Here is a 143,687-nt window from a genome sequence, read left to right on the forward strand (position 1 = left end):
AATAAATTATTTGTGCTCTCAAAGTCATGGGTAGAGGAATGTGCATACTATGTACATACATATTTATGTATATTTGTTCATGCTTATGTACATATGTAAATACATAATTTTAAATTAAAAACTTTAGTGCATAGTGGTCTTTTTGGTTCAACTAACTTCCGTTTTAGGAACTTCCAAGTATTTCATGTACATATGTAAATATATGTATGTATGTATACTAATTCTATTTTAATTCGTCGAAGGTCCTAAAATAAATCATAAGCATTCCACTGTGCTCATTAAGGAAAAATTCTTTTCATATTTCACCTCCCATATTGTCTAGTGGTTAGGATACCCGGCTCTCACCCGGGAGGCCCGGGTTCAATTCCCGGTATGGGAAAACTGTTAAAAGTTAATTTTTTAATTTTTTTTTCTAAACATGGACCTAAAAATTACTGTTTCAGTATTTTCAAATAAAAGAATTATATATTTCTGAACAAAAACCCAGAAATATACCTATGTATTGTCTGTAGCTCTGTCGCTTTAATTACAAGTATTTGCTATACCCATGTAGTATTATGCATAACAAAGATACGCAAACGCAGCCCACTATCAGAGGGGGACCCCACTGTCAATCTCCAAATCACAGCAGGCACTCACACACAGCCTCATGCACGCACTCTCTTCAATTCCCTCTCTCTGTCTCTCTCTCTTCCACTCTGTACATCCCTACCGCAAAAGCTCTTTGACAACAGCACCAACAGCAACAACTAATTAAGTTCATTGCTTCTATTTGCGTATTTTGCTGCCTTGCATCCATTATTATTGTTGCTGTTTTGCATATTTTTTGCAGCCGAAGCTCAACAACAAAAGGCGACCGAAAAGGAAAATAACTACAAGAAAGAAAGAATGGCCAGTCAAGATCGAAGCGTTTACTACCCTTGCTGATCGAATTTATTTTTAACTGCTAATTTGTGTAACACTTATGTAAATTGGACTTCAAAAATGCATCAAACCTGAATATTCATTGCCCATTCATTTGACATTATGCAATAAGTTTTATGCGATTGGAAATCCTCCTTCTCAGCATTGCAGAGAATGTGCTGGACCAAAAACATAATACCCTATGCAAAGAGTAGAGCAACAAAAACTCATCAGTCTCATCTTCATTAGCTTTGCTTTCCGTCTCTCTTTCGGTCTCTCTGCGTGTCGGTCCGCCCTTTCCCCGTTCATGTCTTGTCTTTTGCTGTCGCCCCATTCTACCATCAACCACCGTCCACCCCCTAACCGAGAATACACTTTCTTGCATTGTCTGTGCAAAAAAAATCAAAAACAAAAAAAAAAGAATAACTTTTGTTTACTCGCATTCCCTGCGTTGCCTTTGTTTTTGTTGCCGCCTGTCTTCTGCCGCTGTGCTGTTTACACAATTCCACTGCCGAAGTCCAACAAAATAAAAAGACGGACCAAAAAACAAGTCAAGGCATCTCCAGGCTGATCGACAAAAGAGATGCCCGGTAATCTTTTCACATTGACATTTCCAGCAGTCCATACTGAAGTTACAAATTTTGAAGGTATCATTTTTCGATTCCTACATATTTGTATATCCTATTATTAATATAACTGCAAACTGTATTAATCTCTCAATATACCCGTAATCGCTGAATATCAGAGAGTGGGGCCACCAGAAGAATCGAGACGTCGCCAACGCAAAATGCGAAATGTATAATGACCTTCAGTGGCGTTGGTCGGCGACGTCATTGACGCCAGCTGAAACAGTAATACTATCGCACTGTGGGGGCGGGGTTCTCTGCTTGGGTCAAGACTTGACACGTCTTAATTTCTACTCTCCATGGCCATCCACCATCCCCCACGCCACACACTTTCCCATCCTCATACTTTCCCCGACGAATCCCCAAGTCCACCCACGCAGAAACATTGTAAACAAGCGGCGACGTCGCTGCCACGACTTCAGTCACGACGCTTCCTAGTTGTAAATTTACTCACACCCACCCACACACTCATTCATACATATGTACATAAACTCTACATCAACAAAGCTGCCTTTTGCGCCTGCTCTCTCAATTCGTGCACTCTTCGGGTTTACTCTCTCTGTTGTCGTCATTCATTCGCTCCTGTGCAAACAAGTGTTTGTTTGCAGCGTCGCAGTCGGCAGAGTCAGTGGGCGGCAGGCAGAACGAAGCACAAAAACACCATCCTTCCCGTGCCTTACCAACAAGCACTTAGCCCACTGACCCCTTCCCACCCTTAGCACGAACCCCCACGAACCACTGTCGAACTTTCTTATTTGATTATTCGCAATAAGAATAAAACAGAAAGAAAGAGTCTCTCGAAAAGCTTCTGTCAAATTGTGACAAAACGAATTTGTACTAATTAGCATTTCTCATGTGGCCTTCACAGTGGGTCACATCGATTAAAATGTGCGCTGTGCGGCATGACTCTGCGGTTCTGTTTGGGACGGGAGTTAGGGTATAGATTAAATAATGGAATCCATTAAGCATTGATTGCCACTAATAAAATCAAGTCACTGTACACAAATATTTTCATATAATTGTAGGATAAAGTCCGAAAAATGCCTGGTCTGAATGATCCATTACTTTTTAAAGAGGCTTGTGGGCCAGTCAAATGACTATGTAAAGCTGATTAGATTGCTTGAAGCTGACCTTGCAAGGTTATGTTCGTCAATCTATTTAATAGTTAGATAAAAGAGCACAAACAAATATTTTCAGCCCTGCAACCAATTTTGGCAATCCACGATACGAATCCCATAGTGATCCAAATGCACGCCAAAGACTAACGAAATAAAATATAGTGGTGACTCGTAACCTAGCAAGAGCGACAAGGACAGGGCTAGAAGGAGGAAAGAGTGTGGAGGAGAACAAGCTGAAATAACTCTGCCGTGCCAGCATCGTGTTGTTGTTGCTGTTGTTCTACGTTGGCACGTGAGAGCTTGCGCACGAGAGCAGAGGCAAAAACAACAACAAACCCACCGCCCACGCAGTGACTGAAAACGCAGTGCACTATGACAGAAGCAAAGGTAGGTAGCGTTGTCCAAGGCAGCGACGGAGAGATGGCAACGACAAAAACAAAGCTCGAGCTCGAGCAGCAGAGAAACGCGAGGTAAATAGAAAAGTGAATAAGAAAGGAATTCGGCTACGGTGTCGAAGCTGAGAATACCCTTGCATATCATTAATTTCTAGGATTAATTAATATTTAAGGTGGTGATCAGATTTACAAAGACCAATTGCACAATTAGATCGACGTTGTTTAGTTCTGTTTAAGCTACTTAAATAGCTCTCGGTTCATAATATTTCTTCCTAAGTTTTGGCAAAACTCTGATTTAAATAATCGTACTCTCTCCCAGGAAGGGTATAATTAGAGGCATACAAATGCATTTAGTTTGCATAGCAGAAAACCAAACAACAGCACAACTGTAAAAGACGACGCTCAAGGCAAACTATTTAGCAGCAGCGAGAGAGCGGCAGAAGACGGAAATACCAAGCGAACGATGACGAACGTAAAAACTACGCACCAAGCAGCGGAGCAATGGTCGCGGGAAGGGCAGGGGCAGGGGCCAACAATAAAACACGGCACGAAAAACAAACAAACAAGCAGACCATGTTTTCGTGTGGAGAGGGAGAGGATTGGAAGGCCTACAGTGAAATGGTGTGTGTGAGAAAGAGAGAGAGAGAGACAGCGAGCAAAATGACAGCGAACGGAGCGGAGCGAGCACAGCACCTGCCCTTTGCAGTGGCCCCCTTGGACCGACTGCCTTGGCTAACGAGCAAACAAAACTAAACAAAAATAAATAGAAACCAAAACAGAAAGAAATAAAAACCAAAGAAAATAAGCAGAAATAGAAAAGCAGGAACTATTTTGTTCGCAATGGGAAGAAAAAACTTTGGAATTTAAATTGAATGCAATACTTACAGTGATAACTGTGTAGAAGGAACATTATAAAGTGCTTTCATCGCAGGCGAGACTTGAAAGTGAACCAAGTCTTAAACTTTCTCGTCAGTCTAATTTAAGAACGTTCTACACCCGCCATCACCTTTGAATCTGTCGTTCCAACAGAGCTCCCACTGTAAGACTTATGGATATAATTTATCACAAATATTTCACCTATTTCTTCCTACTTCCCCAAGATCATTCCGACCACCTTATCGAAAATAAAAATCCCCAAATGTCAATTGAGAGAACGTTTTTTTGTTGTAGGAATTTCACTACGGCGTAGTAGAAATGTTGATGTTTTTTTTTGGCGCGAAGCTGCCGCTGAGCTGATTTTTGTTTTTTTGTGTCTTGGTCGTCTTTCGGTTCGTTCAACTCGAGGTCTGCCGTCGACGTCCCCGCTGCCCGCGGTGAACCGCTCCTGTCTACTTGTTTGTTTAATTTTTTGCCATTTCTGCTTCACATTTTATTTGTTTGTTTGACTCGCTGCGCATGTAGTGGTGTGTGTGAGCTGGCAGCGGCGGCCCAAGAAGCAGGCGGTCTCCGTTACCTTCTCTTCGTCATCTCTCTCCAAAACTATTCTTCATCATCCTCATCAGCGTCATCATCGTAATAGCTCCTCCACCGCCCCTCTCCAGACGTAGTAGCTCTTCCACAACCCATCCTCTTTCCACTTCATACTTGTTGTTGCTGTTTCTTTCCACTTTATCAAAACAACTGCTTGTGCAAGGCATTTTGTAAAGAAGGTCAGTCAATTCAGTTGGAGCTCTTGGAAAGCAGCAGAAGATCAGGTGCTTGTGAGTAATCTACAATGTACATTTCATATATTTTTAATAGTAATTTATATTCTAATTGGGTGCCTCATACTCTATTAAATAGAGTATATTTATATAGAAGCCGAAGAAGTTTATTGAGATGTTTTAAACTTCCCCAAAATCTGTTCGTCTGCCAAAAGGAGGGAATTCCATACCTATTTTCATATACACTTGGCTTGGTTTTTTGGCGCGCACTCTCTCTAGTTCGCTCACACTCCTCGGTCTCGCTCTCTCTCTCTCTCTCTCTCTCCAGGTCTCTCTCTCGCGCGCGTTCGTTCGCTTTAAGCATGACAAACAAAGCACCGTAGAATTTCACAACAGGCGAAAAGAGAACTTCATTATGATGTTCGTTTTGTTTTTCCACGAAACAACTGTTTACTGAACGCTGCCGCTGCCGCCGCTGCTGCTGCTGCTGCTGTGTGCTCATTTCAATACATACGTCGAGTCGAGTCGCTGCGCTGCTGTCGGTGCGTTTACAAATCGATTTCAATAAGTTTGTCGGTGTTTGTCGGGAAAGCTCAGACGAGGAAACAGACGCTATCAGACGTTGCTCGCGAACGGTTGTAACGGTACCGTGAGAGCCGACACAAAACTTATCGTTTACATACGCGCGCGTAACTGTTTAGAACCATTTTTGCCCAAAGAAGCGCAACAGCGGCACGGCGTGTATATAACGGTAAATATCGGCGGGACAAGCAAGTGCGTATCCACGTATTTGTGAGGCTGTGCGTGTGTTTTTGGTTTGGCAAGTGAGATGGAAAAAGCCTATCTGCCTCCTGCTGTGCTGCTGCTGTTTGTGTGTTTGCTAAACAAATAACGGCAAAACAAATAAAAGACACAGTTAGAAAAGAACAAGGAAATGTTTTCGAAAAATATCACACTAAAGTAGTTCTTGAAGTTCAAAACGTATTTTTGAAATTAAAAATATAAAAAATTAATCTGAGAATTCCAAAATAAACATTTCCCTTGGTATTTATACAGAAATGTTTGTAAATTATGTGCCCATAAGTGCCTCTTAATCGTTGTCTAATTGAAAATAATTCATAAAGAGCTAAATAGAACAAGTTTTCAAAAACATTGTTTTCCACATGAAACCCCAGCCAAGTGCGTATCTGTTTGAAAATGTGTGTGTTTTCGATTGTAATTGGTTTTTTTGATTTCATGCCTTGAAATGTATTTTTAAGTTTTTTGTGCTCAATATTCGATGGTTTTTTATGTTGTTTACTTTTTTGCGTTGTTTCATTTGTTGTTTATGCCTCTTGGCGATTTTCTTCTTCGTCGCCTTTTACTTTGTCTCCCTCTACCTCTGAAATCTTAATTCGAAATGACAAATCAGCCAGAGAAACAAAAGGCGAAACGAAACAGAAACAAAAACTAAATTGTGGGCAACATGGATTTTATGCAAATGAACGGTTTGGCGATTCGGTTTTTTTGGAAACAGTATTAAACGAATTCAAAATGGTTGTTGGAAGTGTGTTGTGTGCTAAAAGAAATTTTTAAAATATACAAAGGGGAGGAGTGTACTAAAAATAAAGAATATAACAAATCGAATCATCAGAAAAATTTAAAAAACAATACGAAAAAGTCATATTTTCGACGGATGTTACCTGGAATTTAGTGAAAATGTGTGTCCAAAAAAACTATGCATAAATGTTTTTAAAGTTGTAAAACCCTTTGAGAACTCGTATATTATACAATTTAACTTGTGACAGTGGAACAGATCCGATTAAATAATGAAAAACCATTTAAAGAAATGTGTCAAAGGGAAGCACACAGAAAACCTCAAGCGAATGTGCTACAAGTGCAAATTCCACAGCTAAAATAAAGACCCCAATAAAACTGTAAATTAAAAACATAATAAAAAAATCAACTTCCTGTTAAAACCAATGGGATTTAAACAATTCTCCCATGATTCATATTACAAAAGTCGTCCAATAAAAAGTGTGACATTTTCGAATTCCTGCTAAAAAGCCCCCGCGGACGACGACTCGCCCGACACCTTTTGCCACAAACACATGCGCCGCCCGCTTTTCTTGGGAATTAAACAGCAACAAAACAGGCACAGACATGCAAATTAAACTTTTGGCGAAAAAAACCCAAAATCTATAAACGCAATCAGTAAACAACATTCGGAAAGAATACAAAAAAATTAGTACGAGTACATGGGAAAAAATATAACCAAAATTGACCGCAAAATTCCAAGTAAATCCCTCAAAACTGTGCTACTTAAAAATAAAACGAGGCCGTAGACGGCGTCCGAACAGAATGCAAAATGGGCAAAACAATATTATGGCAAAATATCTATAAAACAATGGAAAATTCAATTGAAAATACCAACAAAATCTATCAGAAACACAACAAAAGAGTGAGAGAGCGGAAAAAGTGCGTAAAAAAGGCAGCGTGGCGTAAAAAAACAAGTTCTAAAAATAGACCAAAATGTGTCGCGTCTAAAAATTGACGCAGAAGTGGCGCAAACAACCAAACCAAAGCAAAGCAAACAACTAAATAAAAAAAACACAAACAAAACAGAAAAACCATGCACGCAAGACATTCAAAAGGCAAACTGAACCTTAACTAAAAAAAACAAATTAAGGTTTTTTTTCCATAAGCTTCATGTGGCAGACATCTCTTTTGCACTCCCAGTGTCTCTGTGTGATGGTGTGTTTACCGTTATGATTCATCCAGCTGTTTGCGCAGCGTCGCAATCTGCGCACAAAGAAATATTGTACTTCTCGAACATTTTTGTCCGAGAGAGTACGAGAGGGGGGAGACAGAAACCAATTACAGAACAATTTATTAAATGAAAATTAGGTGTGCTAAATCATGTACTAAAACACAAAGAAAGGCACTTTCCTATTGGTATACGTTATACTATACGTTACGTCTATTGCGACAAGTGCTAATAACGTAAAGCAAATTGCGTTGAAACCTGCGAATACAACCAGGAAGCAAAAATTTACGTTCGACAAAGATTGATGTAAAAGCGAGATGCAGCATAGTATAATGCGCAATGTAATCGTGTGTGCGAGTGAAAGCGCACGTGTCCATGGTCTATAGTCTCTGTTTGTGTGTGTGTGCCAGTGTAGTGTGCGAATTACGCTTCCGTCTATTGTGAATGACGAGGCGCACACAGCGAGCACTGTTCGCCTTGCCATCTTTGTTGTTATCGTTTTGCCGTTGTATGTAGTTGTCATACCCATCGGTAATCGTACAGGAAGAGAGGGTATGTCCCACGCGAGGTTATAAATGTCCCAAAACAAAGAAAGAAACACTCCCGATCGATTGTTACAGAGGAACCGGCCAAATGATAGTTTGATCTTTGTAAAAGCTGAAAGAACTTTATTCGGCACGTAGAATGTACTCATATTGAATATTTTTACAGAGGGAGAAGTACAGTTACAGTCGTAACTACATCTGCAATATCGGGAAAGTTACAAGCTGGAAATTCCATGAAAACATCTATAATTCCCCCGGCTTTATTTACTATGTCTCCACAGAATTCAGAATTCACAATTAATATGTATTAATCATATTTAATATCTGTGTGTGTGTGTGTGTGTGTGTTTATTTAGATCACAAAATTGATTACTGCCAAGAGAAATTTTTTCTTTGTTGAATGTAGTTTTTCACACTTTCTTCTTGAAGTACAAGGTACAATTTTAGTCTTCACATTCTACTCGATCATTCTTACTTGCGTTTTGTTGTTGACTTGGTGACATTTACATACACACACGCGTTTTTCTTAACAGAAATGTCTTGGTCGCCAGGCATTTTGTACAAATTGCGACATTTTCCCTTTCCCCCTGGTATGTCAAAATGTTAATACCAAAATCTGTTTTCAGCAAAAACTGCTACATCATGCGCCGTGGACTTGGTTCCTATATAGAACAAAAACTAACCTAACGAATGTACTATAAATGATCTCTGGGCATACTATACTAAGTGCCACTGACCTAGGCAGGCAGCCAGGCACTGGCGTAGATGGGTGACGTGTTTTGTAAACTGATTAAAAAATTGCTTGCTGATTTTATACGGAATTTCTGAATGGGAAAGCATGTTTTGATTTTTGTTTGTGTTTTATTTTTGTGTACAAGTAGATTACAAATGTCGATCATCTAAAGTTCAGATTGGAGTTCATTAAGAATGCGAATTCGATTTGGTTTGAAACAACGCAATATCTGAGTAGGCATCGGATTTTCCATTTGGGATAAGAAGCCAGAAACAGGTTAATGGAAATTCCTAAGCCACGAGCATGGGGGAATATCATGGGTAAACATGGGGAATATCTCGGGTAAACATGGTTGATAAATCTAAATACATACATACGTCACATCTATTTCATCATCAGATGCAAGCGATGATATCTTGATTATCTTGTTTAAAGATGTTTCGGGATAAAGTTTATTTTATTCGAGTAATTTTTTGTTTGTCATTCGAATGAGGCAAAGAATCCGATTAGAATTGTCATTACATTATTATTAAATGTCATTTAAAAGCAGTCATCACGAAACAACCCTTAATATCGTTATGAGTTAATGTAATTGAAGTTGTGTCTATTTTATGGGATTCTATATCAAATAATTTTATATATTTACAAATAATAATAATGATAATCTATTGACTGCTGTTCTTTCTTTTTCTCTACAAAATGTTGTTTTCCCAGGAAACTGAATTCCATTAAATTTATTTGCGCTTTAAAATATTAACAATTATAATTACTACAACTGCTTTACAGCTTTAGCACTGCACTAAATGTCGTTAAAATATTTAGACTAGTTCCCCATTTCGTACTGGCATGGAAAAATGTCGGTTGACTTTTCGCAATGGACTTTCAATTTATCAATTATATGCCAAATCAAATAAAAATCCCCAGCAATTAACAAGTTTGCTACTGCCACCGCGAGCGGTATAGTAAGAGAGAGAGAGAGAGGCCCCTTTTTTAGTTGGCTAATAATGACGATGAGTGGCAGGGGCTTGCTTTATTTTTTCCATGCTTAGTTGTTGGCATGAACATTTCCTATTTCTGATTAACACCTCTCTACTCATACACAATGTTTGCCGGGTGGAGTGTGGGGGCTGGCACGAATAACAGAGTTAACAGCGGAGTAGGGTCCGAATGACCAGCCCCGATCGGTGGATTGCACACGTATTTGGCCGTAAACAGTTTCGATTGCCCAGTGGCGCTGTATGAGAGAGTGTGCGTGATTGGGTGAGTGATTGCATGCATGAGTCACGGTTATCATTTAAGCCAGGGACGGTTGTTGGGAAGCCAGGAATGTTGGGAACACGGTGAAAATAACCTGCGAATATAACAATAAAAAGGCTAAAAGTATGAAAATAGTTCAAGTAAATTGTAGTTAGAACTTTCTACCATAAATATACAAAAACTATTAATTTGTATCTCCTCTCTCTTTACAGTTTTTTACCCAAGCATAGGAAAATTGCCAAATGAAAGAGAATGAGACACAGTCGACAGACGCACAGAAGACGATGTTGATTGAGTGCATTTCGCGCGACATTCCCTGAGAGTAACGGCCACAAAGCAATTGAAAGAGAGAGAAAGAGATAGAGAGAGAGCGCGAGACAACTAGTGAGTGATAGTGGGCCAAGACAGAAAGCTGAGCGTTACAGCACCACAAGCACTACACACAGACACTGCAACCCCACCGAGTGAGCGAAACAGCAAATGAACTTCAATCCGGCCAGCGTTGTAGCCGCAGCAGCAGCAGCCGCCCACAATACGCACCACACCCACCCCCACCTACTGCATCAACACCACACGCACCCGCACCATAATCAGCATCAGCCCCACATAATCCCACTGCCCAGCTACAGCAGCCAGCCAGCGATAGTGGTGGGTGTGGGCAGCGGGACACCGGGACACGGAGGCAATACAGCTGGCAATATTTCTCCAAAAATCATGGAATGGACTAATGACGATGCCTTGGAGCTCATCGAACAGTATCGCTGTCACACAGAGCTCTGGAATCGGGCCGATCCCAAGTACAAGGACAAGTTGTGCCGGTTCCGAGCCTGGTCGGAGATTGCCGAACGCTTCGGTTGCAGCAAGGCCGAGGTGGAGCGCAAGATGAACGTATTGCTCACCCAGTACCGGCGCGAGAAGCATAAAATGTTTGTGAAAATCTACCAGGGCATCCAGCCCAATCCGTCCAAGTGGTATGCCTTCAAGCGGTTCGATTTCATGGAGGCCGGCGGTGGCAGCCTCAGTGGTGGGGTCGGCGGCGGCTCCGGTGGCGGTGTCCTGCCCAGTGCTGGCAGCAACATTGTGGCCAATCCTGTTGCCACCTCAGTGGCGGCAGTGGCTACTCACAATGGGCTCAATGGACTGGCAGCCGCCGCAGCGGCAGCTTACGAGAGCAGCACTATTGCGGCAGCGGGCAATGGTGGAGCACCTGGACTGGGAGGAGGAACAACACAGCCCGCCATGCAGCATAGACGCATCAAGACCAAAGAGCTGAAATATTTCGGAGCGGTGAGTAAGCGGGGCGGAAAATAACCCAAATGCGTACTCGCAAGCAAGCAAGTGTTGAGGGGGCTTAACCCCACTGTGGTCAATGTCATTGATTAGCGGGAATTGCCCCCGCGAAGAAATGTGTGTCTGTGTGTGATATTTTTTCAGTTGGCAACAAGTATTTGACAATCATAAAATATTTCTTTGATGGATTTTCTATAAGTTTGATTTTGTGACGAATTTAGCTTTTACCTCGTTTGGACCAAATTAAATAAGTTTTCTTGAGAATCATGAAATATACATAAATGTTTGGCGTGTTGATTTGCCTCCAAATCACGTGTGGGCGACTTATCAAGCGCTTAGCAATAGTCTCAATAATGTATTAAATTGAACGCCTATCAGGGGATATTTTTGTTGGCACACAAATGGGCAGCAAAACTTTTCTAGTGTTAATTTCAAATCAAAACAAGCGCCAAAAGCTACCAGAAAGAGAGCGTCACAACACGTCCAGTAGGAAAGAGAGTGAGAGAGAGAGCAAACCTGGAGAGAGAGCACGAACCAATCAAACATGTGCGCGAGTGACTTGCTGTTTTGGTACAGAGAGACTTTTGCTTTTCTGTGTGTGATTCGATTCTCTCTCTGACGCTCAGCACTGTCTTCTTGCCGTGTGTGTGTGTGCTTTTTTGTTGTTGACGATCAAAACAGAATTAAAATTTTACGCATAAATTTTTCTTAGAAATTTGCGCTGGTGTGTGTGCGTTCCTCGACCGCAGCCACACGAAATTGTTTCTCTCTCTGTCTCTGGATTGTATGCGCGTGTGTGTTGTCCGCTATGTGACTTGTCGCGCCAGGCAACCATCAGAGCAGGGGGTGTGGGGGGCCCTGACATTTCGTCGCCGTTCGCTCTCTTCTCCCAATCCCTCTCCTCTTCCCATCATTATTTTGTTTTTTTTGTATGATGAAATGTTTGTTTTGCACCGCGAAATGTTTTTCGAGAATGCGACTGCGACGCAGCACACTTGCGCGTTTTGCTTTTTTTTTTGCCCCATACGTTAGTACCCCTTGCAGACTGTATGATGTTTTTGTTAAGCCGTTTAGATGCATTAATGTTAAATGCAAGTTGGCTCTAGCATTTATATGAACAATCCATGAGTTGATTTTTACTTAAAATCTGATGAATATTCCTTATATTTTCAATATTTTGGATGACACCTACAATTATAATATTCCATTAGACTGCCAACGGAATAGGTATCCTTACATTCGACACCAAACGTTTGTTTCTGAACGTTTCTACCGCTGCTCCGATTTTGCTTCTTCTCCTATCTTTGATATGCTATCTCTGTCTGCCGTGATTCGTTGTGAGCTTTTGTTTTTACTTGGCTTGGCTCTCTCTCTCTCTCTGTCTCCCTTTAGTTTTTTCACTTGCTCTTCGTTACTGTTGTTTTGCTGTTGCTTTTGTTGTTGTCCTTCTTGCTGCTGCTGTTGTTTGTCAGACTTATCAAAACAAAATGCCAGTTGGGAAAGAGTGAAAGAGAGAGAGGGAGAAGTCGGTGCGTCAACGTTGTTGTTGCTGCTCTCTGTCTCCATCTCTTTGGTTGTTTTCATTCGCTTTTTGCTGTTGTTTCTAGAAAATAAATGAAATTTCTGTGAGCAAAATAATATGAAACTTGGCGCCTGGACTTTTGGAAGGCAGGCAGGGCGTGGGTTGATGCTAGGCTGGGGGGAGTTTTCGTGGTAAAATAAAGGACGCATAACGAATAGGTGTGGGAGAGTGACAAACTGGGTGAAAAGGTGGGAGGTGTGGTCGGGGGGTTTCTGTGGCATGCAACTTGTTTGTTTGTTCAAGTCATGTCACCTATTGTTTTCTGTGTTGTCCTGTAACGTATTTTGACATTTATGACTAGACAAATAGCTTTAGCACAACGGTGAATAGTGTGACCACAGGGATTGTTGCCAAGACAAAATATACAAATGAAACGGTAATTTAGAAAAAAATACAATCATATCTTTGTCAAGGGGTTAAAATATGCACATACATATGTGTATCGGTAACTGAACCCTTCATATTGGCTATTATGATAACATCATTATTAAAAAATAGATCTCAGCTTTGAAAGATTTCTTGTCGATAATTTTTGTTTCCCTTCTATCATATACCCGTAATAATTGAATCTGGTCATTCTGTTCATTGTCTATATCGGCCATAAATCAGTGCCCTGAATACACCAATTGTTACGCTCACTTTTGACATCGGTTCACATCCCATTTCCCGCCACCCAACACGACCCCTCTTATCGCCTTCCTCCTACCTCTAGTGCTATGCCGTCCAGGGTTTGCAGTTTTTGTTTTAATTGTAGCTGCTGTCATATTATCGTTGTTCTCTTTTTTGGTTTTTAGCCTCTGTCTCGTGTTTTTTCGCTGCTTTTGCGTCATTATTATTTGCGTGTGCAGGCATGACGCCCATGCCTCATGCCCACGCCCACTTACCGCCCACGAGCGGCCAATGCCACCCACAACAGCCCACTCCCGTTTTCACTCCACCACCCCGCCACCCACTCCACTCATTGTTATGTATTTTTGTTCATATTTTGCAATTGTTTTGCTCGGCTCTGCGGTATTTTCTTCAAGACAACAACAAACAAGAAGAAGAGCAGAGAAGGAAGGAGCTGAAAAGTACAACGCTGTTGATTTTATACCCTTTAACGGAGGGATATTTCGAGTTTGTACAAATGTTTGCAGATAGCCCTAAACAAATACACAACCAGTAGATATGGAATATAGTGGAATATACATATACGATAAAATGCACAATTTTGAAGCAAATTTAAGCTCTTACAAATAAAAAAAAAACTGTGGACTTCTTGGAAAAAAGCTTGAGATGACGGAATTCAGGCAGCTTTCCTCTTTTTTCATTAGCATAATAAGACTTGGATAGCTTTCCCGGATAGGATGCACATGCGGAACTTTAAAAACTAACTGCGCATCAGTTCGATTTTTATATGGCGAATTGTATGCGCGCGATTCTGATGTTTTTTCTCACGTTTTGCGACCGACATTTTGTGGCACCCAGTATACGGGAATACAAATTATTTTAATTGTATATTTGGTTACAAGAAAAATTTGTATTTACTTAGACTTTCTACACTTAAATTGTAAAAACTTTATATGATATAAAGTGCTGATAACATTATAATGGGAATGAAGGATCGATCGTTGTATACCTACACATACATACATATGTATGTAAAAGGGTATCAACATGATCGACGCTCGAAGAAAGTTTTCCTTTCTTGTTGCTGTTTTGAATCCGCTATGTTGTGGCTAGCCAGCAGGCAGCGCGACGACGCGCCTCACGCATTGCCTTGCACTCTACCGCCCCCACCCAGTGCTCACCCTCTTTGTTGTTTGTGCTTCCTATTGTTGTTGGAGTAGCAGCAGGAATATTATGCACTTGTTGTTGCAGTTGTAATTCGCGTTGTTTTGTTTTCTCTCTTACTCTGGCCTACAACACATCATAGCATACACCTCGCCTTTTTGCACAGCCCCCCTGTGGCGTTTGGTTGTGTGGTGGCGGAATGAAAAGTGCAAGGCAAATAAACAGCAACAACACCAGTAGTGGCAATTCCAGAAGAGAGAAGAAGTAAGCAGTAGTAGCTTCTGGAGAAGGAGGAGTGTGAATGGATTACTATTACAAGGTAAGGAAGTTTCAGAGAACCCTCCCTATGTTGTGCGGACAGAGCACACAGAACGCGTGAGAGATAGTGGCGAAAAATTAGGCTACTCGGTCTCGGTGAGCGAGAAATGCAATGAATTTTTGTTTACTCATTCATTCAGCAGAGGAGGAGCGTGGCTATGGAGGTTGTTTTGGTTTCACGTTGATGATGATTACGATGATGATGATTAGCAAGTGGAGTTTTTCGTTGTTGTTTTTGTTGCTTTTGTGGAAAGTTATGCAAGAATTTTGTTGTTTTCATATTTGTAAAGTTCAATCGGGTGAGAGAGGGATGGGCATATGGTTTATTCCGCCTTAAATGATTAGAAAGGGGAACCACCCTACCGTAATACAATGTAGGTGAAGACGTTTATGAGAGCAACTAAGTAAAGAAATTAGTTAAAATTTGAACAATACATATAACCGATAAATCTAACAATTGAATCTTTATCATATTAAACAGGCAGTTGCATGTAACTATCCTAGGTATATAAATTGAAATGGGATACCTTTGTAAAGTAAATCAAACAGCACAAAAACTGACTAAATTCAAGAAAAGCTTTCAGCGGGATTGAATCTCTAAGAGCAGTTGACAACCCTAAAATTGACAGGTGCGACAAAATGTATACACTCCACATGCAGTTTCGTTTTTGCTATTTGTTCCACTGTTAATTTTACGACACCCCTTCCCCGGTCAGCATGTAGAAGCCGTGAGGGATGGAGAGAGGGCGCTTGCGCTTGCGGTTTTCATGGCAGTTTTCATTAATGTTAGTGTAGCATTTACTGTTGTTGTTTTTGGTGTTGCTGTGTGTACGCTTTTGTGAAAATATCACCATCGTACTTCAAAAACATTTGCGTGAGCAAAAGCAGTATAGTTGGAGGGAGGGAGGTGTGACAGAGGGGGTACTATGGCGTTTTTTGTGACGAGGTATATTGATAAGAAGGTATGCCAGTTTGAGAGAGTGTTTTAGATTTATAGGATAATCTACACAAATATAGCGGAATACCTTGGTATCGAGAGCGGAACGGGACTCTGCCTAACTTTCGTATCACTTCGTATGCACTTTGTCTTGAGCCAAAAGGAGGTACAGTGACGACGATGACGATGGACGACGACGCGAGTTTGTGTAGTGTATTATTTATTCATTGGATTGGATGATAATCAGTTTGTTTACATTTTTCAGTTGCACACAAACACACACATAGACGGCAGGATAGAGCGAAAGAGGGAGAGAGGGAGTAATAGCAAGAGCGAGTGAGAGCGAGCTCATTCTCTTGTCTGTTTTTATTTTATTTGCCTTAACAAAATAATAATACAGACATGCAAACACGCACACAGACGCGAGTCGAGCACAGCTCTGCTCTGAATGCGTAAACAACAAAAGCAGCTGCAACAATAATAACTACAATTGTGTGAGGGAGGAGAGGTGAGAGATAGTGGTAGAGGAAGCGAGATGGACGATGGTTGATTGTAGGGGGAAGAGAAGAGTAGGTTTGGTTGGGGACCTAAAAACAGCAACGATGAGAAAAACAACACGAAAATGTTCAACTGTTATTTATGATGCCCTAACAAACAAAATTATGAATGAGTTTTGCTTTGCGTGTGTGTTAAAGAGGGAAATTACAATTAAACAAATTTCGAAATATTAAAAAAGTTTTGATAATAATTTTTGAGGGTAATAGCAGAATTTGGAGCGAACTTAATTTACCCATTTACACATTAAACATTGTTATTGGAGCTAATATTTCAATTAATTTTTTAAATTTTGATTTTGCATTATATTTAAGAACTCCATGTAAAAGAGCATTCACAATTCTCTTTAAGAGCTTTTGATCATGCCTTTCATGGAAAGTTCTAGGCGATGACAAATGAAAAAGGAGGTGGAGAAAAAGAAGGAGAACCACACCACAACAACAAACAGCAATGACAAAATCAAAGAAATCGCACGCAGCCAGACAGACAGAGACAGCGATAGTCGTAGGGTAAGAGAGAGAGAGAGAGAGAGAGAGAGAGCGAGCGCTGCGTGATGATCGTTGACCACATGAAATCTGTTTTTGTAGTTGTGATTCTCGGCGTTTTTGTTTTGTGCGGCGGTCCCAAACGTGGGGTAGGTTAATGCTAATGTCATTAATGAAAGCTCTTTCGATTCTGATACCCTACGCTCTCGGCATGGACGTTCGTTCTCCCAAGACCATCACGTGCTCTTGCAACTATTCACAACGCTCTTTGCGACCTGATATGTAATCTCTCTCTTTGGCTTTTTGCAAACTAATGATGATTTTCTCTTATGGTTTTTGCAAACTAATGATCCTTATGGTTTTTTTTTTTTAAAACTAATGATGATTAGCTCGAATGTTAATGCTGACATTAACGAATGCTTCTAAAAATTAAACGCTGACATTGGCAAAAGTCGCCCTCGCAAGAGAACAGCAACAACAATCTCTTATTTTATCAGATCAAAGAAACCGTTAAGTGTCTCTCCCTCTTGCCCACACTCAAGCACAGGCAAGTGTAGCAGAATTTGCCACTCTCTTAAGAGTTGAGTTGAACGCTCTTTAAATCGTAACTCTCTCTCTCTCTCGCGTGCTGTGCTTTTTGAAATTTTTACTACGCCGCTAGAATAATTTCGGACCAAAAAATATTACGAGTTCGAGTCGTGTTCTCGTTGCGGCGGCGACAGCAACAACCAAAAAATACAACACAATAAACAAGTGTAAACATTCAAAAACGTTCCATTTATTAAAAATCAGCAATCTCAGATAAAAGAAGATGCATTATCAGGGAAACAATACGAATATCAACAGTCTGTCCAGAATACCCATCGAAGGAGCATCAGCAAACGTAAGCGATTCAGGGAGGGGGTGAAGAGCTGTACAGTTCGGCTTGGAAGGTTCGTGCACTTTGGCACCTTGCGCTCTCTTTTGTCTCCTCGTTACACCCTCTTTTACCTCTCTGTGTGTGTGTGCGTGTGCGGCTGCGTGTGTCTGCTAATTTGTTTTGATCGCTTCGTGTGTTTGTCATTTTTACGCGACCAACAAAAACAACCCATCCAAAACACGATTCCAAATGTAGTCAAATTATTATTTATTTTCCATTATCATAACTTTTTATCATACTTTTGTTTGTGTGCATTTCTCTCTCGCATGCTCTGATTGTATACCCTTTTGCAGAAAGAAGAGAATTTATGATCACTTAAAAAAAGAGAATGACGCTTATATACGAGTGAAATTTCTGCAATTTCTTCAGTCTAAACTTTGAAATAGGAGGCTGTCGTAGAAAGTAGAGCCTACAACACAATCGATTCAGATTTTGCGTCTGTTATTTTTATGAGAAACCAACAATCTATTGAAAAGGGTATATAACTCTTCGATATCCATCATTTAATTTATGTTATGCATTCTTTGATCAGAGTACAAACACAGCAAGATTGAGAGAGGTTTTTGACACTCGAATGTTATTCCCAAAACCGAACACTTCCAAATAATTATAACTGATTCGGGTATAAACAATTCGCTGTTTTTGTTTTGTTTTTTGGGGTTTCCAACTTTAAAGATTATTATGCAAAAATTGAATTAAAATTATAATTCATGCGGGAATGTAATTAAATGAAGATTGTACATATTCATAGAACTAGGGATTTTTAAACTGAAAACAAAAAAATTATTCAAAAACTGCAATTCCTCAGTAAAATTCAGATTTTTTAATTTTAACTTTAAAGTCAATAGCCAATAGTGACTCAATAATTTCCCATTCACATGCCGTCATCGTTATAGTAGATTTGAGGATCTTGTGCTTCTTGCTATCTCAAGAATTTATTAGATTCAACCTTCGACACACTTTCGAGTGCAGGTACTTATCATCAACCTGGTTACCAGACTTCTCTTTGCGACGAAAGATAAACAATGAAGATAAAACATTAGTCATATATAATACTTAAAATAACGAGAGAGAAGATTCTTAATGGTGACTAGAACAAAGGATCCATCTAATAAAAAACACTTGATACCTCCACATTTGTCAAGCAAATATTGTAAAAGAGAAGAGAATTATTAGTACTTGTAATGCGGGGGATCGTTGGCACCGATGGGCGATTCCAATTCTATTCCTTTATTTCTTTCTTGTAATTCCTAAAACTGTGGCAGCTCCACTTTATATGGATGGATCTTTAGATTCTCTATAAAATTCTAGTCTTCGTTTTTTTTTTTTTTATAATTCAGGTTTGAACTCATTCTTATTGAGTAAATCTTTTTGATGGGGTCTTTGATTCTTAAGTAGGTCTCGGTCTAGGGCTCTTATCGCGTTTGGATAAACCTTTTTGGTCGGCGTCACGATGACGATGGCGGAGACGAACCTTTGGACACGCGATTGAAAAGCTCTTATCTGAATGTTTATATTTCTCTCTTGCAGATGGGCCTCAACATACCCATGCTGATAGCGAGCAGCCAGACGCTGGACAGCTGGAATACGGCGGGGCAGTACTCGCCCCCGATATCCGGGTCCGCAGGCAGCGATCGCGGTGGCAGTGCCGGAGGAGGAGTGGGATCGGTATCCCAGCAGCAGCAACAGCAACAGCAACTTCGAGTGCCCCTACCCATGGCGTACGGAAATGCAGGCACCCCCTATGCCGGCGGTGGGCCGGGTAGCAGCAGCAGCGAATTCCAGCCTAGTCCCCACAAAACCATGGACACCTCGGATAACGAGGACAACAACAATAAGGAGGATGCAGCAGCGGCGGCAGCACTGGGACAACTGGCAGCCAAAGTGGAACGACGCTCACCCCATTCCGCGACAAGTGGAGGACCAGGCGGTGGCCCCGGCGGAGGAGGAAGCAGCAGTCGTGATGCCAACGATCCTGGTAGCGATCCCGCAGAGCGAGGACCGTTGAGTGAAGCGGGATCGAGTCCCATTCCCAACACCAATATGCACGAGGCGCACAAGAATCATCTGCTATCCAGCCCGGCGGCGTTAAGAGCCTCCACGCCCCGCCAGGCACACGAGCAGCTCCTCCATCCGCACGTACATCCGCATCACCTGCAGCAGCAACAGCAACAACAGCAACAGCAACAGCAGCAGCAGCAGCAGGCGCCCCTGCAGTCCCATCCACACCATCCGCATCATGGCCAACATTCGGATGAGCTGGACATCAAGCAGGAGCTGGTGGACTACTTTCATGGCCCGCCCGTGGGTGGTGCCGTGACAGGAGCCGTCGCCCCACCAGCCCTCGAATCGCATCGTTCCTACAGTTCGGCGGGGGAGGAGAGCCGCCTGCCGCTGGACATGGCGCAGGATCTGCGAGTGGCGGCACAGGCCAAGGCCAACTTTGGATCATTTGTGCTGCCGCCACGCAGTGGCGCCACCACCTCCGCCACAGCCATGCCCCTGAATATGAGGAAGCTGACAGCTGCCTCCAGTGCCGCCGGCCATATGCTGATGAACTCCCTGCTCAGCTCAAGGGAGAGCATGTCCGACGGCGAGGAGGTGGACAATGATGAGGCCACCGAATCGGCCGCCAGTCCCGGCCGCGTGAAGAGCAGCGTTTCGGCCCAGGATGCCAGCTCAGCTGCTGCAGCAGCGGCGGCAGCCACCGCCTTCTATGCGGAAAGCCTGAGTCGCGACGACTGCGATTTTGTGGGCTCCAATGTGTCGATGAAGCTGCGGACAATGGATCGCACGCAGCGTATCATTGCCGAGAAGCTGATCAGCGAGGTTCTCTACTACGGACAGTTCAACGAGCTGGAGCGTACGGCACGCATCCTGCCCAAGTGACAGTGGCGCCTCAAGAAGTGGACGACTGGGACGACCAATACAACAACGACTGGGACGACGGGCGGGACACCTACAATGGGTCTGGGTCTGGGTCTTGGTCTGGGCCTGAGCTACGGCACAGTGGGGCGGGGACGTTTGCGCTCGGAGCATGGCAAATAAATGCAACGAAATTCCATTTATAAAGAAAATAGTCAAAGCGAAACCAACAAACAAAATACAACAAAAAAACAGTACAATTTATTTTTAGTTTTTTTTTGCCAGGGGTCACCACCACCACACACCACTTGTACAAAGCATTAAGATGGAGGAGCAGGGGCAGCGTTACTTAGGGGAAAGATATACATATAGAGAGGTTAGTGGCAAGGTACTTGTACTTAGGAGAGCTGAACCTTGGGCATCCATCCCCCGTTTAAAGAAGCGAAATAAAACAATAAGCAAATAAAACACAAACCAAAGTTACTTTCTATTCTGTTCTGTTTTTGGGGACCCCAAAAATTACACAAATAATATACATACATAGATCATATAATAGGGTTAGAGTGGGTCGGGGAAACGATAGGCGTGAGAACATACCTGAGACAGAATCTCAGTATTAAATATAAAATACAATTTTACATAGACCATAGACCATAGACCGCTGCAGCCGACGGATGGCGGTACAGATGATCCTGTAAAGCATTTTGCCATGTTTTTAGTTAGATATTTGGGTACGGCTTTCGTCCACTTCTAGGCGCCCAAAGCATATGTACACCTCGCTCTAAGAAATATAAATATAAAAGTCTATGCTAAAGACAAGGAAGGGAATTACTAACAAAAGAAAATAAACAATAAAACTAACTAATGTTCCGAAAGAGCTGATTGATGCAGAAAGGCACTTGTAAAACATAAACTATACACCATATATTTTCCATATATCTGTCTATGGATATATGTATATGTAAATGGAAAGTATATAATAATAATATATTATATATCATTGTACCTTATTTTGAAACAGAAATGTTTTGTTAGTCACATAAGTCTGGTCGTCGAGAACACAGCAATCCAAAACCCAATAACAACAAAAAACTGAAACCAACCAACAGAAAAAAGAAGTCATACAAAAAATTAATAATAATAATAAACACAAATGGAAACTAAAGTAAAATAGTTTTAATTGTTTGTCCGTTTTATTTTTCTGTTTATGTTTTATCTCCTTTTGTGTGCATAATTATGGTAAACTTTTTTGTGTAGCTCGTAATGATTTTTGCATAGTATTTAAGTATTTTATTTTATTTTTGTATGCAAAGCAAAGCGAGCAGAAAAAACAACAAGAGAGAAACGAAATATTGAATTAATTTATATAAAATATAGATATATAAATGTAAATCTAAAAAAAATAGGGGCAAATTAGTTAGTCACCTAAATGAGAGAAAGAGATGTGGACGATGATGATTATGATGAAATGCAGCTCCGGCTTTTGCTGTTGCTGCGTTTTTTTAGCCGTAGTTTTTACACTAGTCTAGTGAAAAAAATCAACAACAAAAAGTCCAAACCGTTAAACAAAAAGTCAAATGTAAAAAAAAAACCAATATATGGAAAATTATACAATATATAAATTAATTGTCTGTAAAATTAGCAAGAATTTGTTTGGCATCCATCGATGGGTGGTGCGTTGTGTGTGTTTCTGCGTGTGTGTGGAATGAGCATGGAAGGTAAACCAAAATAATGCGTTTTTTGTGAATGTATAAAAGAACAGCTAAAACGATTAAAAAAGAAAACCGTAAAATAAATGTGTGTACCTATTTGTCTGACAAGCATTGTAAAAGCGAAATGGTTTTGTTTCATTTGCTGGTTTTTTAAGGTAATTATTGGAATTAAAATTGATCAAATTCAAGTTTGTGTGGAATGAAAATCAGGCATTAGAATGGGAACGAACTAAATACGACACCTACATATGTAAATTTCATTCTTTGCCACAAACTACGGAGGAACAGAATTATCAACTGGACCGTCCTGTGCCGTAGTCGATTCGCTTCGCTCTTTTTCCTCTTCTATAAGTTTCATTTGAATATAAAAATAAAATTAGAACATCGATGGCAAAAAACCCATTTTGTCCGTGTTGTCCCATGCTGTTGCTATCCAATACTGTCATTCTGCCCTTTGTCGTAAATCGCTATTTTCATAGCTGAAATTTTCCTTTTTTTTGTCATTGCGCGCACTTCTCAGCTTTTAAATTCTCACCAGTGTGACCGCGGACTTATCGATACCGCATGACCCTCAAAAATATACCGAAATTTAGCTTCGCTTCTCAAATATACATTGATTTATTTCCGTATTACGTAGAATACGCAACTTGCTTCTTGTTGATGATTTGACTAAAAACCGCTTTACTCTAGGGTTGTCAATCGTCTAAGGCAAAAACGATGGTTGTAAAAGTGTCAGTTCGATAATAGAAATTTTTTACTACTTTGCAAGCCAAACAGTTAAGGTGGAAATGGTTTACTATCTCTCTATATTAGAATATTTGCTGTCTTACATACGTCGCTTCAAAATAATCGATGTACAATGTATGTGGTGACATATCGATAGTAACAGCAGACTAGGGCTGCAGCAGACTAGGCCTTTGACTAATGGCGCCACATTTAAAAAAAATTTAGTTTGAGAAGAGCGCCATTCTAATTACTCCCTGGAGTGAGTAAAAACAATACAAATACTGTAGGAACCCAGCTAATAAAATTCATGTAACCCTTACATATTTTTGAATATTTCCGAGACAAACACCCAATAACCCGAGCGACTGTAAATGTTCGGTTGATTACGATTTTTACTTAATTTTCTCAATTTGTAATTACATCAAAATAATTACTATAAACTCAAATCATTACAAAGTGTGCTTATTTGTGTTTTAACATTGTTTTGTTTTTGTAACTTAAAAATACAACTTAAGTGTCTGGCTTAAAGATTACAAAATAAAGATTGGTTACACGGTAGACCTACGCATTGTTTAACCATTAATTAATCAATCACACATGACTTGTTGGGCCGCAGGAAAAAGTTGTACGACTTTACTTAAATGACACACATTCATCGAGCAGCCTCTCATTTTGTTTTAAAATATTTTTACATATATTTGAAAATTTTGGACAACTGTTTGAATGCCGCCCCGGGTGGGTGGTAGGAGTAGGAGGAGATTAAAATTAACTTTTACAATGTGGTGGCAGGGGTAAGGAATATAACATTAGAAATTTGCCTTTCGCCGTTTTGCTATTCTGATTTCACATAAAAAATTCAATTCTTCAACATGCACAATATATTTTGTTGTATTCTCTATGGATGCGGCGGCCACAATGGATGCAAAAAAAATCAAAATTATGATTCCCATTTGTGCGTTGGCTGTGTGTGGATTAATCTGTTGTTGTTGTTGTTGTATGTCGCTGCGCTGGCCATCGTGGAGGCAGAATGTGAGTGGTCCTCGCTGTTCTCTTTTGATGTTCGTTTTAAAATTCAAAGGAGAAGGAGGCATTGGGTTCGTTTGGATATTGAAAGAACGTACGGAACATTTGATTCGGATCAAATTCGGCTGCAAGCGAAAAATAAAAATACATTAATTTATTTATGACCAAAATATGCCCAAAGATGTGAGACATACCTTGCTCTTGCTCCTCGATATCCTGTCCGCTGTCGTATCTCGCCTTCTTGCGCGGATCCGACAGTATGGCATAGGCCTCGCCTACCTCCTTGAACTTCAGCTCCTCCTCCTTGCGCTCCTCGGCACTGCTGTTGGCATGCCTGTCCGGATGGTGCACCAGAGCCTTCTTGCGGTACGCCTTCTTAATCTCATCTTTGGTTGGATTCCGCCCAATACCCAATATCTTATAGTAGTCCTTTCGCTTTGATTTCTTCAGGGCAAACTTGGCCTCGCGCAGCAAACGTTTAATCTCGGTGGTCTTCTCCAGGTTGAGGGCCGTCTCATAGTCGGCCACTGCCTCCTCGTACTTCTCCAGGTCATTGTGGCAGCGGGCACGAAGCAGCAAGGCCTTCAGATACTGCGAGTTCAGCTCGAGGACGCGACTGCAGTCGGTCACTGCTTCCCGGAGAGCACTAATGCGAGTGTTGACCAGTGCCCGATTGTAGAGCAGCTTCGAATTGATGTCCTTGTTGTGCTCATCGATCTTCAGAGCATCCGTGTAAATCACATGCGCCTCACGATACCGCCCCGACTTGAACAGCATGTTGCCGTTCTCCTTCATCTCCTTCAGCTGTTTGCACTTGCTGCGCATCTGCTTCGACTTGTAGTGGTCGGGATCGAGGGTCAGTGCGCGCTCAAAGTGCAGGATACCCTTATCGAGATTGTCCGTGTAGTAGAGGCACAGACCGCGCACATAAATGGCGTCCGCCGAGTTGCTGTCCAGCTTCATCACGCCCACGGCAATGTCCAAGGCCTCATCGCAGCGTCCCAGATAGGCCAGGCATTCGGCCTTCAGCAGACGATATCTGCAAGATAAAATGTTCAAAAATGAGTCTTCCACAAGGATCTCTGCGGCGTAACTCGAAATACTTTACCGAATGGAAGCGGGAGCCAGCTTCAGGGCACTGTCCAGGTAGTAGACCACATTGCGATATGCCTTTGAGTCGTAGTTGGTCTGTATGGTCGTCTCCAATTGGCGGAGCGTCTGTGCCGCCGCCTGTTCTCCACTGACAGCCGTACTCTGGGCATTCAGCTCCGCCACAGTCTTCACGGCCTGCTCCGTGCCAATGATGTCGCCCAGCGCCAGGCAGCACTTGGCCACACGTACGTACGCCTTCTCGAAGCTTGGATCGATGCGTATGGCGTTGCGGGCATCCGTGAGGGCGCTATTGTAGTTGAGGAGCATCATGTAGCAGGCAGCCCGGTTGCCGTAATATGCGGCCGAGTCGGGGCACAACGAGATGGCATCCGTGTAGAGTTTGAGCGCATTCTGATAATTTTGTGCCTTGTATTGATCGTTTCCCAGTTTCTTTTTCTCTTCGGCAATGCTGCAAGTAAATGGAAATTGGAAACAGTTTCAATCTATGGTCAATCCTTGAGGCTACGCACAGTAAAGGAATCATCAGTCTCAGCGGCTGAGTGTCTGCTTCCCTCTTGGGTCTATATGTAATTTGAATTTTTAATTTCATGTCGTCTAAATGCCGCGGGGTCTTTCTTTCTTTTCTTTTAAGAAAGAAATATACAAAATAGAAGGAAAATGGCACAGCGAAAAGCAACAGGAAGTAATCCGCTTGCAAGCGGGCGACGTCTTTTAGTAGGCACTGTGGCACTAGAGTGGTTTAAAGTTGTGAATTACTTTTGGAAAGCTTCCCTTTTGAGTTTTCTAGTTACTTTCGTTCCACTGTACCACTGTGCTGCTGGGGAAGTGCAACAACCTGAGCCCGGCACTCAAATGGGGCAAGAAATTATGGCATCACAATGGCCGCCAATAGGGCGACACTAATGCGGGCGCCAAAGAATACCAAAAGCCAAAGAAATACCCTGCCTGTCCCTCTCCCCGTCCCAACATATTTGGAGTTGTGCCAGAGCGAGAGTGTTTACTGTACTTTTTTCCCCATTGAATTGTCGCCGGGATTACACGGCATAAGTGCTTTACGTGCCCGTCGTTGCCTGCCTCTTGGCTCTTGCAGTGTTGTCGCCCCACCGCTGGTTATTTATTTGCTTTTGAGGTTTCTGTTTCCTTTGCTCGCTTTTTTTGTGTCCCATTAAAATGCATCGGGATATTATAAATATTCGTGGGGCTCTTCTCTTTTCCTTTTCCCTGTATTTTTTTTTAGCGGCTATTATGAATACGGCCTGCCCCAATAGACTTGAAATGGAGCAAAGGAATCAGTTCTAGTTTTACCTTTTGAGAATCAGGAATTGGAAAAATTCTTTGCAAATTTGCAGATTGACTGATTTTTTTGACTGAATATATAACCAATAATATTAACAAATAATATGAAGGTTAAATAATAGAGCTCCCATAAAAACGATCGATCTGTTGGGTTTTACTTTTGCTTTTACAATTTATCATTAATAAAGAAAATGCGACAATTGCGTGTGAATAGAGTACGGGAATAGAGTAGAGAGACCAGGCATATTTATGTAAACAAAAGATGGTTATTACCACAAAACATTTTTTATATATTTGCATTTTTTCTAAAGAACACGCCAGACAAAAGGTAATGTGTAGAAGAGAATATCGGGGTGGTATGGGCCATGCAAGCGTTATTTGGCATTTTTTCAAGTGTTCAGCACAAAAGTTTTAATTGCTGCCATAACTTGGCAAAGCGGTCGCGGCCTGAGCCGCAAAATTGGAGCATTGCGGTGATGATGGCAGCAGCAAAAAGAGAGGTAGAGGTTCAGCTTGCGAGTGAGTGAGCGAGGCGGCAACACTTCAAGTCAACAGCAGTTTGCATAACAATTAGAGAGAAAGAAAACCCATAAAAGTCCAAAATTTCTAGCGCTTGATTGGTCTGAATTTTAGAAAGCCATTTGTTAGGGCTCCCCTTCTTGCCACCCTCCTCTATCCTTTTCCAACAAACTAGCTGCAGCTTCAAAAAGTAGGCAACGCTGCGCTGGAATTTGCATTTAAACTTCAATAAAATAGAAGCGGAAAACTTGAACAGAAGAGACATACAGAAGAAACGCACCCACAAAGTAAATGGAAATATTCGTACTACAGTTGTACATTACGCAGAGGGAGATACCCGCTAATCAGTTTTCTCTGTGGTAGAAAATTTGTATTTTTTTTAGAGGGAGAGTTTTTTTTTCGTCAAATATAATTTCCCTATCGCTAACATTTCAATTGGTAAACAATATTTAAATGTATTATTAAAATACTTTCAGAAGATGCTTCCCCTAAATTATTCTCGATTAGCGTAGTGGAATGAAGTTAACGCTCAATATACCTTTGTCTAACACAATTATAGGGTATCAATCAAACCTTAAGAGGTGATTTAAATTAACCAGCGGGAGAGAGAGATAGGTGAAGGAGTCATAGTTCGAGTGAGATAGAGAATAACCAAAAAAAAAATAACACCTGAAAGCTCTGGCTAGATAAATAAAGAGCAAAGGGGGAATAAACGCGCTACCTGAACGAAGAGTGGAGGTGGCAAAAAGGGCGGCGGTGGGTCAAAGAACCAACAAAAGAGAATGAATGCAAAGCATGCAATGCAAATTTAAGCATGTACAGATATGTATGCATATAAGCGGTGGTGTGAGTGCGTAAAGGAAGAGGTGCCGGTGCCGGTGCCGGTGCCACTGGCGTTGCCGTTGCCGCCTTCAGGTCATAGTAAAGTTCAATGCGCGATAAGCGGGAAGGTGACCGACGAAGAAAACGAGCAAGTCAATGCAAGAACATTCGAGTCGTAACTGTGAATGAAAGGAATGGCACGTGAGGGGGAGGGAGTGTGTGTGGAAAAATGCTATTGATTAAGTGGAATGGGAACGAGAAAGCCGAGACTGCGTGCGAGTGGGAGAGAAGGCAGAAGAAATGAAGAGCGTGTGTGTGTGTGTGTATTGGAGATGGTGGCAGAAGATTGCAAGTGGAAGAGAGAAGACTTCTGCACTGAAGACTAAAGAGAGTGGTGGGAGAGGCAGGAAGATTGCGAGTGATGAATGCGATTGAGTGGAAGAGAGGGAAGACAAATGATATTGAGTGGAGAAGAGGCAAGAAGAATGCTATTAAGTGGCAAAGGGTTAAGAAGACTGCAAGACAGCTAGCATGAGAGGTTGAGGCAAAAGACTACAAGCGAGCGGCAGAAAAAAGAGTGCGAGTGAACGGTAAAGGAAGCACGTCTACGGCTGAGTGGAAGTGAGAGCGTGGCGGAAGCGTAGTGGAATAATCATATTCCCTCATGAATATGCAAGTCTGTGTGCGTGTGTGTGTTTACGAGAGTGTGGCGTGATGACAAAAGTTTTCGCACAAAATTGCAAAGGAGATGACATGTACCAGTGGAGGAATCATGCAAAATAGATTGTCAAAACTTATCGGTTAACTGCAGCCTGATGGGTAGTTTGTGATGCAAGCCGCATAGTGTAGTGATATGCCACTTGTCCCCCCTACAGTGGGGTCTATTCAGCACCCTCCTACTATGAAGCAATGGTACCTTGAGGATAATGGGATACGTGTATGTCAGCGCAATTAGAGCAAGGCGGACAGTCTTCTTGTAACTATTCTCAAGCTTTTTGTAAATTTTCCAACAGATCCTCTCTAGATTTAGTACGATACAAACGATCAACAAGCGTACTCAACCTGGCATAGCATTCCAATGTTATACTGCGCAACGGACCCGTACACCTTCCGTCCTCCATCCTGAATATTCTGACAGCTAAAAGCAACTGCTGCTTGTAGCTGAAAATCTTCGTTGTTCTTCGATGTTTCTAATAGTATTTGATAACAAACATTTTGAGATAATTTGATCAAATTTAGATACCAGTTTTTTTTATTGACTTTTAAAAGAAAGCACAATTGAAAATTGTTTTAATTATTTACAATAATTCTCGAAGTACGCGTCTCAATAAGTTCAACAAATGAATGTCACATATTTTTGACATTTAAGTCAAAGTTGTTACTCCTAATATTACTCCCAAATTAGGGTACATTTGTGTACCTCAAGAAACTTCAAAGATTTCTAACCATTTTCCCAATTTCCGATGTGGAAACTTTTTCTCGATTTATCAAAATATCCTAATGGGATATTCACGCTGCCATTTGCATTCCCCATTACCATCCTGTCACATCAAAATTTGCGTTGACAACGAAAATAACAAAACAAGCAGCAAGCAGTCAAGAAGGGAACGAAAAGCCAACAGCAAACAGGCAACCATTTTCCGTCATTTTCTACTCACCGCGGCAGAAATGTAAATTCCTCCGAACTCATATACAATTTATTGAGCATGGATCGAGGGAGTGGAGTCAGACTTTTAATGTTATTGCACTTTGGCATAAAAGTTGTATTTAAAGTAGATTGGCTTCCGGTATAAAATATCCGTTGTACATTAATTACATTATCTGTCATGCAGAGTCACACTTGCACACTTCAGCCAAGAGGTTGTCCAATTATTACACACTAACGATGGAAAAAACTACGACAAAATAAGTGGCTATCAAAAGACTATTTTAGCGAACACTTTGTTGTATGTTGTGGCGGGTGGTCGTTCGGTCTCCTCTGTGGCAGTCAACGGAAGCGACTGATGTTGATGCTGCTGGCTGCTTGCTGTTGCCTGCCACAGCGATGATTTTAATGCAACGGCACGTCGTTTTACTACAGAGAATTCTCTACAGAACGGAGCCGCAGGCAACAGAAATGTTGCCCCGACATTGCACAGTAACAGCAGCAGCAGCAGCAGCAGCAGAAGTGGAAATTCCTACCCGGTCTCGTCTGGTTTGCTGGTGAACTGCAGTGGCGAAGAGCGTCTGATTTTACTCTCTCACAGTGAGAGAGAAAGACAGCAATTCGCGCATGTGAGAGAATGCTTGGTGAATAAGAGCGGGGCGGGATGTGGCAGGGCTTGTGGGGAAGCCTCTCTGCAGGTGGCTCTAACCATACGATGGCCAGACAATGCCATTCTTCTTATAGCATAGTTATTTGTTGGTCAATAAGAATGAAGAGGATGCGCTCTTTACAGATAGAAGTAGGAAATGGTATGCTCTATAAAGGATCTAAGAAAAATTAAGCTTAGATGCAGGACTTATAATATATATCATGGATTGTGTTAATGTAAAAAAACCAAACTCTAAATCGAAAGAATTTCTGTGTGTTTTCTTTGACTTGTTATTTTTTTTGTGCTAAATTCGAATCGAATATTTAAAGCAAGATTTCCAGGGAATTTTGTATTTATTTCTGTATTTTTAGTAGCCTAGAATACACTCGATATTTACTTTACATATATCCACATATTTGATACCATTTCGAATGTGTTAAATGTTAAGCATTCTTTTGAGCCAACCGAAAGGCACACACAAACATCAAATTCTTCCACTTGAATCGTCGTTCCCCATGCCCCATTCATCGTTAAAGTCAACAAACCGTTTTTCAGAGGGCATTTCAAATAGTTTTGCACACATTACAGCAACAGCAACAACAGCAACAAGCTTTGGGAGGAGTCATCGGCAAGCAGCAAGCAGCCACAGCAGCGGACATGACCTGCCACAAGTAGAAATTGCTTGCCACAGAAGCAGCGCAGCCCCCGAGCTCCACCTCCTTTCCCTCATACAGTGTGATTCACGTGGACCACGCACAGTAGGTCAAATACGGGTTGTTTTACCCCCTCACTCAACTGCGTTGCGTATACCGGAAACGCTGTGCAGACATTATGGCGACCGAAAGTAGAGGAAAGAAAAACTTGAGGGAAGAGCCAAAAGCCAAAAGCTGTCAAGGGCTTAAGTGAATAAGGGAAGAACTTTCCAATAAATGAAGTGAAGTGAAGTGAAGAAGAAAAAGGCTTAAGTTGAGTACTGATAGGGGATAGAGCAGATAGTATAACAAAGTTAATGAACCCCCTGGAAAGTACGGAAAAGTTTTTTAAACCAATTGTTGGAGATTGCAAAGACTTAAACACACACAAAAGGGGAGCGCTCCATTGTGATCTCATAGAGAGTGAGAGAGATGCATCTTATGCAAACAATATAAAAAACATAATTGATTGTTGCCATCTCACATCTACAAATACCAACCCCACTATCATCATCACCATAGCAATCGTGGAAGGCAGTCACATGAATGCTTGCATATGGATGAGTTCTCGTGTTCTATTGACAATTGCTTCAATTGAATTTATGAGGCCCCAGTTTTGGGTCGTTGTCCGACCCATTGTTGCTGTGTTTGCATAGAGACTAGAATGGAGAATTGGTTAGTTTCTCCCTTGTGCTGCTGCTCCTATCCTCTCTAGATTGCGTTCTGCTGCTTCCTCATTCCTCTCTAGATTGGTTTGCTGTTGCTGCCCCAAACAGTTGTCAGTTGTTTTGCTATTTATGGCACATACAATGATAAAACTATATACGTATGTCATCACAATTTATGACCTGTGTAGGGAGTATAGGATGGGCCGCTGTAGCACGTGCTTAAAGTGCGATCAAAATGTGGATATTAGCAGATAAGTGGACACTGAATTCGGTTAGATTGTATTGTGATGATTATTACTCCACAGGGTGGAAAACATATGTGCCCCTGGTTCTGGATTGTTCAGAAAGAAAAACAATGAAAATAATATTTATAAAAACTTTTTCTGTACATGTTGGATATGTTTTTAAAGAGCAGTTGGTGGAGCCGCTCTAATAAGGCTATAAGAGAAATAACTGAAGCTGTAATAAATGTGTGGGTTATGTATGAAATTGTGGCACGTTTCAGGGAATATTTTTCATAATCTGAGCACAGTAAAACCTTCAAGAAATTTGGGTACTTTTGTTCAGATAATTCTAGAAAATTGTAATATTTAAAATTTATTTTGCCAGAAGATGTTTTTGCTCTGGCTACCCACACACACAAAGTATCAGTTTAATGCTAAAATAAAGAGTATTAGTACATTAGCATTGCCATACAACAAAATCCTCTCCAGTAAGACTCAATTCCAAATTGTCACACAATAAGGAAAACCATAAATGATACAAAGTACTTCTCCCGCGTTCAGAATGTTCCCTAAAATGCAGTTAAAATACACAGTTTTTGAGAGCTTTCCAACATTTGATGCTGCTAGTATCCTTTGCTAAAGTGGACACAACAATCGACTATAACTCTTGAGTGGAAAATGCATTTACTGTGTAGCCCTTTGGGGATGGCTAGTTGGAGTAGAGGGTAAGGGTACCCTTGTGAGTCATTCGTCTGTTACTGCAATAAAATGCATACAAAATGTAATGCCTCTGTAATTTAAAATGCAATCTGCACCGCCCACAGCAGTAACAGCAGCAGCCGTCGCACCAACAACAGCAACGGGGGGGCATACAACACAGTAGACAAGAGGGGCATAAAAACATTTATGTCGGGGCAATAAACGACACACCCAACAAAAAACGTAGCAGAAAAAGACAAGCCAAAAGACAACAGCAACAACCAAAATTATAGTGCGGTAGCGAGCGATGCATTGTACATATTTTTTGTCGGCAAAGAATTTTGTGCTACGACCCCAATGTGCCATGTGCCATATGTGCCGGGCCGTAGCCGTATGCCGCCGAGGCTTTTCCTAGCCAAAAAAAGTTGGTGTTGCACACATGTGTGCCAGCAAGCAGAAGCCAAAAGGCCAGTGGATACGACAGAGAAGACCCACTGAAAGCTCACCCCAGGAGTATGGGCCAGCTGGGAGAGAGCGTCCGTTTTGGCCGGCCCCATTGGCCGGTCGGTGGCGCCAGTTGCTCTGACATTTTAAAGAGATTGAAAAATGTCGAAAAAGATTTTTTTTGTGCCTTCTGATTTTTTCGTTTCAGTCTATTTATTTGCCTTGATCGGAATTGGTCATTGCACTTTACTCTGGGGCTTCCACACGACACACGGTGAAAAGTGTGTGAAGGGCAAAGGCTCTCGTTGAGTGTTTGAGTGGGTCGGGGGTCTATGATTCAGCCACAGGCATGGGAAATGTAGAGTCTGGCAGGAACCCAGTGGATGTGGGATGTTATTTGAAAGCCGTGGAAAAGTCAATTTGTTGGTGCACACGTGCCCTTTTTGGCGAAGAGAAGGCCTAAACTACCTACGTAAATGTTACAAGTAAATAATGTACCCATCCTTTTTGTACACAATTCTTGATAAATGGTATTCATTAAATGATTCCAAGAAAAGTCTTTATTAATATCTCAATTTATCAGATAAGAGTGATTTATCACAAATTGTAGATAGAATATAAAATAGGGTACAAAGTTCCTTTATCAAAAGCTCATGGTATCTTGTATCTACTTTTTATCAATACTGCTTTGATTTGTATTACCGAGAAGTTTAATCACAGCTATGAGACCCAAATACACACAATTTGAGTACAAAGATAAGGCCTGAAACAAATTTTAATCATGAATAAACACCAATACGTGATCATTTCTAGAATACTTACATACAACATTTTGTACATACTACACATTTTCATAGTGCACTCAAAGAGTCTTTGGCTTAATCTGCTCATACGGCGATACGAGTGTTATTTAAAAAATTTCAATGTTTTATTATGTCAATTGATTTCTAGTTTGAATGTTTAGCCACGTGGTTCGTGCGCGGGAGAGTGGAGGAGGGCAAGAGAGAGAGAGAGAGAGAGAGAGAGAGATTGTATAGACGAATTAACATGCAAATACACCCTATACCCAAAGTACTACGAGTATATATGTATATATATATATATATATATATTTAATTTGCACTCTTCTATATCTGCTTTTATACCCAATTTCTATCAACCAAAGTTTTGTTCATTTTGTGTGGTTTCTTTTTTCTTTCGTGCGGTTTCCCTTTCGCACTTTGGTCGCTCTTTGGGTTCTGCTTTATTTAGCAATTGGGTTTAAGTGCGATTAAAAAAAGAATAGTTTTGCAATTTTTGAAAAAATTACACAAAAATTGTTACACAAAAAACTTACTAAAACATTTTAGTTCGTTGTCGGAGGGACTGCAATTCAAATGTATTTATTTATTTGAGTTTTTTCGCCTTTTTTAAGCTATTTATAGATTAAAAATTCATTCGTTCTTCTTTTAGCTATTTGATTGATTGATGGATTGTACACAAATATTCTTCAGATTTTCTGTGGTTTTACACAAATAGTAATGATAAGAAATACCAGCAAAATGCAGTAGAAGAACAAAAGCTCACAACCAACACACGGCGACGGCCAACGCGACGACGTCGATCGACGACCAAATAGCACTGCAGTATGGAAGCGCTTGTACACTGAGCGGTGGCGATGGGTAGAGAGACAAAGAAAGAAACAAAGAGAGGATCGCTGCAACAGCAGCTGTTGTTGGAGAGAGCCAACCAACGAAAGAGTGCAATAAAGGTGAGGTATTCGCAAATTTGTAACACGCCCGCTCTCAACTTTTTTTTATACTAATACGGTAAATTCGCATGTCGAAAGAGCGTGCACTGCGAGTGCCTCACCCTCTTTTAGCGCACTTCGAATTTAGCGAATATACGAGAGAATGCAGCCGCAGAGAACATTGAGAAGATTTTGCATTGAAAAAGATAGAGTGGAATTACGTTGGTGAGGCATTTGTGAGGTTAGGTTAGTAATGAGAACATTAAATGAGAATAATTGCAGGGCACTGCGATATTTTGCATTTAAATGTTGTTGAATTTCTACATCAGCATCTACTTTTAACCAAATATGCACTTTATCTTTGAATGTTCTTTCGAATCATTGAAAAGTTGTTGCACTCTCTTGGGGCTCTGCTTCTGCCTTTGTTGCTGTTAAAAAAACGAAATTTACTTCCCGTTAATATACACAGTACATATAGATCTATAGACACCAGAAACACCCCACTGGTGGAGGCGTGTCATGGATGTAACATGCGAAATGTACAAGATTCCGCTTTGTCTGCTGCCTGACAGCTTTTAATTAATGTTTTTTAATAAAACCAAAAATGGATGTAATGTCAGTCGAGTGGAAAAAAAAACCGCCTGCATGAGAGACAGGAAGAAAGTTGGGGCTGTTGTTAAGATCCAAGGTTGATTCACACGATGAATAAGAAGAGCGGCATCATGTATAGAGAATAATGTTTGTTTGGGTCAAAATATGAAACCATTTGGAAATTACAGAAATTTTAAACTGCAACAAAGCAAATACCTATGCACCACACCCCTCCGTCCCCCAATATGCAGCAAGTGCAATTGAAAACCAGCAAAAAAAAACGTAGAAACAAAAACCAAGTGAAAGTGCAGACAAAAGCAAACAAAGCAATTAAAAGCCACAGAAGCAACAAGTGCCATAATAAAACAACAAAAGTTAATCAACAGAGATAAAAAAGAAACAAAAGCTTCAAACCCAAAGAGAAACTGCAGCAAAAACTGCAGAAGAGTGGAGATAACAAAAAACGCAAGCAGACAAAAAGATATGTAAGCCTTCCAATTCCTTTAAAACTGAAAGTGCTGTAATTACTAAGCACGTGAGAAGCTGTAGCTGTAAAACTGTAACCACTTGCTGGGGTAATTTACAAGGCTGCCGACAGCTTCGCCTTGGGGTCTTGAAATGGAAACCAAACTGGAGAGTGGTAGTGGTATTACTGTTTTTATGCTCTCCCACTCTCTCTCTCCTTTCTTACTCTCCCGCGCTGTCTCCACAAAGCATGGCTGTAAAAATTACGCATTCTGTTGTCCCTCTACTCAACCACTTACTCTCCCCACTGTAAATGCAAAACTTGGCGTCAGTCGCTCTCTCGCAAAACATAGTGGTAAAAGCAAGCTTCAATGCTTTCAAGCACTCGTTGAACGAGTCAACGGCTACTCAACGGAATTCTAATTAGTGTTTTGTATGTGACAAACAGCTTTTGCCTCGTTTAGCCAGTACTCCAAGTGGAAGACTGGCAGCAGCAGACGCGATGTCGGCTGGTCGGGTGGATCAACTGGCTTCCCTATTAAGGAAAGACGGAGCGGCGACGGGACTCTTCCAGTTGGAGATGACAGCTAGTTAGATCTCCGGGAAATCTGGTTTGTGTCTGTGGGGAAATTGGACAATTTTCCCAGTGCATTTAACTAAACGTTTATGATATGATGAGATTTCAAGTGCAATTAATTTGACTTTAAATGGAGTTTCCGGCCAAGAAAGCCAATAAGGATACAAGATAGATAAAACAGGTTGCTGACGTTTATTGAGGTTTGGGGAAAGAGTATTGTGGAGCATATAATCGTGAAATAATTGAAGTTGAAAGAAAGGAAATTGTAGAAACAGAATTATTATCATCCACATAAAAGTATTGTTCTGTCTCTCATGACCTTGTGGCAACTATTCCAAGCCAATTTGCAGATTCGCAAAAACCTCTCTCAAGACATAATTCCATTGTATAACATTAAATTTAATTGAAAAATTACTTGACCAAAAAAAACTGATACAAAAAATCCCCCACGAGTCGCAAATTACGTAATGCCCAGAGCCATAACTATTGTCTTCAAGATAAATGCCACTTCAACAAAACATCCCACAAACACCCGTCTACAGCCACTCAAAATTATCTACGAACCGATCAAGAAGTAACCAAGTGGCCTGGTGATTCTCTCTCTTCTCTATTTTGTTCTGTTACATTTTTTTTGTTAGCTCTGTTTTGGGCCCGACTCGAATCAATAATTTAATTGACCCACTTTGCGCTAACTTTCCGAGAGTAAAACTAATTGCTTAGAAGACCATGGCTCTGGCTCTGGGGTTTGTTTCGTGTCGATTGGGCAAAGTTTAGCCATAGAAATGGCAACATTTCGAAGCACAACAAAGTGGAATTTGGGTTAAGCGTAGTCCGCGCCCGAAATGGGGTTGATGGCTCCCGCCCGTCTGAAGCGTTGGCAACTTTGTTGACGGACGGTAAATATTTGGTAGTAATAGAACAAAGTGCAGCCCAAACTGTAATGCAAGTTTAGTTTCAAGAACAGTAAAGAAACTTTTGCAAAAAGAGCCGTTAAAACTGCGCTTTTGAAACAGTTGAAGGTTAGTTGTTTGTGGTTTAAACAATTTTTTAATTGTTGGCTTAAATATACTACCCAAATGTGGTTGCTTTAAAAAATCCCATTAGGAATATGTCAAATACAATGCCATGTTACTGTCACCCATAGAACAACTGCAAAACAAAATATATAAATGGAAAACTTCCAGACATTTATCTTGGCTTACCTTTGGCCTTTTACAGTACCAGCCACATGACCTTGCTCTTGGCAGCCAACGAAGCCAACTCTCAACCTCCTTTCTATAAATAGATGACATCTCCCTCTGACATACGGACAAAATGAAAAAAATCAATAAATGATGCTGCATGCAATGCGAACTTCCAGAATTGCCATAGAAATTTTGACATTTATGTGTATCAGGGTCAGCATTTCTAGTTGGCAACAGGTTGAGGTTGAGTCATCTTGCTAGACTTTGAAACGGGTTTCCTCATCATCAGCAGACACACAAAAAGTCTCCACGAGATCATCATCAAGTTTCCAAGTAGAGTGTAAACAAGCAAAAAATGAATGTACGTATATTATATTGTGGGTATCTTCTTTTTGCGATGAGTCAGGGCCACAAGTCAAGAGAAATTGTTGCATTGTTGTTTTGCCAAATTTATGAAAAGTCCTTGAACCCTAAAGAAAGAGTAAATCGAGAGAGGGAGAGAAAACCCACATAACACATGGAAATTAGATAATTGCTGAAGGCCTGAGCCAAAGTCAATGCTTGATGTGGCGCTTAGGTTCATTCACATTCGCGCTCTTTGGGGCTAAACATTTTGGCCATGTGTGGGCTAGAATCTACTCTGGCGTTGTCTTTGCTCTACAGACCGAATCTGTCCATGACTGTACTTGACTCTAGGAGTGGTTCAGGTCAGTTGTTTCGTGTCTGATTCGCAGACAAGGCCAAAAGTCACACCATTTAATCAACCCGAAGCGTTTTTCAATGCCAATCTTATCTATTAGAGTTACTTTTCTACACACATGCGCTTACTCATGAGAAAAAGCAACAAATAAATGACGCAAATTCTGTTTACAGATGGGAACTCATCGAATAAATAATGTGGAATTACCTAAAATGCATTTATTTTACCGTTTATTTCGAGCAACTCAACTCTCAAGAACAATTCCAATTGCATACAACACGGAAATGATATAAAATTCGAATGCAAATAGAGATTTATATTGACTTTCTATCGCTTTGCGCTGTGCGCCTTTGTTGATAGAACAACAGGAAAAAGTAAACGTAAATGAAGCGTGGCGAAGACCTGTTTATCGTTGTTTATATTGGCCAATTCACAGAAAAGATGCGCATTTAATTCTTTAATGCGACATAGGGGAAGAATTTAAGTTTATGGGAACTAATGCAGGAGTCACTACTCAATGTTGCAGTGCTTCAGTCAGCTGATATCAGCGTCAATGAGGCAGAAGTACAAGTCGTTGGCATCCAAGCTGGCACCGCAGAAAGCAGAGGAGCAGATTTGGCGGTGAGTCTCAAACTTGAGTGCTTGAGTTGTCGGTGGTTCCATTAACGTATTCGTTACTCTCAAACTTACGGCGATGGTGCTGTTCTCAAACTGCTGAAGTTCCCATACCGCTGTGCTTCTCAAACCTATAAATACGCAATTTTGTGAAATTAACTACACTTTTAAATGCGAACACCGCGCTGCTTGTAGGTTAGTCGGCGGAAAACGAATAAGTGTCTCTGACACCTTCGCTTGCTACCAGATAAGCTTAAAGTGCTCGATTAATTGGTAGCACTAAAAAAAATGTGAACATATCCAACGACTATGCAAATGACAACTCGTTTGAGCCACCTTAAACTAGCTTACAGTTTGATAAATATTACTTCAAAACTACGTTGAGCGTAGGTTTGGCGAAATTCAAAATTAACGGCCCACACACATACAAGCAGAGCCCTGTGGTACAGAAGAAGTAAAGTAAAACTGGTTTGTTGCCAACAAGAACAAACCAAAGCGCAGCCACGCGATAGGGATAGAGCAGGCGTAGAGGGAAATGAGAGAGGCTGATGCAGCTGACGCTGGGCGTGTTTGCGTTGGCGTTAGCTTTGACGTCGCTGCTGACGCTAGTTTCTACGTCTGGCTGCCCATGACCATGCAGGCGTCCGTCAAAAAGCAGAGATAGAAACTGACAAAGAGGGAGAGAAGAAGAGGGCGAAGTAGGGGCGACAGATTACATAAAACAGCCGTGCAAAAGATAGAACGAAAACACACGCACACACTTATGTATATATGGATTCACAGACACCTTGCGCACGCTTCTCTACAGTTTGAGACTGACTGGGCAACTCTACTTACGTTCCCGCGTCCTTGGGCACAATCTGCTCCGCATCGGCGGTCTGCTGTTCCGTTAGCTCAACGTCCATTTCAGAGGTCGATTCGGTTTCCTCGCGTTCGCTGTCGCTAATCTCGATGACTTCTTCGTCCATGCGGCTCTCTGGCTCCAGCACAGCTACACCAATGTCTTCCAAACTGGCGCGTGTTGTTCTACGTGTTTGTTGGTTTTGTTAATTTAACACTTTATCTGCAGCTGTGTAGCTCTGCTCTCTTTTCTCTTTGCGTCAGTCCTCACACTTTCCTACGTGCCCGTTTGCCTGTGTATGTATTTCAACACGCGCCCGCGATATATTGCCACTGGTTTTTTCCACTACTTTTCGGTGTTTGCCCTGCTGCAGCCGTTGCCTTTTCTGTATCCGCGGAATTCCACAAAATTCAGTGTGACTGCATTATTAATTTTTATTTTTAAAATTTTGAAGAGAATAGCGTGATTGACCAGTGTGACCGCGGGGCTTATCGATAAAATATACCAGCTGACCGTCAATAATATACCAAAATATAGCTTCTCATTTTTTAAATATTCCGGAAATAAACCGGAGCGCTCATTTTTCCGTTTCGTTCATGAGTGAACGAATTTAGCCCACTTTACCCCTCTGTATATAAACCTAAGTATTTTTTTTATTCTTGTTGTTTATCCTATCTTCCCCATCTATAGGATCCATTTCATTTATCCATATGTTTCACCTGAACTGACCTACCGTTTTCGTGGAAATTACCCATTTTTTGTGAACGACAATGGGTTCATCTTTCTGTGTAAGTTATTTTCCTCGATTTTGATATTCGGCTTAAAATTACTAGCTAGCCGGGACTTTCAGTACTAAACTTATAATTTTATCCGATAGATTTATCAACTGTCTACGAGATTGGTTTATTTTAAGACGTCCATTTTACTTGAATGTTAAGTAATACTAGTCTACAGATAAAAAGTCAACCAAACTGTTCCTTGCTGTACACTGAAACTACACGGTTGATACATATCATATTACATGCATGTCATGCTGTACGTGAACCGGTAGTATGGACGTTTGCTTACTCTACGTCTAATGTTCCCTTTGCCTTTAATTACCTAGACACAAATTAAAATACAAAAGTTTCCTTGGAGCTACGAATCTTTCGTAATAAGCAATTTACACTAACAATTTAAGATATAGTTCCATAAATTTTGAAAACAGCTCGTTAGATGTCGTCTATAAAAAAATGGTTATACAAAAGATAGTGCCCTTCCGGAAAGGCAAAATGATGATTGATGGATCGCTGTGCACCCGAATAGGCATAACCTACATATGTACATAAGTACATAGAATCTGATCTTGTTGCAGCTACTTTGACACACTTTCGAATAAATGTGCAGGAATGAATGAGAACCATCAACTTTAGCATCGCCCGGAATCGGCAGCCGGGTGCTCAGTAAGAGTAGAGACACTGCTGGCAGAGGTTGAATTCATTTTGATAGCGTATAAATGAAGAATGTAAATAAAATAAAACAACATTCAGCAGTACAGACAATCGTTATCCACAGTTGAGCAGAAGTAATTTCCATTTAGGCTGACTCAATTTAGGGTAGATCAGGAAAAAGGGATGCCATTTGTATTGTTTGTGAATAAGTAGTAAAAAGCAAATGAAATAAATTGAATTGCATTAAACGAAACAATAAAATGTGCTGATTGTTAATGTATCTGCTGGAGTATACCGTATACAAGTGAATAAATGATTAAAATATGTGCACAGATTAGCTTTAGTTCAGTGAAAAATTCCCAAGAAAGCCCGCGTTAAAGCCCGCTCGGTCTTTGATTAATATTTGTATCTGTGGCTCTTAGAAAGTGTATGGGTGTTATTAAAGATTACATTTAGTAATGCCATTCAGTTTCCGATGCATAAACATACCTACGTACAGATGTACATATATGAGGAGTGGAACTGAACTGTTTGTCATTTTTGTGGGAACCCCCAGACTTAACGGCAGAAATAAGCATTCCAGTACTTATTAATACGAATCACAAACTTGCATATATTATTGTAAATTAATTTTCTTTGCATTATTTACCGGTTTTCAATTAGCTCATGAAGCTCATCTAGATTTTATCTATTCATTTCTATTGTTTATTTACTTAGCGAATCATTTGTTTATTTCCATGAAATGGCAACTTTTTGATTACCGCAAAATGTTGGTAAATAAAGCATTATATGTACATATGTATTCAATGCATAATCCAGTTATGTTTATCTCTTGAGTGGCTGCGAATAACTATAAATAGCCACTCGCAAATAGGCTGGAATCGGAACATTGCGGGTATGGTCTGTAGTCAGTGTGCTCCCAGACGGTCACCCAAATACCCCACAAATCTGCTAAATAAAAGATAATAGGGATTGACAATACCCATAAAGATAACAGAAACAATTATACAGTGCTTATGGCAGTGCTAAAAATAATGAAAATCTCCACTTTCATTCCACAAAAGCTGAAAGATGCGCACACACTGGATTTTCTGGACGCTAGTCACTCTTCTGGTCCATCGAGCTAAGTGCAATCCCATAGAACGAAAGGCAAAGGTGGCCACGGAGTTTATTATTCTGCACAACAATGATATGCACTCCCGGTTCGAGCAGACGAACGTAAACAGCGGGCCCTGCACCCAGGAGGATGCCAATACGGACAAGTGTTATGGGGGTTTCGCACGAGTGGCCCATGAGTGAGTAGAGAGAGAGAGTCCATCTCTAGATATCTATTTAATCCATTGCCATTAGAGTTCGCAAGTTCCGCAAGGAGGCAGCGAATGGAGGAACTCCCGTGTTCTACCTGAATGCTGGGGACACTTATACGGGAACCGCGTGGTTCACCATCTTCAAGGACAAGATTGCCAGCGAATTTCTCAACAAACTTCAGCCAGATGCTATTGTGAGTGGAGTGTGCATAAGATCAGCAGCATTTTGAGGCTAAAGCTGTTAATTTTCTAGTCCCTGGGCAACCACGAGTTCGATGAGAAAGTCGAGGGCTTGATACCTTTCCTTAATGAAGTCAACTTCCCGGTGGTGGCCTGCAATCTGGATCTGAGTAAGGTGCCCGACCTGCCTGCCGCCAGGCAACTGGTTCCCTCCACCATACTGGAGACACAGGGCACCAGGATAGGTGTAATTGGCTATCTGACGCCAGAAACTAAGCAGCTAACCGCCCATATTGATGTGGAGTTCAACGAGGAAGTGGTTTCCATCAAGTTAGTTGATTTCTATGTGTCATATGTGATACTTAATCCTGTCCCTCTCTCTTGACAGCGCTGAGGCCAAGAAGCTCAAGGCTCAGGGCATCAATATAATCATTGCCTTGGGTCATTCTGGCTATCTAAAGGATCAGGAAATAGCCAAGAACTGCCCGGATGTGGATCTCGTAATTGGTGGCCACACAAACACTTTTCTCTACAATGGCACACAGCCCGATATAGAGCCCATCGAGGGTCCCTATCCCACAATGATTCAGCAGAAGAGCGGCAAGGAGGTGCCTGTGGTGCAGGCCTATGCCTATACCAAGTATCTGGGCAAGATCCATATGCAGGTGGGTGCCCTAAAGCTTTGGATAACCAATAGCTGAACCGCCATTCATTTCCAGTTCGATGCGGAGGGAAATCTGATTGAGTTCGATGGGGCGCCCATACTGCTGAATGCTTCGGTGGCACAGGAACAAGATCTCCTCGATCTGCTGGAGGTGTACCGACCCAGCGTGATCCATCTTGAAAAATCGGTGGCGGGACACACAAAGGTCCATCTGGAGGGCAGCAAGCAGGTGTGCCGCGACAGGGAGTGCAATCTGGGCAACATGCTCACCGATGCGATGGTCTTTAGTCGAGTTCGCGAAGAGCAGGGCGGCGCCTATTGGACGGATGCAGCAATCGCTCTTCTCAATGGAGGCGGTAAGTCTTACACGAGTCTTTCCCATTCGCCATGTGATCCGTTTGTTCCTTTGACTGGCAGGCATACGCAGCTCGATTGAGAAGAAGTCCGATGGCTCAATTACCGACAGCGATGTACTGTCAGTTCTGCCCTGGAGAAAGAGCCTCTACATGACCCGAATATCTGGCAAGACGCTACGCAATGCCCTCGAACATGGGGTGGCTGCTCGTGGCACGGACACGAATGTGCCCTTCCTGCAGGTGTCCGGCATCCATGTGGTCTACAACCCCAACAAACCCGTGGGCCAGCGAGTCGTCTCGGTGCAGGTTCGATGTGCCGCCTGTCGCATTCCCACCTACAGCGACCTCGATGATGCGGAATTCTACAATGTGATCGTTACGGATTTTATGTTCGAGGGAGGCGATGGTTATGTCTTCAAGGAGGCCAAAAATCCACAGCATCAGCGGCTGCAGTGGAAGGACCATGAGGCAGTGAGACAGTATCTGCAGGAACGGCACTACATCTATCCGGAGGTGGAGGGTCGCATTGTCTTCACAGGAAGTGCCAGGGGACTCATTGCATCCGTCTCTCTGCTCTTGTTTTCCACCTTACTGATGCGTGTTTTTAGTTAAGAATTGATTTTACACAACTAAAGTTTTAGGTGTCTGTTTTTAATCATTTGTCAGCCACAATAACATTGTCATTATTACCCGATCGCTCAACAGATGGCTCTCAAACCTGTGCTGCGTGAGTTATCAGTGGTTCTTAAACTGAATAAAATTCTGTACATTGCTAACTGACTAATGGCGGAAGTGTGGATCTCAAACTGCCATAACGATGTGCTCCCAAATCCAATCTGAAGTCAAATACAACGTTTAAAGGCTCATCAAATCTCGTAATTCGACCATAATGACTCTAAAACTACATGCTATTCTAAAACCATTTGATTATCTACAGCCCAACTACATTGCAATGTAGAATCGAGCGTGAAGTTTCATATCAACGAGTTGCTGATAGTTATGAATCTGGTTTGCATCGTTGCTCACTGACAAAAGCCGAGTTGCATATTTCAAATTTGAATTTAACACGTACAATAACTGACAACTTATTGGCAAACCCGTAACATTCGGAAGATGAAACATTTGAAAGCCAATAAGATTAATATTAATGCGTAACGGTAATGACGCTTGGAAGAGTGTTTTTTGAATTGAAATTCAAAATAAAATTGAAGTTACTCCTACAGTTCAATGTACAGAAGGAAGATGACGTACACTGAAAGCTCTCCTGCGACTTAAGTGTTTTTATTTAGATTGATCAATGTAAAAAATAGCCAACCTATTTTTCCCTACTATTATCCGTAACTAAAAGTAAACCATAGAAATCAAGAACTGAGTTTTCACATATTTGTTTGAACTTTTCAATAATAACTCCAATCGATATTTAGGAAATGTCTTGGAATTTCATATTTGCAATCAATTTATTATCAAATTTGCGCTGTCATCAATATTGAACCATCAAAAAGAACGAGAGCAAGAAACGAAATGCAGAGAAAGAAAAGAACCCAGAACGACTGTAAAAAGAAAAATCCATACATTATGTACACATATAAAAACATTATGTACAAAGACATATTCACATAAGTAGTATATACAAACGATTCCGATTCCCATACATGTGCAACTCTCTCAAAACAAATGGAGAGAACATCGAAATTCCGATTGGTTGGGGTTGGAAATGGAAATCGTCAAAAGAAACGCAGAAGGAAAAAACGAACAAGACAAATAATAGAAAAATGAGAAATGAGCGACAGAACGAAACGAAACGAAACACACCCATCGCATTAACGGTAATACATTGTATACACACCCACACCCACACCCACACAGAGAGAAACACTCCAATACACACACACAGATACACCTACCCACACACGTGCCAAAAGGTGCGAGACAAGGCATCATTTGCAATCCTATTTATAAGCATCCGAAAAACGAACGCCCCCAGGCCAAGTGCCCCCAGCAGCCATCCTGCCCCACCGGCAAGTGCGAGCAGTGTCACACAGAGGTATTGCCGCACTCCTCGGAATCGGAAGAACAGCCAGCAGCTACAACAACAAAAGGACGAAACGAAAGAACCGAAATCCGGCAAAGAAATATACAAATAAACGAGAGGAATACGAAGCGAATGGGAAACGGAAAAACGGTTGACAAACCCACAAATGGCATAAAAAAAAGATGGAGAGAGAGAAGGAATTCGTACATAGAGCCAGAGAGAGAGAGAGAGAGAGCACAGCTGTTGCTATCTCACTCTGTGGCAAAAGTTTAATTCGTTGATGGATGTTGGGTGGGTGGGTGTGTGGTCGGCGGCGTTGAGGGGGTGGTAGGTGATGGTAACGAAAAAGTTTGTCATTTACTTTTTTAATTGAAATTAAAATGCTTTTCCAATAAGAAATTTCGCTGCAGGGCAAAAAAAATAAAACAAAACAAAAGAAAAATGCAAAAGCAGCTGCGCAAACTCTCGGAAAACCGAAGCAGGAACGGGAGCGAGACCCGAAACATCCTTTTGGAAAATGCATTGCATTTATTTTAATTTACTTTGTGTGGCAAATGGAAGGAGCGGAGGCACTGGGCCCCAAGAAAAAGAAAGAAGAAAAACCAACACAGAAAATGCCAAAACAATTGTCATTTGTTTATATAAGGCGGCGCGCTGTCGGCCATTGGAGTGAGTGAGAGGCGCATACGTATCGCCCTCTCTCACTCTCTCTCTCACCCATACTATGCAAATACGCTGCTCACTCATGTTTATTGGTTGCAGCCCACCTGAGCTGGCGAGTGAGAGCGAGAGAGTGCGGCGATGATGGCGAGCAAGCGAGATGGCAATGGCAGCTGAAAACGAACGTATGTGTGCCTGTCTGTATGTGTGTGTGTGGAACAGAAGAGAGGCAGTGGAACAGTGAACAGAAACAGAACAGAACCAGAGCCAAACAAACGAATTGAAAAAATAAATAAAATAAATGTAACTATAGACGGCGACGGCGACGACGACGACGACAGCGAAAGAGAGAGGATGAGCACACAGAGAGAGCGAACTGGTGCGAAAGAGAGGCAGTTGCATGTGTGTGAGAGCGAGCGAGAGTGGAAGAACGTCCTTGCTCCTTCGAAACGAAACGACTTCACTTCTGTGTTTCATTTGTGTGTTTGTCTTTTTATTACGTTTGTCATTCTACTTTTCGGGGTTGCTCTCGCACACACACACAAAAACACACACCACACTCTCTGAAATGGTGAATGAGAGAGGCAGTAGAAAGTGGCCAGCATATCAATCGCTTATACCACTCCCCTTTTTTCCATATGTATATGTATGGCTGTGTGCGGGCAATTCAAAACGTGCAACAAACATTCATTCGTATCTCGTTTTCGTATTCGTATTCGTATTCGTAGTCGTATTCTGGTTTTGCACAATCGCAGATACAGACACGCACACAGATGCAAACGTGCACACACAGATGCAGATACAGATACCACTGCTGCTGCTGCTGACTGCTTGCTGCCGCTTGCTACTGCCGCTGCTGAAACGATACGAAACGAAACACATTTGGCTCGCCTTTCATTACGAATTTGTCATTCGCAGACGAAGGTAATGCAATAATGCAATAAAATTTTTGCGCGCGCATTTCTCCTCTGCTCCTGGAGGTAGTCGTAGCAGTAGTAGTACATAACGGCTGCCGTGTGGGTGGGTTAAAAAAATAACACTCGAATTCACTCTCTCTCTGTCGTACGTACCCTGTCGTTCCATCTCTCTCTCAGTCGCGACTCGTGTGTGTTGCTGTGTGTTTCTGTGTGTGGGTGACTATTCATTCGAATGCAATTCGTTTTTCGTTGATTTCTCGGCGTTTCGTTTGGGGAAGCGAGTCACAGTCGCAGCGCAATCAGTGGCAACGTCTCACAATCTCAGTGACACGCCGTCGGTACGGTACACGGAGTCGGTAGTCGTCAACGGACACGGACAGGGACACACGGGGTCCAATCCAAACAACAATCAATTCGCATTCTTCAGCACACAAATATAAAATATTCCAAAATATTCGACAAAAATATATCCAACGAAATGGCTAAAACCAAAATTTTAATTCAAAATCTCACCTAAACCAAGTGCGCGTTGTGAGTGTTTTGTGTTGGAGTGTTCTATAATATTAAAATTGTTCAGACACAATTAAGGTAAATTACTTATTGGTTCATAATTAGACAGTTGCAGATTTATGCAAATGGAAAACAGAAGTTAGATCTTTGTGCCCACTAAAACATGTCATGTCGAGTAGGGATTGTTGTGGTTCTTTATTGGAATGACAGCATCAAAATTATCCATTACGGAGCGATATTTGTTGACAAATTAAAATCAACTCAAAATAATTCGATTAAAATAACTATAGATTGATGATACTTTGAAAGCGATTCAAGTTCCATTAGAGGCTTCAAGTTTTCCAATCAATACAAATAGAGGTTGGTTATACAGACTTTAGACACTACAAAGAGCTTCAAATAGCTATTTCATACTTTTTTATGGGGGACAAAAAATATCTGAAGTCTGAAAATAAATAAACCAAAGCATGCAAAAGCCAGAACTTTCTAAAGATTGAAATAACACCTAAAAGTCTAGTGGGTTTACGATTTACTTTTAAAATATTATTCCGAAAAATCTGGGAAGTTCAAGTTTGCAGAAAACTTCAATCTTCTTCTCGCTCAAAACGTAGTTGTCAGAACTACGAATCTCATTTCCAATCGGACACGGATATGGACAACCAATAGAGAATCTCCATTATAATTTGCATAGAAAACTCACTAATAAATAATTAAAAATGAATTAAAAGTTCATTAATTATTTATCTCTCTCTCTCTATGTTTCCATCTTGGTGTTTGAATGCGTATTTATTATTATTTTTTTATAGTATACTAAAGCAGAAAAAACAAATTAGAGAGTAATTAAAGCAGAAGGGGAATAAAAAACCAAAACATAAATCGGTTAAAAAAGCCGCTTTCAAAATAACAAACCACAAAAGTGTCGGCCATGATGAAGTATGGATTCTGTGACAAGTGAACTTAGTGAAAAGAACACAAACAACAATACAGAAATCAATAACAACAACTCAGCGGCGTTCAACAACAACAATTCAACAATCCACAATAATTACAGGATCAACATAAGCCACAACCATTCAACAACGTTTAATCACCATCCAACAACGTCGTTCAACAACAATCAAATCAGAAACTACAACAGCAGCGGCCACATCCACCAAAATTTAGGCTGCATCATCCCCAACAATCTTACCTGCAACATTCACAATTGCAGCAGCAATATCCTACCAATCCTCTCCAGCAATATGAACACCACAGCCATGTTGATGCACCATCAACAGCAGCAGCAGGCCGCCGCCGCGGCAGCAGCTGCAGCAGCCGCCCAACAGCAACAACAGCAGCAGCAGCAGCAACAACAGCAGCAACAGCAACAGAATGGCCGCGACGGCAGCAACAGCTCTCGAGGAGCCAACGATGATCGACCCAATGGACGGAGCTCTCACACGGGCCGCGGCTCCAGCTGCTCGCCGGCCAGCTCGCCCAGCCGCCATCCCAGTGCCGTGAGTCCTGTCAGCTCCCTGAATCACTCGATGATGGCCCAAATGCAACAGCAACAGCAGCAGCAGCAGCAACAACAGCAGCAGCAACACCATCAGCTGAGTCCCCCGCCGCATGTGGGAGCGGGGGGCATGCCCACTGGCAATGGTCTGCCCGCTGGATTGCCACCGAGAATGCCGCACGGACTGCCACCGCATTCGCTGGGTTTGCTCAACTCGCTGCAGATGATGCACCATGCCTCGCCGCTGGAGCTGATGGCTGCCGCCCATCATCATGTGCCGCCGCGATCGTACAACTCGCCGCCGCCCATCTCCACCTCCGATCCGAGCGCCAACGAGTGCAAGCTGGTGGAGTACCGAGGCCAGAAGGTGGCCGCCTTCATCATCAGCAACGAGACAATGCTCTGCCTGCCGCAGGCGTTCGAGCTCTTCCTCAAGCATCTGGTGGGTGGCCTGCACACGGTATACACGAAGCTGAAGCGCCTGGATATTGTGCCCTTGGTGTGCAATGTGGAGCAGGTGCGAATACTCCGAGGCCTGGGGGCCATCCAGCCCGGCGTCAATCGCTGCAAGTTACTCAGCTGCAAGGACTTCGATGTGCTCTACAGGGACTGCACCACAGCCAGGTACGAATGCACTGAGAGACACACAAGAAGAAAGTTCTTCAAATCATCATCTTTTCATTTAATATTTGTTGAGTAAAAGTCTTTTCAAATACTTTACTACCACAATTTTGTTGAGTGTACGCGCAGTGCCTAGTTGCATTTATAGCTCGGGGTTTGCTCTGCAAAATTTTCTCATTTCCTGTTTCCGCTTTAGCCAACTTACGCACTCAAAGTGCAGCCGATTCGCGAGCCCCCCCCTTTCGGCCAAAATGCAAATAGTTTGTGTGCATCGATATCGATTAACACAGGCAATCAAAAAACTTTCGTTTCGCTTTTCTCCTCATTTTCCGATGACATTTGGCGGAAATACGCAATGCAAACGTAACTCCAAGGACCTCCCCCGACCCCCCAATTCCCATTTAAAGGCCTACCTGCGCTGCACCCTCGTTTTGCTAACTATCCGAAAAAGCTGCGTAATTCTTTTGAGCGATTCTAACAATAGTTGGTGAAACAGTTTTTCCAGTTTGTTCAAGTTTTCCCCGCTCCCTCGCTCGCTCTCTTGCTCGCTGTTGTTGTTTTTTGTACGACGTGTGCGGTGCCCTGTCAGCGCATTTCCGTTCGAGTGGAAAAAACGACAAGCAAAAAGCACAGAGAAATAGGTTTTTACTCGTACTTGGCTTTTTTTTGTTGCTGTTGTTCATGTAATTGTAATTATTGAGTGGGTTCAGCGATTGGTGGGGTCTGGTCTGGTACTTGGAGTTGGCTATGAACAGAGAACAAAGCAGTCAAGAATCCGAGCTACTGGTTTTCTAGCAGCGAAGAAAGACCTTTGGAAGGTGTATGGAGCACTAGTATTATTTTCAAAGAATTTGCCATGAATTAAGAACTTTTTTCAAGAGTTATCTTCCCATAGAATCTCCGCATAGCTATGGGAACTATTGCAAGCTTTGACAGCCTTTTAAATCGAACTTAAGAAAAGTTCAAGCTTGTGGATGAAACGCAAAATAAACCCCTGAGAAAGATGATCTCTTTGAAAGCTTTATATTTCTCCCAGAACTTTTCTTCCCGTATTCAGAACAGAACTCAAATTGTTCTGGAAATTTAATGCTTCCAACATTAAAAAATCTTCGGTTGTCCATTAAAGTAATGAGCTCCATCGAAGAGCATTCTCATACAGTAACCCAACATTGAGACATCAAGAGCCAAAAGATTACAACCTTGTACTCCAATATCCCTTTTATACTGTTTTTATTGCGGTGGTGCCGAGTCCTGCGTTTGTTTACAGTTCCCAAGTGCAGCCGATACTGGAGTAGAACCCTTCCACAGACTCAAAGCCGTACTCGAATTCGTATTCGCATTCGTAGGATGACCAACCGACCGGCGGGCCGGTCGAGCGGTCGACTGTTCGACCACATTGCATTCAATGAAAAACCATCTAGTTAATTATGGAAACGGGGTTGTCAGTCAGACAGGGGAAGGAAGTACACACATGGAGTGTGCTCCAATGTGCACATGCGCTTTGGGTAGAGGATGAACAGAGAGAGAGGACGAGACCCACAGCCAGGAGGCGAGTACGTAGCAGACCTCACTGAACCGGACCGAACATGAGGAACAGTTAAAAATGCGGTTAAACCTATTATTAGGTTGAAAAACTTTTGCGCTAAATTGAAACAAGTTGAGGAAACTGAAACGGGTGAAAAAAAGACTTCCAAAAAAGGAAAAAAGAGGGAAAACTGTAACCGCTAAAGGCAGTTGCCAGTCGATATAGGAGTCGTCGTCTATCCCTCTTCTTCTCACTCTCTCGAGGGTTGGGGATAATTACAAATTGTTTGATGGGGCTGTCAGCGGTAAGGCGTGTGCATTTTCACACCCGCTTGCCCGCCAAAATGTGGATGCATCATATCCATCCATCCATCCATCCATCAATGAAAAGTTCCCTTTCCTCCTCTGACTTACAATGTTTGTGGGGAAACATTTTAATTTTGTTGTTTAAAGCTTACACACAACGTTTAACAAAAATTTTGCCTCACTTGTCTCTTTCTCTTCTCTTTTTAATTGCAGATGCCTATCGATCAAGCCACCAGAGAGGTAAACATACAAGTATAATAAAAAAACTATGGCAATAATTTCTCTCCTTCTCCCTTTTACTCTTTTTTTATATTTTTGGTTTTTGTTTTCTTGGAAGAAAGAAACGCATCGATTGCACCGTTTTTTTCTATACACTTGAGAGTTTTTAGAGCGAAAAGAATTTTTTTATTAAATTAATTAATCTCGAAACGGAAATTGGGCAAGCCGCAAAAAAAAGCGGAAGTTGCAAGGATATTCGGAGGGTTCAAAAACAGTAAACTTACAGTAAATAGAGCATGACAAAAAAGGGTTTATCCGATAAGAATTTTTGGGTTTAATTTTTTGGGAAGTACGGTTATAACGGTAGATGGAACAGGTGGGAAGATTGGATTTTTATGTGAAGTTATATCGATTGAAACGGTTCTGAATTTGAGGGTTTAAGATAATCTATAGCTGAAACAAAGGGAGAGAATAAAACCATGTGATAGTAATTTTGAACTGGAATTGAACTTTAAATTAAAAAATATTAAAAAAGAAAACGGGTGAACAATCAAAAGTGCTCCAAACCAAAGCTTAATGTAAACTTTCAGCTTAAATTCTGCATTATTTGTACACACACAGAATCGAAATTAAACCGAACCAAAAGCTGACGGCAAAACAAATTCAAAACATATAACCTTCAATTTACGCAAAAAAATAATTCTGTTTTGATAAAAATCAACTTAAAATTTCAAACTGTAAATATTTAAATAAATACACAACTATATTTTGGGTTCTTACTTGGAGCTAATCAAAATTCTCAACTTTTTTCACTCTAAAACACTCTTGAGCTCCCCATCCAATGTTCATATTCTCCTTTTTGTTCGAAATCGAAATACTTACGTTGCAATAATTTTTTATTATATTTGTTTGCCTTTGTTGGGGGCTTCTCATATGGCAGCCCACCCCAATAATCATTTTTAAACATATATCTACACTATAAATAGTTCTTTGATTTTTTTTAATGTGCTCATAATTACAAAAATTATTGACACTGACATTTCGTGTGTGTGTTGGCCATAAAAATAATTCTGTCAGCATTTGTGTGTGAGTGGCTCTTTGGTTCAGTCAATTTGGTTTTGGCAAATGGCAAACAATTGATTTTGATCACAGTTGACAGTCGCGATCCGTGCCGCGCTCCATACCCCCCATACCACCATGGAGTTGGCTAAAACGACGTTTAGGCTTCGAGAGCGGCACCGACCAAAGACCGAAAAGGTAACTCTTGAAGGTAACTCCACTGAGCCACAGCAACAGCAACTGCAACAACAACGTGTTGTGACTGGGCTGGTGGGCACACCTTTCCACTAAATTGGACTAAACCCCCTCCCGTACTCCGATTCCGATTCGAGCAGCTTAGAGACCACAACTATGCAAATTGCTCGGGCCAAGTGGAAAAATGTTTTTCAAAAACAAAAAAAAAGAATTGAAAACCAATCGATTGATTTGACTTCATTTGAGTTTAATTTGTTGTTAAATTTGTTAGAGCGTCTGTGGGATTAGGGAGATGATTTTGGTGAATGGTTTGGGGCAGTTATGGGAAATAAATGGTAGCTGAAAGAAGGTTGCTTCACAGATGAATGAAGGATGGAATAAATTGTTGGGATAAATGTGAGAATGAACTTGTAGTGGATTTGAAAAGATCAGTTTTTTGTAGCAACTATTCTGTTATCTATAAAAACATTTTTCCGTTAAGCAAATTATCATTTTAATATGCATAAAAAATCCCAAATCAACAATCAAACAAAATGGCAGAATAAATACGATTTTTCTCATAAATCTCTCGAGTAGACGAAAGCAAAGATGTGAGATGGGGAAATTCAAATTGATTACAAATAACTTAACACAAATTACGACAGCCACATTGATTTATAGTATGAATTTTATATGCACGGCTTTTGTTATACGGACAAGACTATAATTTATGCCATCAAACAACAATACCCAGCCCGACTGTTCAACTGTCGAATGTCTAATCAGAAATGACTGACTGACAATCAAGAGATCAACTCCACTACACAGATCCCCGACTCGAATCAACTCCTCAGGCTGTCAAAAATACAGACACAAATGTGGCAAGTAAAGAGGCAGAGGGGGGGGAAAAAAAACAAATTTAATTATATTAAATTTCTAAAATAATTCGAGAGTAATTTTGCATATCCATATACACATCTTTTCGGTTTGAGGTGTGAGTTTGTGCATTTTGCAAATCCGAATTAATTGAGTGTAACCGAAAAACAAAAGCAACATTGTGAAGGGGCTTCTGTTCAATCTAAATGTAGCAACAATAGTTCAATTTATTTTTTACAATAATTACATAGAGCCCAGCCCCCCCCCCCCTGAAAAACAAAACTGCACCCAGCATTCAAATGGATATTTTGAAGCATATGTTGGTATAAATATTCTCTCATCAGCATCATGAGATCCAGCAGCTTCAGGGCGGTGAAGTAGGAGGAGGTGGTGGAGCCAGGCAGGCAGTCTTGAGTGGATCTCAAACCCCATTGTTGGTGTGGCATGTTTGTAACTATTTTTTGTAGTATTTGTTACTTAGTTTTTTTTTTGTTTTGTTGCGAACTAAATGAGTTATTAGCACGCCAATTGAAAATTCAAGTGAGTGTGGAAAAAAACGGCATAGGCTAGAAATCTGCACTAATATATGTACTAAAATATATATATATAGTATAAGTACTGTTGTGAATGGTCTCGGGGAAATCGCGTAGTCGCCTGAGTAAATTATATGCGAAAGAAGGCCACCCAAAATTGCTAATTAGCATATGCATTCGCTTTGAATATTTCACTGAGAACAAGAACTAAAGCACATATAATTCATGCAAGTTGAGACTGGTGGGAATAAAGTGTGAAACATGAAAGAAGTTTTCCGTGAAAGTTCAAAGTTTAAGGAAGATTTTAAGCAAGTTCTTGTTTGTTTAATGAATTCCTTCTGCCAGAGAAACTGTCAATCAATAGCGTTCTACCATTAACAGATTCAACTATCCATTCACAAATTCCATTGTATTATATTTCAAACGCTCAGTTGATCTCTCAGCTTTTACCGCATTTCCCATTGCCATTTCTAATTCCAAATACTTGTACCATAGTAATTTGCAATTGCATTTGTTTGGAACAATCTGTAGTTGAGAGTTTCTATGCCGCTATGTAGTTTATCATTTGGTGAAGCGCAGGCCGCAATTCCCTGTGTCCAAGCCCCACAATTAGCATGGAGATATCTTTGGGTCGTACCCCCTGCTCGGGCCAGGCCCTCTGGCACAATCGGTCTCGGGCGAATGCCATGTCATTTGTACATTTGCATGTCACTTAACAATGAACACAAAAGATGACCAAAGGCACAGGCACAGGCTGAGCTAAGCTGAGGCACAGGCACACAGCCGATGTTGGCAGCGTTGTCTCGTTTTGCGTAAATGCAAATTCCAATAACATTTATATTTAACTGAAAGAAATTCGAGCCAACTTCAAGCGAAGCACAGGAAGACCAAGACGGTGATGGAGACGGCTTCTTTCTGAGAAATTGTTGTGTCGGTTGTGTCGCTTCGAAAGCGGCTTATAGACAAATGGCAGAGGATTGCCAGGCGCGAATCAATTTGAAGCTATAAATTCAATTAAAATTCTACCGAGTACTCATTCAAAGTTGTAATTGCGAATATGGAAATTGTGTTGCAGTCAAGTTTTAATTGTCGGTCGGTGGGTCGGTCGATCGCATTGATTTAGTTGCTGGCAAACACGCGCTCCCTGGCCACAGGTGGCAACTTGGCCATAAATATAATTGATTTGCCAATTTGCAGCGGTAGCTGGATGAATCGCCAGTCCAGACGGAGGAGTCTCCGGCTAGAGCCCTGGGGCAGTGGGTTAAGCTCAGAGAGCGTGGAATCGATGACAAATGTTGGCAACGCCTCCCCGGATTTTCCCCCACGACATTTGTTCGTATTCGAATCGCAATTGGAACTATCTGTTTGTTGGATTTTTATAACTTGTGCTGCTGCTCTCGATCCTGCCGACCCAATTGAGTGGCACATTTAGCACAGTTTGGCGCATATTTTGGCGGCTGTTGCTCAAGCCCAGCCGCAAGTCAATAATTAACAACTCAGCTATCCCTTGATTATTGAAATATATGAGTACGAGTACGAGTGTACCAGGAGAGGGGACGTTCGTCTACAGCTGCAAACAGGTTCAGGTTTTGTGGTTGAGTGTGTGTGTGTGTGTGTGTCTGCTGCAAGTTGCAAGCCTCTCAACCGGTTCTACGCTACGCGAATGCTTTTCATCTCCTTTTCGCTCATTTGCTTGCCGCCAGTTTGCTGTTGTTGCTGGGGCAGGCATTGGCCAAAGCGACTATTTTGACAAATTGTTGTTTATTCCTGACTAAACGTTTGCCTCGCCGCGCGCAAGAAATGAAAAATGACATTTGTGGCGAGTGACAACAACAGTGCATAAATTAGTTAAGCGGCAGTTGGATTTTTGGGTATTTTCAATGCCATATGCCATGCATTTGAGGTATTTACGGACTTTGAATAATTTGAATAATTAAATTATTATTAAATTAGTCTCACTTTAATGTCAGTCGTAACCTAATTGATCAGAAAATAGTTTGCAACTGCAGCAAATTGTTCCTCACATCCCATGGAGGTCACGTCATAATTTGACTGTTACGCAAATTCCGTAAAACTGCTTATCCAATCTTATCCGAACCCTATCCGACATATTCCACATACTTATTCCAACGAAAGCCACGAATTTGCAGGACAAGACAAACATGTCAACGCGGCAGCAGCGCAAAACTTTCCAATGAAAGTGCCTGCCCCAACCCCAAACTTTTCATAATAAATCCATCTTCAACTTCATCTTCATCTTCAACTGACTGACGGATTGTTTTTTTTTTGCACGTCACAAACTTGGAACAACGGCCTTCCGATTAGATCCGAAAAACACTTTCGCTGGACCGAAAGACACTATCATGTGTGTGTGTGCCTCTTTCTGGGTAGGGAATGATTCATTATGTGGGGCGCCTCTTTACACGACCCACAGCGAGGGGCTAAGACAACAATTCAAAAGTTTGTTTGTCATTAAACGTTTAATGGAGCACAATTAAAATCCCGCCACAAATATTTGTTGTGGAAATATGTAACTGCAAATATTTGTTGAATCGTTATCCAGAGTACGCACAATTACAAATGCTATGGTTCATCGTTTCGCCATACCATAAGAGTACTCCGTACTTGTACGATCTCTGGCTACCTGTGTTTATTTGCCTTTGTCTTTGCCTGAGTCTTGCTCTTTGGCTGTGTGCAACGGGGGGCACCTGTTTAACACCGACAAACATTGAATGAAGATTCCATAATTTAATTGCTAGGAAGCATCTGGAAGTGCCCCCTTCTTAGCTCCGGACAGCTGGGGCACACAGGGATCGGTCTATTTGCCCAAGTCTTTGGCTCCCCTCTGTAGTATTTGCTGCAGTTTAAGTTTCTTGTTGGTGTGTGCCTCGAGGGCGCGGGGGGTTTTTTATCTCTTGTTTGTCATAACTTCCACCCGCTGCGCCAAGTTGTTTATGCCTTTTCGGTTAACTATTTAGCTTAACCTGCGTCAAGTATTTGTGCAAGACTTATTTAAATATTTTATATACAAATAGCAGCAATTGCGGGCATAAATTACTAGAAAAATAGTTGAACTCTTTTTTTTTGTTGTTCACTCTTTGTGCTTTGGCTCTTTATTATTATTGTTGCTGCGTTTTGGTTGTACCATTTTTTATGGTCGATAATTAAAATGGTAGCACGTTTCTTTTCTTGCCTTTTCGAGTTTGGCCTTTTTATTTGTCTCAAGTCAACGGGGTGGTTAAAGATGGTTAAAGCTTAATTAGGGTATGTTTGTGTGTGTGTCTGTATGTGGACCGAAGAGTCACATAAACGGGGAAGCCTAAAATTCGCATGGCACACAAGCGTCGGCTGTGGGAGAGACAGAAATATGACTTGGTAATAGATTGCAAAGGCGCGCGAGATTCTTTGGAAAGTTAAACAATGATGTTGAGGATTAATGGGCAAGACATTTTAGCAATAAGTCAGAGAGACATTAAGTGGTTGTTGCAGTGGTTCCAAAGAGGTTTTTTTAGCTTTCAAGTTTATGAATTTATTCAATGTACAACAACAAATATAATTTAATTGTGCATTCTTTTTCAACCTTTAATTGTTGTTTAAAACCTCTAAAATTATAGTTATGTCTCTGTATATTCATATCAAAATGCAATAGCACGAAACATTCAGCATTCGTTTTACCAAACTCTGTTCCCATTCCCATACATTCTTTTGCTGAACGAACTATGATCAATGTGCTGAGGCATTTGGTTTTTTTTGTACTGATACCAAGAAAATTGTCCATTACTTTCAACCCAACAGTAACTCTCTGCAATTCCGCAGTTCCAGACCGGGTAGACCGCCCAAACGAGGACCCGTGGGGCTCTCCCTGCCGCCCAGCCATCTATCACAGCATCCGCAGCTGAAGAAGCATCGCCTGGACAACGGTGACTATGCCTATGAGAATGGACATATTAGTGGTAAGTGAAGTGGAAGAGCTTGTGAAGAGTTTCTGTAGATTCCCATAAACCCTGCTCTGACGATATTTTCCCACTTGCCAATTGCGAAGAGACTCTCAAAATTGAGTGGCATGGCTGGGAGCGCCACGAATTCGCATTCGAATGGTAATGAAATCATTTCGAGATTGGCCACAAAACTTGCTTTTGGATATCAGTTTTTTTTTGTGTTTTTCTTTCTCTGGCTTGACTCTGTGCTGCCGCCATTTGTGATTTGTGTGTGCTCGATGGTCGTTGTTGTCGGCTGATTACTACTTACAGCTGCCAAACGAAAAACAGGCGATACGGATACGGACACAGCCACAGATACAGATGCAGATACACTGGGCCGCCACGAAGTACTACGTTCCCAGAGTGCTGGCCACAGATAAATGGCAGCCAAACGGCAAAGAGCAATCAAGTCTAAATTCCAATGCGGACTGCCATATGATTTGTACAGGAAATCGCATTCAGCTGAAGTTTTCGAATTGAATGTGTATCGTGTTGTATCTGTATCTGTAATTATGATAAGTACACGCGGACTCACATTTAATTGATTTTATTTCTCTGTGTGCTGCTGTTGCTGTCGATTCTTTTTACATATTTTTTCTCTATGGCTTTGGAGAGCCTGACAACTTGGTGCACGCCCATTTCTATTAATGTGTCCGAAACGCACAATATTCGAAAGATATTCGTAGAGGCCAAAATCGAAAGAAATCTCATTTTCTTTTTCTTGAGAACGATGTGCCGCCGGCGCCTTCTGTACCAAAAGAAATACAACAAACAAATCAACCGATCCACCAACTTCACTGAACTCAGAGAGAGAGAGAAGAAGATGAACATGAAAAAAAGTGTTTGTGCCTTGTCATCAGGCGGCCATAAAGAAAAGGTTCTTTGAGTGAATTATGGGGCGTTGATTCTTGAGTGATATTGCATTATTAATAAAAAAGAAGGAAACACTCTGTAGAATATATAAATTTGTTAACTGCACTTTCGTTGAAGCGAGCCCATGGTTTAATTGCATTTTGTGGAGGAAGAAAGAGTCCGAGTTTTTCACCAAAGTTTTAATTGCATTCTGCATTTTCTATTAAATTAAGCAATTTACTAAATGTTAAAGCATTTAATGGACATACTAAATTGTCAAGCTATAGATACATAAATACAAATGACACACACACACAGCAACATATGAGCACAAAGCAGTATTTCCATGTGAATTTATAGGAGGTTGGCGTGGCGTGTGTGTTTTTAGCTGTTGTGTTTAGTCTGGCCTGCTGGCTTAGACAATAAGCCTGCTATATATAGATATGATTTTATATGTTTATATATATACAAATACATACGCATATATCTGCATAGACAGGAACAGGTGTCTGGTCTGCTGGGCGAGCCATCAAAATGAAAGGCAAATATTGTTGAGGATGGACAGAACATTGAATGCGTTTGTAAATTAACTACTACCATGTAAAAGTTGCAGTAAATATTGATTAATTTCAAGAGATACCAGCGCAGGGTACTTGAAGCTGTTTAATTAGAAGATTTAGAAGATTTCTTTGGCAACTTAAGAGATGGAGAAGAAACCCTTGACTTGCATCAAAAATCACTCTCAATCTTCTTTTTATCTACTTTACAGATATGAATCGACTGGAGAAGTCGCCACTGCTGGCTAATGGCTACAATCCGCCGCCCATCAATCACATGGCCTTTATGCAAATGAATGCCCATCATCCTGGTGCGGCGGCTCTGATGTCTCCCGGCATGCCACCTCATGGCCTGCATGCCCGGCCCGAGAGCCAAATGCTGAAGGCCGCCGCCCAGAATGCGGGCATGTCCGCTGCCAATATGGATGCCCTTGCCCGTTCAGGTATCTGGGAGAATTGCCGTGCAGCCTACGAGGATATTGTCAAGCATTTGGAGCGTTTGCGAGAGGAGCGAACGGATGACCGGCAGCAGGTGATGGGCGTCAGTGGAGCCGTTGTGGATCGTGTGGGCCATGTCATAGTGGGCGATGTGAAGCCCAGGGATCTCAGTTCAAGGAATTGTAAGTAAATCACAGAAAATATATAGCTAAATAGTATGAAAAATTATCATTTCCATTACCTCTTACTCAATCAATCTGTTTTCTTTTTGTATTTCCCCTTCCTTTAGGCTCCCCCACGCGTCAGAGTCCGGTGTTGAATTTAAGCAAATCCGGCGGCAACACCGATCATGGTGGCAGCAATTGTGATGCTGGCAGTGAGCGTAGCGACTGTCATTCGGTGGCAGGTTCGCCCAGGGGCTCTCGCAGCCTGGACGAGGGCAGTCGCAGCGGTGGTGTTGGCGGTGGCATTATTGGTGTGGAGGATGACGAGGAGGAAGAGGAGAACCTGAGCGACGAGAATCAATCTGAAGCCGATGAACGCTGCCTGGCCAAAGACGATGAGGGTGAGTAGACTTTGCACAAGCGATTCATGCCACGATATGTGACACGCGCGATAAGCGATAACCGATAACAGTGACAACCAGACTGACTGACCGAGTGAATGACTCTGCTCTTGTGTGTTCTCTTTCTCCATCTCAACCCCATCTCTGTATCCATCTCTCCTGCCAGATTTGAGTGACACGGAACGTGATAATCTGTCCACGGGTTCGGCAGCCGCCGCTGCAGCAGCAGCCGCGGCAGCAGCGCATCTCCACCAACATGCAGCAGCCGCCTCGCACCATCATCAGGCAGCAGCCGCGGCGGCCGTTCACCATCTCGGCGTGGTGCCGCAACGCGGCTCCCCTTCCGCGGAGGCAGCCGCTGCTGCCGCCCTCCAACATCAGCGCGCCCTCAACTACTCCCAACTGGCGGCAGCTGCTGCGGTGGCCAATGGGGCAGGTGCTGCTGTGGTCAATGGTCCACCTGGCGCCGGTGGCGGTGGCGCCCTCACCCCCAACGAGGCGCTGATGGCTGCTAATGATGCGACCGCTGCAGCAGCCCTGGCTGGCGGCCTGGCCCTGGGTCCTCTCGGCATCGATGCCCATGCCGCCGTACCCGCCAGCTCAACGGAGACGTTGCTGAGAAATATCCAGAGTCTGCTCAAGGTGGCAGCCGATAATGCCCGGCAACAAGAGCGTCAAATCAGCTACGAAAAAGGTGAGTTGCAGAGGCAATTTATGTTGCAGTTGCAGTTGCAGTTGCAATATGGAAAGTGGCGATGTCTGAATCGTGCTGAGGCTGACCTTAACTAATTTTGGTTTTCTGCTTTGTTTTCTTTTGTTATTTTTTCTATCTAGCGGAGCTCAAGATGGACGTACTGCGAGAGCGCGAGGTGAAAGATTCGCTGGAGAGACAACTTGTGGATGAAAGGAAATTAAGAGGTAAGCTTAGGGAGGTCAAAATGGTAAGGGGTAGGAGAATAAGTCAACAGAAAGGGAAAATATATCAACAGTAACAATGTCAATCTCTTAACAAATAATTATCCAAAAACACACAACTGTTTCACCTTATTGTCAGTCACTCCATTCTGGCATTTGATGATCCATCCCTAGTTTGTGGAGCAAATTAGCCTTGACAGTGTCCACAGATCTCTGGACTCTGGTCTGGCTCTGACTCTGTCTCTGTCTCTGCCTATGCCAATTCCAATCGTGCGCGCCTAATGCAAACTGACTCAAATGACAATGACACCTGATATGCCGACTGTCTGCCCTGTTGCCCCAGGCCCGCTGCCCCCACTACACCACTCCCTTGTGGCGCTGTGGTGGTCGTCGCCAGGCTGCATAAAAAAGGGTTTTAAGGCTCAGGCTGCCGTTCCTTTACGTTCTGTTCTGTTCGTTGTCTTGGGGCCGTTTTTCAACAGAAATCACAATTCAAATGAATTTAATATCATTTCATTATTTAGTTACACTCGAATGATTGGCAAAAAGTAGCAAGACGCAAGATGACGATGACGAAAGGGGAGTTGTTCAGTTCTGGATACAGGTTTAAGAATGTGGAATCTGAGTTGCTTTCAATTACAGGCAGAAAGTTGAGAGTTGAGTGCCAGAGAAATCTTTTAATTGGTTGTTGCTATGTCTCGGCGCTGACTTCCCATTAAAGACCTTAAAAGGGTTGTCGGAGACTGGAAAGGGGTGGCGGTGATGGCGAGGAACTAAGCCTAATTGAAAGCCAGATAGAACAGGGGTATCCAATGAGCCAATTATACCACAGAAAAGCTTAATACTGGATCAGGGCTAACCCAATAAACATGTTTATAAATCCATTATTCAGAAATTCTGCACAAATTCTGTACTTAATTTTGGTAATATACCAATTACCGGCCAGTACTTGATAATATAATCACTAACCACATGTATGGCCCACAAATTGATCTATATATCAAGCGATATATTGGGCCCACGCTCAACACTCAATCAAAAGGCATTAGTTACGCGACCGACCACTGAAGTAGCTTAAATCATGTGCCAACCCTCAAATTTAGAAGCCGCCATTGAAACACCCAAAAAAAGCTCAAAGAAAAACTGTATCAGAGCTCCACCCAAAAACTTAAGAATTACAAACCGAATGGAAAAGGGAACGAGGGCAAAACCCAAGAGTATAATTGCCCAACGACTGACCGACCAGGAGGCTATAACTTACATCTCTCTCTCTCTCTCTGTCCGTGTTACTTTGTGTGTAGTTTCCACCGCCCGAGAAAATTATGCACTCGGAAATAGGTGGAAAAAAAGGCAGCCGCATAAATCAGCAAACGAAACGAAACCAAAGTAAAGTCGACTCCGAAATGAAAATTGCATGCAACTATGCAAAATGCCACACAGGCACATAGACATCTAATTGCAACTAATAATAACGCCGGCGATAAACATCGCTCTGCTGTTGTAGAACATGGGGCCAACAATTGGCCATTTGCAATGGGAGCGGACTCTGGAGAGAAACTCCGCGTGGGTGCAATGCCATGAACTCCATTCCAAACCGAACCGATTCGATCCTCGGTGAAATTCAATATGCCTGAAACAACAGAATTGATTTGATGTTCTGGCTGTGGCTGGCTCTGTTTGCTGGATCTGCTTGTGGGCACACTGATCGTGGCTGCGTGGCTCCACCCTCAAAACGGCTGTCACCACGCTTCACTGCATCGATCGACATCGTCGATCAGGTCGAGTTTTCAATGTTCTTTTTGTTGTTGCTGTTTTTCGTTTCTATGACTCGCGATCTGGAATGATTGCAAGTCAGGATCAATAAGCATAATTGCGCCCACACACACGGCCGGATGCGCAGTTGAATTGGCACGGGCACAGGCACAGGCACGGGCACGGGCACGGGCATGGGCACTGGCAAAAGGCAACAAGCCAAGGGAAAGCCAGGGGGAAACGTTTGAATCGATCAAATTACCAGTTACCAGCATTTCGAGATCAACATCACGATCTATCGATGAGTCGGTTTATGGGTTGTGGCTCTGCGTTTTTGCTGTTCCATTTCCAGGGAAGGAATTTAAAGGTAGTTGCTGGAGTTTTGGGTGTAGAGCGAGAATCGCTAGCGGATTAGTATTTGGTTTAAGGTTACACTTTGTAGCTGCTTGCAAAGAAGAAATATTAAATATTAGAAATTATGTTCTGGTCTTAATCCTCAAATCAATTTTCTCTTCTCTCTCTCTCTCTCTCTCTCTCTCTTTGCAGTGCTCTACCAAAAACGCTTCCGACGAGAGCGTAAGATACGCATTCGCTACCAGCAGCAGCTCGGCGGCGGCCTTAAGGTCAGCAATTCGAATGCCAATGGCAATGGCGGTGGCGCCTGCAGCGACGCGGAGGTGTGCGGTGGCAGCATCGTCGGCGATGTGAAGTGCAACAACAGCAGCAGCAATAGCCGCGACGGCGTCGAGGCGCTCAAAGGTAAGTGGCTAAAGGGGCAAGGACAAGCACAACGCATGGCTAACAGTTCCCCACTCCCATTTCCCCCATCTCCCACACATGCGGCTCTCTCTGGCCCCCCACACCCACATCTGTCCCACCCCACCCCCAACTGCGTCCCACGCTCCACACCCTACGCCCTACGCTTATCTAACCAACACAGCGCCCTCTGCTTTCCCTCTACCCCCATAGACAACGACGGCGGCAGTCGTGGCGGCAGCGAAAAGTCTGACAAGTCCCTCAGCTCCTCCTCCTGTGATGTGACCGGCCATGTCACGGCCTCCACTGCAGTCGCAGCCTGCTCCGAATCCCCCACCCACTTCAAGCGCGAGCCGCACTCCGATCACGAGGGCTCCATGGAGCGCCAGCCCCGCGTCCCCTCTGGCCCTGAGGACGAGCCGCGTTGCGGCAGTCGCGAACGGGACGAACGGCCTCCAAGTGCTGCTGCTGTGGCCGCCGCAGCCGCTGCCGCTGAGGGAAGCCTTGCCGCTGCAGCGGCGGCAGCAGCAGCGGCCGCTGCCAGCAATGGAAAGGGTCCTTGGAGCTATCCAGGCATCGACCTGATGGCCACCGGCGCCTTCTGGCAAAACTATTCCGGTGAGTACTTGAGCGGGGAAATTTTTATATATTTTTGAAGGGAAATTGCAAGCAGGAAACTTAGGAATTTTAGAGGAATTAAAAGGGATATATTTTACTATTCAGCTACAACACCTACAACCCCCCTTAACACTTTCCTTTTCGTCATATCTATTTCTCCCCTTGCAGAATCTTTAGCCCAAGAGCTGGAAATGGAGCGCAAAACGCGTGCCGCCAATGCCGAGCGTGATGTGAAGAGTCCGCTGTCAGAGCGGCCGACGGCTTACTACAAAAATTCAGTGCTCTTCGGCAGCGCCAACTAAACCCACAACAGACCATCCCGATCCGTTCCCAGGCTAGGTAAGCGATGCTCCACGTGGTGGCACGTGGCAAGGACATTTATGATCTCAGAGTGCAATCCAGGCGACGGCTGCTCTTGAGTGGGACAACAAAATACATTTGTAAATATCAAAACCTAAGAGTAATGAAGTAGAAATTGAGAATTTTGAACGTTGCAAACGTTGGAGCGGCCATTTTGTATATAGATCGTATATAGTGAAAAATGAAAGAACTTCCGATGTGCAGTTAGAGGGCTTAGATCGAATAATATCCCAGTTGTAAGCTTGCGTTGTATATAGAAAGCAGTTAAGAAAGACTTTTGGATGGAGTTTGGAGATCGGAAAACACTTGAAGTTGGCATAGCATTTAGCATCACTCCCCCAGAAGAAGAAAACGCAAAGAAGGAATACCATTTATAGCATTGCTTATAAACACTACGATATAGCTTCAATTTGAGTATATAAATGGATATATCTCAGTATGTATGTAACCACATGTAATTGCGTATACATAAAACCTAAAGATATACATAGATTTATTATATGAAATAAATGGTACATTTTACGAGCCGCTTTTTAGTGTTTTAAATGAAGATGATGAATCTATGATTTACTTTTACGACGTACGAGTACATTTTTTAAAGCTAAGATTTTAATTTATTCACTAGCCTAGCGCAAGAGTGCATTAAGCCCGTAATAAGTACTAACAGAAAGAGGATAGCATCTAATACAAATTAACTTCAAGTATTTCACTTGCCTAGGCATTAAAAAGTAATTCATATTATATATATATATAAATATCTAATAATAAATATTAATGAAACAAAAGAATAATAAATGCTAAACAAATAAAATGAAAGAAAAAAACACTTGTATGCCCGTCATTCAAAAACATATGTTACAAAATACAAAAAATGAGAAAAGAAAAAAATATATAAAAAATGGAAACTAAAAACTATTTAAACGCTTCATATGCTATGATATATACACCCTATATATATATACACACATTAACTTTAGTCATAAACAATAGTCAAAGGACAGATACGAGTAATTCCCTGAATTCACCATGAAAAATAGCGGTCCCGAAAAATTGTGCAACATTTCGCCGCTCGCTGCAAAAACAGAGAGAAAATTATTGCAATAAATACGATTAAAATAATACGAGTACAGCAACAGACAGCAGAGCAGACAACAAGCAACAAGAAAAATCCATAACAAAAAGCGAAAAAGTTTAAAAATAATATATAATAATAAATTATTATTGCAAAAATAATAAAGCGACAAACTGTTGTTTTCATTCACTTTTATTTCGGTGGGTTGCCGTTGCCCCAAATATTAATCAAAATTATTTGTTGGGGCATTAACACCTTTTAGCTTTAGGAGTTGTTTAAAGCTTTAATGGGTTTTCCAATTGGTTGTAAAATGATTGCCAGATGGTGAAAATTATTTTGCATTAAATTATATCGTATAAAATGAAAGATTATGCTTTGAAGGATACATGGGCTTCCATTTTGAATAGGGTATTTAAATCGCAGAAGTCAGAGACAGAAAGCTCATAAAAAAAAACTGAAATAAAACTTATTAAAAATGGCTCAAATTTAATTGTAGGCAGAAAAAGATTTACCCACAGGAAGTTCCATTCTGCCATTGATTTGTTTGGTGTTGGCTGACTAAACAAAAACCCATTTGGGCTTTGTAGATGTACCTTTCCTCTTTGCTTGTGCTCATCCTCAATTTGATCTAACATATGCCAGTCTATGCGAATCCGATTTAGCATTTAATTATAGCACAGAGGCAGACGATCATCAAGAGAGCGTGAGAGACCCGAAAAAAACGGACGAGTCCAATCGATCAGCGAACCCATCGCCAAATTGTTGTACAGCCATCAGCTGGGAGGCGCGCGCGTTTGGCACTTCTACCAGGCAAGACCAGAGACAGAGCCAAACCGAAGAGCCAGACGGACAATCGGTCAGGTCTCCTTGGACAGTTATCGATCCGTAAAAAACTTAAGAGTGTACGCCAGATGATGATTTATGCGTCTGGCTTAAGGGGATCAAATCACCTCGGATCAGCTCTCAATCTTGATGTGCGAAAGATGTGCATAGGACAGAGAGAAACAGACAGCATACAGAAACAGAAACTGCATATTGTGATTATGATTATTGGTAAATTATATTTAATTTACAGTTAAACGATCACGTATGTACGCCAAAGGCCCGCGCGCAGATCTGAAGAGCAGCGAAAATGGTTTCGTCGGCTCCAAAAAATATCTCTCCAACTCCGACTCCGACTCCGACTTGACCTCAATTATCGATTTAACTTTATTATTGGTTTTGATTTGGACTTTTTGATTTTCGGGGCGCATCTCGGCTTTACTCTGGCTGCAAAAAGTTGAAATTAAATGGAATGCTGTTGATTGCTAGGTTCGCCCCAAGGAGGAGGACGAGTAGTATCCGTGCGGGGAATACTCCTCGACGTATGTGTCGCTGTGTCTTGAGCCAGAGTGAAGCATTAGGTGGGCTGGTCGCTTAATTCTCGTTAATTTCTCACTGGCAACGTGCAACGTTTAGCTGATTGTGGGTTGCCCGTTGTGTTTGCTGCCTTCATTCCACAATTTGGAGTCGATACCTAAATTGTGGCAATCATATTTTGTGTTAAATGCATTAATTTCATATTTTATTGAAGGGTCCTTGCCCACATAACTGTTATTGCGGAATTTCAGTGAAACTGGTTGACAATAAATCAGCGACAAATGATGAGCGGTTTGGCCAGAGAGAAACTAGGTTAATCATGGGAACGCTGAACGGAATCTCATGATATGAGGATATCCAATAATGAAGGATTAGATTTGTGGATTTAAGCAAGGGGAAAAAGTGGAGAAATGTAATATATTTAATGGGTACTGTTGGGTTGAATATATATTAAAGATTTCCTTGGAATCGCAAGCAGATGTTGGAGAAGAGTTAAATAAAATAAATATCATACAAGTATTGGAATATTTGATAATCTAAAAGCCATATGAATTTTGAAAATCACACGAAAGTCCAACGATCGCCTCTCACTCATTAACTAATCCTTTCCCTAAAGACCCTTCTGCATACTCAAGCCCCATAGATCATCTGTTAAACATTTAACAGCTCTTTCATTGTAGCTGTTGTCAGGCTTCATAGATCATGGCCCAAACAAGGCTGCTCCTTCTTCCCGATCGTGTATGCTGTTGACAAGCAACTGTCACCACCAGCGGCCCAGGCGCCATATTGTTGAGGCTCCACTTCCACCTCGGTGTACGCTGCTGCTGCTGCTGCTGCTGCACTCTCGCCTGGCAGCGGCTCCCATGGGGCAGCAGCAGCAGCAGAGTGGAAGCAGCAGCTCCAGCGGCAGAAGCAAGAGCAAAAACAGCTTGGCAGGCAATTTCCACACACAAATAAGCCGCCAATTTGCCCCCACTAGACCAGACAACTTGAACAAGGCAAGCAAAATCCACCAGACACTACGTCAACTGGGCAGACACGTGAACAAGGTACAATGGGATCGAAAGGGTAATGGCAGTGAGTGAGCTTGTGTGTGAACATTTTAAGCTAAGATAGTTGAAGCTGTTTTAGTTTTTTTCGCATTGAAATGATTTTTAGTTGAATTGATGAAATATTTCCTATACTGTTTTCTCTATTTATTTGAGTTTTCAAGTTTTCTGTGACTTCTTCCAGTCTCTTAACAAAGTTAATACAAAGTTTTAGTTGTAGTTTTTGTAAAGCCACAATCCCAGATTTATTACCTATAAATGGAGATCTATCCCATAGTCCATAGTTGAAGAAAGGGTCTTTCGGGCTGGCTCTTCTTCATCGCGAAGACGCTTGGTACTTGGTGGAGTTGCTGGTTATAAATCAGTTTGCGCGGCTTTTAATAAATTGTAATTGAGTCGCGAGTCGCGACTGCAGCTCATAGATACATTTGTATCTGCTGTTTAGGTGCTTTTTAGCTTTTAACTTTTGGCTGCTCCTCGCCAACTGCTCCTCTCGTCCCGACTCTGGCCCTCGCTGTGGCTCTGTGGATCTCTGGCTAGGCTGCGATTGTGATCGCGTGTGGGAATGCACAGGCCAGGCCAGACCAGGCCGGGGACCAGAGGCTGAGCCCAAGGAGAAGGCGAGGCAAGAGACGAGGCTCGGCTCGGCTCGGGCGAACCTCAACGATCCTTATGGCTGTGCTGCGACGGCGACCCCTCTGCTGTTGGCAATGTTGTTGCTGTTGTATACATGGCACTTTGCCGGCTGTCGCCACTTTGGCCAATCGGCCAGGGTCCCCGTTCCACGTTCCCGGTTGCCTGGTTCCAGATCTCCTACCTCCTACCTCCTACCGATCCTACTGCCTCTCAACCCCGCCGTGGCATGCTCGAAAATCACGTAATGAAAAATGTTTTGTGCACAATTTTTCTTTTCATTTGTTTCATGCTGCTCTGCTCTCCGGCTGCTTACTAAAAAGATTGTTTTGTTTCGTTGTTTGTGTGTGTCGAGCAGCAATAAAACTCATTGAACATGAGTTGCTTTTGAGGCAACATGAACAATTAAAGCAACATATGTTTGCTCGAACCAAAACCTCACAGTGCTCTCAGATCTCAGATCTCGCAGTGTACTGCCATGCCAGTACGAGTGGCTAAGGAAAAGATCTGCTCGGGTATCCCTTATGGCATTTAATGGCCAAACGAAACAAATCGAATTAGTTTGGCAAACGGCAAAGAGTTTCCAACACGCAACACAAAGAATTTGATGAACTTAACTTGGGAATAGGTGGGGCAAAGTTGGAATACACTTTCTGGATATTTTTGCTCTACATTTTCGTTGTGGAATATCGAAACATGATATTGGAATGGTTGTTAACTGTTTCCTTATACTTAAGGACTGATTGTGGACTCCATGAATGTTTCATTCGATTCGATCTATCTAAAATCACTTCAAAAATAGCTTCACAATCACATCTTCATCCAAGTAGACACCATTTCCAACTAACCCTTTCGTGCCGAAGTGTATACGAAATTAATTTCATTGCAAATATTACCTGGTTCCGCCCACAAATCTAACCAAGACTGCCTCCTTCTACGTCTATTACCTAAAACTAGAAAGCCACTATTTTTTCTAATTGAAACTCTTACTCCCCCCACCGATTCGAGAGCAGGCCAAATCGTTCGATCGATTGCCCAGATACGAATTAACCCACCAGATACGCAGCTGCAATCACACCGATTGCCATTCGCATTCGCAGCACTCGATGCATATGAAAAATTGTTGTTTTAATTGTATCTACGAGTGGGTAGGCCCCCACAACCCCAGTCCCAATCCCAATCCCAATTGAATGCCAGCCCATAGACCAGCCATTCCATGCCAGACCAGGCACCAGTCGGGCATCGCTTCTTTAATTGCTTTGGTTTGGCGGAGAACTTGTATTTGTTTTGACTTTTGGGGCGGGCAATTTATGGCTTATCATTTTTTGTGCCTTTAATTTCTGTTTTTGCCTTTTTGTTGGTGGGTGTGATGGTGCGGCAAAAGCTATGGGATTACCCCAGAGAGCAGGTGAGCAGGTGGATTGCCTGGGTTATGGGTCAGCTGGAATGGTCAATGGTGCTTAATGCTGTATATATTTTATACCCTGGACTTCTTTATTATGGGCTGGAGCTTTGTTCAATGCCCGAGAAGAGTTACAACAGGTTGCAAAAAGTGTTGGTTGGAGGTGGGTTAGCAGCAAAATTTTAGAATGGGTGAATGTCGAAGGAATGGGAGATGGAATGGATTAAAAAGTCGGTCAGGAACCAGACTACAATGTTGCGTAATAGCTCTGAAAATCGAATGACTTATACATTTAATTCTCTATATGAATCATGATCAATGTTAGTCATTATCAACAAGTTTATTCCCCATATAGTTTCTGCTTTTTTATCAAGATAATCCCCTTGCTCCTCCAGCACTTCACATCTATACCCTGACATCGACAGGTGCTGCCTGCTGCTGTTTAATTTACCGCCATATAACCTTCTCGCAAATTCTTTGTCAATTCGAATGCAATTTTTACAGAAACAACAGCAGCAGCCAGCCCCAGCCCGCAGAAGCCGCAAACAAAATCCGCTCAGAGCACACACAAAAAAAAGGTTCTCCTTGGCCATTGTTGCCCTAAGAGAGTGCGGAGTGCAGAGAAGAATGGGAAATAAGAAAAAAATTATTTCATAAATCCTTGAGTGGTTACCCGCCCGTCCAACCATCCAACCGTCCGTCCGTCTGGCGATTCTAATGCACTCAGGCAGGAGAAAAAAAGAAGAGAAGTTCTTGGCAGACTCTTCTTTGTGTTATTGTGGCTCTGATGGAAAGGATAACTGCTTATAAATATGGCAACAACATGCAACTATCTTTAGAGGGGGGAACGGGGCTGGGGATTAGCGAAAGGCTTACATGTGTCGATGTGGTTTGATTTTTCAGATCCAGTTTTGTAACTCCCGTGGCAGCTGACGCAGATACAGATACAGATACGTGGTAGCGGACTATCCTATAAATGTGAAAGATATTGAACCATTCGCTGTATCTTTTGTTGTTTTTTTTGTGTTGCTTGCTGGTGGTTCAAGGAGCGCCAGCATGCCGGCTGACAATTCAAGTGGAATTTTTTGTTGTTGTATAATTTTTTCTTGTATTAATTTCTTTTTCATTGTATTTTGCCAGTAGTTGAAGAGCGGTTATCTGATATTATTTCGCTAATTCGATACTTTTATTTCAAGACAGCGGCATCCAGAGGGTAGCTCTCTCTCTCTCTCTCTCTCTCTTTCTCTCTCTCTGTCTGTGTGTTCCTTTCCTTTGCATAATTTTTCATAATTTTTCTTATTATGATAATTATGGCTGGGTGAAAAATATAATATACATTTTATGTGAATGCAATCTGATCCGTTATTTATATTGCCGAGCCATGGTACATAATATATTATGGTCTGGTGTGCTCTGGTCTGGTCTGCGGGTCGATGTTCATGTCTGAGGCTCCGAGAGGTTCACCGTTATGTGGGCGCGCAGACCACACATTATGTTAATCATAATTTTGCTTGGTCCTGTGCTTTCTTTTTGTGATTTACAGTTGTGGCAAAGGACGCAGACAGAGAGACGGACAGACAGGTGACAACAGCTGTCAATGGGGCAACAGTTGGTGAAGCGTGGGAGAGACAGAATGGATTCTGAAGATTCATAAATGGATATCCCCTCATGCTGCGACCCGCATCTCAGTTTCTCTGTATTCCAAAGATTCCAAGATTTGCATCCGCTAAACTCTGAATTCAGAACTCCAGGAATCAGACTCTTCCGGCTCTTTTCCTTTTTGGGAGAGACAAAAAAAACCCAACAAACCGCAACTTGTGCACGTTTCTTACATTCTTGCTGCTTCTACCCCCAGAAAACTCCCATCGCTGCCTGCTAGCCCAAGTCTTGGCCGTGTTTAATTTCGCAGCAGCACAATATCCATATCCTTCCTGCTTAGCCTCTGGCATGTGGATGGAGTAGTAGCATCGTGGTGGGGTGTGGCAGCTGGAGCGGTAGCTGGTGGCAAGTGGTAAGGATTTCTTGTTAAAGAAAAGAAATTGTAAATTTTCTTATAGGAAGTATGAATTACGGGCACTTTTTCTGCTTTTTGTTGCTGTTGGCAGCCAGAGAAGGAAGGTCCTTCCTCCACAGCTCTCTTCGTTTTTAGTCCTGCTACTGGTCTGGCTCTACTTACCCCTGCCTTAGTTGTGTCCTGCCCCATCAAACAATGTCTATAAGCAGAAGAAGAAGTGTGTGCGTGTTCCGTATGTGGGTTTCTCCTGCTGAACTCTTATAGGTAGATCCTGACAATGAATACAGGGTGTTGCAGAGAGTCTTTAAGATGTTCTGTGGATTAAGAAAGGAATAAAAATAAAGAAATAGCTAGTTAATAAATTGATCAGAGTTTTTGTAAGGGAATTCTTCCCATTCTAAAGCATTTCACATCTAAACCAATATAAAAATCCTTATATCTTTCTCAACCATTTTAAAATGTACTTAATTGTATTTTTTTCTAGTTTCAGAACTATTTTTTAAAGTACTTTCAAGATTATCCCACCATTCAGCAGTATTTAAAATATTTTAAAAATATTAAAATTCTTTAGCTTGTTATGCAATCTTTTCAGGATCCTGTATAAAAGTTTCCTTGCGTCACATCCATACACACCCACACACTCTCCCACTACACCATTGTGACGTAACAGTTAGTTAGTTTTTGTTTGAGTAAAATCAACGCCATATTGTAGACATTGTTAAGGTTTTTGAAAATTTTATAATTAATTTTCTGGTTAACATGTTTTTCATATGTGTAAATATGCGCACAATCCATATCCATACAATACCATGGCAGGGGGAGGCAGGAGGGATTCCCTATCCCGTAACCCTTGCACCCCCTCCCCTATCCACACTGCTTGGTTGCTGGGTAAAGTTCAGGAAGTGTGTTTACAAAGAAAAGCCTTTTGTACAAGTATCAGATTCCTGTGCTGATTAAAGAAGCACCCGAACAAAGGATGGTCTGAGGATGTTACATTTATAGGATGGGAATACATCTTCCTTACCCAATCGCTGATGTGTGTGTGTGTGTGCTGTATATTTATTAAAAATTTAAACATTATAAATGATTTGCCACATGCTACTCATTGCCACGCTCATATCCTGTTTTAGTTTTTCCTACTGCGGAAAGAACAGAGACGAGCGCTCTATGCTGGCGCCATGACTGGACAGTTTGCTGGGATTGGGTTTTGGGTACTGGGATGCTTCCAAGATTCATTGGTATATTAACCATTAAGGCATTTTAAATCCACATAACAGACACAGAGGATTGGCTCCCCCTTGTAAGTTTTCAACGTCATTTACTTCGTTTCAATTCAATTTGAAATTCAAACTCTTTTTGGCGGCTGCCGCTGCGGTGCTGCCAGGAATGGGATTCGATGAAGTGGAGTGGAGTGAGTATGGATGGATCTCCATGAGTGAGTGACATGACCATGACGATATGTTTGTAGGTAGCCAAATTGCTGCATCATCACTGCTGCCAGGGCAGCCAAACGGCAAAATCGTATCTGAAAGATGTTTTCGATTCTCTCTTTTTACGAGCATTCCCATTGTGCGAGTTCAACTCTTCGTTTCACTTTGGTTTCCTCTCTCCATTTGGTTGTTCATTTGTGTAGTTGTCCTTTCCGAATTTCTCTTTTTCTTGCCGTCATTCAGTCATGTGATCCATCTTAATTCTTTCAGCATTCGTCATCGGTTTTTTGTGTTTTTGTTTGGAAAATCTATTGAGTAAGTTTCACTTGGCTCTGCATTTTAATTTGTCAGCGATTTTCTTTTCATTTTTTGTTGGTTTCTTATGTGCTCGGTGTATTACTTGTATTGCATAGCATTGGGCGCCCTGCCAGGATCTGATCGATGACGTTTTTATTTGCCATATTCGAGTGAGAGTGTGTGCGTGATGGATGGTTTGAGGGGGCTTTTGGGTCGACAGAGGTGGGGGTAGCGCCGCTGTGAACTGTGAATTTAATATAAATTGAAAGTGTTGAGGCAACAGAAAAGCGGTCCAGGGATTATTACTTTACTTCATCCTATGCATTATGTATTAGTGATTGACTTTATTGAAAATTCTCTTAGGCTGACAAGGTTTCTGGCATGAGAAATGGAGTTTTATGTAGTTTGAATAATTATGTTTCGCTTCTTTAATAAGATCCTGGGAACTTCCTACTCATATTTCCACCCCTAGAAATCTTCCTTAAAATTCAAGTCTCACACTCTGCTTAACTTTCATTCACTGCAAATAATTTCCATTTCGTTCGGAGCGTGAGGTGAGAGACAAGATGAACTTGGAACTGCTCTTCGTGCTAATATATCACGATTATGTCAGTCGCTTGTGTTTGTGCCCCAGCAGGTGGGCAGTTTAGTGCCAGCGACAGGCAGAGGAACAGGGACGGACAGAGCGGTTAGAGATGGGGGCTCCAGTTGGGGCATTTTGAGTGCGCACGCGTACAGCGCCAGAACGAATTAAGTCTGATGCACCAGCAAATGATAATTCAATTCTTGTTCTTGTGCTCCTTCCCCTCTACCTCTCTCTCTCTCCACCCAGAACGGAGACAGAGTCGATACATATGGGCACAGTCCGAAGGAAATTTGTAGATTCAATTTGTCCAACTGTTTTGCTCCCAACACACACGCACGCACGCATCAATAAGAGGACAAACAATTTGGCAAGTTGGCAGTTCGATTTGCGACCAAATGAGAAATCTGCGCGTGACACGCAAGCCCAGGGAAGGGCCTTCGAGTGCCATTGGGGAAGGAATACAGGGAAGAAGCCGACGATGTCAAAGTGTTGCAGCGGCAGCTTTTTCTGGTTTGGTTTTCTGGCATATCATTGCCGTAATCTCCCAGCTGCTGTCAGAAGGCAAACCGATTGAATGAATGAATGGAACAAACATACATTGCCCAATTGTTAAGCAATTTATGCAAAAAACCAACCCCCATACCCCCCTATGTGCAGCCCTTTCTCCTTTATTTCGACGTTTTCGGCTGTCAAATTTTGGCAAATCATGACGTATCGCTAAACCACGTTTGACATTACCGTTTTTTGTTATCAACCAAAAACCCAACCGAAAAAAAGGGTTGCATACTAATTTTCCCAAAAGAAAAGCAAGGATAGTGCGGGGGGTTGTGAGCGGGTAAGGGTTACTCGATTTCCTTTTTTGGCGCCTTTCATGTGAGGCGAGAGATAAAGATGCGTGTGCACTGATTGACTCAACGATTTGATGGGTCCTTCGAAGGGCTGAGAAAAGTTAGGGAATGAAATGGCACAGATATTCTGAAAGTAAAATCGATGTCACGGAACTTATACCCTCATATTTTTCACTCTGAGTGTTAACAATCCCCAAAGATAAACAATTTATTTAAATTGTCCATCAATTAATTGGATTCCCAAGTGCTCTATTTAATTCTGACATATCTATTTGTATGCCTTTATCTATAATGATACAAATCTTACCATTTCAGATCATCACGGAGAGTTAATTCCCCCACTAAATGTTTACAAGTGAAATGAGAAATTGCCTTGGGGGCCCCCATTTAACGATTGCCTCTGCCCCGCGTGTAGTGTTTATTTGTGCATCTAAACAGTTTTAATAGCAAATCTCAAGATCCATACGAAAGCAAACGTTGATATGTCGAACAGTTCCAACACCAGCCCCAATAGCCAGCCCGCGTGGGTGGTGTATTTTCTCTTTCTCTTTCTCTGTTGCTCTCTCGATTTTGATTTTAATGATACACGGGTCAAAGTATTTTTTGAGTTATTGCACATAGAGCAGTGCGTAATAAAAGTCTGCAGCCAGGTCCGAGGCGGCACTGCATGTGCCACACATCCATCTATGAAGTTTTTATTGTTGCTTCTCTGACGATTTAATTAAATGTCTAAGGCACAGACCAAAAGCGTGCCGCCGCCTGTCGATGGATGGATGCTGTTAGTTACTTGGAGACTTTTATTTGTTTGTTTAAGGCGCGTCATCAGCTGCCCCAGTCTGCTGTTCTCTTGCTTTTCTCTTCCTTTCCCCAAATCCAGTACTAATCCCATTCTCAGTGCATGATGCTCTTTCCAGTCATAGTTTCCGTCTCTATACAATTTCACACTTTTCCCCCAGTTTCGTTTTTAGTGCCGCAATCAAAAGTTTTGCAAATGTTTATGCACATTCTTTGGTGACCGCAAGTCTTTGGCAATTTGTTTGTTTGTTGTTTGCCATTTTGCAGGTTTATGGGTTGAGGAAGGTAGTCCCATAAATTATATATTTGATTCAGATATGTGCATCTATGAGTTGAAGAGAAAAACATGTGAGCATTTGTTTTGTTATAATGATTAAAAATCTGCTGGGTTCAGGCCTTGTCATTTGATTATTGAAAGGGGTGTTTCTATAAATTCAGCATAATTTAGTAGCTATAATCCTCTAGAAAAATTGATCCACTCCCCTTTAATCTGTGTGCCATAAACTTTCGTTCCCCCTCATCCAATCTATCCAATTTAACCCACTTATACCATTACGATATCAGCCTCGTTTTCTCTCGCTCTTCACTCCATGTGTGTGTGCGTGTGTGCAGCATCCATTGCCATATAATTCAGAGAGCCACACACGTTTCTTCATTAAATTCCACGTGTTTATTTGTTTAAACTAACCTTTTACGAGGCAGTGGCGCTACAGTTAGCCGCAGACACACACAGATACCCAGATACAGAGCCACACACACACTAGTGCAGTTGAGGTGCTGCTCTGGGGTTATCTATCACATCATCACATAGATAGGACCCCGAACCGAACATAGCTGTCAGCTAATTGAATTTAATTGGTGCGAACAAAAATTTACACAAAATATAAACAAACAACTTTCTGATTCTTCTTCGACGTTGATTTTGGTTTCTTCTTTTTCCTTTTTTTTGTGTAGCATAATTTTATGAGTTGTTTATTTCGTTTAAACAAGAATAACCTTAACTTGTTATGGCACATTTTTATTGTCGCTTGTTTATGAATAAAAACACAACTGAACCGAACCGAACCGAACAGCAGTGAAATATCGAGGACGGCTACGACGAATGGCTTTTTCGATGTTGTACAAGATAATTGTGGTCGGACATATTCACGATCTGGGCGTTAAAAATCTATAAACGAATGTCGGGCTCTGCACGATGCTGCCTGAGTTTTTTATATACACTTTTTGTAGAGGGTGTATGGGAAAGGTGAAGATATGTTGACATTGAGGACACTTAAATAATCTTTAGAGTTTCACCAGGAAATGTATAGAATTGTTTCTTAATTGAATATGGTCTCCCGCTTTTCTGGCTACATTTATTAAAAGCCTTCCCTATGCAGAGAACTCCAATCATTCCCTGTAAGGGTGTATGATATTCTCCAACTATCTCTACCAAAATATTCTCTTGGTTAAGTTCTCCCACAAACTTCTTTCTCGGTTTGACGCTCTGTGGCGCCACTTGGCCATGGCCATCAATGAGAGTCAATGATCGTCATCTGTAAATCATTTTGTGTGACAACCCGCTGACAATTGAACGAGAACGATCTTCCTGCCGAAGCGGACAGCTCAATTCGATTTGTGGGACTGACTCTAACGAAGAGTTCTCGGAGGAGCCAGAGCCTTAACGATGTCGGACGGACTTATGGGTTCATATACGAGTAGTACGAACATAAAGTCGCGTGGCTTATTTAAAATTAACAAAGCAATAAAAATGCAAACTCAAGGCAAACGGCACAGGTATAACAATGGGGGGAGTGTGGAAATGCGAGAATGAGAATGAGGCCCGGCATAGCCTCCAGTTAGCCAAGTTCTTTGTGAGACCCAAGACAGAGCAGCAGCAGGAGCAGCAGGAGCAGCTGCAGCAGCAGCAGCAGCTCTGGGACTAACCAAAAATTACAGGCAAAGTTGTGTCAGCATAAACCAACCTTAAGAGCCACTTTCATACTAATGTCTTTGGACAAAAACTATAGCAATTTTTTTGTCAACCAAAAGTTTCCAAGGAAATCCTTATCGCAGGGTCCAGTGGCGAGTCCGGCCAAGCAGCTTATCATATCTGGAGTTAAGAGACCCAATCCCTGACCAACTCCAGCCACACGGACACATGCATTTTGCTTATCGCCATCATCGGCAGTGCCGACCTGGCCAAAACAATGCAACGCGCAATCAGCGACACTTCATCGGCCACCGAAAAAAAATAAAAATCAGAAGGCAAACACAGGCAAGTAGAAGGGGAAAAATCGAAGAAACCCAGCAGCAAATAAACAAAAGGACACAGCGCGTAATGAGGGCGAAAATATCTTTATTTAAAGAGGCAACACAGTGGAGCCTTCCTTGGAAGCAAGTCGAAGAGCTGGATCTGAAGCTGGAGTCGTAGTCGAAGTCGAAGTCTGCTGCAAGCAACATATTTGTCATTCGCAGGGAGCAGGAGCAGGAATCGCAGTAGCAGCAGCAGCAGCTGGGACTGTGGCTGAGCCTTAGGTGGAGACAAGCGATAGCTTGGGGGCAATAATCATGAACAGATCTTGTAGACGCCGCCGCCATGCACCAAATGCTCCTTAATTAGATGAGGCGACAAGACAGGCAAAAGCCCCAGGAGTGTAGGAGCTGCAGCTTGAACCTCAGCCTAGGAGCGCACTTCGAACACGATTAACGATACTTAAGTTGGGTTTTGTGCTTGGTTTCTGTTTGGGCTATATTATGGAACAGTGGCCAAAAACAATGCCGTGTTTACAACTTGTACGCTATGCGATTGGCATGCCTCTATACCCAATACCCAATCCCCGATGCCCATGCCCATGCCCTTTAGGGCCTTGAATCTCTGGCTCTGGGAAGTGAGCTGAGCTCTGGCTGACTCGATGGCCAAGTCTCGACTACTGCCACTAATGGCATATTTTGCATTCCAATAAGGCATTGCGCCAATTGCAAATAATTTTCGAGTGTATAGTTTGCTTAATAAGATCACGATTCCCAGATAAGCCGCATAGATAGCAACTAGAACTACGATGACTAGCAGCAGGCTCTGCTGGGATTGAATATAAGGATAAGAGGTTAGGGTAAGTGTGAGAGACACTCACAAAAACCATGTCCGAGGGGCAACATATTCATAAGGATGCAAGTTTTAGGCCTGCCAAAAGACCTATAGATTAAGAGGATGTAAAGTTTGAAGTCAAATGAAGTTGGGATGTACTTTAGAGTATTTTTTAGCATTTGAAATTCTTCGAACTTTGGTGGAAATATTGTCCCAAGAATAACTAATATGAAATACAGCTAAGGTGCATTCTTGAGACGAAGATATAACTATGATAGGTCTTACTTTCAGACACATTGCAGTCCCATAACTCTAAGCTTTAATTGACCTCAGTCAGATCAGAGAAAACTCTGCACAGTAGAGTACCCCAAAGTCACCTTATCCCTGGACTCTTAACCCGAAACAATAACTTAATTTAGTTGTCTTACATCGTGTCGTTGTCGTCGCCAGTCGAGGCAGCCAGACCAGACACCCCCGCCAGCAGATAGGAGCCTCTCCTCCCTTTATCCCAGAGCTTCAGAGTGAGCAACCTTTTGCATGGTGGTATGTCAGCTATTCTGTAAACAGACGACACACAGTCACCTGGTGAGGCCCAAGACTCCGCCAGTACGCATGTGGATCCGAGGATCGAGGTTCGGAGTGGAGTGTAGCCTAGAGTCCGGCTTGTGCAGGGGTCGCGTCGCGTATGTAGCGCCAATTACACAAAACCAAGTTGCGCAGTTGCAACTGCAGCTTTTGCCAAAGACAAAATCTGGCAAATCTGCAAAGCAAAGCAAACCGAACGGCAGAAACACAAAAAAGGCCACCACACAAAATGCCATTTGACCAAGATGGGTCCGAAATGATAAAGCGAGCGGTTCGCCGCGATGCCACTCGGCAGCAGACGTGGGCGCCAAACAATTCAATGCAAAGAGGCAATTAAAGCCCCAGCCCAGAGAGAGAGATGATAGGAGCTACTGCTATCCAGTAATTCCCTGTGCCCTGCACCCCGCATGGAGCCAGCACATCGAATTAATTTGCGGTGCATTTTAGTTTACAACTTTGTAATTAATTTGCAAAAAGGGACAGCGACAGAAACCCATTGGGTGACATTTGGAACACCCGTTGGACCCTTGGATACATTTTTTTCCTTCTTTCCCAACATTGTGACATTTGCGTGGCTGTGGCTCTGATGATGTCTTTATGGTCTTTAGAGCAGGCGATACTTGATGGCACGCAGCATGGGGAAGCGATCGGTGGTGCACTGGCCACGGAAGTCATCCTGAGTCAGATCGAACAAGGCCACGCCGCCCAGATTCTTGGAGCGCACATACGAGGCCTTGCTGGACGCCGAATCGGGATCATCGTAGCTGATCCACAGACCATGCTCGCCGTTGGAGTCGGCGGCACGGAAGGCGTAGCTGCCGTAGCGCTTGGTGGGGTCGAGCACGCGGCGCACAGGAGCGTCGGCTCCTTTGGCATTCGTATTGCTGGGATTCGGCATCAGTTGACAGATCTCGGCCCAGTTCAGCATTCCCTCCTTCTTGCTCTGACGTCCGGCTGGTGCAGCGCCCTCTGTGGCGGTCACCACGGGCATGCCCGTGTCCCCAGAGCCGCTGCTCAGTTTCCAGGCCCTGCCATATGTGGCAATGCCGATGTTTAGCTTGTTGGCGGGCACGCGCTGCAGCAGCCAGTGTTCCAGTTGAAAGTTGACATTGTAGTGGCCCAGACGATTCTGTCCAAAGGCCTCGTACAGAGGCGCTGAGAAGTCGGCTTCTTCGGGATTCCGTTGAGGAGTGAGGAAATCAAAGGTTCCCAGATTGATAAAGTCCAAGCTGGGTGCAATGGCAGGGGCATCATAGTACCCTAAATAAAGATGGAGACATTGGTTTATGGAATGCTTCTGGAGTGCATGGCATCCACTTACAGCTGGAGTTGACATTGGGCAAAACAGTGAGACTCAACAGAAGATTATTGTCTTTAAAGGCACTGCTCAGATCTTTAATCAGAGCCGTCAACTGTGCCTTGTGCGTCTCTGAGTCTTCATCCACAATATAATCGCCTGTGAAGAACTTTTTGAAGCTCTTCCAGGCCGAGCCCACGTCGCCGTGCACCTTGCGTGGCTTATTCCGTGGGAGCTGTAGGGCCAGATCCAAGCCATCAAAGTTGAAGCGACGCACCACATCGCGCGCGGACTCGATGAAGCGTCTGTGACCTTGCTGACCAGACTCCAAGAGCTTGATGTATTGATTACCCTCGTTCTGGTCGGCATCGCCGCCCACACTCAGCAGGAACTTGATGTGCGGATAGCGGTCCTTAAGCGCCGTTATCTGGGCCAAGTGTCGCTGCTCGTAGTCCAGCCGCTTGTTGATGCTCTGCAGCTCAGAGTTGTCCGCATTGACACCCGCATAGCCGTAGACTATGTGTGTGCAAAACTGCAGTGCCAGTTCCACATCCGTCATTGTAAATTGTGCCAGGCCTAGGCCGGGTCGCGGAGAGAACGGGGGGGCAAACGGCAAGTTTAAATTGGGGGAAATTTGAGCAAAAAACACTCGACACTTACCCTGACGCTGGAAGCCCTGCGAGTCATAGAAGCACACCAGATTAGGAGCTGCGTTTACCGATGAAAACGAAGCCAAGAGCATCACACTCAGCCCCAGGCCGAGCCACAGAGAGGAGCACATCATCGTGTAGACTTAGAGAGCGTTAATCAGGTTACAGAGAGATTCACGAGTAGAGTGACGACAGCGTTGCGTTGCCCAATTAGGCAGGTGATATTTATGTCCGACTCTGGCGAGATGCGGAATAAAACTGAATTCAAATGGCACTGTAAATGGGTTTGCCCGTGTTCGGAGCTTTTGTAGAGTCGTCTCAGCGTTTCCCCGAACCGAACACCAAACGTATCGTATCGTATGCACAATAGGCGGACGCGAAACGTAATTCGTGGGGCTTATTATCAAGAAATTTCAACGAAATTGTTTGCGATCAAGTGACAGGCTGACACCGAGTTCAATGAGATCACTCAGGCTCGGGTAATTTACACAGAATAAGAAGCAACAGCAATACTTTTGTGTACCCACAGTTTACTTCCAGTTTACTCGAGAGATAATGCCCAGCGACTCATAGTTTAAATACGCAAATCTTCAGCAGCTATTTATGGGTGGGATGTAGCTAGTGATAAGACTCCATCCACTATATAAGACTCTGCCAAGGTGTTGACGAATTAGCAAGGCCGACTCATATGTATGTCCCCGGCAATGGATAAATATTTTGACCGAAATTTGTTCACAGATTTACGAGATTATTGCGGCTACAAGGTCTAATAGTCGCAATCACAGAACTGGAAATTTCTAAGAAAAAGAGCACAAATCTAATTTTGAAAACGAAAATAAGTGTGTTCCGTTGCTGTCTAAACTCCACTGGGCTCTACAGCTTTGACAACGGCTGTAAGTTTCTTTTTGTAGACATTTCCGCACACTTTGTTAGACAAACAATTCTAAGTAAATACTAGTCCAGCTTACAGATGGCCCGTCTCTAAAGAAAAAACATAAACATTTAAAATACAATCAAAATGTATTAAATTTAATCCTCCACATGCAAAAATCTCTTTTCAAATTACATTTACAATCGATATTTGACGGCACGCAGAATTGGGTACTTGTCGCCAGTGCACTGGCCACGGAAATCGTCGTAGCTCAGATCGAACAGTGCCACGCCTCCGAGATTCTTCACACGGGCATATGCCGCCTTGTTGGAGGCACCATCGGGATCGTCATAGCTCACCCAGATGCCATCGGTGACGGCTCCGTCGACAGGACGGAAAGCGTAGGTGCCAAAGCGTTTTGTGGGATCGGTGACACGACGCAGAGGCGCATCGTTACCCTTGAGGTATTGGTTCTGGGGATTGCTCAGCTTGCCACAGATCTCGGCGTAGCTCAGAAGTCCGGGCTTCTGGGACTGGGAACCCTCCTTGGCTGCTCCATCTGTGTGCGGCACCACTGGGACTCCTTCCAGACCCGAATCGGCTGTGAGTTTCCAGGCATTGCCATAGGTGGACACACCCAGATTGAGTTTGCTTGAGGGGAAGCCCTGCTGGAGCCAGTAATTCACCTGGAAGTCGGCATTGTAGTGTGCCAGACGATCCTTTGATTCTGGATTGTAGATGGGTCCGGTGAAGTCAGCCTCCTCGGGATTACGAGCGGGCGTGAGGAAATCGAAAGCGGCCAAGTTCACAAAGTCCACCAGACCATTTAAGGCGGGGATATCAAAGTACCCTAAAGAGCAGGAGGATTGAAGATCTGTATTCTAGAGAGAAACAAATGTGGTACTCACATGTAGAGTTAACATTGGGAAGGACAGTCAAACTGAGCAGCAAGCCATCGGGCCGCAGGGAGTCCTTCACGTCGCGCACAAATGCCGTAAACTGTTCCTTGTGCAGAGCTGACTGTGGGTCCACGATAAAGTCACCCGTAAAGAGTTTCTTAATGCTCTTCCAGGCTGAACCGACATCGCCATGAACCTTCCTCGGCTTGTTCCTGGGGAACTGATAGGCTAAATCCAGGCCATCGAATCCATAGTTCTTCACCAGGGCAAAGGCCGACTGAATGAAGCCAACCTGTCGCACCTTCTCGCCCTCCAGTAGCTCAATGTATTTGTTGGGATGCTCCACATCGATGTCATGATCACCGCCCACACTCAGCAGCACCTTGAGATGGGGATACTTGCGCTTGAGGGACGTCACCTCGGAGTACTGGTGCTTGTAAATGTCCAGATTCTCGTTGAGGCTGTGCGCCTGGTAGTTGTCCGCACGTAGGCCCGCGTAGCCGTACACCAGATGCGTGCAAAATTGCAAAGCGATCTCCAAGTCGGGATTTAGCAGCTTGCCCAAGCCTGCAAAGCGAATGGCGTGGTGGGGGGTTATTGTGGTTGTGGGTATATCGCTTAATTTAATATGCATAAGATGCACGACAAATTGCAGTCGTCCCCTGACAATGGCTTGAATGACAAATAATTGTCATCTCCACAGCTCGGAGAGCTCGGACACTATCTGAGAGCGACGATCCGACCGTCGACAGATCCGACTCGGACACGCGGACTACTCCGCTCTGCTCTCAACACAAGCTGCCGCCACCGCATGCGACGATCTTTCGCTCTCCCCCTCTGCATTGAACTGTCTCTCGTGGCCTTTCCCCCTCCCTACCTACCCACACCCCACTGTGTGGTTTGTCATCTCCATTGTCTCGCCGTTTTCAGTGGCTTAATTGAACGCCAGCAGTGTGAGCCCAGCGAGCGGTTCATTGTTGTTCACTTGGGTGCGTGGCACAGTGGGTGTCAAAAGTTCTTTCTGTAGGGGATTTCTGTTTAGGAACTTTTCACGATCTGCTTCTGTTATTCTTCACCAATAAAATCTAGAATAAATCTAGAATTCATATTAATATTTGGCTAACTACATTTCGATTCATTTTATTGCCACATTTTGTGAACTTCAACCCACTGTGCAACGCTGCTGAGTCACTTGCTGCTCTGCTTGCCACTTGTTTCAATCTCTGCAAGCGTCAAGCCGCTGTTGGGGCAGTTGTCGTGTTGGACTCGCTGTGTGTTGTACGCTCTGGTTTTCATTTCAAACCAGATCAGATCCGTTTCAGTGAATCAAAATACTTAACTCATACCTTCTCCCTTTTGGATTATCATTCCATAATTACTGCTCATTATTATTGTTTGGTAAGTGAACTCAAACTGTAATTAGCTTTTAAGAAGTGAACAACAACCGTGTTTACGCTCTTTGTCTGCATCCAAAACAGAGCTCAGCGGGAGAGCAGCGGCTCTCTCAGGCTTCTCTCTCGCTCTCTTTGGTAGAAAAAAACTTGTCCGATAAGCCACTGACCTCCCCCGACAGTGGGCCGCTGATTGAGTAGAACTAGATTTCGCTCTCTGTTTCAGTTTCAGTTTCTCTATCTATCTGGTTGTGCGATAAGCATTTGGAATTGAATTGAATTAATTCCCAGTTTTGTTTTGAATACACAAATGGTTATGTAACTTGATTAGCGGGTATTTTTTTGTATTCTGTATTTTGTTGTTTTTTTAGAGGTGCGTGAGTTTGGCACATGCTAATCAAAGTATTTACATTTGTTGAGGCAGACTAAGCTATACATTTGAAGGGTTTTCGGTTTAATATTATTATCGGTAATATTATGCACATTCAAGCAAAAGCATTCATTATTAGTCGTCCTCTTCGTGCAAGGAATTCTCAAAATGTATATTCCATGAGTACAATTGTACCCACATCTCCCACAAACGTCTGCTACCCAAGATACACACCTGTTAATGTGTACAACTGTCGCAACACTTGGGGGCTCATTCAAACACTTTACATACCTTCTCTCACATAACTGGAGGAGTCATAGTAGCAGACCAGATTGGAGGCGGCTTCAGTGCCAGCCACAAGGAGGCACGCGACAGCCGATAGCCACAGCAACACCTTCATTTCGCCTCGGATATAATACGCAACACAACCGCAGCGCCGATCAAATGAAATCGAACTAAAGTCGAAGCTAAAGCTGCAAATGAAACTGAAATGGAAACTGAAATCGTATTAAAACGAGAAGCAATGACAACACAAAAGCTTAAGCAAGTAGAGCTTTGCGTGGAGAGAGAGAGAGAGAGAGAGTCGAGTCCGAGTCTGACTCTGAGTCGATTCCGATCCAAGTTTACTTTACTTATTCTCGGAGTGACTTAATGCTGTACAGTTAATGACGAGACAGCGACTGAGGGTCAAGTGTATGAGGCCATTCAGAATCGAAAATAAAAAAACTTAAAGTAAAAACAAATTAGAAACATTGAAATGCGATCGCTGATTAGAATTTACAAATTTATTTTGCCATCACACTTAGAGTTCTACGTACAACTGTATGGCAATACCCCATTCATCCCATGAAATATTTAATAGAACGTATTATTGGAAACTTCTGGCCTGTGCAGAGGCCCCGAAAGTCGTCGCAGCCCAAATCGAACACTGCCATGCCGCCGAGTCCCCTGTTTTTGGCATACACCGCCTTAATGCCTGCAAAGTCTGGATCATCGTAGCTTAGCCACAGGCCATGGTCTCCATTCTCATCGGCCGGACGTAGAGCGTAGTTGCCGTATTTCTGGGTCAGATCTGTTACTTTTCGTAAGGGCGCCGTGGCTCCCCTATACACAGCCGTTGAGTTCTGCGCCAGCTTCGAGCAAATCTCTGGCCAACTGAGCAAACCCTCGGCACTGCCAATCTGTAGGCCACCAGGTGCTGGTCCATAGGTTTCAGGCACCACAGGAAGTCCACTCAGACCGGAGTTTTTGGTTAGTTGCCAGGCCCGACCATAGCTGGCAATTCCCAGGTGCAATTTTTGGGCAGGACAATGATTTTGCAGCCAGTAATTCACCTGGAATTCGACATTCAAATGGGGCAAGCGATTCTGTTCCTCTGGCTGGAAGATGGGTGCGGTATAGTCAGCCTCTTCCGGATTACGAACAGGCGTGAGGAAGTCGAAGGCGGCCAGATTGATGTAATTCAGCTTGGGATGCAGCTTTGGGACATCAAAGTACCCTAACAGCAAAGGAAATATATTAAATCATGAGAGTTTACTGTAGTTATCTTTCTACTTACAAGTGGCATTCACATTTGGTAAAACAGTCAGAGTTAACATCAGATTGGCATGGCTAAATGCATTGTGTATATTCTCCACCAAATCGGTAAACTGTGACTTGTGCTGCTCGGCTTGAGGATCCACGATGAAATCTCCAGTGAAGAGCTTCTTGAACTGCTTCCAGTAGCCGCCAATGGATCCATGTACCTTCCTTGCTTTATTCCGTGGCAGCTGGAAGGCCAGATCCAAGCCATCAAAGCCATTCCGTTTCAGCAGTATCATGCTGCTGTCTATAAAGTTCTGCTGGGTGGTGCGATTCGCTTCCAGTAGCTCCACATATTTGTTAGGATGAGCCGTGTCCACATCATGATCACCGCCAACACTCAGGAGAATCTTCAGTTGAGGGAACCTTGCATGAAGATTCGTTATGTCCTTGTAATGGAACATGTCCAGGTCCACATTGAGGCTGAAGAGTTCATTGGTTCCGGGTTTGAGACCCGCATAGCCATAAACCAGATGAGTGCAGAACTGCAGGGCCAGCTCCAGATCGTTGGGCACTAGCTTACCCAGACCCTGACGCAGATAGGAGGCCGAGTCATAGTAGCAGATCAGATTACTGGCTGCGCGGGTCAAGTCAGTGAGGCTGAGCAGCCCCAGTAAACAAAGCAAGTGTAATCTCATTTTCGGTGGTGATATAGCAGACCTGGGTACGTCCTGACTTTATGAGTGAATATTGGCAACTGTCTGGCGGGAATTGACTTTCAGAGCTTTTGAGCTCAAAAGATGGATTTACTTTGCTTCACGCGAGGCTTATCTCTGTTTCACAGAGAGTGCCATGTGTATGATGCAGTACAGCTGATGATGCCATTATCAGGTTTTCAGTTATTACGTAGTTCCTGTCATTTGTTTTGCTCTGTTTTGGCAGTAAATAAATTTCTAGAATTATGTTGTGACTCAACTGGAAGTCGGGGATGTACTTTGGATGTACTTTTAACGCTGTTGGTAAACCTTTTGTGTACTCTCTAAAGACTGTGTTATAAAGTTTCTTCTAGATAGAAAATTCAAACACAATCTGATATCGTTTAGGTATCCTACGACAGATGCTTCTGTGGGGTTATTTGCCTGTTTGTTTCTCTTTTTTCTTCATGATCCATTTCGGGGGTTCCCTTTATTTACGCAGCATCATCATCATCATCAGTAGGAAAGACTTTCAATTAGCTGGCCCCGAGCTGATCTTTCAGATACTTAGAAGAAGGAGGGCAAAGGCAACCTGCTGGGCAGCTTCTGATACACGAAAAGGTTGCCGACCAAGCCAGCAGCTGTCTGGGCCAACGACGTCAACGGGGAGGCACTTAAATCAAAAATCAATTGAAGCATTAAATACCCAAAACAAAGCCCCGAAAGATGTTGCGCTGTGTCTACAAGTAGTCTGGGGCCCAAAAGCCGTACAAGGACGTGGAACAGTGGAACGACAGCTAATGACAACAGTCACAACAATGGGGGAATGGGAATGGGCATGGGAAATGCGTATGTGGATGTGGATATGGGATCTGAACTGATGAGGTAGGATGATGCAGAATGGCGTATGTGACACAACCAATTATACAAAGGACATGGAGAGTCCTGCAAAAGAATGCGAAATAATCCTCACACGCTGCTTAGCGTTGACAATGGGGCGGAACAGAGCAAAACTGAACGAGTCGTTGCTGGTCGGGGCGGGGCACACAATGGTAAAGGCGTGTTCGTGTTGAGAGGCAGCATTATCCTCAACGTCCTCCGATTTCGAGTGTGTGCTCTGTACATTTGTGTGAGTGTGTGTGTGTGTGTGTGTGCTATCCGTAACCATATCTGTATCTGTGTCTCTCATTGTTGTTTGATTTATATCAACGAGCCGCAGCGGCATGCATCAATATCATCCCATTGTGTACTCACACCCTCATATCTCTCTCCCTTTGTGCATCAGATAAAATAGGTCAAGCCGCTCCTGACTGTCGCTTTTTTTTTCGTGTTTATACACTATAGTCCGACAGAATGATGTCCACTGTCTAATAACCAAAAATCGTTATGTAGGAGAGGTAGAAACCAAGGTTTCCCCGCTTGGTTTTTTGTTTACTCGCAGTCCATTTCGCTAGTTTCAGTTTCATCAATCGGTCAATCAATGTGGGGCAAATAGAAGCCAATGCCAAATAGTTAAATGTGTGAAATTAATGTGCTAAATGAGGAGATTGTATTACACTACTTATGATCTGTGCTGTTTGACTTTCATTTATTTAATGTGATGGACTTTGTATGTATATTTTTGTGGGGGAAATGTGTGTGGAATATTTTAGGCGTTTTGTTTTGTATCGGGATTTTCGCTTAGGTAATATGTATTTAAACTGTAAATATATCTTCCTTGCCTTCTACCCATCGTATAGCGTCTTTTGTTCATACTTTAAGGACTACTTAACCATCGCTTACAATATCATTATTACAACAATTGCTACTGAACCCTTTTCAAATATAAATAATCTGAAGTACCTCTACAATAGCTCTCCGGCTTAAATATTCCATTCGCTGTTCACCTCCAAAGCTGGTCACATTTTGCCATTCAAAGAAAAAACTCCCCTCTGCCTTTAGCTAAAACTTGAAATTGGTTTCCATTATTTGGAATTCCTTCCAACACAACTTCGTTACTCGTATAATTAAGTCCAATAATAATTTAAATAAATACCTTTACCAATTTAGGGAGAACCATACCCCATTCCAGACCGACGTCATGCCACCCCCAGGCTCTGTTTCACCTTTCAGTCTCATTATCTTGGAGGTAGCAGGTGCAGAAAACCGCAGAAAACATTTGCCTTATTTCATATTTCTAATTAGACAGCCCCCGCTTCCGCTACCAACTTTTCTGTAACCAGGCAGACAATGCACTGTCGGAGTACAAAAGAAAATTCAATTTTCACAAAACAATTGCCATTAGGTGAAGGTTTCCTCCGGCAGAGTGCCAGTGCCAGTGCGAGTGCTGCTGCCCAATTGATGTGCCTAATCAGTTTATCTAAGGCATTTTTTTTGTTGTAATTTTCGGTCATCCGGGGGTTGCTGTCCAAAGCCCCGAACCGAAGGCGAAGCCATCGCCAAAGCAAATTCATCATTGTCAAATGTGCGGCTTGACATTTCTTCAGTGGGGGGCGGAGGAAAAAAATGTAAACTTTTTTGAGGCAACTTTTAGCTTTTTTTCGGGCTTTCAAATGGGGGTTGCCTTTGGCGGGAAATATAATTAGAAATTCATAATGAATTTTATTTGCTTTGGCCACAGAGCGAAAAAAAAGCAACACACAAACAGAAATTACGGCCAACACGAGGCGACGTTTCCTTGTCCAAATGTATTTTTTCGGTAATATTGACGCGCACTTTTGTGCAAATAAAATTAAAGCACCCTGATGAACCCTCCTCTACCCCTCTACCGCATATAAACAGGCAGAGGCATATCAAATTATCAGCCACGAGCTGGGCTGGGCCTTGAGTCCGTCAGTGAGTCCATCAGTCAGTCAGTCCGTCTGTCAGGGTCGGGCCTTGGACTTTTGGGGAGGTGTGAGTGCTCGTACACTAGGGTTGGGGGAGGATGGGGTGTTAATGCGGCGTGCAGGTATCAAAGCGACGTTTGAAAAATGAAATTAAAAATTGTTGTTGATTTAAGCGCAAAAGGAAATGGATAAGGCGGAAAAAAACCTAGCAAAAAAAATTATTGAAGTGGCTGCAGACGAAGTTAAGATACTCTTTGGAAACATAGAAAATTATTTTAATGAATTGTTAGCTCAACGAAACTACTCTTAAACTATGTTTGTCCTATACCAAGATGATAGGTAACCAACATATTTATCAATCTTCCTACCTTTCATTAGCTATGATATTCAATCAATTGTTTGTTTAGTTAATTCGATGAATATATCTTGTAATTTTCTCCACTCTTTCCATCAATGACAACCTTCATATTCTAGTCCTACCACACAACCGTCCTACCACCATCTGTAGAGTGCACTCAAAGAATAATATATCCTGCTTCAAATTCTAATTTTTTAATGAGACAAAGAGCGTTCCGTTCTTTAGCTATCCATGTCTTTCTGGAGGGTGCTGGTGCTTGTGCTGCCCGGTCAGGCTTCATTCCAGGGAGTCAGTCAGACATTCAGGCCAGGGCTCTCTATTAGAGCTTGATGATTCCCTGAACTGTCATTCATTAGGAAAGAATATGCTGTTGTTGTTGCTGCTGCTGCTGCTGCTGCTGTTGCTGTCTTCATTAGAGCTGGGCATCAAAGTAAGTTCGGAATTTGTCTATCGATGGGCTAGAAACTCTAGTTCTCTGCTCGTTGCCAGGTCCGGAAATTGCTTTGGTTTATGCGGATGACTCCGTGGCGCCACATGTCACCAGAAAGCGAGAAGCAGAGGAGAGAGAACTAAATACGAAACCTTGAAGGACTTCTTCTTGCTGGTGTGGTGTGGCTATTGAGCTGGGTACGAGATGACCTTCGGTCTGTTGCTCATATTCATTATAAGCCTAAATAACTGTTGTTTTTGCCAGAACGAGTGGCAAGTGTCAAAATACCAGGCCCAAATGGAAGGTTCGATCTGCCCCACATCCTTCGATACTACCACTTCCATCACACGTCACCTCCTCATCTCTTTCCCTGTCTCGATGGCGCCTTCTGGTTTTCTGCTCAATTTGTTCTGGCGTCGATTTGGCCAACTTTCCGCTGTCCCCTGTCCCCTGTCCCCCAGTCCACCTTTGGTGCTCGGGTTACCAGTTGCAGCTAACTGACTTGCTTATTGGCTTGGCTTTTGGGTCTCCACTCGGCTGAGGGTTATGTGATTTGGCCAGGTCTCTGCCTCTGCTTCTGCTCAAGTGTCAGGCCACGAAAAGAAACCCTAGTGGCGTCTGGCGACAGTTGGCCCTGGCTCACAATTACCCTTCCTTCTCTTCCCTGTCTCTCCCCACTGACCAATCTGCACTACTATAAGTGTACTTTTTGTTGTAAATCAATATCGACGCTTTGTGGTCAATCAAAATGTGATTTTTTCTCTCGTGACTGTCATGTTATCTTTTAATGTTCGGATACTCAGTGGAGGCAGGGGCATTTGTGGCATGTGGTTTGTTATGGAATTTGGATTTAGTAGAATATAGGACTTATCCAGCTTAATCTGACTTATCACAGATGAAGCTATCTTGAAGAAATGTGGGCTTTGGTAATCTATTTGGCTCAGCTTTCATTTAGCACTAAGGAAGCACTAAACACTAAGCATTCCCCTCGCCGAGTCCCATCCAGACATTTTTATCCTTTTTCCATTTTCTATTGCGAGTTTAAGGTTTTGTTCTCAACATCAACATTTTTATAGTTATTAATTAATTTTTATAATATATAAAATGCTGTTTAAGACAAAAGAAAACTCATAATAGCATTAATTTATTGAAAAATATCATAAAAATTGAATGGCAAAAACCAATGTCATAAATAATAATTAATGCCACTTAATGTACACAATGAACACAAACAAAAAAGAAGAAAACCACTGAAAAAAGTTAATATAAATAAAAAGCAGAACATAAATCTGGGAGAAGAGAGGAGTGTACGGGTATGAGTGTGAGTGTGAGTGTAGGGGCAGAAACAGACAGTTGCCTATAAAAATGGTTTATAAGTCTATAAAAACCAATTGTTTGCATTGTCCGTAATTGCATTAAAAAGCAACGCCAGGCGACACTCCAATAAATATTGATCGTACAAGTACGCGCAAAAAAATGTGCTCGAAATCGAAGTATATAAGTATGTACAGGATACATTTTTAATTTCAGATTTAACGCGGCGTATAGAATGTAATTAAAACAGAATCTGATTAAATAAAAACAAATTAAGTGGTTTGTAAATAAATTGAAAAGTTAGTCAGCAGCCAAAACATAAAAAGTGTAAATAAATTTTGTGGCTTTTGTTTGTGTTACAGAAAATCCATATCGTATATAATACATTAATAGCATAAACCAATGGTTAGTGATAGAAAACATTGAACTATTCGGTTTGAATCCACCCTTTTAGAGCACTGCATCTTTACCCGAATTTGAGTAGAACTTTCAGCACTTAAGGCGGGCAAAGTTAAAATAATATTGTGACAGGAAGCCCCAATCCCAGACAACCATCCCTCTGCAAGTCTGGCCATACAGGCTAGAGGGCATGTTCACAGACCATCCAGCAACATTCACATTTGTCTGTCTATTTTCCTATGCAAATCGAACCGGAAATGGAGGTGGAACTCCCAAAGAAGAACTCCAGCTCCAGCTGGAACGATGATAGACAACCCTTTGCGCATTATGCGTAAATCTAAAAATGTTTTCTTTTGCTTTGCTTATTTTTTAATTGTTAAGTTTTTATTTCCACCTCATCCTTAACCCTTTCAAAACCATCTCCTGAGTCCTCCCTTTCGTGCCCTGCCAAAAAGTTCAACGAAGTGTGTAAAGTTTTTCTTGCAGCGAACGAAACCCAAATGAATGATGGGAAATATGGTGATTCAGAGAAAGCTGCTTTGGCATTAAATTTGTGTAAATGGATTTTGCTAATGGATCCAATAATTCATTTACAATTTTACTTTCTAGCCTGGAAAATGTTATTTGCGCCAAGGTAAATAGGAGTCAAGACATCTTGCCCGAACTTTTCTGTGGTCGCTGAAGTTGAGGATGAGCATGGGTTTGGTTGGGTTTTCCTTCTTCAAATTGGTGGTTGAAGGTGTCTTAAAGGTTTGTTGTTGTACAGGTTTTTGTGCATAGGAAAATGTTGGTGAAAATCTTAAGAGTATAACTTTTTGTCTATGAGCTGTCTATTAGATTTCCCAGAAAATCTGCCATGAATGATCTGCTGAAAGCTGTATATATCCCTTATCCTTTGTGGCCGTTCCTCCTTCTGTTAATCCTTTACCCCCGTTGGGCTCATTGCTTGGGTCTTTTGTAACCTTTAGCCCGGAAAACAATTCCAAACACACAATTAAATATAATTTTTTACGCCCAATAAATTTGTTAAAAAATGCATGAGGCTGCGTGTGTGCTCCTTTGTGAATCTGCGTGTGTGTGTGTGTGTGTGTGGTGCGGCTGATGTCTGCTTAACAATATGAAAAATAAAGCTGACCATTTTTTTTTCACACGCCAGACACGCAAGGAGGTGGACAAAAGGGAGGAGGGCAGCGAAGAGTTGAGGGCAGCGCGTGCTGATGGCCAAAAAGGACCCACAACAATGAACCTGAACGTCACTTTGTCTTTTTTTTTTGAATACCCTTTAATCATAGAACGAAAGAGGTATGCTGTAGTGGAAAATATGAATGTGGCAGCTATGACAGATGTATTCGACAAACGCATATTCTATACCGATGCAATGTGAGTAAATGGTTCCGAATGACTCCTAGAGCTGAAGAAATGCAATCATGTGTCTTCCTGATGATCGTGAATTCTTGTCTTCTGATATTACACCTTGAATAGAAGGTACCTTCTAGTTGAAAGGTCTTCGCCATTGTCCAGTTGACACACACACATTTATCCACACAGCTGGACACTCATATGGGTATGTGTGTGAAAAATCACTGCCGCATAACGAAGGTCCTTCTTTGTTGTTCCTGTTGTAGCGCCATTATTTTGCTTAATTATTTACATGAGTAAACAGTTGAGAGTTCAGTTCAGTTGAGTTCCTCCGGGATGGTGTGAGCTGGGTTCGGGCTTGCGGATGTAATTTTTTCTCTCATATTTATGAGAATCATTTTTGTGTGTGAGTGATGCCGTGTAAATAACCGCAAGCGCGGCGTTAAAAAATTGGTCAAAAGCTCACTTAATGGATCGCTCTCTTTTGTGTGGAGAGGAATGAGTTTTTCCATGAGGTCGGTGAAAGGCACCCATAACTTTGTCGTGCCGTGTGGGTGGGTGCTCTCAGCCCAAAAACCACACCAAAACCCAAGCAAAGCGCAGCCAAAACCAAAACCAAAACAGAAAGCGCACCAAAAGCATATTCCCAAAGTTTCCAATTCCATAAAAACGGGCACCGCCTTCGACATTCTTGATTTCCCTCTTTGCTAATGTATTTTTTTTTGCAGCGAATCAAATCGAACAGAGCTTCACAAGAGCCAACTTGGCACAAACTTCCAATCAGACTCAATTTGTTCCAACAACAAGAAGTAGAGATGGAGGAGAAGAGCAAAAAGAACCCTGAAAGAACATGGCTCACATGGTCTCTGCTGCTTCTCACCTCATCCTCGGCCCATCTCTCAGCAGTCACCGCCTTGGCAATAATAATTTCAAAATTACAAATTCACAAAACGTACGCGAAATTATGCGCAATGTCTGCACTTCGTTCCGTCCATCTCTCAGCCTCTATAGCCCTCCGATTCCTACCTATGCTATGGGGCATGCCCTGGTTCCCTCTTCAGAGTCAGCATTCGATGTTGTTCGTCGTCGTCGTTGTCGTCGTCTCCCGTCATCATCCTCCTGTGCTCTCCTGGCGGACGAGTACGAGTATCTTTGCATCTTTCAGCTGCCATCTGCCGCCTGCCGCTGTTTCTGCTGCTGAAAAAGCTGTGCCGCGCCTAAAGCACTTTTTATATTATATATGTTTTCATATATAGAGCTACATATATTTCGTATATAGATTGTATATATGCCGCCATGCCATATTAAGGATTACATGTTGCGCAAGCCAGGCCACATCCTCTTCTCTGTTTCGGCACAGTGGGCCAAAGTGTGAATGTTTTGAATAATATTTCTTCCATCAAAGAACACAAATTGATAACCTTCCCGTGACTATAAAAAAAGCCCCACAAATAATTTCCATAAATCCCTAAATTATAATTCTTTATGACAATTCATAATTTATGACCACTGTGTCTCGTCTCGTCTCCATCTTCGTCTTGTATAAAATGCATAAAATTCACATTTAGATGTTGCTCTGCGGCCTCCGACTGTTGGCTTCCATGTTGCCCCGAAGAGTTGCGACTGGGAGAGGCAGACTGTAACAGGCATTCATCATTCATTCATTGCCTCAGCTATAGATTCTGCCACAGCCACAGACTCAGACCTCGAAGACTGCGATTTTTCATTGCAAATATGGCGAAGTCGCGAATCAAGTTGCGCGGAGCGTCGCGGCGCGGCTCTGCCGAGACTCTTTCCGTCTTTGAGTCAATCAAATGGCTCAAGTTCATTATGAACTGGCAGAGTGGCGGAGTGCCAGAGTGGCAGAGTGGTTTGGTGAGTAATAAGTGTCGGGTCTGGGGCTCTTCACTCTATGTTGCAGTGGTTGCTATAATAGTTGTCTGTCTGTCTGCTCGGAGAGTCGGGCAAGTCTTGGGCATAGATCGGGTTAGGCCTCCGCCACCTTCGTCCATTTTCGGCTGCTACTTTGTTGGCTGGCAACCATCATGTTGCATGATGTTGTTGCTGCCACAGTTGCCGCTGCTGATGGGGATGTTGATGAGCTTGATGCATGTTTTGTTAGCTTCTGTTGTTGATTTGGAATGCAGTTTGGCGGTATGCCCCGAGGCCATATTTGCTGGTGCTGTTGCTGATGCTCTGACTCCTGCTCCTGCTCCTGCATCCGCTGTCTGATTTTTTGCATTTTGATTACTTTTTTCCGAGTTGGCTTTTGCACAGTTTTCAGTTGAAGTTTCGATTGAGTTTTGGGTGGAGCTATTTTGTGTAGAGATATGTTGATATGAATCCATAGACAGAAGCAGATTCTGCATCCATCCCATGCACTTTAGTTTGGTTTGCAAAAAAAAAGAGGAGTTTCCCCATCTACTCTGTTGCGAAAGCCGAAAATTCAGCACTTTGCCAACAATTGGCCAAGGAAAAACTTTCCGACTAACTTTTTAATGGCTCCAAACAGAGAAAAGAGAGAGAGAGCGCGAGAGCTTTTAACTGTAATTAGGAAACAGGCGATGCTTCCAGTACATGCCTCTAAGTTTAAACATACATTTAATGCTTTATATATGTAAGTATTTTATATAACGAAAATAATAAGTACAAATTCAACTCAATTTTCCTGAGTTCCGCATGGCATGCAATTTGAAAATTTTCTCAATTTTCCTTTTGGTTTTCTCTCTCTCTCTCTCTTTCTACCTCTCTATTTTCCTTTTCGAAGAATGACATAAATTTATTTGGGTTTCTCGTGTTCGGCCGGAGCGGCGCACAAAAGTTGATGCCACAAAATGGCGTCTGGCCAGGGGAAATTGTTGCATGCATTTGCATATTTTCAGCATTGGCTTGGCCCAAAAAGAGCGAGTGCGCGACATTTTATTTGGAAAAGTGCAGGCCCACTTCCACTCCCAGTCCCAGTTCCATTCCCTGTGCCCCTCTGTCCCTAGCCAAGTCCCAACATGGCCAAAATGGCGCTGGGGAAAATGTCAACCATGTGCAAAAAGGCAAACATCACTGGGAGAGAGAAGGGCAACCAGTAGCAAGTACCAACCGGTTGAACTACGACTATTCCCATGCCACATTGGGACAGAGAATACGGAAAAAGGAAACGCCAATATTTTATTTAAGTGGCTCAAAAAAACGTATTACATTTTAAACGGATGCTGAAAGTACCAAGGCACAAAAAACAAAAATAATATTGACAATATTATATACAATTTTAGATCGTTTAATGAATATGTTATGTTGCTTTCACATTTCTTTATTATTAACAATGATTTGTAGTAATATTTAATTAAATTATGATCAATGCCTAACCACTGTACATTTGGTACGGCAATCAGCCAACCAAAGCGACGGCCATGCAATGTCCAACGGTTCAGGCCACCAAGTGTGCTCCTCCTCTACCCATGCAAAACTCGACTACTCTCCGACCCCTGGACAACCCCTAGTCGGCGTAGAACCCACAATTATGCTGTAGACCAAAGCAAAATAATTACTTTGATCGTCAAATGATATTATTTTGTCGGCCATGCGGTGTCTGTGCTGGGGGTAGAGGGATGAGGAGGGCTGATGTGCATATATATTTGTATATAGAGAGCATTTTGGCAGGGACGTTTAGGGCGTCGAAGTGGGAAAACTACTACAGTATGCCAAAGGGGGAGGGGAGGCGTGGTTGGGTACTTCATGCCATTGAGCTGGGTATGAGCTGAGCTATGTCTGTATGAGTGTGTGGGCAATGGCCGACCCGCCACAGTGGGTCCAAGATTTTGAAGAAAAAAAAAAATGATTCCGCGATTCGATTCCAATGAAATTGTTCATAAGTAGCTATAATTTACAGATTGGGCAAAGCATAAGTCATAGTTTTATTCCATTTGGGCATTTTATGCCGTCTAAGGAGGATCCTAGAGATCAATATCCGCTTGACTCTTGACTATTTTTCATTACTAACGATAACAAAAAAATAAATCATTGCTCTACCACTGTAAGATCTGAATCCCCACATATTTCTACATCAGTTTTTTTCAAAGCATAATTGATGATCCCATTTGGTGCCACTGTGCACCATTGGCCCTGCAACGATGACGTCGCCAATGGCCGCCATTAGCCGAAAGTGCAATGTGCATTTGGCCAAATTTGCATTTGGTGGTAGCTCTTTCTCTGCTCCCTTTATCCTTTCCCCTTTCCCGACTCCTTGCACCACTCAGCGGGTTGGCCCCACAAGTTAATTACTTTTTCGTACATTTTCGATGGCGCGCTTCGCACTGAAAATTTCCGCTTTTTTTCTGCCCGTCTTTATTTATTTCACTGAAGCCTCCGCATGGCCAGCCGGCCGCCTCTCGGAGCCCACCCCTTCTGTGCACCAACACACCACGGAGCTGGAGCTGTAGCTGGAGCTATAGCTCCATTTGCAGTTCCAGTCTCAGTCCACATCCTCATCTACATCCGCGTCCTGCATTCGCTCCTCCTTTTGGTCGTTGTTAGTTTGAATGCGTTTTCGCATTTATATGCAAATTTTTTGGTTTGCATGCAGAAAATATTGCTTTCGACAAATGGCCGGAGAACGAAACGCTCTGCAGGAGGGGGGTGGTATCCGATCCAGTTTTTGGTGCAGGAGGAGCTCGGTCCCGCAATCCACAGCCACGGAATTGGTCGGTAAAATTGCACCGCGTTGACCAATGGGCGGCATCATCATCATCATAAGCGGCGTCATGAGTGTGGCATCAAATGGGCACAACCGCAAAAGTGGAATGGAATTCAACGAGGATATATTGTCTTTCAATGCAGGGGGTTAGTACCCCGAAAGGAGAAGTTATGGGATGGAGTGCGAAGTGAATTGCCATGAAAAATTATGCGAAAAATTTCAATGAAAGTGTGCAGGAAAAGTCATAAATTATCAAAAATTATGCAAGAAATTTGTATATCCTTTTCACATTCTTCAGCTTGGATTTAGAATACTTATATTATATCTATAAGAACTTACCATTGGTTACTGATAGAATAACAATCTTTCAAAGGTCCAAAAAGTCATCTGAAACCCTTCCATTAACGTCCATAAACCTCGACTTATCGGATATTATTTTCTACTTTCCCAATATTTGATTAAAGCATGAAGAATTCATTATCCTTGCCAAATTGTTGACATTACAAACCCCTTTGTTAATGCAAACAATTCTCTGTTGTAGCCCCTTAATGAGATAAATTAAAGACTATATAAAATAGCTTTGGCACACCACCAAATCTCCTTTTATTTTTCTGCAACGACTGGGAACTGGTATTTAAACAATTTTTAATTATTTAATTAAAACTAACTGATATAAAATGTGATGGAACTCACTGTTTAGTATGAATATAATCATCATCGATAGAACTGTTATCTAAAGTAAAGTCCTCATAATGGGAGCCAGGAAATTTGCTTCCAGCGAGAAGTTTGGTGAAAACTTTCCAATATCGACCACAGGCATCGACTAATGCTACTTTTAAAATAATTCCACTTTCGATTGAAGCATGTAGAATCAATTGTTCTTCCCAATTAGTTGCCTTTAAAAACTATTACACAACCCAGACTAGTCCGACTTCCAGCCGCTTAACCAGACCACATTAACAGTGTGTGCCCTTTGTTCAGACTATATCAAGTTCTCTAGCAAATGAATATTTATGTTTTTGGGTTCTAAGAATCGCTAATAGAATTCACACAACATTCTCACACATTTACTATAACCTTTTCGCCCGACTGGACCCAACCTCCTTTGGCAAATTAATAAAAAGGAGAAAATGTTTCCAATGAGCCGCAGATTTATGGCGCTTAGAAAAATGTGCAATTAATGCGTGTATAAATTACGAGAAACAATTAAACGGACGCCCCTTAGACATGGTGAAATAAGTCGTTGGTCGGCGGGGTTCATCCCCATTCCCCAAACAGACATTAAACATTACACATACGCCTCGTGGGCGTCGAAATTGCGTGCTTAAGGGCCCTGATTTATTTTCGGTAGAATTGTCTGGGCCGAACTGTGACTATGAATGGTATGTGTGTATTCATATGAATGAATGTGAATATAATGAAGTTCCGATAATACAAACAACTAATTAGACGGCAGGAGGCAGTCAGATCATGATAAGGCTTTGGCTGAGTAGACAGACGCTTTGAAGTAGGCAATTGGTGGAATGCGGAATACTCTTTCCGTGTCAGACTAACAGAGGATATAGCATACAAATTCCTTATCGCAATGTCATAATACTTACTCTACTACAAGGATCTGGCAACGTAATCTTCAAAACCCAAATTGAGTTGTGTGCGGAATGGACCAACAGGGCATGCCCCAAACCACCCACTTGCACCCGTCCACAGAGAACACCCTTCTCTTTGCATATAGCCACTGTTCCTGCTGCTGCTGCTGCTGCTGCAATGCAATTCATAAATTTCAACAATGATAATCGAGCAAACTCAGAGTTTGAAGAGGGCGTTTCAAGATTGCTGACTGCAGGAGCTCAGCTCAGTTCAGCAGAGGATTGGATGGGGCAGCAGCAGCATCCAGTCAGCAAGTGTAACATATTGCACGTGCACATGCACAGACACTCAGACACTTGCACAGGGTATGCTGGGGTCCCTTCGTCCTTTCGTATGAACGTGGGACAGACAACGGGACGACGTGGTCTGATGCCGATGCCATCGCCACCCAAACAAACACTCGACGCTTTTGTTCTTGCTGATGGAATTATTTGTTCGCACATTGTCAACTTGCCACTCCCCCATACTGGTACGCCCTCATACCCCAAGTGGCAGATCCTCTCCCCCCTTATCGGCGTGTGTGTGCATCTGCCCCGGCTGGCTGCCACTTCTCATTGCAAAATGCAATTTGCCGCCACCCAACAACATGGCCCGAAAAAGGGATTTCCCCCCTTTTGGTCTTATCTTTGCTTTCATTTCATAAACCAGCTTCCACTGGCGGCAACTACCCCTCCGACTCTCAGTCACAGTTTGCAACACTTTTCGACCACAAAACGAACTCGAAACTCGAAACAATGAAGAGACCAGGCGTCTCGTTGCTGCAACTGCAATCCATTCGAGGTCTGGCTAGGTCTGCTTGTGTGTGTATGTTCCTGTGTGTGTGGCAGACTGCAGTTGCTGCCACAATGTATCATCAGTTGAACTTTTGTGCGGCTGTCATAGGCAGAAATTGGTTGCATGCAGAGCTGGCTACCCCACACTCTCCACTCGCCCAAAAAACCATTCCCAAAAAAATCCCCTTGCAACTTGATTTGCAACTTCATTTGCAATGGTTCAGCCGGAGATGCAGATGAGTTTCATAGAGCAGGAGAGTGTGTTGTAGGAGGTACTTTATATACATAACAGAGATCCAAGTCGAATGCATATAAATCATATGAAATTGTTTTTGAGCCCAGACCCCAGAGCCGAAAGACAATTTGATTGGATTTGATATTTTTGTTCAGGGTTGGGATAAGATCTCAAGGCTTGGTATTGCTTTGGTTTTGCTCTGAATTCCGTCACAGAGGAGAGTGGGTGAGCCTTTGACAATGGCCTTTATGGGGCAAAGTATTGATGGAGTTTTGTACCTGGGAAAGTTCCGGGTTAAATAGTTTTTGTAATTGAAGAAAAATGTTTTTAGGCAAGCAGATAAAATTTACGATGTTTCTGTGGTACTATTTGTTACGTCAGTTGAACTTATTTAAGATATTTCCCATAGCCATTTTATTCTTCCTTATTCCTTTCCATTTTACTATTTGCATAATGCAGACATCCACATATAATTCTGATACAAATTCTTATAAATTCCCATGATCAATTTTGAGTTCCCCTTGGAAAAAGTAGAGAAACACAACATCTCTATATAGCTTCATTGCTTAGTTTATTTTTATGTTGTACTGCAATTTAGTAGAACAGCATTGCCTCAGGAGGTGTTCACTCTTCCCGTTGGCTGCTTAAGACTAATTGAAGACTCTCAACACCTTGGCTGAGCGGAACAAACGGAGGAAACTGTGAGAGCTTCTCCACGTATTCTCTTGGCCAGCCCTAATTAATTTCTCAGCCATCCCCCATCTTTATACAGGCAGACACTACGCAGCTTATTTAAATGTTTATTAAATTGTGTTTTCCTCCCTGTTCCCATCTCTCTTTCAGACATTGTTGCGCCCAATTTCAGGTGCTTATAATTTGTATATACAATATATATATATGAATAATATATATATTTATGTACAAAGTTAAGGCAAGGCAGTCGATTCACTAACAACGCGCCAACATGCAAATTGGCAATTTAGTTTTAATTTTTTAATCGTTTGCAAAGGAAAATTCAACACGTTCCGTTGATTGTTGTACAGATGTATGTACTCTATATAGTATATATTTTTTACTGAAAAGCTACAACTAATTTCTATATATACAAAAAATGTATTTGCCTCATCATTTAATAGTTTTTTCTTTTCAGCAGTTTCTTCCATCTTTATTTATAATTGCAAAATGCAGAATATTTAAAAAAAAGTGCAGAGTGGAGTGCAGTGGGGTGTGTGTGGGGACTCTATAATTGTTGTTGTTCTCATGTCAAGCAGACATTTCAATTCAATTAAATTTGTTCGCCTTTTATCGAATACAACTTTTGCCTTCCCTCGCCGCAAAACTTTTTCAACCATTGGGAACAGTTTTTCCCATTTTTGCGAGAAGGCGCATAAATTAATTAACCAAAAGAGGAGGGTGAATTTTATTTTAGCTTACCACGCCTTCAGCAACGCCTCACCCACCTCCCAGTATAACTCGAGAAGCTGTACAATTTGTGGAACCAAAAATCTGCGAATGAAGGGAAACAAAGGCATAAATCGATTAAATTTGCTGTCATTTTACATTTGACACATGAAACAAAATGCGTTGAAATTGTCCCTCTCCATACATGCCCCAACGGATATTTTTGAGGGGAAGTTTGTTGCTGTCACATGTAGCCTGGTGTGAAAACAGGAACAACAACCGGGGTTAACATACGTTTGAAAAGCTTTTCAGATTTTTTCACCCCCCCCCCTTTTCGAAAGGGGTTCACTTTGGTGTCGTCCAGCGGGGGAAAGGGTTCAGTTTGGAGTGGGTCTTGGTCTTGGTCCTGGTTCTGATTCGGAGTGTGGGTCCGCGACGTTTATGCAAATTGTCAGTCGTTTGACTGTGAAAACATTGTGAAGCCATTTGAACTCCTGGGGAACAAAGAGTTCGTTGAAAGAGGGAAGGCAGCATTTACAGTGATGACGATGATGGCAAAAGAAATTAATATAAATCGGTGGAGATGCAGAAGCTATAGTGGAATGACCCTTATGGGATCTTAAATGTGTCTTGATATTTCCAACAATGATTTATCTTCCATCCAACTTCCTTAAGCTGAAGTCTAACTACGAGTATGAATGTTCTCTCAATTAACTTTTACCTTCAAGCTGGAGGTTTCATCATTCGTTCTTTCATTAACTGCCACCGCTATTTGAAAAATTGCATTTACAAGTGGAACGCGTTTCCGACTTGTGTATGAGTGCCGTGTACTGGACACGCCCCCCTGTGGCACCGACCAATAAATATGCAACTTTTGCATACACTACACAGCCCGTAGAACTTTTGCTTTAACACTTGCGACAACTTAATTCGTGCCAAACATGCGAGAATTCTGCACAACGACGGTTGGAGACGGCCACAGAGAGGCCCAATTTAAATTAATCAAGTTGGGGGGCCAGCACCCACTGCACCCATCTTAGCCACAGACCCACCATTAAGACACCTACAACCACCCACTCCAGAGTGCGGGTACACCTGGTAACCTCAGTCGTTGCGTGCACTTGGATAATTTTCATGTGCGTTCCTAATGAATTTTTAATTGTTTTTAGAGGCAAACACACACACTAAAGATTTGATCGAAAGACATTGGCAGTTGAAACTTCTTGAAGGACATTAGGGAGTAGATGGACAACCTTGGAAGCAAAGCAAGGGATATCATTAATTCATCTCTCGTTAGGCAGTTTTACTCATTGATTCTTTTCTCCACAGACAATATTTCCTTATGAGAAAATATGTCTTGTGACATTTTATGAGTAGCGCGCCGACTTTTAGTTATTTGATAGTTCCATTAACATTCCGTAGAAATACAAAGTTCAAATCGGACTCTACCAGTTGGTTTCGTTTCCGTTTGGCAAACCACACAAAGTCCACATAAATAAATTGCTGGCAATTACGGCGTTAACAAGTTTTATTGACTGACTAAATGCGCAACGACCCCATCCATCCCGCCACCACCCAAAAGCAGACCCAATCCCATTTCTCCTTCGCAGAGTAAAGTCCAGAGATTTTTTTCGCCCCCCTGCCGCCACCATCTTCCGTTTGTATTTCTGGGCAAGGACATTTCATGGGCTTGTACAAACGTTTAACCGACTGTCTGGCCCTTCCTTTACCGAGGGGGAAAATTTATTTGCGCTTCGTGGTCGTCTGGTCAAGTTTTTGTTTTTGACCGGGTGGATTTTTTGGGAGGGGCGGCAGGGTTGACGTTTTTGGAACCCCAGCTATGAGGCAGAACAATGAATAATGTCCGCAGTCAGCCAGGCGCAATCGCTTGTTTCCACTTGCCACACCAATCCAGTCCCCATCGCCATCCTACGAGCCACTCCCCCCACTTAGTCACCCATTCATTCCGCTAGATCAATCTTCGTTGCACTTCTGTTGGACCCACACTTTGGGACCTGGGATACCTCCTCCTGGTTTTCCATGTCCATGTCCATGTCTGTCTATCGGTTCGACACTTTGTTGCATTTGAAATTTATTAGCCACGTCGCCAGCTCCCTTAGTCCCCACACTCCCACGAACACCCCTCCTACACACAGGTCCCAGTGCTCCCTCAGAGTCTGGGCTCCGATAGCTATCTCTTTGGAGCATATACCCGTACACGTACGAGTGCGTCGTATATCCCGAGCATATTTCTCACATTATAACTGTCAGTCGAAAATTTACCTTTTGCGTTGGGAGCCATAAAAAGTGGCACAACAAAAAAATAATCATAATGTGACATTGATTCTGGGCTCTTTCTTTGGGGACTTGGACTCCATCGACGGCAGCCAATAAAAAGATAAAGCCACCAAACCATATCGTCTGGCTCCGGTCCCTGGCCGGGGGTGTAACATCCATTTGCCATGTGTCCCATCGCGGTCTCGGGTGGTTTGTTCTTCAAAAGGGACTCTGAAGCGTGGTCATGGATGTGGATAGGGTGTGTGGATGTGGTGTGGTGTGGTGTGGTGTGGGCTAGGCGCTATCCGCTATCAGCATATGCGGTTTAAGTTGCGGTTGACATTTATTTCACGCACCATTGGACAAATAAATGCGTTGCGGCTTGCCATTTCGATTGGCAGGGGGTAAGGGATACGAGGAAGTATAGTTATGGGTAGGGCTAGGTATGGTGGATAGACCGATGTAATATGGTACATGCATATATGCTCAAGGAAAACGCCATTGAAATAGTTGGAGAATGGTATAGGGAAAATAAGAAAACTTTGATACTTTAATGAATTTCTCCTTTCTTTTATTGTCTGGAATTCAATGATTGATCTCCTCATCTTGGTAATCATTAATTATCCAATTTCTGCTAACTATATTTACTTTGTTACAGATCTAACCCAATTAACTTCTTCCAAATGTATTTTTCCAATTTCCAACTAAACTTTTCTTTTGATCGATCATATACGTATCATATCGTATCAATTAATTTATCCATCACATCTTCAATTAGTAGGCAGCAAATTGAACAGGGATTCGTTGGGAACTCTAGACTCTCAGTCAGTCAAAGATCATCTCCATCATTTCGGTCTGCCTTGAAGACCCTTTAACCCTTTTGCAACTTCTGGGCCACGCCCCCCTTAGAAGAGCAGAGCAAGTCTGTGTCTGTGCCTGGATCTGGGGTCACTCCATTCTACTTCCTCCACACTTGTGTTTCAATATCGTTTACGATTTGTTGCTTCTTTGCTGCTTTTGGTGGGTTTTTAATTTTACGCTTCGAAATTTTATAATTTCCACACTTTATGCTAGGCTTCCTCTGCCTTTTCTCTCCTTTTTTTGTATCTTTTCTAAATATTTTTTACTCTTTTCCTCCTGTGCTGAGGTCCAAACATCAAAAGTCAAGTTTTAGTCTTCATTTCTCCTCGCTCTTTTTGTGTTTTAGCTTAGACCCACTAAAAATTCTTGTCACGTAGACAACATTTTAATTGATGCCATTAAAAGGTTCGGCCCCTAAAGCCAAGGGAAAGAAAGAACCCAAGAGTTGAGCGCCAGGAATTAATACATATATTTGGAATATATATTCATACTTGTATTTAAAGGAAATGGTTTCGGCGAGCGAAGAAATTAATTTAAATTTGATCAGATAGTTATGAAGAGAGGTAAAATGATGAATTTCTTTCCTGTTGTTCAGGATTAAATGGCAAGCTGGGTTCTCCTTTCAGGTGTATATTGTATTTATATATGCATTAAGAACAGTTCAGTCCTAGATTAAGATGATACTTAGACTCTCCATGACATGGCAAATACTTGAATGAGTTGGCGATTTTTAATAAACTGTTGTCATGAAAGTCAAAGACGGTATCCCTTAAACGGGGAAATGGAGGTCTCTGCAGAGCTTGGCGTTAATTAATGAAAAACCAGCATTTACAGCTCTATTCACACATAACACACGATAACTAAATGTTCTAGGAACAACTTTTTATGCAGTATAAGTGACACTTTTAATTGTGTTCCACACCCACACACACAGAATGTACCCCTGGAAACCCCTTTGGCAGCCACACTGTGTTGACTTTAATTGTGTGAAAAAGCATAAACATTCTAATTTACAGTGCTGCGCGGAAAAGGCTGCACAGGACATGTGAGCCGTGAAGTTGTTCCTGCTGCAGAGAGTCGGAGTGTGTGTGCAGAATGTGATAGTGTAATTATGATGCGGTTTTGGGTTCGGGTATAGCTATGGTCCTGGTCCTGGTCCTGGTCCTGGCAAACAATTGCAGCCAAAGATTAGTCAGCTTAGCCCAGGGCACACGCCTTCATCACCAGCCTGCAACCCTCATCGACTCTGTACAATGCCATGTGCCGCACGTTGCGAGTCCTTTTTTCGGCTAGTCCTTTTTGCATACTTGGATTCAATAACAATAGCAAATGTATTTTATGCAACACTCCATTGTTTGCCATTGTAATTAAGTTGACAATCCATCATCATACATCATCATCATGGGCAGCGCCATACATCAGCTGATGTAGATTTTCTTCTGAAATTTGTACTCGTATGTTTTGCGCCAACTGCCCATTTGTTGAGGTTTCTCCAATTTCGATTGTTTTCGTAACGGCGCTAGGGTTTCTTTTTTGTATATGATATTTGGGTAATTTGTATAATGAATGCATATGGAGATGGAGATGGGAATTGAATTTAAAATCGGTTGCGGTTGGCACGTGATGAGTGATTGGGCAAGGAAAAAGTGTTAGGAGTGTGTGAATAGAATGGCGGAATCTATTAAGGAAGTAACTGATAAAATCTTTATTATAACTTTAATATTGCGGATATTTAAATTAGGTTTTAAAAATGTTCGTTATTGAGAAACTTTCATTATTTTTCCTAGTGTGCCTCTTCCTTTCCAATCAACTTCTTCCGGAATATATTTTTTATCATTATTTAACACTCAATTTAGTTAGAAACTTAGCAGTAACTAATCACTCAAAACTTTATTCATACCAGACCCAACCGCCACCCCATATGAAGACCAACCACAAGCTGTCTGTCAATTGCAGGCAGGAGCTGATCTATCCCATCCCAACCCAACTAGAACCCTTGCCTAGAAAACAAATAAGATAAAAGTTGGATAAAAAAGAGAGAGCCAAAGAAAAAATGTCTATATGTGTGTGAGGGAAAGTGTAACTGTGTTTAAACTCAATTAGCATAAAATGCAATCCATCATGGAAAATGTCAAAAACTGCTGAGCAAAGTTTCCACAAGTCAGGCAGGAAAAAAACCGAAGAAAGAAAAAAAGGAGAGTCCGGGGTTGCAAAACGGAACCACAAAAAAGCAAAGATGTGAAGAAATGTTTAATATATTAAACAAATATGATAATAAAGTTGGTCAAAGGAAAGGAGAGGGAAGAGAAAGCATTGCCAAATGCAGGAAACTATAAAAAAAAACAGGGAGATGATAGCGAAAAGAAAGTTCTAAACTTTGCATAACTCTGGCTGGCCAAAGGATTCTACTTCCCACTCAGGTATTTACGACCCAACCAAATGCGATAAAGTGTTAACCTAAACCAAAAAAGAAAAGAAATAAGAAGGGTAGAAGCCTAGTCATGTGGATAGTTATGGGTCAAGTGGTGGGGTCCTTGCATCACGAGTTGGCCATAAATTTCCAGGTGATGCCTTGCTTTTGTCTGCTCCTGAATTATTGTCACTGGAAACAATGATGTGGCAGCACCAGAAGAGCAGCAGCAGATGCTGTAGCAGGAAGTACGTAAACCATAGGCTGAGCAGGAGAGAACTTTTCCTTTCCCGCTTTCCCTCCTTTTCCTTTGCTCAGTTCGCAAAGTGTTATCGAAGTAGGGTAATAAAAAATAGGAAAATATGTTTAGGATTTGAGATGCCTCGCTCATATCTAAATTACGCTCATCCGCAGACATATCCTGCCCCCATACCCCATTAAAATCTTCAAACTGGCAACAATTTTTGTAGCATACATAGAGGCTATTGGCTAGGGCGAAATCCACAGGAGGAAAAGGAGACGACTCGGCAAGGCCAGACAAAGAGTTTTCTGTGCTACTTGGAAAACTTATTCTCCTTCTTGCACCACCCTACAATTAGGGGCGTGGCTATGGACTGAGCTGTTTGCTTGCAACAAGGAAGATTCTTGCGGCCACATAAATCCTGTCGGGAAAATGCAATGCCAAGGCAAAAAGGAATTAAAAACCAGCAAGAAGAAGAAGGCATATAGGGAAAATGGGGAAAATGGAGGGGAAAACAGATAGAGAAAATAAGAAAGGAACTACACGATGTGAAAGAGAAAGGGAATAGGAAAAGGGTGCAGAGATAGAGAGAAGAAACAACAAAGGCAGAAATATTCGCCAGCCAGCCAAAAGGGAAAATTGCATTACGCAGATGTTGCCAATTGTAGGCAGAGGAGAAGGAATGAAAAAGAAGGCAACGTGAGGGAAATAGGGAAAGAGGAAGTGAAGGAGATTTTCCTTTTGTCTGTATAGGTGTGACCGCCTCCCACTCTCTCCACCCCGAAAGAAGTGCTAAAGAAAAAGTCATAAAATGCAAGCCAGAAAAGAAAATTGCAAATGAAATGTCGAGAGTTTTTCCGAGCTTTTGTGGGTCTCTGAAGGGAGTGGGAGAGCATCGTGGATAAGAGGCAAAAGCAATAAAATGGCGGATATAAAGAAAAGTGGGAGCAAAGGAGCAAAAAGAAGGAGCACTGAAGGCAGGGTAGAGCGTTCCTTGTACATTGTACATAAGGCCCCGAGAATAAAGAGATATCCAAGACAGAAAGTACACAATGAAAATGGCGGAATGAGGACTGCCAACTTGGTTGAGAAACGAAATTATTTTACGCATTTCGCTCGCAATTAATCTTTCAATTTGCGAACACCAAAAGATAATAGAAGAAAATTGCTGTGGAGCTAAAAGAGATGAGAAAGGCAATTATAATTTTTCGGAGTAATTATAATTATCTCTTATATCTCTTATAATATCTATTTGTATATACTACTAAGAAAACCATTAATGCCAAACAATACAAACATACATATTGCATGTTACTAATACTCTTAATTCGCGTAAGAGCCGAAGAATATATTGATTGAATTATTGGTCACTTATTAGGGTGGAAATGTTAAAATCTGATCAGATTTTATTATAAAGTGCTCCATAAATAAATTCGTACAGTTAAATATGCACTCATGTGTATGGACCACTTAAAATAAATTCTGATATGCCAGTGAAAACATTAAAAGTAATATTTAATTGTAGCTGACAGCTAATATAAAATATAAAAGATAGAATTTGTAATTATATAAACACACCTTCAATGACAAGACCGACCCATATTAAATTCTCGCAAGCTGCCAACTTTGTACGAAAAGTTAAAGAATATTGTGACTTAAAATGTGCACCACAAGGCTGGGAGGAGCTCTTCAACATGAATTCTTTATGAAGAAATTTACATTCCACCAAAGTTGAACGGTTCCACAAGACGGTTCTATAAATATCCCAGCAAATGAATCTCCCGATTCTTCTCCGCTCCTCTCATCGTCATTGTCATCATCGTAAACTTTGTGCTGGACGGGAAAACTACAACCGACGAAAATTAAATTGCCCAACAAAATTTGAAAAACATAAATTTTAAATTAGAGCCACAGGAGCCTTTGCAAAGGAGAGCCAACGACCCAACAACGAGTATGGCAGCGCTGCCCCCAAACCCTAGGAACCCCTTTCCTGCCCGAAAAATTAAGCAGAGACTAAAACCAAAATATTGTTTTTACCTTGTAAGTAAAATATTTATTCAATATAACAATATTTTCTGATTGAAGGGTGGCCCCGAAAAGGTGACCCCGCCAGAGAGGAGTTTGGGGTGTCGGCGCGCGCAGTGTTCAAAGATTTTGAGAGCCAGGAACCGACCCGATGCGACCCTCCACAAAGGAAATGCCTTTAAATTGTAAAACGAGACGCATAAACAAATGCACAAGCACACACACACACACACACACACACACACAGACACAGCCTCTCCCTCTCCTCCAACAAAAGCTCTTAAGTAAATAAAAGCAATACGACAAACGGTATTTCGGCTCTTAGCAAAACCAACCCGAAAAGGCAGAGGCAAAAAGCAGAGTGGGGCAAAAGCAAAACCAAAGACACACAGCAAAGTCGCAAGAGTATATAGAAGGAAACGAAATGGAAATGAAACAGCTCTCTCTCTCTCTCTGTAACATGTTTGTGGGCGTAACCAACACACTCACACTCACACATTGCGACGGAGAGAGAGAGAGAGAATGAGAGAGTGCGATTCGAAATGACAAACAAATACAAATGCACACACACACACAAAAGCCGCTCTCTGCCACTGTGCAAGTGTTGGTATTGGTTCTGTTCTTCTTCTTTTGGACCGCGGCGCAGCTCTCTGCCATCCGATTATATTATTACGTCTCTGTATTTGTGCGACGCAAGACGCGCACCAGCAATCAATCCCCAAAACGTGCTCCAAACAAATAAAACAAATTAAAATATGACAAAAAATAACACAAAGCAACTAAAAATAAAAACATGGCAACATTTGAAAACGTCCTACAGTTTTCCAAAATTGGATTTGATAGCCATTTGAAGGAACTGAGCGAACACACCTGTGAACATGACTAAAGTTTTCGACACCTTCATTTAATGATGGAAAGCAAAGAACGAGAAATTCCCTTGCCTTCTTGTATCTGTCACGTTTTTCAAAAGGGATTTTCTTTGGTTTTGTTATTGATACTCGTATCAGTTGTAAAGCCGACGGCAAAAGTATGGACATCGAGAGACGTCTTTGACTTGGTGCAATATTTCATAAAATCTCTATGGTAGTTATCAAATGTGAATCAAGGCTTAAAGAAATATTTGTTATAAGATATATGTAATTTTTGAAAACTTGTTTATAGATTGTAAAACGCCAGGAAGTCTTTGGTATAAGTCGATTTCATTGTTATTGCCTGTTGGTGTTGTGTTTATTCCTATTCATATTCCCAATCTCTCTCATGCAGCCACAACTACAACTCTCTGTCTCTTTTCTTGCCATCTTTACATCTCTCTCCCTCTAACTCTTGCCACTAGGCGAGACTTGCATAAAATTATAAGCTGCAAAATTGTACAGAAAAATGCTACAAGTTTTTGTTGGTTAATTTGCATTTGGTTTTGTTTCAGACGTTTTAATTACAAAATGCTACAACAGGTTCCATTTTGATGTTTCTGTCGAGTTGCTTAATTACCTATGATTGCCATCCATGGGGAGGGGAGAGTAATTCTAGTAGACTCACTAGTCACTCACTTTACTAGTGACTCTAGTAAGACTCATTCTTTAAGAACAGTGTTCTAGGATTTGAAAGGTTCTAAAAGGGTAGGGGAATTGTCGACAGGGGTGTTGTAACAATGCAATTCTACAGCTTCTACAATTAAATGGTTTTATTTTTAAACATTTCATATCGTAACGACTTTTTCATGATATTTTAGTATGATCTCAGTATACAAATCTATCTACATATTCAAATACATAATATGAACTTGCTTGAATTTCATGAACAAATAATATTTATAAATATCTTAGAACATAAGAAGATCAAGAATATGCTGGTAGTTCCACCATATTAACAATCTTACCCTAATTCTCAGTCTTAATCAACATTCACTGGAATTACTCCAATGAAAATTCGGATATTTGTTACCCTATTGCTACAAATTGTTTCCATCTAGAAGAGCACACAAAGAACCAAAGAACTTGTGTCAAAGTCCATAAATTTCAATAGCAATTACTTCGCCTCAACTGGAGCTCGACCCCGGGTCGGGTTCAGGCCATGTTTGGACTTCAGTTGAATTGCCGACGGGAGGAGGACCCTTGAGGAGAGGCCATTTCCACAAGTATTACCTTTAGCAGGGCAGTGGAAAAGGCAACCATGTTAGCTGCCATTTTTGAGGATGTCTGGGATGGGGGACTGCCTCCGAAATTGAGTTGAAAATGTTTTCTTTTTACAACTAAATCAAATGTTTTGATAAATTGCCAAACACACGCAATCATTTCGCTCTAACAAAATGGCCGAGAGAGTAGTGGCAGCGGTAGCTGCAGCGGCAACGGCGACTATCGATGCTTATCTGGTCATTAAAATGAGGGCAAGAAATTGCCACCGTTCATTGTTGCACAGCCCCCTAGAGCACACCTTCTATCCTATCCCCAACAATTGCGTGCATTTTAATGTGAGTTTTGCAATCTGCAGCACATTTTAAAGTATCTTTTGTTGCCATTAAATTTTCTTTTATTATATATAAATATTTACATTTTGTTTGAGCAGCAACTGTCAACACAATTGAGCAATTAGATGGAGATCTCTGTTCTGATCTTCCCAAGACTTATCTTGAAAAAGGTGCTTTTTCCCACCAGAAGCAGCAAGGAACTCGGGAACACAACCACATCGTCCGACACATGGGTTGCAATTTTCATTTCAATTTCACGTCCGCACGCGGTTCTGCGCACGCGCAACATTTCAACCGAAACTGCACTTCGAGTTCCTCCTCCGCAACCTCTCCAGACTTGCACAATTTATCTGTGATTCCATGTGATTCTGTCTTGGGTCTGAAGCTCTGGTGCCCAATGCCCGCCCGTTTCCCATTGCCTGGGTCTGCACAGTTTTTCCTGTCATGAGGCAGTCGCTCGAATGTTTTAGGGTTGTCATCGTCTCGTTGTATTTATGATTATTGTTATTACTATTTCATCTTCTGCTTGTACTGCTTCGTCGTGAGCTTTGAACCCGCCAGTAACTTCAATTCATAAGAAATTATTGAATTCGAGGTGGAGGTTACCCATCGAAGGTAAATTGCTGGTCCAAAGTGGCCTTAACCCAAGGCGTACTGCAAGAGAAATTGTAATTCCCACAACGATTTCTCAATCAAGTTTTATCAAATCTTTTTGTGAGCTCTAACACTTAATCAATAAGTACTATCTACATTCGGTTTCCTCTTAGATTAAATCCCTTCAATTGGTCTGCGAAACTTTTGTATTCCTTATAAAATATTTGTATAATTTCCACACCAACCGAAACACTTCAGAGCACACTGACTATAATAAAAGCTTTCATCTCATTCTTTAGACGCTTTCCTAATGGGTTAAAGCCCTCGGATAGGCCTGCTGCTGGTTCTGTTTTTCTCTGTCTAACTCTCCATCGGCGCTTTCTATTTTTATGCGACGCGTGTGTGGAATCAATGAAATGGAAGATAATTGCACACACAGCAGCATTTCCATTATTATTAACATTTACATGAGCAACAAGGACAGTTGGTGTGGTGAGAGAGAGAGAGAGAGAGAGAGATGGGGAGCAGAGGGATTACGATGGGGCAGGTGTGGCAGTGGCAGTGGCAGCAGCAAGAGCAACACGTGTGAAAATCAAATTCCATGGCATCACCTACGCAAATTACAAAATGAACACACGCAGCGAGCTGTAGGGGAGCGGGTGAAGGTGTACAGAGGGGGGGTTAAGGCCCTTGCAAATGCCTGAGCAGCAATGGGTTAAGCGCGTTAATTATTTTAAGCATTGACCATCTCTTTCTGGCCCATTCTGCCCCCCTCTCTCTCTTTCGTCTTCATTCATCGATGATTATTGCGTTAATTATTATCCTGTTCGGGTTGTATGCTGGGTCCATGGACCTCCGCTGGAGGGGTTCCGTGTTCCAAGAGGCATATTTGTGCGTAAACTTCAAAAGGAATCTCTGCTATTTTCGTATGAGGTGCGAGCTCCAGTTAACCCTGTTACACTCCTCTCCTTTCCCCAGACTGAGCACAAAGGCATGCGGGGCGAAAGGTCCTTGTCCTGCCGATGCCTTCGGGTGCGTTTGTCCAGCTGCCGCATGCCACATCTCCTGCAACATTTTCCTGTTGCTGCTGCTACTACTCCCTGCTCCTGCCCCTGCCCTACTCACTGCTTCCTCTCGTGGCCTGTCAGCAGCAACTGACCTAATAATCATTTTCAAAGCGAAAATTGTTGTTGCTGTGTTGCTGTCCAACTTATTTTATTCACACTTCCAGGAGGAGGAAAGACCCTGGAGTTTGGGTCCAAAAGGGGCTCCAGCGGGTGTTTAACGCTTTGGGAAAACATTTTACTCTTTTTTGTTAGCCTTTTGTGGCCGGCTGGAACTTCCTATCCAAGGCCTATTGGACAAGAGTTTAATCCACAAATGAACCAGTGGCTTTCGTATATTTTTGGTGAGCTTTGGGGTACACAATGTGGTAGGAAGATTGGTTTGGAAATATATTTTATCCGAATTCGTCTTATATGGGCTAATACCTAATAGTAGGTAGCCTGCTTTTATATGCTTCGACCTTATGATCAATTGAAAGAAACATTTACTATCTATATCTTTGAGCCTTAAGTATTCAGAAATATCGGAAATATTTATCTGATTCGTTGGATTAACCTCTCCACGCTGCCCAACTCAATTAGCCATTCCAAATACCATTCTCACACCCATTCACATCAGCCAAACCTTGTCACTAATAGACCATCCCGAGGGCATTTCTCATGCCTCAATCAGTTAATCTAAGAAAGAAAAACAGAAACGGATACAAACCGGACTTCATTAAGAGATCTCTCAGCTTTTGAACTCTTCCCGAAACTAAAATTGAATCATCAATCAAAAATATGAATCGAATGCAATCGAAATTTGACTGACTGCACGAATCGATGATATTCAGCTGCAACTGCCAGAAGACCACAAACACAAAAAAGTGATCTAAGAACACGAGAATTTGAGGGGAGAATTTCATAATTAAGGTGGACCGTGCCTTCTCTTGCCGCACCTTCTGGCCTTTCGGAATTCTCTGGCCTGGCACATCCATCCAAGTGCCAATTAGGCATTTTGTACATTTTTCTTGGTCAGCTTCTGTCGAAGGCGACAATTACCAGAGCCAAAGTATTGACCACAAAACATTTGCCTTCGCATTCGACTTGACATTTGTCGCATTATTTGTTTGTCTCCAGCTCCCGTCTCCCGTCTCCCGACTTCTCTTGGGGACTAATCGAAATTAAATGACGTGTGAATGTTGGCAGCTGTTTCGTGTTGGTTCTCCTCTCTTGCCGCGGCTGCTTTGGCTGTTATTATTATTGCATAGCTTTCGATTGCTGTCAGCTCCCAGGTTTGGCTACCCCAATTGCCACTGGCTTCGTTTACAATTGTTTTTTTGTTTTTGTTTTTGTTTTTTTGTTCTCTACTAAGCAGGATTGTGTGTTTGAGATATGGGACTATACACATACAAAGTGAGAGTGAAGGTCATAAATAGAGTCTTTTCAGTGAGTTCCTCCCATGAAAGCATTTAGTGTTTATAATGCAAGTTTCATGTTTCCCCATTTATTTGGTATGAAATATAATCAAGTTCAAGGAAAATCTTTCATTCATTTTGCCATTTTATTAATTCAATGGATTGTACTTTAATCGTATTTTATTTACTTTGAATTATTCCCCATTATGATAGGGTATTCCAATAACGACTCCCATAACAGTCCTTCACCAATATGCCCCCGTTCTGTACTATTGATTGTAGTCTTTTTTTTGGTGTGTGGTTTTTTTTTATCAATTTAGCTGTTATGTTGTTGGCTATTTGGAGTAACCAGACCTCAGACCCTATTCGACCAGACACCAGTAGGAGCCATAAATTATGACGATTGTCAATGGATGATTACAATTGCGTTTTGGGCGATTGCTATTGCGATAATGATGACGATGACGATGTCGATTACCAACTGCCGTTCAATGTTGGCAGCTTTCATAAATTATGTTTCACTCTTCACGCCTTCTACGAATATTGGGACAGGGGCCATGAGTCGATGGTGGCTTCTGCTCTGTTCATACTCTCCCATGTTGAACATTTAATTAAACTTTAAATAAGCACGAGAGATGGCTTCTTCTTTCGGATTTCGCCTCGAGTGATTTGTGGATCAAAATGGAGCTGTGAGAAAATTACACAAAAATATCAGTCGATCATCAGAGTTTTTGTGCCACTTATGTTTGATTAAAATTTGTTTAATTTATTGTTGCTGCTGCTGTCAGAGTTGACCAATCGTAACTCGTTGAACTTATCCATAAATTGTTCAATTTTATGCTTGATTTGCTATGGCTTGTGTGAAAATCTAGATGAAATATTGCAGTATATTGATCGAAATGAGGCTGTTTTCTACAATAAACTGCTGATGCCTTTCCCTGGTAAGTTCATCTGCTTCTCCGACTTGAAACTGTCATCAAATTGCACTCAGCTTGTCATTATTTACAGCTTTGTGCTAATAGTTTCATTCGGCAGATGCAGACACTTCTTATAGTGTCTAAGGCAGCAGTGTTTCCCAGTCAGAGTAGCTAATTTACATATAAATTAAAACTAGAAAAAGTCTAGTGGATATACACACACACACATGGAGCCCCAGAGCTAAAGCTACTGTATGGCAGCAGTTTGTTAACCTCAACTCAACTGCGTCTTGTTCTTGGTCTGAGCTTCTCTACTCATCTTTCGGCTTTCAAGTTGGTCCGCCCCGGCATTCCATACAGAATTTCATAAATGCCAAGCAATAAGCGACCCAAAACGGCACGAAGGATGTGCAGGATGAGGTATAAATCCCAGAGCGATGGAGAGAGAGAATATCACGGAATATCATGTAAAAAAGTCGAGCCACATATGCGACACTTTGCTGCACATGTCCTGGCACAGGACAAAAGGCATCTCATGCACAGAAAAACCGCAAAATGCTTAAATGTCTTTGATGGGTTGTTCACAGCCAAAACCCAACCATATCCCTCCCCCATCCAATGGGGTCCAATTTTAGTTTTTGGTTTGGTTTGGCATTTTGTGTGCGCTTCAAAGAATGTTAACGGTTCGAATTTCAAATATTTTCTCTGTTTAAATTGTGAGTTGTAAAATATTTGGAATGGAACTACCCCCAACCGCCACCACTGCAACCTCTTTGATCTGGTAGCCGATTGATATATCAGATCATTAATTATCTGCTGGCCTCTGTGTGTGTTAACTGTTTGAACTTTTACCAGTCTCTCGTTTGTGAAGGCGCCTACTTTCTTGGCATATTATTTGTACAATTTCACGGTGTCGATACATATTTAGTTGATGGTGTTTTGTTGTCTCGATTCGTTTTGGCTACTCAACTGAAAACATTTGAATTATCATTTTATGGCATTGCCTAATGATGATTGTTTCGCATTTAATTGGTTTTTGGTACAGGTTCGGCAGGCAATGACTAGCAAGAGAAATCGATCAACAAATGGTACGGGGCATGTAATGAGGTTAAATGATTGGGTTTCTAAGAATTTTTCAGTGAATGTGAAGACATTTTACATACAAGAAATGTTGTATTATGAATGCTTAAAATCTGATCTGTTAATCTTTTCTATCCATCGGAGACCATTACAGCCAAACATCATTCCATCTCTGACCAAGAATATTACTTAAATTTCCGGCCATAGCAAATCCTTTGCCCCTCTAATGCATTACAAGATCCAGCCAAGAACATGGATTGCCTATTTCAACCAACCCCATCTGACATTCTAATTGCCATAATCCATTTATAAGGTAACATTGCCGCACAATGCACAACGACCCCAACCAACAGCCAGGGAAAAGCTAGAGAAAAAGAGGAAAAACAAACAAAATAAGCCAGACAACAACAGCAATAAATGGGAAAAAATGACTTTTTTCAGTTGTTGCAATATGACAAGGCTAGTAAATACATAAATAGGGCTGAGGAAAATGTCGAAACAGCCCTTAGATCTCGGGGGCCCACGACGACGACCACCCGCGGTCTGCAGTAAAATGATACAAAGAAATGCGAGACCAGACAGGGACTTGGACTCCGATTCACCAGCGTTCGTTCGGGGAAAATCCTTTTTATTAGTGCGATAAAAGCCGGCGAAATATGGAAAAATGTAGTTACATGGGAAACGAAAGTGCGGAACGGAGCACAACGATACTTTGCATTGCCTACTTTGCGGCGTCTTTTATTTATGAATTTCTTGTTCGCTTCTTTATTTGGCTTGCCTTTCTCTCCCCTCCCTTCTGTACTAGGAAAAGCTGCGCTTATTATAATTTCCTTTTGTGCATTAGCCAACCCATAGACCCACAGCCCATGCCCCCTTGACTGCTACCCACTGTGCACAGTGGGCCAAATGGATGTTCGTTGTAAATGTTCCTTCTCGTTTTTTACGATTTGTAAGTGCAATCAGTTGTAGAAATGCAAATCTCCCATTGCTAGGGCTCTTGGGGTAATGGTATCCTTCGAATCTCAAAGTCAACTAAGTCGTTGAAATGTTTTCTAATAAGATTTCGCGGTATTTCCCCGCACGTGTTGCTTTAATAAGCCACCGCGGTGCGGGGTGCGGATTGAGTCTGTTTCCCCCAAAAACCGAGTCCAACCACCCGAACAAATTACCCTAAAAATCTCAAGAATTTTTTACGCATTTTTTGCCGGATTTTTGCCCCCATTCATAATGATTTTTTCCTTCGAGTTTCAGTTTCATTTCGGGCTTATGATTTTGATTTGTGTGTTTATCTTTTGAATTTTTATTATCAAATACGTTTTTTTTCCGTTCTGTGTTTTGGGTTTTGTAAAATTAAAACGAGCGGAAATGATGGGAAATAAATATCCGCTTACAATTAGAAATGGATTTCCCTCACCCCGGAACATCTGTTGTGGATATTGCAATTTAATCATAGGAATTTTCGATTCCGAGACCAGCGCCTCCGTTCAGTCGGGGCGTACAGCTGTCAATTTGAAGCATTTGGTAAATAGGGACAAAAGTTATAGACTGATAAAGCACACAAATTGATAGAAGTGTTTACAATGTTGTAGATAGATTTGTCTAGTCGTCACTGTTTGCCTTTGGCTAAATATCGAAACATGTGTGCAATCCAGAGCTTATCGTCGGGTCCCACCATCACCATCACCATTCCCATTCCCACCCGACAGTTGTCAATAAACTAATGCAAGGTATGCCTGTATGTTCTGCAGTCTGGGAGAACTCTTTGACTGGTAATAGTTCTGGTTAGAGCGATTTCTGCTTCCGCAACAAAGTTGTCGCTTTGATGTTGGCCGCCTCAGTGCTGGGCTTTCAATTAGCTTTACAACTTTCGCGACTTCTGAGTTTTAAGCCGAGTCGGTGTAGAGGCCACACAAAGCGCGCTGGACGATGAGTTCCAAAGAAGAAGATATATGGATTTACTTGAGAGCGAAGATAATCGATAGGGATGGGAGCGTGCTTACAGATTTTGGTGAGTTGAGAATGCCATTGAGAGCCGATTGATTGCAGTAATCAGTACCATTAGAAAATGGGCAGAGGAAATTTCCATTGAATTATTTAAAACTTAAGATTAATTCTATTCCATTTATTTATGAGGAATAAGTGAACGATATTCCTTTCTCCTTTTTTTTCTATGAGTATTTATATTTAGAACTTCGGATTTTCGTCCTACCTATTGTACCAAATCTTTAACAAGGTAACAACTGAACTATCATTTAAAACCCTTCAAAGCTTCACCGGCAGACCTATCCAGATCTCGTGATTCCATCACGCTCTGATCCCTAAATATCTCAAGTCTCTCTGTGTTCATTTATTGATCGTTAAAAATGATTTAGATCTGACAATGAGACATTGTTAAAAGCGACGAGGAGCTCGTAAAATGTTGTGGTTTTTCGGTTTTTGCCTTTCGCCTTTGGTGAAAAAAGATATGAACGAAATACACTCAAATTAAACAATTTTGGTTATTGTTTGCCGTTGCTGCTACTGTTCTCAGATATCTTTTGTGGTTTCTGCGGTAAGCAACATGTTGCTGGCAACATACCAAAAACCCCAAAATGTTTCACAGCAACATGCTGGCGCAGCAACAACAAATTAATGTTGTCCAAACACGAGAAAACCTTGTAAACTGTCGGCCGTTGAGGAAGATTCGCTTTTGATTTTTGGCAGGCACACACAGACAGAGGCACAGTCCAGCCCATTGGCAGAGGCACAGTCCCCAGAGCCGTAGCCGTAGTGGCACAGTCGGCTATGGGAACGGGCTTCTTACCCAAAGGAAGCTGCACGCACAAGTCAACCAACAAGTTCTGGCGGCTTTTGACTTTGGCCTTTTGCATGTGGACTTGGCTTTTTGCTTTTGTTGTTCCTGCATTTGTTGCACGCTTAAATGTCTTCTAAGTGGCGTAAATCTTAAATTGTTGCCCCAGGCCCTGGCTCTTTGCTCTTTTTTATGGTTTCAAGACTTTGATTTGCTCTGGCAATCGTCGCAGATTTGGGGGATTAGTTTTAGTTGCTGATTTGCCGGACTCTTTTTTATAGGCATTTTTTCCTAATTTTACGAGTATATGCAAATTTCAGGTGAGAGTGTTTGGATATACTTTTCAAGTATGCATTTAGTTCTGGGCTTTTTTTTCGGCCAGACTTTATGGTTTTGTCTGGTTTTTGCTGTGCTCACAAGCAAACTACAATTTATATGAAGTATAAATTGCAAAAAAAATTATATAGTCTTAAATATGATATCAGAGACAGCTCCTCCCTTTGAGCTTAAGTCTCCTTTTAATCTCATCTTCTAAGTCATGCTTTCATTTCTTTTCATCTCAGCTACTGCAAGTCTTCTATTTGACATTTATCAAGTCAAACAATACAATAACTTCCAATATATATTCCATAACGAAATGATTGATTGTTGCCAATAGATTTTGCGCCAAAGGAATTAACAGTTCAAGTGTTACATAACGCTGGCCTCCATATCCTTCTCCTGCTGCTCAATCGCCCCACAATCGATCCACAGCGCAGCTGTCAAAGTCGAAGGAAGCATCAAATAAATGACATCGAAATTGTCAAAAAAAGAAGAAACATTTTTGTCACGCAGCAAAGTCGATGACGTCGCAGACGGTCGCGTAATCAGTTCCGCTTAGGCAAGTCACAAAAGTCAAAGGAGAAGTTGGAACTATGCAGCTTGCGAGGCCTATCTAGAGGGCTGATGATGCCACTGGCATTGCTACTGCTGATGATGATGACAGCCGCGTGTGATTGACAAGGATTTATGATTGTTAAAATTTTGTAAAATCTTCTTTGGGGGTGTTGAGAAAAGTATCCAAGTACAGACGAAAGTGAATGACCTGCTTGCATTTTTCTTCTGAAGAAAAGCTGATAAAACAAACACCAACATGCATTCATTTAAATGCTGTGAAAATTTCACATTACGAGTATATGATGTCGTACAGTAAACAATCGTAAAGGCAACACAAATTTTAGTTGTGTTCAAATTTAAATGCATTCAGAAAAGGATATTTGGAATGTTGAATCCTTATATCTTACATGCTTAGGTTTCCTTTCATCAACTTCTTAACCTTAAGCTCGATATATTTGACCCTTCTCGACTTCTTTTTTGGGCCAATCTTCACTGTAGTATCATTCATTTCTCTCTTTTGGTTCACTCACCTCTTGGGGGAGCTTGTGTAAACATTTTTTGCGGGCAAATTTTTGAATGCGCATTGCATTTCATCTCTAAACGAGATATGGGCGACCAGGACGAGGACGAGAACGAGGACGAGTCCTTTTCAAGATGTTGAACGAAAGAGAGACAGAGAGAGAGCCAGAGCCAGAGCCAGAGCCAGATGGAGTGGCAAGTGTCTGCTGTGTGCATGAATATTCATGCCTTGTTTATGCATATTTGCGTGTCAAGTGATTCCTTCTCCACTCTATCGCTCTTCTGCTCTGATTCCCATTGCTCTTCTTCTTCTTTCTCCCTTCTGTTCCACGTGCAACGCGACGTATGCGCAATATTTCCGCTTCTGCTCTCGGTTTGCTTTTCAAGTTTGTTTGCCATTAAGGATGGGGAGTCGGCAGGGTCTGAGTCTGACGGTGAGATTGGGACCCAAACGTTGTGTGAAAAATTTTCTGTTTATGCTCACATTTCATTTGAACGTGAGTTTGTTTGTTTGCCAATTTGAAGTGCTAAAAAGTCGGTTCACGAGCCCCCAAGGGAGCTACGGTACACATTTCTCCGACAGGAGCGGGAGTTCCAAAGGGGAGACGGACTTTGATTGCAATTTGTGCTGTGTGTGCAGAAAATGAATGTCTGAAAAGAGGCTGTTGCAACATTCCTGGCCTGGTAAATGGGCAATGCCACTTGCTACTGTGAACAAGGATGCATCAGGGGAAACTCAGGAAAGAAGAGAGGTTAGGGTTTCGAGATATAAAGAAATTGTAGAATTAAAATTGATCAGAAACGTTGCCTTATTCTCCTAAGTTGTATATCCAAATACTAATAGATTGCCAACCGTTTCCCCGTATAAGTATTTCCTGCTTTCGTTCACTCCTTTCACAAGTAATTTATTACGAGTGCTATAACGTTACCTGTTTCTCAGGTAAAAAATATGTTCACATCAGTCTGATTTCGCTAGCATGCCCATGACAATTGCCAAGTCGAAATGGGGCGTGACCGGGCATGTTGCCTCAGCACTCCAGAGCCTCAACTGGAAATTTGCCATGGCCTAGACAGCGACGAAGGCGAAGGCGACGGCGAAGGCTCCGATGATGGATACAGAGACCGAAGTCAGAGAGTCAGTTCGAGCACGAGCAGAACAAAATATGCCCAAATGCCCTTGAGTGATCTATGCAAAGCAATGCGGATCAGTTGAGAGGATCGATCGTGGCCAAAAGGTGGTTACGCGGTTGGTTAGGCTGCTTTTAGGCCACAGCGAAATGAAAGGTAGCCGTTGCCAGTAGCTCGGTAGCCGACTAGTCATCAAAACTAGGAAATTAGCATAGACATAGTTTCCTTTTTAGCTGCCGTTTGGTTCGTTTCGTTCGTTTTTTTCTAGCTCTGGCGTTGACTCTGCCTCTGACTCGCATCCATTGCGTAGAAAATCATGAAAATGGCTACTGGAGTGGCCAACAAGTATGAAGAAGACATGGGAGATGAAGATGAAGACGGTGGACTCGGTGAGCCTCAGCCAAGGGCATTAATTTCATACAATTAATGGAAATTATATGAAATTATGAGTGGAACATTGAAATTCCTTGTGAACATCACCCGGGACAACAACCAGACAGCGGAATCCATCCACTCCAACTCCAAACTCGAGGGGTCTCTGGGGGGTTCACTACTGGCTTGGGTGGCAAGTGTTTCTCTCTCGAAGTAGTTCCCATTTCCACAACGCCAAATGAAAGAAAATTAAATTTTTCACTGTCTTCTTAATTGAAACATTAGCCAAACATTTTATCTGTCCCACACTCCAAGCTCCCAGCTCACAGTTCTCTTCTCAGCTCTCTGTTCATTTACATTCAAATTAACTCGTAATGAAAACGAGTCGGGGAAAACTTTGACTTTGACTTTGTCTGGTGCCTCGTTTCTGGGGGTTGTGGCATTTAATTAGTTGCTCTGATTGTTGCCTGTCCTTTGTTTATTACTATTTGCCAGCCATTCCATTCTGGCTTAGTCAGTGGAATTATCCACGCCTAGATCTGGCCCGGTCTGGTTTACGGTTCTGTTTGTTTTGACACTCATTTAATGTCCATTTGAAGGCAGTTACGTTACCTATTCGATTGAATGAACAATATAAATTAGGGGTGGGTAAACAGGCTATGGAAACTTGTGGAATGGTAAATGAATGAAGTCATTGGTGTGATGACTGGAAAGACACATGCGGCTGCTGTTTAGAGGTTTCACATTTGAATTTGAATATAACTAAACATACGAATCAATACGATATCTTTACGGGAGTCTTTTCTTTTCTTCCTTTCTATTCCTGCCCTTCATATTGGGGTTGTCATTCATACAGTTTCCAATTGCACTTGCCACAACCCGTTCCCACCCCTACCTTAACGTACCACACCTCGCAACACCCTTCTAGGGCTACATGCTAACAATTTCTCAGGGCGAAATGTTGCCGTGGCAAAAAGAAAACAAGAAAACAGCAACACGTGCCCTTTTAATTAAAATAAATAAATAGGCGCAAACACATAAATAAACAAAACGCGGCAGAACTACAATACCAAATACCAAATACCAAATAGAGATGATGAAGACGTTCTCGATTACTCCCGAGTGGAGTTCTCTGTTGTTCCCTGCTCTAACAATCAACATTCATGTCAAAAATGTTTTTGCCTGGTATTCAATTTCATGCATTTATGCCGGATGGGGTATAGAATGGGTTGGGCCCCAGGACAAAAGAGTTGGCAGGAGAGAGAATTGGGCCTGGTCGCCTTGGGCTGTGCCATGGTTATATATAAGAGTGTTTTTCTGGTTCGTTTGTATTTCTTTGTGGAACGTGCGCATTCGAATTTGAAGCGAATTATTATTTAGTCGAAGCGAAACGAAAAACGTTTCTTGGAATAAAACCTTGGAGTACAACTTAATTTTTCCGTATACGAGACGGCCACAATTTGCATGTGGAATAAATCAAATGTAAAACGCATAAAAGACGCCACCACCTACCCACACTCAGAATACAGGACGGACAGGGTACGCCACACCCTGTCCAGACACATCCTGAGTTATGAGAAACAGGAACCATGGCAGGACTTCGGGCAGGGAGAGGGACGGGGGAACCTTTTGTCTGGGCAGGATTATGACCATTTATTTGCTTGTCCTGTGGCTGATAATGGTAAATACTTTTCCCCGTTCTATGTGCTCTGTTCTTTTTTTGGGGGTAAATACATTTCCCCGTTCTTAATATTGAACGAAAATACTTTCCTGTGTGTGTGTCGGGGCGGGGTGGTGGGTAAAAGTTTTAGCCTAAGGCGATTTTCCCCAGTACAAGAAATCAAAATCAATGAAGATTTTGATGTACAATAGTTGAAGCCAAAAAGCAGCACCAATGAGGCTTCTACCTTTTGGTTCCAGAGGTTCACTTCGGTTCGAGTTCCAGTTGCCTGGGTTTGGCTTCCTGAACTTTGCTTGCGCCCTTTCATGGATTATGCATCGCTTAGCCCAAACGCAAAACTTTCAACCAACTCAAATTATTTATTACTAATTGAAGGAGTAGCAGCCGAAGCGGCCACAGTACTGTGAACTCTTTGCAATGACTTTTCCTTGGGATTTAATTTGATTATTTTACGCAAAGCATTTTCCACAGAGTTCAATTTGTCAAAGTTAATTAAATCGAGTTAAGAACTTTATTGAGCATTTCCTGTGCCAAACAAATGGAAACCAATCAAATTTAATGTGAATTTACCTCGGTGGCAGCCAAGAGAAAATATGTATCTCTGGTCCAATGGCCAATGGGCAAGCCATAATAATAATTTATGTGATGGCAGCGCCAGAAGATCTGCAAGCGATATATGTATGTATGTATGTACGAGTATGTAGGAACATACATACATATGTATGTATGTATTTAGGCTTCATGTTCTTTTTACTTGAATACTCTTATGAGTATGGGAGAGGTATGGTAGGTTTTATTGTGAAATTTGTTGTTTAAGTATTATATAATAAATAAACCCTACAGGAATAGCGTCCCTTAATTTATATCCACATATGTATGTGCAATAGGAAAAACTTTGGAATATTATTTGGAATCCTTTGAAATATAATCTTAAAAGCAGTAACATCTCTCCTAGATACTAAAGAGTCTTTCATACTTCCATTTTAATACTTCTTTAGCTTCACAAAAGGACCTCATAAGAGTATTCAGACTTCATTTTTGCGCTCATGTCGCTGCCCACTTCTTTGTATTTTTCATATAAATGCACAACATTTTGATTGATTCAATCAAAACGAAGCAAAACGCAAAAACAGCGATCAGTCAGTCCGAGTGCGGGACTAAGAAGTCGCTGTGGATGCTGAAGCCGGAGATCCGAAATGTCGGAGGCATCAGGTTTTCTGCATGCCTGTCACGTAATTTATTGATTTAGCTCTTGGGAATACGAGACTGTGGATCGTGAAAAATGAAATGTTTGCCACTGCCAGCAGCAGCATCAGCAGAAGCAAAAGCATCAGCAACCACATCCGAGAGACAGACAGAGGCACAGGCCAAGACCTGTACATGTAGTGCCTGGACATGATGGCTGACGAACTGGACCCGGCCAGACTTGGGCTGATTGGTTGTCGATCGATTTGGCTGGCGGCCAGACAAATTCAAATGCATTGGCCCCGATCTGTGAATGCAACTGCTCCTGGATGGACGGGGGATAAACGCGAGGGGATCAAAGGCACTTACGCATGTACGCCTCAAACGATACACAGAAGAGGAGAGCAGAGCACAAGCACAAAACTTGATCATCGGCAGGCCACAGCGATCATCGATCAACAGACAGATGGACAGATGGACAGATCGACCGACAGACACACAGACGGACCATCGACTCTCGCGAGCTCTAGAGAGATAATGGCCGGCTTGCCATTTTGCATTTTTGCATTTGTAATGCAACTGAAAACCAGAATGAATTGTAATTTGTTCGAAATCAAGCCACGGCAGCAGCCATCCCCATCCCCAACCCATCGGTTCGGTCAAGTCCCAGTCCCAGTCCCAGTCCCAGCTTTGAGCACAGCACAGCGGCGATGGTATCTACAGCAAAAGAAGACTACATTTGCGATTGAGGATGTTGGTTGTTCGAGATGTGCTGATGTCGATGGGGATGGGAATGGGGATGGGATGGGTCTGTGGCTGCTGTGGGCAGAGGTTGATAGCATTGAACTTCGGTATGTGGCACAGTGGGTCGCGCATAAGGAACCATTAATCCTAATTGTTTTGTTCTTGAAATTCTCCTGAATTTAGTTAATAAGTGCGATATAACCCTAAGAATTTGAACTCTGGTAATTTTTGGGAGAAATTTCAATCGGATATCTTCATAAAGATTTATGATTTTATTATAATAAAATTAGCTTGCAAGAGTCAACTGAGAACCCTAGATAAAACCTACCTTTCACACCATCTCCAACCACTGTTTCTTGGCATCTTTTCCCTTGCTTCCCAGCCTCGGGTCGTCTCCGTTCGCTTCTTCATCTCTGAGTTGCGCCCTGAGCCGCAATTCGTATGTAAAGTCGGGCATTTTCAACAGTTATCAGAACGCCGACTTTTGTGCCTCTTACAGATCATCTCGCACTCAGGCAGTCTCGACTCCCCAGTTCCCATCCTCCAACCCATCCATAAACCAATGCAGTCCACCAACGGCTACGCAAATGGCAATTTAAGTCATTTTGTTTGCAGTTTTTTGCGTTCCTTTTTTTGTGTAAGGCGAATTCAAAATGGTTTAATATTATGCACAAATAAATTATGGGCCATTAAATGGAGCAGGGAAACATGGTAGGCAGTGGGCAGCGGGCAGGTAGGCCACGAGAAAGGCTCCAAGGAGTTTAGATACCTGGGCCACAGTCCAAGCACTGCCTCAGGTGGGAAAAATTTGTGTAAAAATGGCGCATAGCTGACGGCCTGTGGCTGTAAAATAGGTGTATTACGCAGAAATGCGTGCTACCTGCAGGAAAAACCATTAGAAAAGAGTAGCGGCCTCAGGAGCAGCTGTCCCCTTCCATTATGAAAACTCACATTAAAATCACTTCTCTTTCCCTTGCAGCGATCAGTTTGGTTCCGAAGATCGCCTCAAGATGTTGCCTTTGCTTCTGCTGCTCCTGGGCACGATCTCTCCGTCGTGGCAAGAGGGAAATGCCACAATTAGCTACCTGACGAAGGCTGGCTGTGAGGCCTTGATCAAAGATCCCAGTCTGTGCGAGTGTCAGGATCAGGACATCAAGTGTGAGACTCTCCAGGTGAACAGCGATAGCGAAAAGCTATACAGCATTAGCTGCCACATCTTCGATGCCAGGGGTTTTGGCTATATACCACCCTTGAAAGTGGGCAAAATTGGATCGCTGACCATTCAGAACTGTGCTATTCCCAATGCCCACAGTATTCCTAATCTGATCACTAAGCTGGGAATCACCAACTACACGGAGCTGGAGGTATTCAACTTTTTTGATCCCAAGAAGACCGATCGGGCAGAGGTGTTGCAGCAGCACTACACAAATCTACCGGGCCTGTCGAAGCTCACCATTTTGGGCTTCAAGTCCACGCTGCCCGCCGACTTTTTCAAGAATGTGTTCGAACTGAAGCATCTGTCGCTGAAGGGTTACAGCGATCTACCAGCCACCATCCTGCATCCTCTGACCAATCTGACCAAGCTGAACATCGTGATCAAGAACATACAGAAAGTGGCCAGCCAGATTTTTTCCAAGCAATCGAAACTCAAGCATCTGGTGATCGATTGCGATGTGAAGAACAGTAGCGTCGAGATGTCCGCCTTTGCCTCTGACGAGCTCTGGCACATGACCGACCTGCAGTCCTTTGAGCTCTTCAACTGCGGCGACAATGTGCCGACAGATTTGTTCTGGAAATCCGAACACTTGGCCTACATAGGCATTCGCAGCAACATTAGCTATCTGCACAAAGACTTTCTCCAGGCCCAGAAGCGACTGCTCACCCTTCGCCTCGAGAGGAACAATATTGCACGACTGCCAGATCAGCTGTTCTACTACACGCCCATGCTTTTGGAGATACATTTGGCTTTTAACAACTTGGATCGCATTCAATCGTAAGTCGACCCTATTATTGTAAATCATATCTAAATATAGTTCTCTGCGTTTCAGTGGTCTCTTCGACAAGTTGAAACAGCTTCAGGTGCTCAATCTGGAGCACAATCCGATTACTACCATCTCGCCGACAGCCTTTAATACCTTATCATCGCACATTTATGTGGGAAAGCTCTACCCGATGGCGGAGACAGCGGTCTGGGCACGAACAACGAATGCCACCATCTGCGAGGAGGAGTACATCTATGGGGTGTGCATCTACTGCAAGCGAGACGAGTACATTGACCACTTCGCCGACAAGGAGAACTGCAACAAGCCCACCCTGAAGGCCAAGGAAATCCTGGCCAAAAAGGCCCAAGAAATTCAGCTAAAATTGAGCTCAACGCCACAAGAGGGTGGGTAATCTGAGACATACTAAGGCACTCGTACAACTTTTGCTCATTCCATACTCATACCGATTTTTGTACAATAATTTATATTAAATTTGACAAGCGACTGCCATTCGCATGCCCATTCCATTGCATTGCCAAAATTGAAAACGAAAACGAAATCAGAAGCAAAAAGCGCATGAAACACAAACAATATTAATATTTGTTGCTCGCTTTCAACGCCAAACGATGATAAGAAGAGAAGAGCTCTGGGCGGGAGGGATGCGATGTCTGGGTGCGAAGTCAACAAAACATTTTTATATATAAATCATGAAGGAAAACAATTTATCTTTTGATTTGTAGCCAGGGGTTGGTTCTGCCAGCCACGGAAAATGAAAGGAAAACTTTTTTGTTTCGGCAGCAGCAACAGCAACAGAACAGGGAGCAACATGTCAAATCTAATAAGGCCTAATGTTGTCTTCCTCTTGGCCACCATTCCGGGATTGTAAGTGAAAGTCAGACAGTTGCAGTTCTTTTTTGTTTTTTTTTTGTTTTCGGAAGACATGGAATGAGCCAAAGCAAGTGAATTATGCGGGTCATGGGGGTACTACAGCGAGAGGGGAAAAGCAGTTCAGATGATTTCAGATTGCTATCATTTGTGATAAAAAAAAAGAAAGAAACTCCAGCCGACAGAAGCAACAGCCCCGGGAGTGAATGTTTGTATGTTATGCAAATCATATTTGACATTTGTGATTGTTGCCCTAACATATTCGATCTCGAGAGGAAGGGGTCCCACAGTGATGACAACTCATAAATGTCAAGAATATTACATGCTCGACATGTGATATCTGTGGGTTGCCGTTGCCCGAGATGAAAGTAGATTGAGCAGCAATCAAATGTAAATTTCTAGAAGTGGAATACACTTAGGATAAGCGCTGAAGGGAGTTAGGGGTGGGATAATCGGAACCCTAAAGAGCTCGAAATGTTTTAAATGAATGTTTAGAGTAATCTAATGGAAGGGATATTCTGTCGTGACGCTTCTGAGTGGCTCAGACAGATGTCTAGAAAAGAACTTCCAGCCTTTGGGTGGCTTTGCAGAGTCTTTAGAGTCTTGGGAGTCTAAGTACAGTGAAAACATCCAAGGAATTTGAGAGCGTTGCCTTTCCTTCAACTGTCACCTACTAATGGGTGTTACCCCCCTTTTTTGTAGCCTTCTTTAATTCCCCACTTTGATGCGCTTTAATGCAGGCCATAACTCATGGCCTCCACGGCGGCAACGACGACATTCTAATCTCAATTTGCTGTTTGAGTTGCCACTAATAAAACGCACGACAAACTGACACCACTGCAACGAACCACTGAACCACTCGCCTGAGCACGAAGCCACCAACGATCGCCCTCAGATACGTGGCATTCGATTTGGGTTTACTTTTTTAGCTTTCTTTGTTTCCGATAGACATAATTTGTCGGGGCGTGAGGTGACACTGACAGTGCCAGGGACAAGGACAGGCCGAATAAGGTTCTAGAGATGGTGGGATCTTGGGCTAGAATTTAGCGATACTTGAGGATGAACGAAAAATTGCAAAAAATATTTTTGTGTTCTACGAATAGCTTTAGAGCTCCATATAGGCATTTCAAAGAACGTTTCCTTTACTTCAATATTTATTGATTAGCAATAGATAAGGATGATATTTTGCATTGATTTCTTTTGAGAGTTATATAAAGAAAGTGTAACTAAAACCTCCTTTAGCAAACCAATTTGATTCCGACTAATTTTTCATAAGCTCACACCACAGCCAACAGAAAGAACCTTTATGGACTCCTCTCTAAAAGGCGACACACGACCAGCGGCCGGCTAACATAGCTCAAAAGAGAGCTGTGAGGCCTTTGGGCCCGCCGCTCCACAAATGCAGCTTTTGTACTACTCGTATCTGGCGGATACATTTCAAAGCAATGCCAACTGGGCTGCGTTTATCGCTTGGTAGCCCCACAGACAGACAGTCGACATTCGGACAGAGGAGCCATAGCCACACCGAAAGAGGCAGCAAAACAAACAAACTCACGAGAGACAGAGGCAAATGCAGAGAAAGAGCCGTATGTGAAATTTATGGGCATCAACGTTGAATTTGAAGCGGGACCCCGAAAACCTTTGGACCTGAGCTTGCGACTGCGACGGGGTCGAAGAGTTTGTAGTGGAGTGGAGTGGCCAGTCCAGGAGTGGACTCGACTCGACTCGACTCGACTCGCCTCAACTCGCCTCGGCTGGACTAGCTTCAGTGGCTGGCTTGGCATTTGTAATGCCTAAATGCTTTGGCGAATTGATTTTTGGTGTAAACGATGTGCAATTTTAATGGATTGTGCTGCCAGATAAGCTGACCAAAGGAGGGTGCCTGGCGATGGACACTCCACAGTGCACAGTGGACAGTCAGGGGACCCTGAATCGACTTTGGCTGACTTAGCGTCCGTTGGCTGTGTCGTTTAATTGAATTTGTTTTGATTAGTTGTTGCAGCGTAGCAGGCCATATCCAAGCATTTTGCAAATGCAACTTAAAGTGTTCTCTCTTGCTGGAATTTTAAACTGCCAAAACAAGAACAAACTTTGGAAAAAAAACCAGAACAGGACAGAACAGAATATAAAACATGTCATGCCTTGAGGGCCTGGGCTTTGGCTACCCAGCCAAAATTTACATTATTCATAGTCATAACAAGACGGAAAAATGTCAATTTAAATATTTGCAAATATTTTAACAAGACATGACACAAAAAACACAGCAGCTCCGGCGCTAATTTCACATGTGCGAAATAAAAATTGCGCACATTTTTGTTGGCCCCACATAAGAACAGAAACCAAAACCAAAACCCCAAAAAAAGGTGACGCAACTTTTTTAATTAATTAAGAGAGACCCGAAGAGAGAGCAGCAGGAGATGGATGAAGTGGAGGGAGCCCTGAAAGTTAGCTGAAGGCTTATCGAAGTATTATGCACAGATTCGGAAATGTATTTCGACTATGAGTGAAAAGAATGACAAATATTTAAGGGCCGTTTCAGAATTTCATTTAATATACAGCGGACTTCGAATATGCTTGGATCATTTTAATTTCTTCACCTCTGACCTACTTTTGCTTTGTTTTGCCAGACTGTTCCTCAATATAAGATTTATTTTTCTCAGTTGAAAACTTCTCAGTGTTTTCAGTAAAACAAAACTCAATTTACCCACCATAGTTTAGGCTTCGTAACTTTACTTTTCATTCGCATTTTGAGTGACCCAATCAAATCCAAACACTCCCCATTTCACACCCCTTCTCTCACAAGTCAATTAGACAGTGAGAAACCAAACACAGAATGCCCAGGCCTGAGGCCATGGCTGGTCAAAATCCAAATCAATTTGAATGACAGACCCAAACCAAAGTGCCAGCAATGCAGTTAACTTGTTGATTTTGCCTCCCAGGGGCATGATTTTCTCGAAAGAGACTGACTTCATGTTGCACCTCATTCAAAACTGGGGAAAATTTCAATTGTTGATGCGTAAAAGTCAATTTGTGAAACGAAACTCCAGTCCTAGTGGGAGGGAGAGTCTGAGTCCAAGGCGGAAGTCCTGCAGTGGGATGCACTGTGTGTGTGTGTGTGTGCGTAGTGTATGCATTTCAATTAGAATAAGATTGACAGATAAGCTGTGGGGTGGGACCAGAGCCCCAGCACCGAAAGCAGTTACAGCCGGAGCCCCAGTCCCAGCCATAGGCACAACAATGGATCCGTTGTGCACTTGTGCACTTGCACTGGACGGATAAGGTTAAGCGCCAACCCAGGGGGGGGGGGACCAAAGACGATATGCACTTGGCTTGTGGTTTTTCGAATTTAATTGAATTTAATTGATTTGGTTTTGGGTTCAGCTTGGTCTTGGGCACGGACTATGGGGGGATTCTGCACTTTTGGGGTTGGTTTCCGCATAGTTAGGGTAGAGGTAGAGGTCTTTAAAGTTGGCCCGGGACTGCAACTGGACTTTGCTGTACTGTTAAATGTTGCATGACTCTCCCGAGTTGGCAGTGTAGAGTAGCAGTGAAAAATTGCAGCTGTCAGCGTTGCCCAGAAAAATGATTTGTTGATTTTGTTTCTTGTCTCGAACCAGGCGAGGGTATGGGAGGAGGGTCTTGCATAAATCATAACATATTTTACATATTCCATACATATTTGATGCATTCCCCTATCCATGGTGCCCCCATACAATCTTGTGTGTGCAATTAAAGTTAATATAAATGTTTAGTAATTATTGTGTCTGTCTCACTGTGAGAGTGGGGTCTGGTCTGAGTGAGTTGAATGAGCTGCCTTTTGGCCAGCCACAGCTTGGTTTTTATTATAATTGACTCAACAAGCCTGCCAAAATGTGTCTGAATTTGAACTCTTTCTCTTGCAGAATATTTGGAAGACTAAACTCGCAGGACCTGCTGGACTTTTGATATTATGCATCAATGCTAAGTACAATACGAGTAGTATATGAATCTATGGAAATGTTTATGTATTCAGTGAAAAATGCAATTGACAAATAAACTAACAACAAAATAGGTTAAGCTTAAGGTGCTGTTGAAGTGAGTTTATTTAATTGGAATCTCGAAGAAAAGATCATCGATTGTCTCGTTTATGATTCATTCATAACTTCCCAAAATAAAACCCATGGGAAATACGCGCAACTATCAAATATCCCACATAGTCGAATGATATTTCTCCCATACGAGTATTTTCTGTGCTATTAGCCCCCGCCAGAAAACTAAACGTAATACAATAGCATTCCATTTGCCATGCAACAATGGAATAGCCACGGAATGGAACTAATATTTGCCAAAAACTGCCAAAACAAAACGACTAACATAAAAATCACAATAAAATAAAACAAAAGCAGGAGGAAACACACAGAAGAGAACAGGAATCCTTGTGTACATGTTACAGGGAGAGGGATACTAGTATACAGATGGAATAGAGGGTGCTAGGCTGAAAGCTTTCTCCAGTCTTGCGCCTTTTGTATGGTTGATGTGTTTACATGGTGATTTTTTGCTGGCACGCGATATCCCTTTTGGCCCCAGCACCATCTCCCACTCCCTCGCCTCCTCCATGTGTTTGTCCTCCTCATGACTGGTGCTGTCTCGTGGCTGTGGGTCTGTTTGCTGCTGACTGGCTGTCATATATGGGGAACTATGAAATGTTCTGGCACATACATTCAACTATTGTTTGAGTTTGTTGGTCCTTCGCAGGCGGTTTGTGCCTGGCATACACATAATTGTTGCTAGTGTTCGGCCGCATTGTTGCTCAAACAAAGGCTGAGACAACATTTGTCGTTAGCTATTTATTTGGATTTATTACCACGTCGATGCCACACTGCAGTTAATTAGAAGGGGTTTGGATTGAAGAAGGTGTAGGCAGCGGTAAGAATGGTATTACAGGAACCACTTTTGACATTTTCAGCCATAAGTGGAGCAGTATAAATAGTGTGATTGGCAGAGTAAAATACAGACGGTTGAGAAAACATCGTGCAACAGCCACTCAAGGGACAGCTGAAGGCCAGCCACATCGTTGCAACTGCAGAACAAGGTGTTCTCTTTCTCTGTGTGTCATGTCTTCATTGCTGAATGCAAACAACAACAACATCAGCGGCAGCAGCAGCAGCAGTAGCTGCCACAAATTTATGCACGCACATGCAGCTGGTTGCAATTTTTTGCAAGGCCTCTGATGTTGCATGTAGCCGCCTTTTTGGGGCGTTTTGCCGACTGCCGACCGGAGTGGACTGCTGCAGGTGCAACAGCAGCACGTGGCATGTGCAACAATGATGTCAAACAAAATATGCAGTCAAATCTAACAGACAGAGCAAAACAGCACATGGAATGGGCACAGGCACACACCGCACACACTCCATGGATGTGATTGGGTTGTCACCAGGTTGTCTCTCTGTCGCTGGATAATTCAAATGCCATTGAGGTGGCATTTTTTGTAAGCTAAGGAATGCATTGAACCATGTAATGTTTGATAAATGGTTGGTTGTTGTGTATGAGAGTTGTGGGACGATAGACTTTCAAACTATTTCAAACCATTCCCATTATATAAGCCTTAGTTTCTCAATCATCTAATATTGACTCCACCAGCAGTTAACCCAACTTGTTCAAATAGCCCAAAGGACAATCGACTCAACCATTCAATGCCGACACAAACATATCAATAATTTATCATATTTAACAAAGTCACGCCCTCTGACAAATCGCAGTCCGGTGACCAACCAGCAACCAAGCCTCACAATGCCTAAGCATCGAAATTAGCGCAAATAACAATTAAAAATGCTTGAATGCATTTAATTACGAGTATTTTGTTGATTTTTTGAACAAATATGCTCAAATCAAATAAACAAAACTAATCAAAAATGCAATTGGAAAACACATTGCACAAATTAATTAAAATTATCAAAGCAGAGTCCAAAAACAAACAGTTAATGAGTTGATTAATAAACAATTAAAAAAAGGCTAACGGTGGGAGGGAAAAAAAGGGTGGACGGCGTAAAAATAGTTGGCAAATCGATTGAAATTTATGAGCTGGTAATTGACGCCCACACACACACGGTCCCCAGAGCCAGAGTCAGAGCTAGAGCCAGAGATCGGGCCATAACTCAGCACTTACCAAGTGGCGACTGTTGTAAATCAAGTGAGGCCCAACTTGTTTGCTCTCTTGGCATGCAAACTTGCCCCAGCTGTAGTCGCATTCTCCCCCGTCAGAGTCCCCAGTCTTCGTCTGAGTCCCAGAGTCAGTCCCCGATTCAGACCATGCCTTGGCTGCCGGCCCACTCTCAGATCCCCTGCTAGATACCCCAAAATTTTTACTACTACCTCTGCTATAGAGAGGGTGTAGTAGGACCCACTGCCTACCACAAAAAGTGGGTGGAGCAGGCTCCGCTCCCAGTGGCAGCCACTGCACTTGGCTTCTGCAGTTGCAAATTTCTTACTTCGGCCTGTACCTGGACACGCCTACAACTTTTTTTTTCAAGCTGCTGCTGCTCTGCTGCCCTCAGGTTCTTTTTCGGGACGCAAACATACACACACACACAACTGTTGATTGTCAGATAAGTGGCCCACGACTCGACTATGCCTTTGCTTTGTCGGAGTACGAGTGCGAGTACGAGTATGTATTGGTTTAGGGGACTCGCACTCAAGCGCAAATATGTTAATTGCAGTCGAAGCAGAAACAAACAGAAGCCGTAAGGCCGCTTCGGATGGGGACGGGACTCAGGGTCGGTGGGATGGTGGGATGGTTGCCAGACCGAAGGCAGCAGATTGTCAAAGTTCAAATTGAAATTAAAATAAATGTTTCACAGCGATAATTGCTTCATTAACAGGAAAATTACACTAAAGATCGCAAAATTACAGACCAGCAGCGGAATTGCGGTGTTTAAAGGCGGTAATAGATTTCACTGTATTTATGTGATACTTTGAAACCTTTGGGATACTTATATGTATCAGGTTAGGTAACATATATTATTCCCAAAATTCCATTAACAATGATTATTCCCCTATGATTTTCTTTGCCCAATCCTAAAGAACAAAAACCAAATTTGAAGTCCTAAGCAAACCCAGTTTCGTTTAAGGAACTCCCAAAATTTTCGCTAAATTGAAATTAATTTAGAGACACAAAACATGTTAATTGAAACATTAGAGCCCAACATTTGATTGCTTAATTTACATGAAAATTAACTAAACCAGGCGGCGCTGGGTGAGAAGGCGAAATCACAGACCAGACCAGAGAAAAATGCGACCGAAAAGATGCCAGAAACAGCAGAGGAAATCCCGCACTACATAGAGTCCCCTTACAGAGTCGGGGAGTCAGCATCCCCCAATTTAGGGGGGGGAGAACAGAGGACAGTTCGAGTTCATAAAGACGCAGACCATTAAGACGTTTTAATTCTTGATTTTGCACCCTCGTTCGGGGTCCAGTCTTGGCTCATGACCCACGACCCACGGACCGAGAATGCTGTCAATTTCTGGCCTTCTCGTGCGGGCGGGCTGGCGGACTGGTTTATGCCTTGCCTTCAACGTCTGTTGCCTTTTTCTGGTTGTCGTTTTATTTTTAATTTCGTCTGAGCGCGTCTTTTTTATGCCGTCGAGGCTCATTAGATTTGCAAAATGTTTTCTCATCTCTCCTTTGGTGATGGTGGTCGTTAATGTTATTAGGTTCTTGGTCTCTGACCCTCTTTCCACTCCTGGCATACGCAGAGACACCGCACGGTCACCCACTGCCAACAGGCAAATGCAATTGGATTAATAAATGCCATTAGATATAGCAAGTGTTTTATTTTTATTCCATTTTGGGGCGGATAATTTGTATTTATACCATCATTTCATGCCACATTAGAGTCGAGTTATGGACAGTGACAAAAAAAGTAGAATGAATGTGAAAATGAAATATTGTAAGTCCCCAAAGCCAGACTATGTCTCGAACGGAAATGCAAATAAAGCAAATGTCAATATCCGTTATGGCATTTGGCATTTTCCGGAGGGTCACGTGTGGTATGGTTGGGTGTGTTCCGAGCGCTTAGCAAACACAATTTTTGGACAACAATTAGAGGAAGATACGATTTTTATTTTAATATAAATGAAGTGAAATTAAAAGGCAACTGTTGACAAAGGCACAGCGGTCACATGTGACCGAAAAGGAGGAGAAATACTCATTCAATTTCCACGGTCATCAAAGCAAACGCACGTGTCTGGGCGGTAAATGAAGTCCAGCAGCAGCAGCAAATGCTTTTGACACCTTTCAGTCGAAAGAACAAAAAAAGCACCCAACATAAAAGGTCACAAAGCCAAACAATTAGAAAGGTCAGGTGGTGGCCACTGGCCAGTCCATCCACCCCAGCACCCCCGACACCCTGGGCAGACAATAGCCAACGCCCCCGCATCATCGGAGGATGGGTTAATAATATTCAAAAATATCTGACCGCCTGTTAATGAGAAAATTCTGCTTCTACTCTGGGTTCTGTGGCTGATGATGGCTCAGTGAACTCGAAATTTGAAGAAGACTCGTACCAATGTGTGTCTTAATCACTTCCAGGATGACACCTTGCAGTATCTATATGGGAGTACGGGAGGGATACCCTTTGTTACCCTCGCCTAGAAATAGAATTTATACCGCTCTGAAACCTATTTTCCTGTATCTGGCTTCCACCTTAAGTAGCAGGACTTTGTTGATTGAATCAGTCTAAGCTAATTATTTATCAATTCACACTTGAATCGCATCTCATCCCCACATCTACTCAGACAAACTCCCACATCTAGACACACACTCAAGCCCATATAAGAGCATAACCAAATCTGGGCATTTCCACAGGGATTACGTCTGCCGAAACCCCAAGGCGGAAGGAACTCTTTAGACACCGAAGTAAATTGAGTTCTTTTTCGGCAAATGAAACTAAACGAATTAAAAGCTTGCTTCTACGAGTATTCCTACATCAACAACCACGCCCTTGTCACGGTTGGGAGGCAGAAAAAATAATTAAATGATAAACTAATCTACACCCAAGCCTTTAATAAGTAGCAGAGCCAACGAGAGGAAAAAACTGATAGAGCTACAGTTAGTAGAAGAAGTATCTATGTGTATACATGCCCATACTTATTCGTATCTATAGATGGTTGGGTCTCCACACTGTCCTTGCAGTTTTCCACCGCCTGTGCAAATAATTATTATTTTTCGAAACTATAAATCTGCTTACAAAATATTTTCGTGCATTTTTCTCAGCGCCACCCACAGCGAATCGAGGGGGGAGCATGCGATGGTGAAAGGGTTTTGGTACGACCAGTCTGTGCTCCGGCAATGATATACAGTTTTCAATTAAAAATTATAGTCTAATGAAATTTTCCAGCATCGCCGCCAGGAGAGTTTTGTCGGCTTTTTATATATTTCGGAGAGTTGGGCCAAGGGACTTCAATAGATGGAGCATGGGCTGGCGCTATCCCCCATCTGGATAATTGCCAGTCAGGCAATAACAGGGAAACAGTTTTTGCTGATGTAGAGGGGAGCGGCGCTGCAACGTTTTGAAGGTGGAGAACCTTTGGTTGCAAATTCCAGTTCTAGTTGCTGCCTTTCTTTTCTTTTCTCTTGCATCAACATTTTGTCATCATCTCATACATAGACGAGTGAGTCTTTTGATTTATGCTATTTACTTTTTATCAAGCTGCCGTCTGCACTAGCTCAAAAAATAATTACAAAGCACAGGGACCGTAGTTCCAGTTCCCTAACGAAGCTACAGACTCCTTCCATGCAAGCTCTACTCCCTGCTCTTCCTTTTCAGGGTACATTTTTCGATCAAATTTCTTAGTTTACAAAAACTACAGAACGTTTCCCCCACACACATGCCCCACCACAAAATATTTTGGTATGAAAAATGTCCAAATTGCAAACTGAAAAATGTCCCTGTTTCCTGTTTCCTGTGCATTGAGTGGACCCTGGGTTTATTCTACTCTATAGTTTGCTTTTTGTTTGCTTTCTAATAGTTGCTAACCAAAATATGGGGTGAGCAGGAGAAAGAGCACCTGTCCCATAGCTGGACCCATAAACTCTCGCTCTCTCTCTGCTGTGCCCTGCCCTCCATCTTCACACATGTCCTGTACAGGACACTACTACGTTCTGTAACCCAAAACCCATCCTGCATGTAATCCGAAACATTGTTGGTTTTAGTTTTTCTAGGCTTTTGTTTATAGTTTGAGTAATTTGTTTTTAAGCGGTTTTTAATATCAAAGTATTGCTTAAATATTTCCAACCCCGTTACACAAACATATTTTCATCCCGAAAATGCGTAGAAAATCTGTTTGAAATTGTTATGTCATTTTTATGCTAAACATTTTTGAATTATTTTGTAAAAGCAACAAATATGCTGAGCAGGACAATCTCTAGGAATCAAGAGGCCTAGCGCCTTGCGTCTGTCATAAAAAGAATGGAAATTTTGAACATTTAAAAGCTGTTCTCATGAACATAATGGGATCAGAGGGGAGACCCAGCCAACAAAAAAGTCTAGAAACAAAGTGAAGAAGTCATCAAAATGTAACTCAAGACGAAGTGCGACTAATTTCTGTCCTGTTCAGGTTCAGGTTTTCTTGGGCTCATTTTGCCATTCGTTTCACTTTTTTTTTTTTTTTTTTTCTGCTTTTTTTATGTTCTTTTTTTTTTTGTTTCTTTTTGAGGCGTTCTTTTCTCCCCCCAACAGTTAATTAGCTAGAATTTACAGTCACTTTTAGGAAATGCAACCAAATTGTACACAAATGTAGAATATTCCATAGGCCTGTAGCCGAAGCCACCTGAAATGATAACCTTTTGGGGTGATGCTTTAGTTACTTTTTGGTCTAAACATCTGAGGCCACACCGTCCACACAATTACCATGAATATTAAGCCACAATAAGAGGTAAAAGCCGGCAGCTGAAGTCCGCAATTGATGGAGCCACAGATGTTTCTGTGTGGTTGTGGTTTTGGTTTACCTTTTGGATAACTAAATGGCGGAGGGTTGGTCCAAAACTTTTCAGCAGGGGGTCGTCTCCCTCTCTATCTCTCACGGTTTCCAAGTACCAAATGCATTTTTAATGAAATTTATGTGCGTTTTGCATTAGTAATTGAAATGGGAAAGGAAACGGTTTTCTCTGATGAGATTTGAGGTGAGAAGGAACTAGAAATTCGAGGGGTTTTGATAAGAAAGTTTATTAAGACAACTTTACAAATGTTTCTAATTCTACGTGACTAGTCTTCATTTTTAGTGATGCTTTATTTTAAAATCATTAATTTTCTTAAAGTCTATATAATTTATGTATATTTATTTATTTTCTGGGCATTCGCAATATTTTCCAGATACTTATGTAACTACTTTTACATCTACTTGAGCTCTTAATTCTATCAACCCCCTAGAACCATCAAATAACATATCTCAAATCAAATTTTCATATTCATCATCAAAAGAAAAGGAAAAACAAGAAAAATAAAAATGCTTTGCTAAACTAGAAGCAAATGGAAAATGTGCACATTTTCGTGCTAATCAAGTGTGGTCCCTGGAGAAATCCGTTCCGAGTCTATCTGTTTCTGAGGAAAATTTTCTAATAACAAGTTACCCTTACACACGCTAACCCCCGGCCAGCCAGCAAGCCATCAAGTGAACTACCCATTACATACGCAGTTAACTCAATTCTTCCTCCTTTTTTTCTGTTTCGGTTGGCTCTCCTGTCCATTTGCCATGTTGGAAGCCAAATTGAATTCAAATTCAATTTGAACTTTTCAATTTTGGTCCTGCAAAGAGTTTTCACAGAGGGAGGAACACTTTCCACATTTCGAATGCGTAAAATGTAATGAAAATTATGAGTTTGAACCTGTGAGCCCAACAACAGAGAAGCACACAGAGAGCACACACAACGGAGAAAAAAGTGAAAGCTAAATGAAATTTTACAAACCAAATTGTTCATGCACTTTTGAGCAACACTTTCAGCGTTAACAGACAGACAGTCAGTCAGTCAGACAGAAGGAAAGTAGATGGGGATAACTCAGACAGGAATTCGGGACAGTCGAGTAAATGAAATGAAACATAAATTTAAATTGAAATACGGCTAAACTTCAGACATGAGCTGTTTTTGTTGCCTCTCCTGTCGTTGACTCGTTCTATACATATTGGCCGCGGGCAGCGTTTTTGTGTTGCTCTTGTGTTTGGTGTGACTTTTGACGCCCGCCAAGGGATACATATACTCGTGCGCGCACTGACTTTCCTCACTCCCAAACCCAACTAGATCCCAACAGACACTACACTAGTTATGACAGTAACAACTTTAATCAGTCTGCCCCACTCCCAACTCCCACCCATTCATATACAGCGATGCTTTTACGAGACACTTGCCCAGTTGATGAGGCCCTGGACATGACTGCGCGTACAGGTACTGTCGGTATTCAATGTCCAGGACGTTCCACATTGTTGACCAAACATAAAAAAGATGCTCGCTGTCAACGGCAATGGGAATCAAGTGGGAATACCCTTGGTTCCATTAATCATTTAGTCGACTGAAAGGTTACTCTATTCTCGAATTAGGGGTGAGCAGAGAGTGTAAAATACAACAAAAACTATCTACAAATATGTACTAAGTATTGGAAAACTGTCACTCATTGTGTGGATA

The 143,687-nt window shown here is 42.3% G+C and overlaps 7 protein-coding genes and 1 non-coding gene across 20 annotated transcripts; 5 read left to right on the forward strand and 3 right to left on the reverse strand.

Annotated features, from left to right (window-relative positions):
* Positions 1–307: 307 nt before the first annotated feature.
* Trnae-cuc lies at positions 308–379 on the forward strand. The gene has a single exon. It is a non-coding gene; the product is annotated as a tRNA-Glu (tRNA).
* Positions 380–5,210: 4,831 nt separating this feature from the next.
* LOC117581962 (probable nuclear hormone receptor HR38) lies at positions 5,211–21,781 on the forward strand. Of its 2 annotated transcripts, XM_034269446.1 has the most exons (3): positions 5,211–5,436; positions 10,179–11,253; positions 19,356–21,781. In XM_034269446.1, exons 2-3 carry the CDS (start codon positions 10,447–10,449, stop codon positions 20,712–20,714), a joined length of 2,166 nt encoding a protein of 721 aa, XP_034125337.1. In that variant the 5' UTR covers positions 5,211–5,436; positions 10,179–10,446; the 3' UTR covers positions 20,715–21,781. The 2 variants fall into 2 exon arrangements, with proteins under 2 accessions (XP_034125337.1, XP_034125338.1); XM_034269447.1 differs by lacking the exons at positions 5,211–5,436; positions 10,179–11,253 and adding an exon at positions 17,611–17,789.
* Positions 21,782–23,587: 1,806 nt separating this feature from the next.
* LOC117581839 (dnaJ homolog subfamily C member 7) lies at positions 23,588–40,085 on the reverse strand. Of its 4 annotated transcripts, none has more exons than XM_034269291.1 (4): positions 39,621–40,085; positions 25,260–25,712; positions 24,346–25,190; positions 23,588–24,276 (listed from the first exon to the last, which is right to left on the reverse strand). In XM_034269291.1, the coding sequence occupies exons 1-4, from the start codon at positions 39,749–39,751 to the stop codon at positions 24,194–24,196; spliced, it is 1,512 nt and encodes a 503-aa protein (XP_034125182.1). In that variant the 5' UTR covers positions 39,752–40,085; the 3' UTR covers positions 23,588–24,193. The 4 variants fall into 4 exon arrangements, with proteins under 4 accessions (XP_034125182.1, XP_034125184.1, XP_034125181.1 ...); XM_034269293.1 differs by lacking the exon at positions 39,621–40,085 and adding an exon at positions 34,259–34,397; XM_034269290.1 differs by lacking the exon at positions 39,621–40,085 and adding an exon at positions 29,560–29,624.
* A 987-nt stretch (positions 40,086–41,072) lies between these two features.
* Positions 41,073–44,345, forward strand: LOC117581838 (protein 5NUC-like). 2 transcript variants are annotated; one of them, XM_034269288.1, is made up of 7 exons: positions 41,073–41,128; positions 42,119–42,349; positions 42,405–42,555; positions 42,615–42,871; positions 42,930–43,206; positions 43,261–43,561; positions 43,623–44,345. In XM_034269288.1, the coding sequence occupies exons 2-7, from the start codon at positions 42,126–42,128 to the stop codon at positions 44,171–44,173; spliced, it is 1,761 nt and encodes a 586-aa protein (XP_034125179.1). In that variant the 5' UTR covers positions 41,073–41,128; positions 42,119–42,125; the 3' UTR covers positions 44,174–44,345. The 2 variants fall into 2 exon arrangements, with proteins under 2 accessions (XP_034125179.1, XP_034125180.1); XM_034269289.1 differs by having other exon boundaries at positions 41,077–41,093.
* Positions 44,346–47,338: 2,993 nt separating this feature from the next.
* Positions 47,339–66,032, forward strand: LOC117582055. 8 transcript variants are annotated; one of them, XM_034269599.1, is made up of 11 exons: positions 47,340–47,758; positions 48,487–49,799; positions 51,840–51,866; positions 58,283–58,440; positions 60,089–60,496; positions 60,604–60,879; positions 61,046–61,573; positions 61,714–61,797; positions 64,093–64,305; positions 64,516–64,920; positions 65,089–66,031. In XM_034269599.1, exons 2-11 carry the CDS (start codon positions 48,616–48,618, stop codon positions 65,220–65,222), a joined length of 3,417 nt encoding a protein of 1,138 aa, XP_034125490.1. In that variant the 5' UTR covers positions 47,340–47,758; positions 48,487–48,615; the 3' UTR covers positions 65,223–66,031. The 8 variants fall into 8 exon arrangements, with proteins under 8 accessions (XP_034125497.1, XP_034125490.1, XP_034125491.1 ...); XM_034269600.1 differs by having other exon boundaries at positions 58,304–58,440; XM_034269601.1 differs by having other exon boundaries at positions 58,310–58,440.
* Positions 66,033–81,021: 14,989 nt separating this feature from the next.
* LOC117582226 lies at positions 81,022–86,366 on the reverse strand. The gene is made up of 6 exons (XM_034269833.1): positions 86,187–86,366; positions 84,144–84,701; positions 83,437–84,085; positions 82,375–82,508; positions 81,739–82,290; positions 81,022–81,677 (listed from the first exon to the last, which is right to left on the reverse strand). The coding sequence occupies exons 1-6, from the start codon at positions 86,293–86,295 to the stop codon at positions 81,022–81,024; spliced, it is 2,658 nt and encodes an 885-aa protein (XP_034125724.1). The 5' UTR covers positions 86,296–86,366.
* Positions 85,375–135,097, forward strand: LOC117582660. The gene is made up of 4 exons (XM_034270573.1): positions 85,375–85,532; positions 129,148–130,161; positions 130,217–130,554; positions 134,938–135,097. Exons 2-4 carry the CDS (start codon positions 129,179–129,181, stop codon positions 134,952–134,954), a joined length of 1,338 nt encoding a protein of 445 aa, XP_034126464.1. The 5' UTR covers positions 85,375–85,532; positions 129,148–129,178; the 3' UTR covers positions 134,955–135,097.
* Positions 86,648–88,179, reverse strand: LOC117582661 (chitinase-like protein Idgf1). The gene is made up of 2 exons (XM_034270574.1): positions 87,454–88,179; positions 86,648–87,393 (listed from the first exon to the last, which is right to left on the reverse strand). Exons 1-2 carry the CDS (start codon positions 88,112–88,114, stop codon positions 86,735–86,737), a joined length of 1,320 nt encoding a protein of 439 aa, XP_034126465.1. The 5' UTR covers positions 88,115–88,179; the 3' UTR covers positions 86,648–86,734.
* Positions 135,098–143,687: the final 8,590 nt, after the last annotated feature.

This window comes from Drosophila guanche, unplaced genomic scaffold, assembly GCF_900245975.1.
Source record: "Drosophila guanche unplaced genomic scaffold, DGUA_6, whole genome shotgun sequence".
NCBI lineage: Eukaryota > Metazoa > Arthropoda > Insecta > Diptera > Drosophilidae > Drosophila > Drosophila guanche.

Coding starts and splice junctions, on each gene's coding strand:
- LOC117582660 (XM_034270573.1), top strand. CDS start 129,179: ATGTTGCCTTTGCTTCTGCTGCTCCTGGGCACGATCTCTCCGTCGTGG. Junction 130,162..130,216: donor AACTTGGATCGCATTCAATC/GTAAGTCGACCC, acceptor TCTGCGTTTCAG/TGGTCTCTTCGACAAGTTGA.
- LOC117582055 (XM_034269599.1), top strand. CDS start 48,616: ATGGATTCTGTGACAAGTGAACTTAGTGAAAAGAACACAAACAACAAT. Junction 64,306..64,515: donor CGGCGTCGAGGCGCTCAAAG/GTAAGTGGCTAA, acceptor CTACCCCCATAG/ACAACGACGGCGGCAGTCGT. Junction 64,921..65,088: donor CTTCTGGCAAAACTATTCCG/GTGAGTACTTGA, acceptor CTCCCCTTGCAG/AATCTTTAGCCCAAGAGCTG.
- LOC117581838 (XM_034269288.1), top strand. CDS start 42,126: ATGCGCACACACTGGATTTTCTGGACGCTAGTCACTCTTCTGGTCCAT. Junction 42,350..42,404: donor TTCGCACGAGTGGCCCATGA/GTGAGTAGAGAG, acceptor CATTGCCATTAG/AGTTCGCAAGTTCCGCAAGG. Junction 42,872..42,929: donor GAGGAAGTGGTTTCCATCAA/GTTAGTTGATTT, acceptor CTCTCTTGACAG/CGCTGAGGCCAAGAAGCTCA.
- LOC117581962 (XM_034269446.1), top strand. CDS start 10,447: ATGAACTTCAATCCGGCCAGCGTTGTAGCCGCAGCAGCAGCAGCCGCC. Junction 11,254..19,355: donor AGCTGAAATATTTCGGAGCG/GTGAGTAAGCGG, acceptor TCTCTCTTGCAG/ATGGGCCTCAACATACCCAT.
- LOC117581839 (XM_034269291.1), bottom strand. CDS start 39,751: ATGGACGAAGAAGTCATCGAGATTAGCGACAGCGAACGCGAGGAAACC. Junction 25,713..39,620: donor GTGCCCAAGGACGCGGGAAC/GTAAGTAGAGTT, acceptor ATTTACTTGCAG/CATTGCCGAAGAGAAAAAGA. Junction 24,277..24,345: donor TATCGAGGAGCAAGAGCAAG/GTATGTCTCACA, acceptor TTTCGCTTGCAG/CCGAATTTGATCCGAATCAA.
- LOC117582661 (XM_034270574.1), bottom strand. CDS start 88,114: ATGAGATTACACTTGCTTTGTTTACTGGGGCTGCTCAGCCTCACTGAC. Junction 87,394..87,453: donor ACCAAATGTGAATGCCACTT/GTAAGTAGAAAG, acceptor CTTTGCTGTTAG/GGTACTTTGATGTCCCAAAG.
- LOC117582226 (XM_034269833.1), bottom strand. CDS start 86,295: ATGAAGGTGTTGCTGTGGCTATCGGCTGTCGCGTGCCTCCTTGTGGCT. Junction 84,086..84,143: donor TCCCAATGTTAACTCTACAT/GTGAGTACCACA, acceptor CCTGCTCTTTAG/GGTACTTTGATATCCCCGCC. Junction 82,509..83,436: donor CGTGCCGTCAAATATCGATT/GTAAATGTAATT, acceptor TAACGCTCTCTA/AGTCTACACGATGATGTGCT.